At 39.6% G+C, this 144179-nt stretch overlaps 1 protein-coding gene across 1 annotated transcript; it reads left to right on the forward strand.

Moving 5' to 3' along the window:
- Positions 1-29450: 29450 nt before the first annotated feature.
- IQCJ (IQ motif containing J) lies at positions 29451-86136 on the forward strand. The gene is made up of 6 exons (XM_021708193.1): positions 29451-29503; positions 54393-54531; positions 66311-66375; positions 72195-72275; positions 84070-84211; positions 86014-86136. The coding sequence occupies exons 2-6, from the start codon at positions 54490-54492 to the stop codon at positions 86134-86136; spliced, it is 453 nt and encodes a 150-aa protein (XP_021563868.1). The 5' UTR covers positions 29451-29503; positions 54393-54489.
- The last annotated feature ends 58043 nt before the right edge of the window (positions 86137-144179 follow it).

The raw sequence follows: 144179 nt of genomic DNA on the forward strand, positions 1-144179 counted from the left end.
TTCTTTTATTCAAATGCTATCTGACAATTGCTCTGATGTCTTTTGATTTTTTGATATGCAATTCAGATGCTAGATGTGAAACCAGGGACAGCAGGATAGCAGCTCCCTGGTCCTCTGTATTTAAAAGGCTGATTTGAATCCATAGGTTTTTAACTGTTTTTACAGTTAGAGGTTCCCATGGGGACATCTACTTTCAGTAGCACTGACCCTGGACATTTTTCATCCACCATAATTCTTTCTGCTGTCAAAGACTTTCAAGGAACCTGTCAAACTGGTAACCAGTTGGTCAACTTGTAGCAATACTGATCTTACTGATGATAGCACTCATTACCACAATTAGTTATTGATGAAAAGAGAAAGGCCCTTGAAGGCCTGAATCATCTTCTCACTCAAATCTATGCCTGTTCTTAAAATTCTTATATTTTTCCTTCTTGGATTAAAATATCCACAGTCGTTGTGAGAGAAAATGGTGTAAAACATTAGGCTAATATCAGCTATTAATAAGTTAGCTTTAATTAAGCATATTTCTATGAAGAGACTGTGGTAATAGCTACAAAATAACTACCATTATTAAGCATTTAGTAAGAATCAACCTTTAATACACTATTTCCACAACAACATTACAAAGAAGTTTTGATTGGGACACAGAGGCTTAGAGACCAAACAACATGTTCAACAAAACGCAGAAGAGCCCTATTCAAACCTGGATCTTCTGTAGCCATGATTTTGTGACCAAGACACAGTCCTTTTTCTCAAATTGACTAAAATCTACAAGGGGACTGGGCACAGTGGCCCATGCCTGTAATTCCAGTACTTTGGGAGGCTGAGGTAGGAGGATCACTTAAGGCCAGGAGTTTGAGGCTGCAGTCAGCCAGAATCATGCCAATGGACTTCAGTCTGGGAGACAGACAAAGACCCTGTCTATAAAAAAATAAATAAGTAAATAAATAAACAAAAATGTACAAGGAGCTCTGAGAAAACACTAATCAAGTGGAGAAATACCAGTTTATAGCAGATGTAGTGGAAGATGAAAGAGGAAGGTGAGAGGACATACTTTGAAATTTAAGAAGCCAAGCATTACTTGTGGAAGGGGTTGGGGTAGGAGAAGCTTTGTGAAGGCCACAGCATCTGAGGAGGGCTTGGAAGGAAAGGTTGGTTTATTGTAATAGACAGGAAGTTTATCTTAGCCTATACACATAAATATGCCTAAATAGAGACATTGATTCTGCATTATCAGCAGAAAACAATACATGTAAATTCTGGCTCTTAAGGTTTTATTTGAAATCATTTCTTGACTCATGGATCAAAACTCAAGAGCCTCTCCTTTTCTCTCTCTCTCTCTCTCTCTCTCTCTCATACACACACACACACACACACACACACACACACACACACACACACACACACACACACACACTCCTAGTGATTGTGTGCACACATGTATACCTAGTATGTTTAATAGGATTTTAAAAATCATTCTCCTCAGAATGTCCTTGTTCCTAGGAGAAGTACTTAAAGAGAAAGTTGCATGATGTCTGGCTTTTAAAAATGATTCAGCAAAAACTGTGTATTTATATATATGTAGTATATTATACATTATGTATAGACTACTCTTTAAAAAGAGTAGAGGAGAAAGAAGAAACATGAGTAGTATGTTAACAATGGGTAAATATAGGTTCCAAGTGAAAGGCATGTGGGTGTTCATTATACTATACTCTAACTTTTCTTTGTTTGAAATTTCTCATTAAAAAGTTGAGAGAAAACATGGAAGATAGAGAAATGGCAATAATAAAAGTAAGTAAAAGCCATCCATAACCCTCCTAGCCTGATATAGCCACATTAATACACTATAACATTTGGATGCATATCCTTCTATTCTTTTTTCCTAATACATTTTTAACATTTAATTGACATAATTTTATCACAAAGTTATTTGCACAGCTCTGTATTTTGCTTTTAACTAAGCAATGCTGCAGTCACAAATCGCTGAAATCTTAAAGACTTACTACAAAAAAAAGTTTTACTTCTTGATCATGTCTTCAGTCCATTGCTTGTTGAGTGGCTGTCCTCCAACAAGTAACTCAGGGATCCAAGTTTCTTCCATCTTCTTGTACTGCCATAGTACACATAAGAGGTGTGTGGAGAACCATGTGAGACATTACACTACTGTCCATCCAGTTGCTTAATCAAAATATCTAACAATTATCCTTGATTTATCCTCATCTCCAAATCCACCCCACTTGACATCAGCCCTTCTTCCAAAATATTTCTTGAATTCACCTATTTGTCATCATTCCTGCTCCTTTTCAATCCAAGCCCCCACCATTTCTTTTCCTGCTTCTTCTCTTTTCTCTCCACAACCCAGTTGTTCATGCAGAAACCAAAAGGGCCTTTGTAAAACCTAGATAAGGCCCTATTGCACCCTTGCTTAAAGCAGTTAAGTGGTTTTCCATTTAACTTTGAATAAAATAAAAACTCCTTACCATGCTCTACAAAAGTTCATGTGATTCACCCTCGCCTGCCTCTCCAACTTCATCTTACATCTTTCCTCCCCAACTTAATATACTCAGGCTACTCTTGCCTTCTTTATATTACTCAACAAGATACCCTTGTTCCTACTTTGGGCCCTTTATATCATTCTTTACTTTCTGTCTCCAGATCCTCCTGTGGTCCGTCCCATCGAATTATTTGATTCCCAGCTTAAAGGTCACCTCAGAGAAAGCCTTCCCTGATTATTCATTCTAAAGTAGCCCCTAGATAATTTTTTATGCTGATACCTTATTAGAGCTCTTCTCAATATCTTAAATTATCTTATTTAGGTATTTGCTAGTCTGTCTATTTTCTATCTCCCCTCCTCCACTATAAGGTAAACTTTAAAAGAATAGTGCCTTTTTAATTCACTTTTTAACTGCTTTGCTCCCCAACTCTACAACCTACAACAACCAACCAAATCTGTAGCAGTGCCAGGCACATTGGAGACTCAGTGAATATCCATTGAGTGAAACAACATCTATGATTCTTTTTGCACATTTCTCTGCATAGTTTTTGAGGGCTGAGTCCATCATTTTACTTACTCTTTAACTCAGATACACATATTTGAATGAATTTAAGACTGACCTGATGCTGGTTCAGCTTGTGCTGCAGAGAACAGAATCTACTCTAGATAATATAACTAGCTTATTACAGGATAGTAGAGGCTTACTGAATATAACAAAACTGAGAATCAGACTCTGGATTGAATTTGCAAGAACTTCTCCAAAATTTCCACTCTGAACCCACACCACCAAAGGAACCACTACTTTTTCTATGTCAAGAAGTTGCTTGTTGAATTTGGAAGTTTTCCCTTCAGCTGCTGGTTCCAAAATCATGATCCCATAGCCACAAGCAGGAATCATTCACAATCAGTAAGTCTTATAATCTTTTTTTTTTTTTTGAGTTGGAGTCTCACTCTGTCACCCAGTATAGAGTGCGGTGGCTGCTCCCGGCCACCGCAGCCTCAACCTGCTGGGCTCAGGCAATCCTTCAGCCTCAGCCTTCCGAGTAGCCGGAATTACAGGTATGCACTACCACGCCCGGCTGATTTTTTGATTTATTGTAGAGATGAGGTCTCACTGCCCAGGTGGGTCTCGAACCCGTGGGCTCAGGCAATCCACTCACCTCAGCCTCCCAAAGGTGTGGGATTACAGGCTGAGCCACCAAGCCCGGCTAAGTCTTATAATCTTAAACTTTCTGCCCCCACTGCTGTCAGCTCCAGAGACACACCAGGCTCATTACATCTACACCAGAAGGATGGATGCTCTGAATCCTGACTCCTGGAAATTGGAAAACAAGTTAGGATATGGGGACCTCAGTCACGGCTGCCATCAAAAAAAAAAAAAATCAAGCCCTTCAACAAATGTGCTTTCTTATAGAAAAAGCGGAAACAAGATTTTCCTGGCCTACCCCTTCCACATCTCACAGGAGGGCATTCTGATTGGTGGGATCTGAATTTCATTTGGAACCCTAGCTGTGAGGGAGTTTCAGAAAAGCGGTTTTCAACTTTACAGCTCTGTAGTACAGGTGGACACTTTAGAAGGTTGGAAATGATACTGGCTGGGTATGGTGGCTCATACCTATAATCTCAGTACCAGAGCAGAAGGATTGCTTGAGCCCAGGAGTTTAAGACCAACCTGTACAACATAAAGCTACCTCATCTCTATAAAAAATAAAAAATTATTAGCCAGGTGTAGTGGTGGGTAGGAGGATGCCTTGAGCCCAGGAGGTTGAGGCTTTGGTGAGCTATGATTGTACCACTGCATTCCAATCCGGGTGACAGAGCAAGACTGCAATTCACAAAGAAAGAAGAGAGGGTGAGGGGGAGAGAGAGATAGATAGAGAGAGAGAGAGAGAAAAGAATCCTGAGTGCCAATCTACTATAGTCATAAAAACTGTGGTTGTTAGACAGTTGTCATATTAGTTATCTACCATTGCATAACAAATTATTTCAAAACTGAGCTTAAAACAGCAAACCATGATTATCTCATAGTTTCTTAGGGATAGGAATTCAGAAATGAGTTAGCCAATGGTTCTGACTCAGCATCCCCAATAAGGTTGCAATCAAGATTTAGATGAGACTGCAGTCATCTGAAGTCTTGACTGAGGCTGGAGGATCCACTTCCAACTTAACACTCACATGACTATTTCCAGGAGTTCTCAATTGTCGCTGGCTTTTGCAAGAGGCATTAGTTCCTCGCCATACAGGCCTCTCCATAAAGCTGCTTGATTGCCCTTATGACAGGGTGGCTGTCTTCCCCCAGATCAAGAGTTCTAAGAGAGTAGGAGGAAGCCACAAGCATTTTATGACCTCATCTTAGGAGTCACTCTCATTTCTACCATTTGTTGTTTTTGTTATTGTTAGAAGCTAGTCTCTAAGTTCAGTTCATTTTCACACAGAGGGCAATTGGAATTCACCTTTCGAGGAAAGAATATCAAAGAATTAGTGGGCTTGTTTTAAAACCACCATAATTACATTTACCCATCAAGGGTTGACAGGGCAGGGGAATAGTCAATGGAAATGGTACTACAGTGAAGGCTGACTCAGCAAGGAATGAACTTTTTTCAGATGGATCTAGGTCAGCCTGGATAATTATATATTTCACGCACCTAGCACAATGTAAAGGTGGTGCTACTTGGTAGACATTAGGAATATTAAATGAACACAGGAAGGAAGGAAGGATTTACTGAATAGTTAGATGATGGCTGGATGAATAAATCCCTGTTGCTAAGATTCCAAACCATAATTAAACAAATCCTTCAAATATTGTGATTTACATGGCCAGCCTGGTTGCATGTGGATCTGCGAGTTGTTTCTTTAACAATAATACAACACATTTCAAAATACTTCCCAAAGCTCAAACATTGTGGAAGGCTAGTTTGAACCCCTCATGCATCTGTTGTTCAGGATTTGTAATCAACAAATAGAAGCTTCAGCCAAGAGCAGGTTGATAATCCCCTGCATGCTCTAGATATTATTGAGGAGACAACCGTAGCTTCTGAGCAGCAGAAAATGTGCTCGCCCTCTCAGTTCAGCAAATTCAGATGGGAGGAAAGGTGACTGATACTGTTCTATCTTACTTTCTTTTTTCAACAGCTCAAATCGCTTGCTATTTTCGAAAAGTTGCTTCTTGTCTAGTAAGATGCGGCTAATGGTGGAGCAGCAAATTTCTCACTCATCAGTCTGAGCTAGCAGGTCTAAACTAGCACAGCATTTTTGGACGTACTGCTGGGTGAGAGAAGGTAGAATGTCAGACTGGTCATCTTTGAGAGGCTTTCTCAAATCACCTGACTAGTGTTCTGAAGAGTGAGGAATGGGCCTGAGGGTGAGAGCATTCTTTTATTTTTATTTATTTACTTTATTTTTTATTATAAAATTGTGGAGTACAGTTAAGGGTTAGGTATACAAATGTGCATCATTCAGGCATCCTTGTTAATAAGGGGTATCTCCCATCCCCAGACAGATGTTGACTACCGTTAGTCCCACCTCCCTTCCCCTCCCTACCCCTCCCCATAGTTTCCCACCACTGTCAGTCCTTTTTTTTTGAGTTGGAGTCTCAATCTGTTGCCCAGACTAGAGTGCAGTGGCCACTCCCGGCCACCGCAGTTTCGACCTGCTGGGGTCCAGCGATCCTTCTGCCTCAGCCTTCCAAGTAGCTGGAACTACAGGCGCGCACTACCATGCCCGGCTAATTTTTTATTTATTGTAGAGATGAGGTCTCGCCAAGTTGCCCAGGTGGGTCTCGAACCCGTGGGCTCAGGCAATCCACTCATCTCAACCTCCCAAATCGCGGGATTACAGGCTGAGCCACCGACCCCGGCGTGTCCTTTTTTATAGTATTATGGTAGATGTTCAAGGTCCACTATATGAGTGAGAACATGTGATACTCAGATCTTTGTTTCTGTGAGAGATCACTCAGTATTATAGACTCTAGTTCCATCCAAGTTGCTGCGAAATTCATGATTTTGTTCTTTTTTTAATGGCTGTATAGTATTCCATTGTGTATATGTACCACATTTTTTAATCCAGTCCTCTTTTGATGGACAGCATGGTTGGTTCCAGGTTCTTGCTATTGTGAACAATGCTGAGATAAACATTCATGTGTAGGTATCTTTTTGATAGAGTGATTTGAGTTCTTCAAGGTATATTCCCAGTAGGGGGATTGCAGGGTCATATGGGAGGTTGATATTTAGAGCTTTTAGGAATCGCCACACTGCTTTGGTGGGAGTGCAAACTAGTGCAACCTCTGTGGGTGAGAGCATTCTGTTGCTTAGGCGAAGAGTTCTGAGAAATCCATTGAGTTCCCCATTAAACTGTTGGCTACAGGTGTCCAATCTTGGGATTTGCCTCAGAGTTTTTGTTTTGAAGACACTGGATTAGACATGCTGTTATAACAACATTTTTAAAAAATCTAGATAATTTATTTTACAGTAAAATAAAGGTATTTCACCATTAATTTTATTCAATATATACTATTTATTGAGCTCTTATTAGGTACTTGCTGGTGTGCTAAGCCCTTAGGATACAGGATGAACAGAGAGATGGTTCCTGAATCCATGGCCCTTAAAGGCCAGCTTTTTACATACATAACTGAGATAAAGCTTTAGATTTTTGACCTCCGCTTGGTTTGTTCTCAAACTGGAAGATAACTTGCTTTTGATAGACTCTTTGGAGTGGAACCAGAGGGGCCAATTGTCTAACACTACCTCATTTGACTGTTGCTCTATTTTCAAATTAATAAGCAGGCACTATGGAAGTTACGTGTGTCCCTTTCAGTGAAATTGGCTCTGCCACAAGACCCTGTGACTTCAGCGAGGGTGGACTTCACATGGTGAGCTGTGGAAGTCCATATGATTGGTCAGAATCGTTCACGCTATAAGTGGAGGAAACCCAGGGGTCCTGCTGTCCTCAGGATCCGTCATCAGGAAGTTCAATCATTGCACCAGGATCCGTTTCTCAGCTTTATTCCTTTTGGATATGACCTTGGTCTCATTCTCTTCATGGTAACAAGAGAACTGCAACATCCAAAGCTTCATATTCTCCCATTCTTGTCCAGAGAAAATGAAAGAAAGATTTTCTTCCCGAAGGCTCAGGAAACAACTCCTAGAATCCCACTGATCTGATTGATTACCTGCCCAGACTTGAACCAGTCAGTGTGGCAGGGGTGGGTAGGATATTTAGGCTTAGACCATTAAGAGCTGGTCACTTAGCTGGGCATGGGATTGATCCCTCCCGTGCTATCCACTGAGGTGAAGGAAGAGGCAATTTCTTAAATGAAATTTAGGCACTATTGTGAAAGGAGAAGAGATGCATGCCTCTGCCACTGGTTTTAGTATCTCAACCTTCTTTCTTTTATTTTTTAAAAAATAGATTTTATTTTCTAGAAGAGTTTTGGATTTACAGAAAAATTGGTAAGATAGCACAGATTTTCCGTATATTCTCTATTCAGTCCCAATTTTCCCCTGTTACCTCTTACATTATATGGTACTTTTTTTTTTTTTTTGAAGCATTATTAAGGCACTATCATTAAGTAAAGTCCATACTTTATGTGGGTTTTCTGAGTTTTGCTTTATGTCCTTTTTCTGTCTCTGGATCCCATTCAGGGTACTACCTTACGTGTAGTCGCCAGGCCATCTTAGATCCTCTTGGCTGTGGCAGTTCTCTTACCTTCCTTTTTGACTTAAAGTCAAGGGCTACCTTTACCAAATCAATGTGTCCAACTCATAAGCAGGAGTTGAGGAAATTATTTGTTTAATGGTTGAATCAATAAAAGCTGAGTTTTATAGCCTGTTCATTTAGTGACTTCAGGAATGTTCCCTCTAAGGGGATTTACATCTTAAACTAGAATCTGATTGAAGTCAGAGGGATGATGCCCTGAGCATGAAATGACAGCTGGGGGAGGTAGTGGTATTCGGATTGGGGAAAAGGAATATTTTATTTAGCTTTGAGGACTTCATGGCACATCTGAATTCATACTGTAGAGGCAGGCCAATGTCAGGTTCTGTGTTATGGGTTAGAACTTTGACATGATAGAGGGCAAGATTTAGAAGACAGCAACTGTGATGGTATGTCTGGGGGTGGGGTGGAATTACTAGCCTCAGAAAGAACTACTATAGGTAACTTGCTCCATCCTTTGAAAAGAAAGGTAAATTTGGAAAGAGAGGCTGGGGCTCAAGTACATGAGAAAAAAAATCATATATCTAGCCATATATATATACATATATGTGTGTATATATATATATATATATATATATATACACACATTTTTTGTTTGTTTGTTTGTTTTTGAATCAGAGTCTCACTCTGTCATCCAGGCTGGTTGGAGTGCAGTGGCATGCTCATGGCCACTGCAGCCATGACCTGCTGAGCTCAGGTGATCCTTCTGCTTCAGCCTTCCCAGTAGCCAACAGGTGTGTGCCATTATGCCTGGCTAATTTTTTTTATCTATAGTAGAGACGAGGTCTTGCCAAGTTGCCCAGGCTAATCTCGAACGCTTGGGTGCAGGCAATCCTCTCACTTCAGCCTCCCAAAGAGCTGGATTTGCAGGCATGAGCCACTGCACCCAGCTATATGCATTTTTCATAACCTCTGAGACTAGAGACAAGGACTGATAATTACTTTTAGTTTGGTTTAGCTATCTGTAATTTACAAATCAATATTTAACTCTTCACAGTTTGCTAACAGCAAGCTATAACCTTTAGCCCTGAAACATTTAAGACTGGTATTGTTCTAGCAAATTCTGGCTCTTTCATTATTTTACTCTGCACAAACTTTATCCTCCAGCAGGAGATAGTGACAGGTGATTCTGAAACTGATTAAAGATGCTAGTGAAGCTTTGGCAATGGACTGTGTGGATTTTGCTGCCCCAGGGAAGTTTTAGTGACTGATATACTTCCACCTACCACTGCGTCTATGCCAATGAACATTAGTGTCTAGTCTTGACCAAGAGCAGGATTTTTCGAATTCTCTTTTGAGAAGACTCAGGATTGGCTGTCAATAATTATTCTCCTTCCCTGAACAGGTATCTGGTCCTCTGTAAATCCAGTCTCGGGCTCAGACCAACCCCAAGCACACCTGTGAAGCAGGCAGACCTGGTGTTCCAAGTCCCAATTGTTCTTTTCTCTCTGCTGAATTTCAATCCCTCCCTCTTCAAGTGCAGGACCCTTATCCTAGAGTTTTCATATTCTCTTATCTCCCTTTGAAAACCCACTTCTGAGAAATGACCCATTTGCATCAGGATATGAATACCTGAAAATTCTCAACTTTTTATCAAGGGGGGAACCCTTAATGTAAAAGGACTGTGCCTAGGGCACAGAGGATAGATAGGTAGGACCTTTTCCATCTCAATGCTCTTGAAATGTGACTAACCCTAAGTTCCCAGCTCCCACCTTGTGTGTGACCAGAGACAGCAACTGGAGTCAGGATTAGTACCCTGCTCAGCAACAGAGGATGGTGAATGCTTTCTTAAGCAAGAGCCTTAGGGACTTGTGCTCTCATTTGACCATGGGGTCTTGCAGCTCTCTTGGCATATTAAAAAGGAAAACAACCACTTGTCTCACCGCTCTGTATGTCATAGGCAAGTATTTAACTCAACAGCATTTCTTGAACACATACTTCTGCCAAGGACTGTCTGAAGCTTTGGGCTGGGTAAGGTGGTGCTGACTTCCTGGACTTGCAGATTCATCATGGACAAGTCATTCTGCCCAGAGGCCCATTAGGGAGTGCATTTTTCACTGGTAAGTGAAGAAAAAATTAAGCTGGGGAGAGGAGGGTTTGATCACAGATAGGAAGGATTGCTTCAGAAGCACCTGGAAGATTAGCAGTGTACATGCCATGTTGGATTTGACAGGCATTCATGGAGGAACAAAAGTCATTCCCAACAGTAAGACTGGCCATAATGTGCACGCTCTGGTGAAGCTGTGGTCTGAGGGGCACAGAGGAGAGAGAGAGGAAGGGAGGTAATTGGAGGCCATGTTCTGTGGCCATAAGAACCTAGAACTGACATCAGACAGACCTGGGTCCCAGTTCTAACTTCCCTGCTTACCAGCACTCTAACCTCAGGCATTTTGCTGAACTTTTCTGTGCCTCATTTTCTCATCTGGAAAGTGAGGACAATAATAGTAGCTACCTTGTAAACTTGATATCAGAATTAAAAGTGATAACTAGGATAAATGCTTGGAAAAGTCCCTGGCACACAGGAATGACTCAAAAAGTGTTCTTGCATAGTTATAGTAACACTAGACATTGTGCCAGATTAACCTCCAAATTTCAGTTTGCAACATAATCAAGGTCCATTTTTACTCACATTGCAGTCCTGTGGGATTCTTCAATTCAATAACTTCACCATTCCCTGGAACTTCAGAGCCCTTGGCATATAGTCAGCAGGTGGGAGTGGGAAAAATGCAACTCCTCTGGACTTTTATGAAGACTGAAAGCAGCACACATTTGGTGAGAACAGGTTTCATTGTCTTGCCTGGCTGCAGTGTGAAGTGAGGAACATGTTCCTAGCTGGACAGTGGCTTCTTAGTACCCAGTCTAGTCTCAGGAAGGAGGGGTATGTGTTTAGGTGCACAGTTATTCACTTCTGCCTCTGTTAGCTAAGAATAAGATGAAGAAGAAGAGGAGGAAGAGGCTGGAGTTAGATCACAGAGCATCTTGATTTATAGACCAAGAAGCTAAGATGATTTTGTCCAAAGACATTGGGGCTTGGGGAACAGAAATGATACATCTCACTAGGAACCATCAGAAATTCACTGCTCCTGTTTCTTTCCCCAGGGTGGGAGGGTGACACTTCTCGAGGCCCCTGGAGCAAGTGGTCATCTTATTTTCCCTGTTAAATTGCTGAAATGAAGTGGGAGATGGGATTTATAGCCTATATGAGGCTTTGAGTCAATTTATTAGAGGGAGTTCATGCAGAGGGTTAGCCAAATAGCCCTCCAAGTTGAGAAATAATAACAATGACGCTTTATCTCTGCTTTTATCTGAGGCGCTACAAAGTACTTTACAAAGCCTGACAGCATCCCCCTGAGGTGACTAATATTATAGCTATTTTAACAGGGAGATTTTAATCTCTGTTATGAGTTAGTATAAAGCTGTTCTGCAAACACACTGACCAAGGTTAAAAATTCTATTCAGGAAACAGAGGCAGTTGCACACAAGCTCTGTTTTCTCATTCTTCTCATTAGGGATTGTATAGAGGTCTATATTTTACCACTACAAGGTTATTCCTGTTGGTATCTCTGGTACATTTCTCCATACTGGAGACCTCTGAGGCTACTGAAGCACTTTCGTACATTTCAGCAGAAGATGATTTCCCTTAGGAAACTGACCTTTCTTTTTCAGAGGAGTGACACTTTGTCCTGTAAGTCCAGAGAGGTGAGAGCAAAATTCACACATGTGTTTACACTGAAAACTTCAGCAGGAGTTTGCTGTCCAAGACATCTTTGTAGATTATCTTGTTTGGGAAAATCAGAAAATTGGCTCCTTTAGGCATATCCTCCCTAGCATCATATATATTTATTTGTTTGTGTTGGAATCTCATTCTGTCACCCAGGCTAGAGTGCAGAGGCATAATCACAACCTGCTACAGCCTCAAACTTCTGGACTTAGGCAATCCTTCTGCCTCAACTTAAAGAGCTGGGACTACAGCCAAGTACCATCATGCCAGGCCAATTTTCTTTTCTTTCTTTCTTTCTTTTCTTTTTTTTTTTGGTAGAGATGAGGTCTCTATTGCCCAGGCTGGTCTTGAACTCCTGGGCTCAAGTAATCCTTTCACTTTGGCCTCCCAAAGTGCTAGGATTTTAGGCATGAACCACCATGCCCAGCCTATATTGATAATAATACATGTACTTGAGAGGTAGATAAATCTTTAGAATCTAGACTTTGTCACTCTCATCAAGGACAAAATTGTGGGGGAAGAAATTTCTCTTTTATCCACTAAGTACAAAACTTTGCTTGTGGTGTTAGAGGTCCACATGCTCAGACTCTGAGAAGGATTGTTTGCACGCAGGGAACTTATGGGGAAATGGTCTCATGAGTCATACACATAAGGGAGCGAAGGAAGCAGGACTGGGCAGAGGTACAAGATGAACTGGGAAGCAATTATGACAAAGGCCTCCGCCAATCCCACTGGGAACTCTGGAGTGAGAATGGCCCTTTGTGTTGCCTGGAGTTGAGGCAAGAGAACTCTACAAACACTCAGAGTCCTCATTGCTATAACAGACAGAAATTTAACTCAATAAACATGGGCAGGACTCCACATGAGAAGATGAATGAGATAGATTTCCTAGTTTCAGAAAGTTCTCATTTCTTATTATTCTGGACATTCAGAGTATCCTCTGAGCCCCTGAGTTTATCAAGCATGACTGATGGATTTTCTGGCCTTGTGTAGTATGCCCATTGTAGCATTCTCTTGTCAGTCACTTGATCATTCCTTCCACCTTCTGCCATGGTAACTATAACATAACTTAGTGTGAGCCAAGCAAGCTTCCAAGAGCCATCCCACCAGCATGTTAGCATATATCTCCCAGAGTCCTTGGCAGGGTTTAAATCCTGTATCACTGGAGCACGTTTCCATATTACGAACTCTCCCTTATCCAACCTTATTTCTGTTCCTTGACCCAGCACCCTGAGAATCCAGTCTCGCCTACTCTCCTGCCCCTGCTGGTACTTTCTTCTCCTAGAAGAGTGAAGAGTGCCTTTTTTCTCCTAGAAGGCCCACCACTCTCTTGGCTGGCTATGTTATAGCTGGTCCCTGATTATTGGATTGGTAGCCAAGAGGGGAGAGAAGAGGAAGTATACATTATTTTTCAAGACAATATTCTCTGTAGTAGTATCATCAAGCAATGGGGGAGAGGGAGCCTTGAACAGGAAAGAGTGAACCTCTTTGCAAACTCAAATGGTTCAGTGGGATCTGGCATTTAAAAATTTTAAGTATAGCAAGCCTGATATCCCTATCCCAAGTCTCAGGATTCTATTTTTCACAAACAGGGCCTTACTCTTTCATAATGGACTTGCTAAAGTAGTGAACTCAACCTACTCAGAACGCCACTATCTTTATGATTAAGTCCTCAGCCTGATGCTACAGCATTCACTACAGCAGGTACAGACGAGCTTAATCTTCCTTGTTGAGCCTGAGACACAAAAGCTATCACTGACTCCCATCTCCCAGAGTGCAAAGGAGCATGAGATTTATAACTCAGTGATCTATCTTACCTTCTTTTACAAAGAAAAAGGAAAATTGGTTTTTATTTTTGCTGATGAGTCCTTGGTAGCAGAAAGACCCCAATCAATATCTTAATAATTCATCCTGTTGCTTATTAAGTATACAATACAGTGCCAGGTAGAGGATAAATAATAACAACAATAAGGATAATAATAGCAAACCTTTACTAAATGTTTACTCTGTGCTACACACTGTTCTAAATTATTTGTACATATTAATGCAATTACCCCAGAAATTGTGATAGATGATATAATTCCCTAGATGAGGACAGTAAAACAGAACATAAGTAACTTTTTCAAATTCAAATAGCTAAGTAAGTAGCAAAGCTGTGACTTGAATCCAGGCTCTAATTTCAGAGACTGTGTTCATAATATATATAGTATTTTACTCTGATTGCTAGTAAATCGTAGCTATTATTTTTATGATGTCTTCTAACCGTTCTTTGACATATGATAAAGTTATAAGAAAGGACTTTGTTGAAATTTACATTTAAACCTACATTTTGATGGGAGAAGTCTACATTTCTTATTTAAAATGAGAAACCCTAAGTCTTTTGTGTCTTCCTCTAGGGATGTGTTTTTCAAAATTGGTGTATATTAGAACTGTCTGGGTACCTTTTAAAACTTCTGACCTTCGGCTACATGTTAGAACAAGTCAATCAGAATCTCTAGGGGTAAGCCCCAAGCATCAGTATTTTTTGGAAGCTCTCCAGGTGATTACAATATGCAACCACGGCTGAGAACTGCTATTCTAGGCCCCATCTACCATTTTGCCTCACAGTAAAACTCTGTACTTGACTTGCTTCCCTTTCCACAGGGTCTTCTCAAGGGAGCACATTCATTGTCTATTACTGTGATGGCTCATGTTTCTGTCTCATTTCTGTACTACCCTTATGAAGTAGACACAATTATTCATTCCCTTTTTTAGAGAAAATCAAGGTACTGAGACATTCACTTACCCTATGTACTACAGCTAGACATTGGCTCTACTACTAGATGTTGTAGAACTAGGCTTCGAACCTTGGCATTCTAATTCTGGAGTTCATGTGACCAAACAATGAACTATATCACTACTTTCTAGGCAACTGCATCCATTGCTTGAAACTTCTAAGCCAAACTAAACTCTAATTTCCCTCACCTCCAGCCTTCTTTCATGCTCCCCCCTCCAAAAGAGGAAACAAATGTTGCCCATTTTCCTGCACTCTTTGTCTTCGCAATAGGCACCTGGTTATTCTTTCCACTTAAGATTCTTCTTCAATTCCTCCACTTCCTTTGCCACTTGCATGGAAGCAAACTATTAGAATATTAGGCAGAGAGAAAAAATTAGGAGCAGTAGAATCTGACTGAAGTGGAGGTGTGGGTGTTCGAAGACCAGTAAGACCCTTATGGGGGAGATGAGGAGTAATATTAAAATTCAATCGTTTGCAACCTCCTATTGATTCTGCCCCCTCAAAGTCTCCCACATCTGTCACTTTTCCATTCCCACCACAGTTGCTCTTGTTCAAACCACCATTCTCTCTCTTCTAAGCCATTGCCCTTGTTTTTGAACTGTTCTCTCCTTCTTCCCATTTATCTTTGATTCAGGTGAAGCTGGCCGAAATAGGTCTAGTCATAGCATTTGAGTCCACCCTGGATCAGTTCATGAGAGGTACATTTTCAAATGTGAGAATGTTTTGCAGAGAATATTAGAAAATAATGTGAATTGATCTAACAGATTTTCTCCTGAAGGACTATAGACTATGCAAGAAAAAAAACAAAAAACATAGTTATACCCTGTGTTCATACGATCCAGAACAAGGGTCTTAAGCTTAGTTGCCTACCGGGGCCCAGCTAGGGAACATGGGTAAGGACAGGGGTGGAGAGAGATGGGAAAACTGAGACCAACTTTTCTGCCCTGTGCAAAGGGAGTGACTCCCCTCAAGTGAGCCTATCATTATCTTGTGGTGTTGTGAATCAGATGTGGCCAGCCTTTCCCATTTTTTTTATTACCAGAAGCCAGAAATTCAAATTTAATATCATATATTTTGGTTTTTAAATGTTGGAAATCAAGTCACATTTTTTACTATTATAGCACACACAAATCATGCCCATGGGCTGAAGCATTCTGTGGCCTCTAGTTTGCAACCAGTGGTCTGGAGAAAGTTGTTTTCTCCTGAGTCCTCTGACTCTCTGGTTGAATTGTAAATACCCTAAGGCCATAAATGTTGAAAGTAGGTCCTAATGAAAAGTGCTCTTCAGCAATTTCTAAAACGAGCTTTATCCTATTAAACAAAGAATGTGTGACAGAAATGGGGGAATTTTTTCAATGGTTATAGGGTAACTAGATGAACTGTGAAATTTTAATCAAGGAGAAAAGCATGTGTACCGTGCTTTTTTCTGGACTGCCATTGCTTCACAGAGGCTGGTTTCCCTGATTCTAAACAACCAGGAAAGGGGTAGGGGGAAAATAGTGAGATCTAACATTACTAAACATCTGGTATGTGCAAAGCATGCTGCTATGTAGAATAAATATGGTTTTCAGAAATGTATCTGTAAGTACACATTTGTAAGAACATTTATTACTGAGTATATTTTCCGTGTAAGGAAACATGATGATGTTAAGACAAAGATGAGACGCTGTTAGCTTTGCCATTGAGTTATCAGTGGCTAGAATGTTAGATAAATGGGAAAGATCATTTTTTTCCTAAAAAAATGGGAGTTCAAAGACATAAAGTAACTTACCAGAGATCATATAGCTAGTAAAAGAATAAGTCAGACTACATGCCTGCTGAGATTGTCATGCTAAAGGTTGTCACTGGAAAGACCCTAACTATTAGTGTTTGGGCTTTTCTTGCTGCATTAAACAAGATATTCAAGCAAAAATTGGTTGATTTGAGATTTTAAATGGAAGAGCATATAGAAATTTAGAATCCAGAAGTGTGGGGCTTCACTAGGCTTGAAAAGCAAACTGCCTCTGGATTTAAGTAATAAAAGACAGACTGAAGAACGTATTGAACAATAAAGCCTTGTAAAGTCTGTACAGTTTGATCTGATACACTTCTAACTTGTGATTTGTCCTTCTTTTGGGTGTCTTCCTCCACTCCTCTGGCAGTTGGGAGGAGGATTAGACTCTTGGAGAAATATTCTCTTAGAATATCGCAAGAAATATAGAATCCATCTAGTTCTTTCTGGATTTAGATATCTAACGTTTTTCCATTGAAGAAGTAGGTTTAACTGTTGTTTATTCAGATACATGTGGCAGGAAGAATAATGCTTCCCCTCTCCCCACAAAACATTTCCACTTCTTATCTCTAGAACCTGTGAATATGTTACATGGCAAAACAGACTTCACAGATGTGATTAAGTTAAGGACATTGAGAGCATGAGGTTATCCTGGATTATTCAGGTGGGCCCTAAACGTAATAAAGAGGTCCCCTAAAAGAGTCAGAAGATGTAATGACCAAAGCAGAATGTCAGAATCAGAGAAAGATTTGAAGATGCTGCACTATTGCTTTTGATGTTGAGGGAAGGAGCCACAAGCCAAGAAATGCTGGCAGCCTCTGTACACTGGAAAAGCAACAGATCCTCCCCAAGACTTCCAAGAGAAACACAGAACAGAAACACCTTGACTTTTAACCCAGTGAGACCCATTTCTGAGCTCCAGAGCTATAAAACAGTGAAGCTATGTTGTTTTAAGCCACTAAGTTTGTGGTGGTTTGTCACAGCAGCAATAAGAATAAATATGGACAGTTAAAGTGACAATCACAGATGTGACTGAAAGAAGAAACAAAGAGAACAAAGAAAGAAGTGTAAGGGGAAAAAGCAGGAATAGCTCTAACCTTGAGGCAGGCATTACTCCTTTCCTGGAAACTTTCTCAGCAGACATTACGCGATTGATTGTACCCCTATCTGCCGCACCTGCATTACCAGCTACATCTGCTTCTGTAAACTTGCTTGCTTGCCCACGCCTCCAGAATGTTGCGATAAGAGCCTTGGGAAGTCCCAAGTTCTCTCTTTAGCCCGCCAAGATGTAAATCTAACTACATAAGACAGCCCTGTGTTGCAGCTTGGGACCCTTGCTTGGAACTAGTTCCCTGCAAGCGGTTGCTGGCCAGCAAGAGCCTTAACTAATAAACCTCTCCTTTGCTAATTTGAGTTGGTGGGCTGTCATTTAATCGCTCAGTCCCTACTTCAGTGGCAAGAAGAAAACTTTTTTCTCTCTTGATTGGATGGGTTCTGAGGGTTGTAACTCAGAAGAAACATTCATCTGGATCTGACAGAAGGGACCGAGACCTTTCAGAAAGAGTGAAAGCGTCAAACCATCACAAGTAGAGCAGTCCTGGACCCACAATACTGGGGTCACAATGGTTTTCTGATAAGAGTATAAATTCCTTCTAAGCTCAGTGTTCTCAAATAAGCCCATTTATGACTTAGAGAAAAGGACACCAAGACCTAGTGGGGCAGCACAGTGTAGTGGCTAAGAATACATATCTTTGAGTCAGATTTTCTGGGTTCAAGCTGTTTCCCAGCTGTGTTACTTTGAGCAACATACTGATCCTCTCCATGCCTCAGCTTTTCATCCAAAAAATGAGGATAACTGTAATTTCATCATAAGATTGTTGTAAGGAGTAAATGGCTATATATGTGAAGCACTTGGAACAATGCCTAACCCACAGTACGTGCTCAAGAAGGGTAAATTGGCTCTGCTACTTACTACATAGACAGTGAATGAACAACATTGAGAGGCACAGTTGGTTATTGGCACAACCAGGGCTAGTAGTCAGATGCCATGTCCCTGGTTCAGGGACATTTTGGAAATAGCTGGTGGAAGAGAAGCAGTTAACCACCTTCTGGTGGTGTGACTGGGGCTATGGCATCAGAGAGGAAGTGGACTGGTCTGGTTTAGCCTGCTACCTGGATTTCTTCATCAGTCAGGGTTCTTTGGTTGCAATCACAAATTTCTTGAGCTGACTTAAATGAAAATGAATGGACTGGCATAATTGGTGGTACTGGAGGTTGGGGTGTCTCAGGATTATTGGGAAAGCTGGGTACCTGGGAAGCATGAACCACAGCCACCAGCATCTACCAGGAAGTGTCAGTTTTAGGGTGTGACCACTAAATGCATCTGAGTCTTTAGTCCTTGTGTCCCTTGTCAAGATTCAAAGTCCTGAAAGAAAACATCCAATTCACTGGGCTCCAGTCAAGTGCCCTTCCACTAGCCATGCAAGGACAGAAAGGACAAGGATCTGGCCTCTGGCAGCCCTGTCATATGAAGACTACACTCAAAACTATACCACATCTTTTCTGATTTCTAAAAAGTTACATGGACAGGTGAGGGGAGAAACCTAGAGGTGGGGGTTCCTGCCTGTGGCTGAGTTGAGTGAAATAGATAGGCATGTGTTGCTGGGGATGGTGTTTAAAGAAAGAAGTGCAGGGAGTTCTGTATTCTCATGAGGAGCTGCCATGGTTTAATGTCATTTGTAGAATCAGAGAGTGGAAAAAGACAATTGTAAGAAAGAAGTGAAGGAGGAATTGAAATAAAAGCTAGGAGAAATTCATCAGTCATCACAGGAAGGCCTTGTAACTGACCTGACTGGGGCATGAAGTGAGACATAGGGAGCATGTTTGTTGTTTTTGTTATTTTCAAGAGAGAAAGGCAATAGTATAGAAACTGAAGAGTAACAAATTGATTGCATTTGATAATTATGTGAGAACTTGTGCTTATTCTGCATCAATCTCCATACAAGTTAAAATTAATTGTAACCTGATTTAGGAATTCTACATAGAACAGATGCTATTCTGCAATTCTTATGGAGATTGAGTATTTGGATTTTATATAGTAATGTGATTTAGAAAACTCCAAACAAAAGTATTTAGTAAACAATTAAGTATGTTGGATGGTGGGATGAGATTTAGAAAGAACATGATCATCAACATTATCATTAAAATATGATTTTATATTTTTAAAGTCAATGCTTTTGTGTGTATATAACCACCAGTGGGTGATTCTTTGTAGATTCATATGTATGTGTGCAAAATTAATTTGTTTGTTTTGGAACAAGTTGAATAGAAGTTGAAGTCTGCCAAGAGTTGGAAACATAAAATGCCATTATTAAGAACAAAATTGTTGATAATGATTCTTAATCATTTTATTGTTGTTTTATTTTTGTCTTTATTTTTTACTGTTCTTCATCAGTGAATGAATGAGTCACTTCTTTGTGGGGCACATAAGTGCTAGGTTGATGAACAGGACTTGATCGCATGAAGCTTACAATTTGAAAAGTCTGTTTTCCAATGCATAGAACATGGGAGCATGACTTACACTACATGGAGGACAGAAGATATGAGTGGGTTCCATCCTCTAACATGTGAGTGAACCTAACATGTGAGTGACCTTGGGCAAGTTGCTTCACTTCCTATTGGTGAAGACCCTGTTGACTCAGGTCACCTGAAACTGTATGCAAATCCAAGCATACATGCATGTAAGTGTTATCTGGGGGAGAGTGTCCATTCTCTCACCAGTCTCTCAAAGATTCATCTGTAACTTTAAAGACTCTTTAAGATTCTAGTGACTACAACGTGTGCTGATCTACAACCCAAGTTCTCTTTTTAAAATGTTCCAAAACAAGAACAGTCACCAGCCTGAGAGCTGGAAGCAAGGTGAACTTCACTTGTGGGATCAGCATCACTTTCTAAACTTGAATCTAAGGACCAGCTGGTTGATCAAAGCAGAAGCAAATAAAACATAAAGATGCAATTCTGCAGGTGTTTCCATCCATTGGTCTTGGTTTCCCAGAAACCTCCTGTGTATCCCTTCATATTCTTGCTGTTGGGGCCCAAGTGGGTTCTCTCTTGAAGCAGATAAGGACAAAATGGAGGCTGTTCCTTCATGGCTCCTCTTGCTCTTGTTGACTTTCCCCAGTCTGCACCTCCACTGCAAAACAGGGATGCTCTATGGTGGCAAGCAAAGTAAATTTTATTTTATTTTTTATTCTTAGAGACAGGGTCTTTCTATGTTTGGTCTTGAACTCCTGGGCTCAAGTGATCCTCCCACTTCAGCCTTGAGTAGCTTGGATTACAGGCGTGAGCCACCAAACTCAGCTTAAGCTAAGCAATTTTAAAATACCAAAACACTACAATGTCTAAATGGCAGCAGAGCACAATTGTGCAGATTGCCGGGTGTGCCTTTTGAGGAGAGGAGGGAGCTGCCTTAGTCAGCTTTCTTTTCAGCTTGATAATCACAGCTGAGCCTACAGACAGGGAACACAGATTCTTTTTGATAAGGTACAATGAGTTTTTAATTGACTCTTACATTTCTAACTACTTTTGGACCCATACCTGACAATTGTTAGTGGATCTAGCATTCTCAGAAATGTGTCATTAACTAAATCCCTTTCTGCTGGCTATTTACTCTTACCCAGAAATTAAATAACTTTGATGGCTTATGAAGAATTTTTCCTCCTTCATTCAAGATATAAACTCACAGCATCACTGGGTGAGTTGGAAGGGGTGTTCTGCTCCCTTTCCTCAAGTCATCTAGTATAGAGCTGTTTACTGAAGGAACTAGGATCATGGGTTTGAGCATGTCAACAACAGCCATGGAGAGTGTGTTTCTGCTGGGTGATTGTGCTCACTTTAAAGATGACACAGTGAGCTGAGCAGTTCTGAGAAGTCAAGTTTACAGCAGTGGTGTGGGATGGATCTTCTGAGTCCTAGATTTTCTGGTTTAGTGTGTGTTTCTTCTGTTAAAATATGACCTCAAACATCACAACTCTACTCCTTTGCCCAGCAGTCTACCCCATCACCATTCTCCTCTCCTAAGAGGCCTGAAATGTCTGTTATTAGAAGTAACCATGCAACAGACTCTAAAGAGAGCCCCCTTATCTCCACAAGACCACTGTTAAGTATGAGTTGTAGCTGAAAAGAAAAAGACAGGATATGAGGGGACTTATAGAGGAGAGGAGAAGGCTGCAACCTGTTTGTGAGAGGGAGATGCACCTTGGAGGGCAGGTCACCAAATGAGCACCATGCTCCAAGTGGTATAGGATGATGTTCCAGGTGTGTGAGGGCTAAGTCCCTAGATGGGAGAATATTCAGTCCTTGTGATCCTGTCAAGAGCTGTTTTCTGTGAGTATGAGAAGGTTGTGTCCCTGTGTGCTGAGAAAGCAGAGTCCCCAGGTGAGAAGACACATTCTTGTCTGTATAAAAGGATCAGTTCTCTGTATCTGTCAGAGATAAGAGGGTCATGGCTCCATGTGTGTGAGAGAGAACCAGACCCCAGTAGGCAAAAGAAGGAAGAGACCCATGGGTATGAAAGAGCTGGATCTCCATTTAAGAAAGACTGAGCCCCATTTATGAGGCAGTGTAATGGTTATCTACTGCTGCATAACAAAATTTCTAAAACACAGTGGTATCAAACGGTGACCAGTTTATCGTCTCTCACAGTTTTGTGAGTTAGAAATCTAAGCTGGCTGCAGTATAGATAGCTTTTCTCTGCTCCTTCTTGAATGCAACCTCAGTTGGGGTGGCTCAAATGACCATAGATCATTGAATGTCTCAACTGAAGTCGTATGTCTGCCTTCTCAGTTTTGGCTGTGCCTTGGTTCTTTTCCAGATTGTATCTGCTGAGGCTGGAATTTTTACAGGGCTTCTTCTCTTACCTGGAACCTGGGCTCAGATGACTGGAACAGTTGAGGTTGCCAGTTACTTTTTCAATCGGCCACCTCGAACATCTTATGTGATAGCTGGCCTCCCCTAGAGCCAGTGTTCCAAGAGACAAGAAGTGGAAGCTGTTAGTTTCTCAAGGCCTGAGCCCAGAAAATTTCATACTGTATCACTTAAGCTATAGTCTATTGGTTAAAGCAGTCACAGGATCTGCCCAGTTCAAGGGGATGAAAACAGAGATTCCATCTTTTAAGGGGAGAATTGTCAAAAAAATTGCCATCATGAAACCATAATGATGGATGAGTCTCTATGTTGATAACAGGACTGGGTCCTCACGTATTTGAGAGGACAGAATCTGTTAGTGTGAGACAGAACCCCTTCTCTCTCCGCTTCCTGGTGAGTGGACTCCAGAGATAGGTGACCTGTGTGGGTGTGACTGGGGGGTAGATGAATCAATAGTGTGGGACTGAATGAACATGTGCATCTGCATTCTGTACTTTATTTTCTGCAACTGTCACCTTCTGTGTCCTTTAGTGGCCAACTGATGCTCTGAAAGGGTGGCAGGAAAAGGATGTCCTGCTGTGGATCTCAGATTGAGCATCATCTTTTAGTGAGTAGATCTTCTTTATCCTTCACTCTGGGCCTGCTTCTACTTGCCTCACACATTTGTTTCTAGGTTGATAAGCAACAAGCAATTCTGCACCATACAGTGTTTCTCTGCAAAGAGCTTGGCCAACTGTGATGACAGAAGGAACAAGTCCCAACATTGCCTCATCTTTTTTTTTTTTTAGTTGGAGTCTCACTCCATTACCCAGACTGGAGTGCAGTGGCATGCTCACGGCCACCCCAGTATCAACCTGCTGGGCTCAGGCGATCCTTCCACCTCAGCCTTCCAAGTAGCCGGAACTACAGGTGCGTGCTACCAGGGCTGGCTAATTTTTTGACTTATTGTAGAGATGAGATCTCACCAAGTTGCCCAGGCTGTTCTTGAACCCGTGGGCTCAAGCAATCCTCTCACTTCGGCCCTCCAAAGTGCTGGGATTACAGGCTTGAACAACCACGCCTGGTCCTGCTTCACTTTTGACACCAATTGCAAGGTTAGGGGTTTCCCAGAACTACTCTCAGGTATGAAAATTTGCTAGAAGGAGTCACAGAACTCACTGAAAGATATTACACTCATGGTTATGGTTTATTACAAGGAATGGATACTGATCAAATCAGACAAGAGAGGAAGCACATAGGGCAGAGTCAAGGAAATATCAAATATGAAGCTTCTGGGTCCTCTCCCTGTAAAATCAGGACGTATTACTTTCCCAATATCAATGTGTGACAATATACACAGAGTATTGCCAACCAGGAAAGTGCATCTAAGCTTCAATGTTCTGAGTTTTTATTTGGACTTCATTATGTTGGCACGATTGATTGATTGTACATGTGATTGATTTCAGTCTCCAGGTTAACTAATACTGTGTCATCCAAAGCCCCCACCCTAAATTATATTGACTGTCTTCCTGGAGTTGCCAATCCCCACTCTTAATAATCTTGTTACTAACTTGATTAGCTCAAGGCCCTCACCCAAACAAAGATTACCTCCCAATAGCCAAGGGCAAAGACCAGATTTCTTTTCTTTTTTTTCAATTTGGTAAGGCTCAATTCTTTACTACACAATCTTGTAAAGAGAAGATAGCCAGCTGGGTGAATGGAATTCCCTCATGTGAATATTCTTTGTGATATCTGAAAATTAGGATGGCATGTTTCTCTATAGCATGCAAAATTTGGCAACTTGACTGTATCTGTTTCCAGATTGTAAAATTTTTTCTTCCTCTTCTTCTCCTTCTTCTGTTTCTTTCCTTCTTTTCAGTGTTTCCTGTAGTCCCTTCTTCAGCTCTGGGAACCACCTTTTATTAGTCAGAAACATTCAGAGAATGAACTGGGTAGATAGTGCCTCAACTTTTCTCTGCCACAGATTTTCCTTCTTCCTGAATCAGAGACAGGAGTGTTGGCCTGGGCCAGTCCCTCCACCCTTGAAATTTCTTTCTCCACTCACTTCTCTGGACCCTGCAACTATTTTCTCTTTTCAGTTTCAGTTTCTTCCTTTCAGTGGAACATGCTCAAACTCATCACTGCTTCTTCTAGCCACCATTTTCTCTAATTTTTCCCCCCTATGTCCCCCTATTCATAATACAGACCAGACACAGGGCTTGGGCTGAGGTTGTACACTGAGGTTATATGCTGAAGTTCAGCGTGTAGGGTACGTTTGCTGCGCCTTCTCTTTCTGTACAGTCAGTGTAAGCACTGTTGTAAGCACTGGGAGGCCCAATTTTCTCCATTTACCACCTTCCATTTTAAATTAAACCATTGTCTCCTCTTCCTTTTGTTCCACTCTCACCACCAGTAGAATCATCATGATTACAACTACTATCTATGTGGTGCTCAATAGTTTACCAAACACTGTTTCATATCATGGTGGGATCCCTTGTTTTTGCGTACCTAGCATATATTTCCCTTTCTTTAGGTAACAACACCCCAATTTTTAAAACAACATCTTCCCATTTGTGGCTAATCGTCATGCTGGGACTGTCAATCAAGAAGCCCACCTGCTCTTGGGGTTGCTGTGTGACCCTGGCCTGTCATTCAGGTGCTCTCTCCCTGGTACAGGACTCTTAGCTGAGAAGTCCGAGATTGAAAATGGTTAATGTCTGTTCATCCTTGTGGTTCTGATGAACAGCCTGCCTGTTAGATTCTACTACCACATCCTCTAACTTTTCCTTGGTTCATGTCCTTTCCCAAGATCTAATTCTTCAGATTTTCTTTTAATTCTATGAGCTATCCTATAATGCCTTTTGATACATTCTTCCTTTTCCTCTATGTTAATCTGTCAACTTCTGTTGCTAGCAGGCAAAGAACCCCAACGGCCCCCTTTGTTTGATTTTCCATTTATCTTATAAAGTACAGGGGAGGAATAAAAATAATTACTGAACAGATTTTCTAGTATGGATAGTTTAAGTAAATTTAAATTCTGAAAGTCATATATAGTTTATCACTTCCAAATTTCTTGAGACATTGGTATTTGCTGACTCTATTATCTAGTCCCTAGTCCCCTCTCAAATCTTAAATGCTAATAATTTATTTTCCATGTCTTGATCTTTAAGATTCTAAGATATTATTACTCAATAGCCAATATCACAATATGTTCCTATTAAAATCTACAAACACTGTATCAACCACTGAGCCCAGCAGCCTTGTTCCACTTGCAAGGCTGAAAGAAGGCATGTTGATACACAGTGTCTATTTACATCCCCTATTTGGAAACTTCTTTTGCTTTGATGCCACAGAGCTAAATGGTTAATTTCATAATTAACATTCTATGATTTTCTTCTTGCTTTAAAACCTTATTTCAGAACCCTGATGGTTGCAACATTCAACCGTATGTAGTCATAGAAAACTGTAGACAAAGGCTTTATTGTTTTATTTTCCATCAACTTTTTTGTTATTAATAAAATATGAAAGTTAAAAGTTATGATATTTCAAAACAAAGAGCTATGGGGAAATTCAAGTTACCATAAAATGATCAAAGAGAAAAACAAATGTCCAATATACTATTTTGAAAAAAAAAAATAAATAAAGAGATGACTTTGAAAATCACTTGACTGTTGCCTTGATGGGTTTCAGAACTATTGCAGCTCTGGTGTCGTGGGGGTAAGCAGGCCTAAAGGAGTCATATTCTCACTCATAGAAGTTGTAAATAAGATTTCTGATCATTCATCAAAAGCTGATAAGAAGAGAAGTTCAGCGTTTGGGGAATATAGCAAAACAAGGCAAGAAAGTTGTTTTTGAAAAGATCTATGTTTTTGAGAAAATTTGTGGTAGTTATTAGAAATCTAGCTCCATCTGGACGGAGTTGGGAGGGGTAATAACTAACTTCATCCTGACCCTCTGGGGCACTTAGAAATTGCACTGATTTTTCCAGTATGCATTCCCAGCTGAACAAGCTGAAAAACAAATGAAGCTAGATCTTCTGACTTCATTTGTACACATGCTAGGAAAGCAAACATACAGTAGTTTGAAGGCAATTAGGGTTGTGGTGCAGAGCACCATTATTTTAAAATTTATCCTTTAGCAGAGTTGTGACAGGATAATGAATGTGCGTTTGCGGGTGTGGGAGTGGAGCAACTTGGAAGGAAAAAAAAATGAGCTCATTGAGTTTTCATGGACCATCAAGTCCGGAGACCTTTCAGTGTGAAACAGCCCTTTGTTAGTGCTTCTGGGGAGCTCCTGACAGTTGATAGAAAGGGCCCAGACTATTCCTCAAGGAAAGCCATCCTCAGAATAACTGAACTGTGTCAGCCTTTGCTCCTAACCTCATCCTAGCCCAGCAAGTCCTAAGGAATGCCCTGTGGTTTCTCAGCTGCTCTTTCTTCCTTCTGTCATAAGAGGGAACAGGTCAGCAATCACCAGCCTAGCACATGTGCCTGCAGGGTCCACAAAAGGTTCTGACCACACTTTGCCCACTAAAAGTATTCTGTGTGGCATTCTTGACTCCTACTGCTCCCTTCTGAGGGGAGACCAGGTACAGACCTAAGCCTCTTTTGACTTGACATCTTGGGTTCCTGCTATTTTTCAGCCTCCATCCAGTGCACTTGTCCCCATCCAGAATTATTTGACAATGGACTAGGATCTTCTCACTTCATACCAACCCTCATTTTACAAAGGGAAATTTTCTTTTCTCCAACTTCTTATTTGTGGGAAGTTCTTGAATTAACCCATTATTATTTTTTGTGGTGTGTTGAATAATGGCTCCCAAAAAGATGTGTCTATGCCCAAACACCAGGAACCTGTGAATGTGACCTTATTTGCAAAAAGAATCTTTGCAGATATAATTAGAGATCTCAAGATCTCTTGAGATGAGACTATCCATCCTAAATCCAATGACAAGCATTCTTATAAAAGAAGAGACAGACATGCGGAGGAGAAACACAGAGAGATCATATGAAGACAGAGGAATAAATTGGAGTATGAAGACACAGCCAAGGAGAACTAGAGTCATCAGAAGATTCAAAGAAGGATGCTCCCATAGAGCATTTGAAGGGATGTGACCCTGCTGACACCCCCTGTGGTTGAGAGGGATGGGTCTGTCTAAAAACATTTTTGTGTCATATAAGTGCATTATAAGGGCAGAAACATGACTCATCAAAATAAACAGAGAGAGCTAAGAAAAAGTGAGATCTTCAACCCAGAGGAAGGGCGTAGTTTGGTGGCCTGGAGGAGCTGCCATGACCTGATAGAAGCAGAGCCCTTCCAAGACTGGGCCAATGGGAGCGATCTGCCCAGTGCAGACAAAGGGGGGTACATTGTCTGTAGGGAATGTAAGAAAATAACAAACTCAACTAAAAGTCAGTCTGCTTTTTATTTTTTATCACCAAGGGTCAACAGTTTGAAACAATTTCAGTGATAAAATGACCCTCCCACAAATCTTATATTTGTATAAGTTTGTAAAAATTGCTGCAATATTTATGAGTTTTAATACTAAAAATACATGTGAATGTCACATTAGCACATTTTGGACACAGCCCTTCATAGACATTGCATTTGACATAGAAGCTAATTTGAGTTATTCACTGGCCTTTGCTATGCACAGACTCAACCACATGTGCTTATAAGAGTATGTGTTTAGCAGTTAGGAAATGTTTGAGGTCAGTCATTCTGGGTACCATGCATGCCTCTGACCCTGTGGCACTGGCATCCCTCTATATAACTGACGGATGTCTTAGAAGCAGTAATACACACAGATTCTAAAGCAAAGAAATGGCTTGAGTTATTTCAATTCCATCACACTATGCAACCATTTAAAAATTTTACTTGTGATTGAATTTTAAAACAATGCAATAGACTGCAAATTGCAGATTGTACTATTTTTGTTAGGTAAGTACAAATTTAATTTTACGGATAAAATATTGTACTGAATTTGAGCATCTTTCAAAAGGAAATTAATTGGCCAGGTGCATGGCTCATACCTGCAATTCCAGCACTTTGGGAGACTGAGGCAAGAGGATTGCCTGAGCCCAGGAGTTCAAGATCAGCCTGGGACACATGACAAGATCTTGTCTCTACAATAAATTATAAAATTAACTGGGTGCTGTGGTGTGTATCTATAGTCCCAGCTACTTGAAGGTTGAAGTGGAAGGATCATCTGAGCCCAGGAAGCTAAGTCTGCGGGAGCTGTGATTGTGCCACTGCACTCTAGCCTGGAAGACAGAGTGAGTTCGACTCAAAAAAAAGGAAGCGAATGATGTTTAAATTAGTAACTGTTTGAAAACTAAAGAACAAATCAAGAACAATGATTATTACTGATTATCAAATGGTTACTTCTGAAAATAATTTTATTGCAGGGAGAATTATTGAGAAGTGAGCCTCTCTGGTTGTCAAATATGTGAAATACATCACTGTGGATCAGGAAGGACAGGAAGTAGAATGTGAATAAGTATTGGCTCATTCCTCCAAGTTTAAATCTGTTGCTTAAAATTATCCAGGTCAATCTGAACATTATTTTCACAAAATTTTACAGCCAACAAGAAGGCCATGTAGATAATCAGGGTGTCTAGACATCCTGGTCTAGTTTAAGTTGTTGCCCAGCATCCTAGTTAGTAAAACTTCCTTTCACTCTCAGAAGTGTCCCCTCATTGGTCACACTTTAGATAAGGAATAAGTTGTGCCCATGCAGAACAAAGTTTAGAATTTGAAATATTGTTTTTAGTTCTAAATAAATGCATATGAAGGATCATCTGTTAGTAAGAATGGCAATTGACAATTTTACCATCAATTGTGACTTATCAATGTTGAACAACCAGTGAATAGTGAAGGGAGAAGATGAGCCTGTTCAACTGACAATAGATTGCAACTCTTTTCTTTGGTTACACTTGCAGATGAGACGTTTAGAAGGAAAGCACTGATGTGGATCATCAAGTTTCTGTTTCTTTGCTTGACAGTTTTGGAAGTAATGTCGGAGTGATGATACACAGATCTAGACAAAGGAGAGGTTTGGAAGTGAAATTTGAAAATAATCAGAGCTGGAGTCAAATCAGGGAGAATGGAAAGGGAGGCCGTGTAAGTATTAAAAGAAGCAAAGAAATTGATGTGGTTATTGTGGGTAAGAATAGCTGAGTTCAGTAGGAGAAGAGTGTCTAACTGTGGAGAGAATAAATTTATGACCTGGATTTAAAATGAAAACACAGTGTGAATTAGATATCAGATAAGTCTGGAATGAAGTCAGCCATGGGAGAATTTTTTTCTCCAGGGTAACTGTGAAGGGAACCTAATAGAACTGATATCAGAACACATTCTCCTGTGTTTCTTTGTATGTGCCCAGTTTTGGATTAGAATAACCCTCCCACTACATTCATGAGTATATTCTGAGCTTTTTAAAAAAAGGCAGTACAGTAAGGTGGCTGTAAGCATGGACTTTGGAAGCAGTATTCTTGGGTTCAAATTCCAGCACTATCACTTTCTAGTTGGGTGGTCCTAGGTCAATCAACTGCTGAACTTCAGTCTTGTCATCTGTAAAGTATAAATCATGATATTTACCCAGTGAAGTGGTTATGAAGAAAAAATGAATTAAATGTTTAGTACTGACTATGTAGCATGGCCTCTGAGAGCTGCTACATAAAAGTTAGCAATTATTTAAGACAGAGGCCAAGAAACAACTTCCTTTGGGAGCACTTCCTGGCCCTACTTCCAAGCTATTATTGGATATCTTCCTATAAGGCCCTGTGCACAACAGGCTCTATGCTGTGTTTGTTTATTTTATTCTGTTTTCTCACTCAGCTTAAACTCTTTTCACTAGAATTGAGTCTCATAGATGCCCATACCCATTGTCTAGCTGAGTTCTTTATAATAATAGGTGCTCAATAATTATTGAATAAATGGGTGAGTGAATGAATGCTGACATTCATTTCTGCAGGTCTCCATCTTTGAAAAGGATAGTACTCTTAGGGAAGATGCCAACTTTTGTGGCAGAGTGCTCTGGAATGAGGAATTAACTCCTCAACCATTAAAATCAGGCGTTTGCCTTCAGTGATCCTTGCTGTTACCACAGACATCTTCCTACTTGCAAAGACCAGTAGACAGTCTTCATTTCCTATCTTCTTTAACATTTGTTGCCTCTTATTGGAAACTCTTACCTTGGCTTCTGTGACCCCACTTCCTCCTCCTACTTAACTGGCTGTCCTTCTCCCTTCCTTTTTCCAACCCAGCCCTTAAATGTTCATGTTCCTCAGAGTTTTGTCTCTGTTTCTTTTCAATTCTTACTGGGCACACTTTCCTTGGGAAATCCCATTCTTTCTTGTTCCCACTGGCAGATTCCTAGATTTCTACCCATACTCTTTGACCTTCCTCTGGACAGACCTGCTTGCTAGCCATGTCTGCTGAGACCTTAAACTCAACATGATCCAAACATAAAACTGGACCTCTTATAACCTCAGTTTCCAGCCCAACTTATTTCTTTCTCTCCTTCCATTCTTATTAATGACACTATTATTCCCTCATTAATGGAGTCAAAAACTTGGAAATTATTATAGACAACTTTTCCTTTTCTCCTAGTGCAACCTGGGGCTGGTTCTAACTGTTTGGCTTCCTGAAGATCTCTCAACCCCGCCCCACCTTCTCTAGCTCCTCACCACCACTGCCTTAGTTCCATCCTCAACATAGCTTACTGGAATTCTGGAAGCTATGTTGAGGGTCCTTTCAGGGTCCTACAAGATTCATTGGCTCTATGTGATTTTTAACTTCGTTTCTTGGTTTGAGGTTTCTAATCAAATGAGTGTTTCAGACTCAGGCTCCTCACCTATATAGTAGAGTAAGCTTTAGGGCTCCATCTTTCAATGACTCAGTTTCTACTGGCCCAGGGCAGGTTGCGGGCAATGTTTTTCCTATAACTATTCACATATGTTTTAACTTCCTTCTAGCCCCCAGCCCTATGGAAGAGATTTGTCCATCTTACCACCAGGTGTGGTGCCTGCACAGCCAGAATGTGGGGTAAATGTTCATTCAACCTACCTTCTCTGTGAGCTAAAGGGTTTCAACTCTGGTTCATAGCTGTGACTTTGTTTCCTTCTTTATTTTTGGCAGCTGGAAGTTTTTCTTTCTTAATTTTCAGTTGGCTGTATATCTATTTTTTTTTTTTAATTTATCCAACAAGACCATGTGGTTGGAACTAGAGTTGATATCACTACCCCTTTTGAGTCTACCACCCTGATGAGAAGTCTACTGTTAAAAGATCATTTCAAAGGAGGATGTTGGGGAGGAAACATCTTTTTCTATTTTTCTAAGTTCTTGACTGGGTCCCTTGAAGTAAAGGCCAGATGAACAAGAAAAAAAAAAGCATGCACATTTACTTATTATAAATTTTACATGGCACTGAAAGCATCAAAAGGCTATAAAGACCTGAAGAAGTGGTTAAACCTGAGTGTTTTTATAAGTTTGATGAAAAGTAGAAAGTCATGGAGAAATATGATAAAACGAAGGAAGTATGAGGTCATAGTGATAAACTGGAGGAAAGACCAAACTTAGCCAGACCTATGTATCTCTTCCTCTTCTGAGATAAGGGTGTCCCTTCCCTCCAGGAACAGGGAGGATCCCTCTCACAGGAGGGCTTTATGACTTGCTCCAGGGATGGTCAGAGAGACCTTCCTGCAACTGCTGCTTCTCAAATTCCTTCAGCTTAAAATATTCAGTATGCCAGGTGCCATGTTTTGGGACACCATGTTCTAGGCACTATGATAGGTAAAATCGTAACTCTCATGCAGATCTAAATATGAACACAGAGTAAAGATTTTATTTAATGCATGAATGAGAAAACTGGCAAAAATATTACAATCAGTTCAAAGAAGAGGTCCAAAAAGAGATACATTTATAAATCAGGAATATTGAAATAACTGTGCAAATGGAGGTGTAGCTAACTTTGTCCATTGTGGGAGAGAGAAGTCAATTGAACTCTACTAGACAGGCAGCATTTGTATATCTGCAGGCAAGAATTATTTTGCATTGCTATCAGTTATCTACAACTTGCAGACTTGTGAAACAGCTCAAAGGCTATGAATAGGGAGACCTAGATAGCGCAGAAGAGTGTGCTGGATGTAAACAAGGCATTATTTGCTAAGAAAGCCTAGTTTCCCCCTACATGACACTGTCATTATTTGTTTCGTGTTTGTTTCCCCTACAAGTCCAAATTTCTCTTAGGAATGGAGGTTAAAAGTCACAGTTGTATACCCAGGGCCTAGAGCTATGTATGTTACTTGGAAATATCTCATTAAATGCATATGGGATGAATGAATGTGATGCCGGGTAGGGAGCAGCTCAAAACTTGTGGGCTCTTTGACTTGATCCTGAAATGAATTTCAGAGTGGCCAGCACAGTTTTAAAACAGAATTTATTAGAGAAAGAGGAGGGGAGAGACAGAGGAACATGCCAGAGCTGGCATGGGTGAGAGAAAACCATCCTTCTTGCTTTTGAAAAAGACCTGATATACTCATTTAGTGGTTAATATGTTAATGAGTAGGTGGGGGTATCTGCTTGGGAGAAATTACCATCTCTCCACCTCTGATGAGAGAGAGGGTGGGATGGCCTGGCAGTCCACATTGAATCCACATTCCAGCCTGCATGGTGGTTTGGCCTGTCAACAAAATGTCTGGATGCTTTCATACTGAAAACTAAAAACTGTCTATAAGAAATTTCCTATATATGCCTAATCTGTACTGCCTACCCTGCCTCAAATGCATAAAAGTCTGAGAAACTTGAGGATTTTCTCCTCTCCCATGAAGAAGGGGAAGCTTTGAGAGTGAAAAAAGTGTGTGTGTGTGTGTGTGTGTGTGTGTGTGTGTGTGTGTGTGTGTGTGACTCAGCAAAACTCAGGAACTTCTGTGCCTCCCACCAACCATCTTCTGCTAACTCTGGACATCTGATGGGCTTGCTTCTGATTGCCTAGCATCACCATGTCATCGATGCCTCACAGTCTTGTAGGTGATAGCAAACAAATGATCCTTCTTTTCAATGGTCATCAACCAGGTCTGATATTTTAAGTCATATTTGTTGAAGGATCTTTCTTTCGATAAATAATTTTATTTCTCCTCCCGGAATACACATAAAGAAGATTATTAATTACTTTCTTTTCAGATGCTTCTGCATCTAAATTGCTTAATGGGGTCTGCCCCTTAGGTCCTGCCTTATCAGGGGGATCTTGGGCCATTGCCAGCAACACCATCAGTCAGGTAATTTGCATGAATAGTTCTTTAATAAACATCCAGCCCCTTATCACTGTTCCCTGCAGGATTCTCATTAGCTGGTAACTTAATTCAAGCTTAAAAGATTTCCATTATGGGCTCTTTGTTTTCCTGCCCACTGCCTTATTTTCTGGTCACCAGGACATTTTTCTGCAGCTTGTGACTTGTTTCTTGACTGACTGACATGCATGCTTTTTTTTCCCCCAAAGTAAATGAGTTTAGAGAAGCACACAGCCCATTTCCCATTAATGGTGTGTTTGGTTAGCAATACAATAAAATGTCAGAGGGATATTATCAAAACAACACCTAAAGTTATCTTTAATTACAAAATAAAGTGACTTAAGAAAACAGAAATCAATAACTTATCAGTAAAAAAGTTACTGATGGCTAAAAAGACAATCCATAGCACAAAAGCAATGTAATCATTGAAAGAGTATTTTCCATTTTACCAATGTAATAGCTTGATTATCTCACCCCTTTTTTACCCAACAAATTTGAGTTGAAACAGTAGTCTGAATTGAAATAGATCACTTAGTAGAAAAGTCTGAATGTTTCAAAACTTTTAAAGCTTACAAATAAAGCTATGCCAGTAATTTTAATTCTTAGCTGTGTATTCTATCACTTAGGAAAGTTTTAAACTATATCGTTGAACTGATCTCATCCATAGGTATTCTGATTTAATTGGTTTGGGATGATGCCTGGGAACAGGTAATTTTCAAAAGTTCCCTATGTAATTCTAATACCCATCTGGGATTAGAAACCTCTGTAGGAATTTTGCTCCATAGCACTTGATAAATAATATTGAATTGTTGTTTTCTTATTGCTGGATTACTGAGTTTCATCCAGATTTCAAGATAGTCCTTCAAGGCATTATAAAAATTACATATTTTGTGTTTGTTAGGCATTATCTCATGCTTGGCTGCATTTAATCATGGTGGCCTAAGAGATTGTGAGATGTATAATTTCTGTCAGGTAGGAATCAGGAGTGCTGATTTTCACTCAATCTATATTATCTGGGAATAATAATCTTGAATTGCATATTGTACTGAAAACAGGGTGTAGCTCACAGGGTTCCAGCAAACCAAGAGAGGGTTACTTTTTACACAAGATGCTTTTCTTCCTGTACACATCCAGTTTCTCCTTCAGGGAACATTCTTCTACAGTAAGTCCCCTACATATGAATGAGTTGCATTGCAAGAGCATATGCGTAAGTCCAATTTGCTCATCAAGTCCAACAAAGTTAGCCTAAGTACCCAACAAACTCAGTCAGTTGTATTTTACTGTACCAAATACATCACTGCTGTTTTTACACTTGCTTCAGGACATCCTGGGCTTAAAATAGAGATACTCTACTATTGTACTCTATACAGTACTGTACAGTCAAGTACACAAAAGCACAACTGCTTGTAGAGGATGCACACACATGACAGTGTATGCCATAGAGGATGCACGCACGTGATAATGTACACCAGACATGTGAACTGACTTCTGTGATTAGACATGAGAGTGTAGGTTCCCATCTTTGAAAGTTCACAATTTGAAGTTTCATTATGTAGAGCACTTACTGTACTTAGTTCCCACTGCCAAAGCACTCTTGGTCTTTTCTCTTTAATTTGACCCCACAGCAAAGCTCCTCTTCCCCGTCCCTCTATTTACCTAGCCAATTCCTTTCATTGCCTGGGTCTTCGCTGTAAGATTACCTTCCTTAAGCATCCTCACCTGCCTATCCTCCCTCCCTACCCCCATGGGTTCTGCATCTGGTTATGTGCTTCTGTAGTTCATTCATGCAGGCATCTACCCTGAGGCACACAGGCATCTTTCTTTTCCTGAACCTCCCACTAGAAAGAAAACTCTTTGAGGACAAGGGCTGTTCTCACTTCATTGTTGTACTTTGATGGTTGGCACATAGTAGTAATACAGTAATAATAAAAATTTAAGACCTAATAATAGATAACACTTATACAGTACTTACTATGTGATAGTTGTTAGAAGTACTTTATTCATACAAGTGTCTATTCATACAAGTCTCATAAACAATCCAGGGTGGTAGTTATTGCTATTATTCCCATTGTAAACATGATTAAATAAGGGTTTTAAAAAGTTTATTAATTTGAATATTCAAGGGGAGTTGCTGGGACTGGAACTCAGGTAGTCTGGCTCCAGAGTCCATGAATTCTTAATATATATTGTTGAATAAACAGCTATATGTGAGGGAGTGAAGAGTCACTGGGGCCTGGGGGTGTTGTGTGTGGGTCCCACTTAGGGGTGCCCCAGGGATTACAATGAAATTTAGGGATAGTGATGGACACAATTTTCAAAAGAGAGATTGTGTGTGTGTGTGTGTGTGTGTGTGTGTGTGTGTACTTATGTGTGTGTGTGTGTGTGTGTGTGTGTGTGTGTGTGTGTGTGTACTTAAGACCAAGAGAGAGGCTGGGTGCCGTGGTTCACACCTGTAATCCCTGTGCTTCGGGAGGCCCGGGCAGGAGAATTGCTTGAGGCCAGGAGTTCAAGACTAGCCTGGACAACATAGCAAGACCCCCCCCCCATCGCTACAAATTTAAAACATTAGCTGGGCACGGTGGCAAAGGACTTGTGGTCCCAGCTACTCAGGAGGCTTAGGTGGGAGGATCACTTAAACCCATGAATCTGAGGATGCAGTGAGCTATGATGATGCCAATGCACTCCAGCTTGTGTGATAGAGTATAACTCTGTTTCTAAAAGGGAGAGAAAGGGAGATAGAGAGAAAACATCATCAGAAGTTCAAACATACAGGTAAATGCAAGATCATAATAAGTTAGTTATTGGCATGTTTTGGATAGGCCCAGAGATTTTGTCAGCAAGGTAAAAATACAATACTGTCATACATTTTTTGAACTATTTTTTTAATATATAAGAAAAAAAGACAAGAAGTAGTCTCAGAATCTACCTGTGATTTAATTGGACTGTTTGAAACTCTGTAGGTGACCTGGCCTGGGGAAGAAAGTTTGATAGTTATTAAATCTCAGAATTGTTTATATTATCTCTGAGGTAGATATAAAAATAAAGCAGGAAGAATTTTCTATTTTAAATTCTGTTTGGGGGCTGTGTGGACTGAAACTTTGCATTCATTTTCTATTGCTGCTGGAATAAATTATCAAAAATTTAGTGGCTTAAGCCCCAAAACAGATTTATGATCTCACAGTTATGAATATTAGAAGTCTGAAATGGCCTTTGCTGAGCTCACACCAAGGTTATGCAGGGCTGTGTTCCTTCTGGAGGATCTAATAGAGGATCCATTCCCTTGCCTTTTCCAGCATTTCTTGGTTTATGGTCCTTCTTCCATATTCAAAGCCAGCAGCATAGCAACTTCAAATCTCTCTCTACCTCCCTCTCTCCCCCTCCCTCCTCTCTCTCTCTCTCTGTCTCTTATTCTGGCCCCTCTGCCTTCCTATTATAAGAACTCTTGTGAATCCACTGAGCCCACCTGGTTAATTCAAGACAATCTCCTCATCTCCAGATCCTTGATATTCACATCTGCAAAGATCTTTTCCTCATGTATGATAATAACACATTCATGGTTCCAGGGGATACCTTTGGGAGTCATGACTCTGTTTACTAAAACCTTCCATCAAAAATCCCTTAGAAAGCCAGATGTGGTGACTCATGACAGTAATTCTAGCACTTTGGGAGGCCAAGGCAGGAGAACAATCTGAGGCCAGGAGTTTGAGATCAGCCTGGGCAACATAGCAAGACCTTGTCTCTAAATTTTTTTTAAAATGTCTAATCAAAGGATACCCCCATACATTCTGTCTGTTTTTGGGTACTATGGAAAATAAAACTACAGACTCAAATTCCAGAGACTGGGAAACACCATATATCAATTCCATGACTCATAGAAATTACTGGCCTTCTATATATGAGGATAGTGTAGGATCTGCTTGGAGCACCAGCCTGTGGTCAGCAGAGGCCACAGCCTCTTGACACTCAGGAGAGACAAGACCCTTTTCTCAGCAGAAGAGAGGAAAGTAAATCGTGTAGTCATAAATTAACAAACTTTAAAAAACACTTGAAAGGGAGCCAATTCCAGATCTTTCAAAAGGATCACCATCTTTTTTTAAGTAAAATACTAAAGATCTCTCTTTTGCTGGAGATTTCAATGCTGTCCTGACCATATTGACTTGTAACCCTGTCTTTACAATATGGAGGGTCTGGTCTCATCAGTTGATACATGTTAGTGGATCCATATTCTATAGTTGAGAAATGACTTCTGGTCTAGGCTGAAAAGACTCTTCATAACTTCCACTTCACATCCAAGCCTGCAATACTCTCTCAGTGTCAATCCCACTGGATGAGGCCCCAGGTGAGTGAAGGAGAAAGCCTACTTAAATGGAATGCTTTCCTCTGCACTCAGTGGTGTCTCTGGAGAAGTTTGACAGGTTTCCCTTTGCCCTTTCTGTTTTTGAAATTTGTCTCTGTTGAGGCATGAAAAAAACCTAATGGATGAAGGGCAAGTCTACAAGCAGTGTGTTTCCATTCTTCTTCTACCTCAGATTTCTATGACATGAGCTCCCTTAAGAGTCTTTGATAATCCTTTTTTACTCTCACTTTGTCAGACTTTAAAAGGCAGCTTTTGCAGCAGGTTAAAAATGAGCAAAGGGTTATGGGGAGGCAGCCAAGGTATCCATGGTCTCTGTTATAGACGGAATTGTGTCCACCCCACCCCCAATTCACATGTGGAAGCCTTAACCCCCAGTACCTCAGAATGTGACTGTATTTGGAGAGAGAGCATTTAAGAGGTAAGGTTAAATGAGATCATACAGGTGGGACCCTAATCCAATAAGACCAGTGTCCTACTAAGAAGAGGAAGGAACAACAGGGAGGTATGTGCACAGAGGAAGGGTCATGTGATGACACAGCTGCAAGACAGTCATCTGCAAGTCCAGGGGTGAGGCTGCAGAAGAAATCAGTCCTGCCAGCCCATGATCTTGGACTTTCAGCCTCCAGAACTGTGAGAAAATACATTTCTGTTGTTTCAACAACCCAGTCTGTTGTATTTTACTTTGACAGCTCTAGCAAACTAATATAATTTCTTCTTTCTTCTGTTTTGGGGACTATAGACAAAACCAAAGTGTGGCTGCTCTGCTGGACTGGGTTCTATAATCAACAAAGACACAGCATCCAAAGGAAGGTCCCTGCTGAACAAGGAACATGAGCAAACATTAGCCTTGTGGTTAGAGATCACTACCATTTGGGGGCTGCACAACCTAGGATGTTGTTAATATTATCTTACAAATGAGGAAACAACATTGCAGTTCAGGCTGTTACTGCCTGACTGAGTTCTTAATCTCACTTTCTAGAAAATCCCAGAAAAACTGGGACTGATATAACTGTTGCAGTAGAGAAAGCTTTTTTTTTTTTTTTTTTTTTTTTTATTGAGTTGGAGTCTCACTCTGTCGCCCAGGCTGGAGTACAGTGGCATGCTCACAGCCACTGCAGCCTCCACTTGCTGGGCTCAGGCAATCCTTCCACCTCATCCTTCCAAGTAACTGGAACTGGAGGCATGCAGTTATTTATTGTAGAGATGAGGTCTCAGCAAGTTGCGCAGGCTGGTCTCCAACCCCTGAGTTTAGGCAATTCTCTCACTTCTGCCTCCCAAAGTGCAGGGACTACAGGCTTGAGCTACTGCACCCAGCTGAGAAAGCATTTAATATTGCAAAGCTGCTAAATGAGGAAGACTGGAGATATTTCTCAACTCTGCTTCCTCAAGAATTTTAGGCTTGGGTTTTTTAAGGAATAATTTGGCGGACAGGGGGCTAGGAAATAGGTGTTGCTGATTGGTTGAGGATGAATTCATAGGGGGTGTCAAAGGTGTCTTCCTTGCAAAACCAGTTTCTGGGAGGGGGTCACAGGACCAGTGGATCAGTTCCTTGGTATGTGTCCTGGGTGTGGAAGGGGTCACAGGTCTGTCAGAGTGCATAGTCTGAAATATTTCAAATATGATTCTTAGGTTTTATAACAGACAGCCTATCTATAGAGCAAGTCCTACAACCATCTGCTACTGACCCTGGGGCAGTAAGCTGTTACAGAGGTGTGCAGGAAGTAGCATCCCTGGAGATTAGGGTTGCTGGTGCTCTTCACTGATAAATTTTAGGATGCTATCAAGGAGATCTCTATGGCCTTAAGCTCATTGTTTAAGGGAAAATATGTTTATCAGCCTCAAGGTTGGTTTCTCCCTTCCCCAGGGGTCAGGACTTGAAGACAATCAATTGCTCTCTATTAAAGTGAAAGCAGACTTAGAAACAACAGATTTGTTAATTTCTAGCTATACCGACAGCTTTGCAGGGCTCAGGCCTCTTCTACAGCTTTTACCCTGTGGCCCTCTGTTAATTTTATAGAGGTGGTTTCAAGGTGACATGCCCAGGGTTTTCTGTCCTCTGGACTAAAGCCTTAGCTGCAGACCCATGCTGCTTCGGCACCAGCTGTCATGCACATGCTTGCTTATTTCAGAATCTGAAACAATAGCAATAAGCCTAACAATGCAAAGGAAGTATGAGCAGGATCCTGCCCCCCAGAAACCCAGAATTATCTTTTGGAGGACAGGCCCCTTATAGCATAGGCTTCACTCACTAGGTAAATGTTCTAGGAACCCATCAGCATCAGTGTACCAGCTTATGCTGTTGTGAGAGGCTGTATTTAGCTTCAGTGAATTTTTTTGGAGATTCTTTCAATGAACTTGCCCATTTCATGATGGGTGATTTACGAGTGCACCTGCTCACACTACACTGGATGTTCAGCAGTTTTGGACCCAAAACGTCATGACCCCTGTGCTCCACCCTCTCTATTCACCTGATCTCACTCCGGGTGCCTCTTTTTTTGTTCCTTAAATGAAAAAAATCCTCAAAGGGAAACATTTTGCCAATGTGAAAGAGGTGAAACAAAAAATGGCAGAAGAACTATAAGGCATCAAAATTGACGAGTTCAAAAACTGTTTTGAGCAGTGGAAAAAGCATCTTGACTGGTGTATTGCATCAAATGGAGACTACGTTAAAGGTGACAAAATTTAAACATGTAAGAATAAATACAAAATTTGTCATAAATAAATTCCAGAGGTTTTTTTTGCCCACCCCCATACCCCCCGTGTATGTTTTACTAAGAAAATAAGAGGTTGCCAGCATTCGAAAGACACTTTAGAAAAAGGCAGCAGAGAGCAGGTAATTTAGAAAGTCAGAAAAACAACACCTGGTTTCTTGTGTTTTTCAAAATTTAAACAGAATGCAACGTGGTTTATGATCATGGAGTTAGAACAGGCTGGAATTCAAATACCCACTGTTCTGTGTGGTCCTGGTCAAGTACGTATCCTCTTGGAGTTTTAATTTCTTCCTCTTTAAAATGATGGCAATTAAAATAGTCTTATAGGTTTGTGGGGGAGAATTTGATAATATGATCAGTGCATAGCACCTGACGTGAAGTTAGTGGTCCAAAACTTCTAGGTCTCTTAACATCACAGATGTTTGACAAGAGACCTTCAAGGGTTAAGGAAACCTTTTCTGAAAACTAGTTTTTAAGATGGTCTCTGCTGCAATCCAAGAATTCTGAAGGGAAGGACCTGAAGGTGATTGACCCTGAGTGTTTTCCTGCAGAGAACAGTCATTATAAATAACTACAATTTTCTTTAAGTAGAGGCACATGCTAGTGCTTTAAAAAGCACATAATGTTCTGCTCAGCATCTCAAAGGCATCGTGGAGATTTGAATACGGATCACCTGTCAGGTTTCTACTTCTTTCTTTCTTGGTTCAAATTCTTTTAAGTTAAAAGACAAGCCCCTGCTGTCTCAACCCCTTAAGCCAGACCAATGGCATTTTCAAAAGCATTTTCAACTCCATCTACTCTCTTCCAATCTGGTAGATTTAACCTAGAGTCAGCCTTCTCTGCCAGGGAAGTGACAGAACCAAGACATAATTTTTAAAAAATAGTATTAGAATTGACCGCTAAACTAGAAGACCCACAAGCGTGAATGAGCACACAGATAGTGCCATAAAAGAAAAAAAAAATTAGAAGAATACTTAGATTTAAAAAGGGAGGAAAAGAAAAAAACAGATTTGAGAGACTATGACGAATATTGAAAACATGCAAAGAAGATCCAACATAGTCCACTCCTAAAGAAGAAAATCAAAGCAGGAGAACCAACTATGAAAATTATAATTCAAAGAAAATTTCTGGAAATAAAAAATGATTTAAAAGAACTATTTTATGATCCAGCAATCCCCCTTCTGGGTATAGACCAAAAGTAAATGAATTCTCAAGGACATACCTGCACTTCATGTTGATTCCAGCATGATTCACAATAGCCAAGGTGCAAAAACAACTTAGGTGTCTGTCAATAGCTGACTAGATAGTTATTGTGTGTGTGTGTTGTACACATGTACACTCAGTGAAAATTATTGTCTTTATTATTATTTTTAAATTTTTAAAAAATTGTTATTTATTTATTTATTATAAAGATGTGGGGTACAATTCAGGGTTAGGTATACAAACATTGATCATGCGGTTACCTTTGTTGATGAGGTATGCCCCTCCCTCCCCCAGCGGTTTCCCTCAACTGCCAGTCCCACCCCCTTCCCCTGACAGTTTTTCACTACTACCAATCACTTTCTTATAGCATTATAATTGTTCAAGGTCACCTTATGAGTGAGAACATATGGAACTCAGTTCTTTGTTTCTGTGATAAATCACAGAGTATGATCGACTCCAAATCCATTCAATTTGCTGCAAAGTCCACATATTTGTTTTTTATGGCTGTATAATATTCCATTGTGTATATGTACCACATTTTTTTTTTTTGAGTTGGAGTCTCACTCTATCACCCAGACTGGAGTGCAGTGCACTGCTGGGCTCCAGCGATCCTTCCGCCTCAGCCTTCCGAGTAGCTGGAACTACAGGTGCGCGCTACCACGCCTGGCTAATTTTGATTTATTGTAGAGATGAGGTCTCACCAAGTTGCCCAGGTGGGTCTCGAACCTGCGGGCTCAGGCAATCCATTCACCTCAGCCTCCCAAAGGCGCGGGATTACAGGCTGAGCCACCGAACCCAGCAGTACCACATTTTTTTAATCCAGTTCAGCTTCGATGGGCAGCACGGTCGTTTTTGCTATTGTGAATAGAGCTGCAACAAACATACGTGTGCAGGTATCTTTTTTGTAGAATGATTTTAGTTTCTCCGGGTATATTCCCAATAGGGGGATTGCTGGGTCATATGGAATGTCAATTTCTAGTTCAGAAATCGCCACATTGTCTTCCAAAGGGGTTGTACTATTCTGCATTCCCACCAGCAGTGTAGGAGTGTTCCTTTTTTCTCCACATCCTTGCCAGCATCTGTTGTTGTTTGTTTTATTAATGATGCCCATTCTTACATGGGTTAGGTAGTATCTCAATGTGGTTTTTTTTTTTTTTTTTTTGAGTTGGAGTCTCACTGGGTCGTCCAGACTGGAGTGCAGTGGCCGCTCCCGGCCACCGCAGCCTCACCTGCTGGGCTCTGGCAATCCTTCCGCCTCAGCCTTCCGAGTAGCTGGAATCACAGACATGCTACCACGCCCGGCTCATATTTGGATTTATTGTAGAGATGAGGTCTCGCTGCCCAGGCAGGTCTCGAACCCGCGGACTCAGGCAATCCACTCACCTCAGCCTCCCAAAGGCGCGGGATTACAGGCTGAGCCACGGAGCCGGCTTCAATGTGGTTTTGATTTGCATTTCTCTGATGATGAGTGAGGCTGAGCACTCTTTCATGTGTTTATTGGCTGCCCTTATATCTTTCTTTTGCCCACTTTTTAAAGGGACTGTTTGTTTTTTTCCCTTTAGTGCATTTGAGTTCCTTGTAGATCCTAGATGTTAGACCTTTGTCACATAAACAGTTGGGAAATAGTTTTTCCCATTCTGTGGGCTGTCTCCCTGCTCTCTTGATGGCTTCCTTTGCTTTGCAGAAGCTTGTTAATTTGATGAGGTCCCACTTGTCTATCTTATTTCTTAAGGTATTGTCCTTTAGGGTTCCGAATAGGAATTGGTTCCCAGTTCCAATTTCCATAAGAGTGTCTCCTGCATTTTCTAAGATTCTTATAGTTTGAGGCTTTACATTGAGGTCTTTGATCCATTTAGAGTTAATTTTTGTATATGGTGAGAGGTGGGGGTCCTGTTTCAATCTTCTGCATGTGGTCAGCCAGTTTTTCCCAGCACCATTTACTGAATAGGTTCTCTCCCCAGTAGTTGTTGTTGGAGGCTTTGTCAAAGGTGAGTTGGCTGAGGAATTGAGGCTTTGCTTCCGGGAATCTCTATCTTGTTCCATTAGTCTATGTGTTATTCAGTCTTTAAAAAGAAGATATCGCCATTTGTGACAACATGGATGAACCGGGAAGACAGGTTCACAAGTGAAATAAGTGAAATAAACCAGGTGCACAAAGACAAATTCTGTATAATTTCTCTTTAATGTGGAATCCCCTCTCCCCCCAAAAAGTCAAATTCATAGAAACAGAGAGTAGAATGGTGGTTACCAAAGGCAGGGAGGGAAAGGAGATGGGAGATGAAGATCAAAGGGTCCAAACTTGCAGTCACACAGGATAAATAAGCCTAGAGATCTAATGTACAGCAGGAAGACTATAGTTAATAATATTCTATTATATATTGAACAGTAGGTAGGTTTTAGGAGCTCTTACAAAAAAAAAAAAAAGCCCAGTAACTTTGGAAAGTGATGGTATACTAAATTGCTAACTTGTAGCAATCATTTCACTGTGAATATGTATATCCAAAGGTCATGTTGTACACATTTAATTTATATAATACAATAATTTGAAATTATATATTGAAAGAGGTTCCTATGTACCTGAGATGTTCAACCCAGAATAACAGATACCAGGACATAGTCCAGTAAAAACCTATTCAACTGTAAGAAAAAAATAGCCATTAGATATCTAAGTAAAAAGAACATGTGACTTAGGGGAAAATGCTGGATTACCATGAAATTTTCATTAGACCAGAAGAAAATGGAGTAGCATATTTATGATATTCAAGGAAAAAATGTTTCCCAAGATTTTATGTACTTGAAAATAAATAGTAATAGTTCTCTCTCATCACCAGAATGATGAGAGAACGAGTCTATGAACTAATGGTGAATATCCAATACATACTCAGTGAAAAACAAGAGTCAACACACACACACACACACACATAAAATAGCCTCATGCAACAAAGTAGATACAATAAAACTATTTAAAGAAGTGGGGATCCCACATGTAAAAAACCCAACTGTTTTTAGTAATCACAGTCAGTGGTAGTAGTATTTAGTAATATCACATGTGCAGGTTCTTATGTGTATAATATAATTGTGGAATGAGTATGTAACGTTGTAATTCTATCACCTCACCTGTCCTTAAGAACTTGGACTTTGGTGTGGAAGTTGTAGATACAGAAATACTATAAAAAACCCTGCAGTCCTGAAATGGAATTAGAAGTATCAGAAGGAACTCATGGAGTATTTTGCTATATATATTCCAACTATAATACAAGTTAAGCATCCCTAATCTGAAAATTCAAACTCTGAAACTTTTTGAGTACCACCATGATGCCACAAGTGGAAAATTCCACACCTGACCTCATGTGATGGTGTACATAGTTATTAGAAATTTTGTATAACATTCCCTTTAGGCTATATGTATAGGTGTACTATATGAAACAAATTAATTTTGTGTTTGGACTTGGTCCCCATCACTAAGATATCTCACTATATATATGCATATATTCCAAAAAAATCCAAAATCTGAAACACTTTTCGTCCCAAGCATTTCAGATAAGGGATATTCAACCTGTGGTGATCATTTCTACTGCCCAGATTATAATCTAAAAGTACAATTTCCCACTCAAGGAAACTAGGGCTTCTTCAAGAAATGATTGATTCTGGATTTGTGGCAGCAGCATGTACACTTGGACCATTTTTTCAGAGCAAATAAACTACAAGAGTAGTGTCAAAAGGACACGGGAGCCAATTGAAAGAGGCTCCCACTGCCCCAAAGTGGAACAATGTGAGTGATAATAATAGAAGAAACAATAGCAACTAAAAATTAAAAATACACAATAATTAATAATAAGAAAGAAAACTACCCAGTTTGTTTACATTATGAATTGCTAGTGATGTTAAAAAGATAGTTGGATACCCTTGCAGGATGACAAAGAACCATTTCATATTGAAAATTGGTGAAACAAAATAATCAAAATTTATCCTGCCTCTTTAATATGAAGGCACATCTGGATAAACAAATAGTAGGTAAAGGAAAGTTTCTTTATGAAAAATATTTCATATAATATAATACAGTTATATAATTATCATATAACCATTTTGCCACCTCCCCATAAGTTAATGGATTTAGGTACTGAACTTCAAGGGCCATTATCAACAGCAATACAAAGACCATCAGGCCATTGTGAGCCTACTGAGGGAAGAATTCACCACTACCTAACACCTTTACAAAGGGCCAAACTAAAATCTAATCAGGCCTTTGGACCCAGGTGCCTGTTGAACTTCACTATGAGCATATACTCAGTAAAATCCAGACTGAGAAATTCTACAGGTCATCCTGCCTGGGCTCTTCAACATACAAATTGTAAGGAAAAGAAAGCGATAGAAGGGGAATATATACATTTTTAAAAATGTAAATATATAACAAATTTTTTTTAAATGGAAAACAAAATACTGGCAAAGATGCAGAGAAACAGGATCACTTATATTTTGCAGGTGGGCATTTAAAATGGTACAGTCACTCTGGAAAATAGTTGAACAATTTCCTCTAAAGCAAAACATGCACTCACCATATAACCCATAAACTTTGACATGTATCTCAGAGAAATAAAAAGTTATGTTCATACAAAAATCTGTACTTGATAGTTAATAGCAGCTTTATCATAATAGCCAAACATTGGAAACGACCTAAGTATTCTCCAGCAAACCATGACACATCCCAACCATGAAATACCACTCAACCATGGAAAGGAACAGCATTGTTGATACACACACAGTAGAACAACCTCAAGGAAATTATGTTATGTAAAGAAAGGTACACTCCAAAGCCGATGTGACATGTACATTCACTCTTGAATATTCCTAAAATCATGAAATCCTATAGATAGAAAGAAGATCCATGGTTGCCAGAAGCTAGGATTTGGGAAAGGAGGGATGTCTGTGGTTCTAAAGGAGTAGCCCAGGGAAGCCTGGGCCAATGGAACAGTTAAGTATCTTGATTGTGTAGTACTTACCCAAAGCTATGGATGTGATGAAAATTGAAGAGCATTATAAACACACACACACACACACACACACACACACACACACACACACACACACACATGCATACTGTATACATAATTGATAAAATTCAAATAAGCTCTGTGAATTATATCAATGTCAATTTCATGGTTTTCGTAGTGTACAATTAAAGGAAAAACCAAACCTGTTTCTTTATACTCACGACGCTTCTGACACCAAATGTGTGAGTTTATTCCACATCAAGCAATTCTCTTTTCTGTGGACATCAGCTAGGGACCCTATGACTCAATTTCATTCTGATGCTGTCTACCTGGTATTAACATCAGATCCCACAAGTCCAAGGGCTCAGCCTCACAATGCTGCCCCAGCTTCAGAGGCCATTCATAAGTCCCAGGCTGCCACCCATGCTTTTGACTGGTTACAAACTGGAGATTCCCATGACTCCCTCCTCAAGCCCGATATTTGCTATCACAGCTCTTATGATAAAGAATACAATTCAGGAACAGTCAAATAGAAGAGAGGCATAGGGCAAGTCCTAAGAAGGGATGTGAGGCCTCCATGCCCACTCCAGGCATGCCACCCTTCCAGCACCTACAAGCGTTCACTTCCTCTTCAAACTGCATTGATGAGGGGTTTTCTGGGGTTCCACTACGCAGGCAGGATGGACAAAATTATTGACCATTGGTGGTGGAACTCAGTCTCCAGTCCCTCTCCCCATTCCAAAGGTCAGGGTGAACTAAAAGTCTTAACCCTCTACTCACACTCACATGGTTGATTTCTCTGGCAACCAGCCTTCATCTTGAAACTCTGTAGGGACCCAGCCACGAATCCTCTCATTTTCACACAGAAAAGACTCTCTCCTCACTCAGAAGGTACCCAAGGGCCTTAGACCTTCTTGCGTAAGGGGCCAGGAACTAAACCCAGATATTTTGACAAAAGATGCTCCTATCACCCTATCACCTAAGTGAATTATATGAGTTTCAGGAGCTCTGTGTCAGGAACCAGGGACAAAGACTAAATATATATTTCTAATTATGCCACAGCTGTAGTTGTGCAAGATGCTAATCAAGGGTGCGTGATACTATTGTGTACATTTTTTGGAACTTTCTGTGAACTTATAATTATTTCAAAGTAAAAAGTTTTAGGCATGGCCAAGACTAAACAGTGGTTTTGTAGAGTGCACAACTGAGTGAGAAAACTCTAGGGATGTAAGGAGGGGTTGCTGTGTAAGTTGTAAGAATGGTTCTGGAGGAAGGTAGGGAAGTATGGTCAGGTCAAGATAGGGCATATAAAGGTGTTGGTGACATAGTTGGCAAAGTTCTATTTTTTTACTTGGGTGGTGGTCACAGGAGTTTTACCTTATAACTCACCAAGATCTACATGTTTTGTGTGTTGTATGTTGTGTGTATAAGTTGTGTGCATGTATGTGTACATTCCCTGAGTTTGCTTCTGTTTGTGGAGCAGAGGTATATAGCGTGTCATTTAAGCACACAGTAGATTGCTTTCTGCTAATGCCAGACAGCTCCTGAGATCAAGAGGCTTAATGAGATGGTGTGATGCTCTTAGGTTTATGTCTTTGCATTAACGGAGAACACCTCCAAATGATCCAGGTTTAAGTAATGGGATGCTTTCTGAATTGTTATAATTAGACAATTTTGGTAGCAATGAACACAGAAAATGCCATGCTTCACCTTGAGAATGCATGTTTTTAAAAATATCAGGAAATCCATAGATCTGGCTGTGGCAAATTGCAATCTAATGAATTTGCAATTATCATAAATTATTTAGCCACCATGAAACTGTAGCTAATTGGATTCCAAGGTCTATTAAAGCTTATAACTACTTATATTGATAGTTTTGAGACCTGCTTACCTAGAGTAAGCATCTTTATTATTTTGTGTAGGGGATAGTGGGTGAAACATCAAGATTCTTTCCCTTAAGGGAATGTCCCAGAATGCATTTGTCTTCACTCAAATTGCATCTGGGTAAATGCATCTGGGTTATTTTAATGGCCTTTAAATGTGACATTATAGATTTGATGGCAGTCTTTCCACCTCAGCACTTCAAAGCTACTGATGGCAGAAAATGGCCAGATCTGGAATGAACTCTCAATAAATGCTAGCTGGATAGAGCCTGCTGTGTGCATCTGGTTCTCTAGCTGATTCTGACTGGGCCATTCCTCAGAGAGGATTCAGCCTGATTTCCACATAGCAAAGGAGACTCTTTATTCAACGATGATGGTGTAAGTGTTTTGTCAGAGAAGGAATGCATTTTCAGAAGAGCTTTTCCAACATAGGTGAGAGCATGGATGCTCCCGAGCTGACATGAAAGAAGTCTAGGGATGGAGTCGTTGGAGAATACAGGATGCAGTCTTCAATTTGAAAACTTTACGGACATTGAGCATGTCAATTTCATATTAAATAGAGGGGGATACGGGAGAGTCAGTAAGGCAATTTAACGTAAATAGGGAGAAGAAAGAAGAGTAGGAGTCACCAGGCTGGGGATAGGAGCTTTAGGAACTGTGAGTTGGGGGCTGCAGGTGGGGGAGGGGGGGAATTCGTACCACTCTTGTGAACTCAGGCAATCTTGGATGCTAGAAAACCACTCCATGTTTTGTTCTAATATTTCTTTCTTTTTTTTTTAATTTTGTTGAGGTCTCACTCTGTCACCCAGGTTGGAGCACAGTGGCATGATCACGGCTCACTGCAGCCTTGAACTCTTGGGCTCAAATGTTTCTCCACCTCAGTTTCTCAAATAGCTGGGAACATGCCACCATGCCTGACTAATTTTTTTTTTAATTTCTTTGTAGAGACAAGGTTTCATCATGTTGTCCAGGCTGTTATCAAATTCCTGGACTCAAGCGATCCTCCCGCCTCAGCCTTCCAAAGTGCTAGGATTATAGGCACAAGGCACCATGCCCAGTCTTGTTCTGATATTTCTTATTTCATCTTTTCTCTCCTTCTTCATTCTCTGCATTCTTTTGAAAACCACACATTTTCCCCTGTATATTTCCACTTGGTTTTTAGATAACAGTTGTGTCAATATCTTAAACACAGAGAGATTATATTAGATATAATAGTAGTTTTAATAGCAGAGAGCTCAACTGTGGTTTAATTTCCTCTTTGGGATGTAGGTGTTCTTTCTGAACATTCTGCTGTAGCTGTCTGAAGGAAAAATATCAATTCTGACATATCTCGGTTTAGAATAAAATACCTCTTGTTATTAAGGTTGTTCGCCTCCTTGTTATGAAGCAATCTAGGGCAATCACCAAGATCATAAAATATAATGGTGCACTAATGGGCAATTCACATATGAGCTGAATAAAGTCATCTCATTGGGAATTTCTTGTTGGTTTTGAAAAGTGGTGATCTGTTTATAAAAACCTAACCTTTTCCCCTCTGTGTGAGTTTATCTATTCAAGAAAATTAACACTTGCTCTAAAATGGATGAATCAACAGAAGAAATACTTAATCTTTAGTGCAATCTACCTTTGGTGTCACAAGACACAATGAGGTACTCAATTGTTAGTAGATTTATCCCCTACTATGCAGGGGGTAAATGGACACTCTAATTTGCAGTAGTGTTAGGGTTTCTCACACAACAAAGCAGATCTGGAAACATTGTCTTTTGTTCTCTTATCTCTGTCCACCTGGTCTCTGTTAATAACTGTCATTCTTATTGCATAAGCCCCTAATCCACTACCTTGGAATTTTACATTGTATCTTTGGTGGCATGTCCATCACCCTTTCCACACTGCACACAGGCATGTCATTCCATTGCGCCAGTAAGAGCAGCTGGCCCACCGCAAGGCATGGGTCCATGCCTACCTGTTGCTGGCCTTCTCTAGCATATCATCTTTCAAGCTCTACTGTCGTGCACAGAACAGGCAGGCTTATTTGACCTGCATTCTTTCCAGTTTGTGAACAGAACAGTCTCCAGTTTGTGAACAGAACAGTCTCCAACAACCCCTTTGATGATCTGGTTATATTGACCTTTCAAATTTCAGGAGAATAGGGGCCATGTCCGCTTGTCATCTTCTCCTGCCCACTTTGGATCCTCAAACCTAGCATAGTGCCTCACACTTGATATTGCTTTTTTCTTTTTTTTTTTTTAAGTGCGAGTAGGATTTATTGAGAGGATAGAAAAGCTCCCACAGTGGGAGGAGACCCAAAGAGGTTGCCCAACATTGTTAATATTTGTGTTAAATAATGAATGGGACAATGATTGAATGACTACAAGTTTGCTTGCCTGTGGCTCCCTTTCTCCTGTTCTTTCTCAAGTTCTGTTTTCACTTTCATGCTTTCTGTGTTGTGACCTCCATTCAATCCCTAAGTATCCTTTTCTTTTTTTAATGAACATTTATCAACTATTCCTCTTAACACCCATGTTGTTACTGTGTGCCCAGAAGTAGGCAGATGCTATAATGTGTGATACTTGATATCCATGAGATCATCATCCAAGCTCAGAAAACCCAGGATGCACTGGGGCTGGTGAGCAGTCAGTGTAGAAATGAGTCTGTCCTTTCCTGAGTGCAGCCATGCCTTCTGTGTATAATCTCATACAAGAAGAAGGCGTTAGGTACACATGGAGTCTACCTTTCTTCCTCTCAAACAATGATGCCATAGGAGAGATATAAAAGACCAGTGGCATTTAAAAGAAAAAAATTGTACCCTTGCAAGTATAATTTTTGTTTTTAGTTTATCTATTGTTGATAGAGATTATACCATGCCACACTTTCCAGTCATCTTAATTTTATAAATACATGGCATTTGCTATCTATCTTGTCTAGGGTAATGCTTATTAAATTGTTCACCCAGAAATCTCAAAGGCAGAAAATAGTGAGTACATACAATATTGTTGGGGGGAGAGATGGTTAGGAAAAAAATAGCCATATGCACACCTAAATTTTTTTTTTTTGCGTTGGAGTCTCACTCTGTCGCCCAGACTGGAGTGCAGTGGCCGCTCTCGGCCACCGCAGCCTCGACCTGCTGGGCTCCGGCAATCCTTCCGCCTCAGCCTTCCGAGTAGCCGGAATTACAGGCATGCGCTACCACGCCCGGCTGATTTTTGATTTATTGTAGAGATGAGGTCTCGCTGCCCAGGCGGCTCTCGAACCCGTGGGCTCAGGCAATCCACTCACCTCAGCCTCCCAAAGGCACGGGATTACAGGCTGAGCCACCGAGCCCGGCTGCACACCTAAATTTTAAGTCCTTCTATTTTAGCTCTAAAATGAATGCAAACTTTGCACTCCATTTTAAATCATCCTTTGGTTATTTATGAAGTAAACTTGACATCCTGTGAAAATGCCTCTTGACTTCAGGGTCCAAGGACCCTTCCCTATCCCTGGGTTTGGCACACCCCAGTTGACTACAATAGGGTTTGTAAGTTTGAACAATGCTTAGGATTAATGGGGGGGGGGGTAAGATTCTGCTTCCAATACTTAGGCTATACTAAGGGGAATCAGGTACAACTTATGTGAGCAATATAAGGGTTGTATTCTGTATAGATACTTCCAGTTAAGATTTTAGAGAGGAAAAGCAAACATCAAATGGGGAAACTTCCAGAAAGGTTTCAAGATGAGGCAACATTATAGACAGTAGAAACTGTGTGAAGGGTCTTCTGGGGCACAGTGGACTTATTATCCATACATGGAGATTTGTTCCAACTTAAAATGCTCTCCTAGAAACTGCTTGAGAAATCATTGAGGTGATGCTGTTATTTGGTGATACTGCAATGTATTACCATGTATATTGCAGCATTACTACTCTTTTGCTTCTTTTTAAAAAAGATTCTCCTTTTCATTGTTTTGTTTAACTCATGTCTGGATTGACTCACTCCAAGTTTTTTAGTTCATGATCTTATTCCAGGTTTTAGTGACATGTTGATGTTCCAGCAGGATTAAGTGAAGTTAGGGGTAGATCAGTCAAAGGAAGGGTCTGGAGGGACAGATGGGGCTAGTCATGCAGGATTTCATCTGAGGGTCTGCCAGGCCCAATAGCTTAGGCTCTGGCTGCTAGGTGAGGGGTATCTAGAAAGTCTGCAAGAACATAACTGTCCTGATGAGATTGGCATGTGAGGTCGCTCCTTATGGCAACAATAAATCCTCAATGAAGGACAGTGGAAATAGGATCTATTCCAGAAACACTTAGAAATAAAATTGACAAAACTGGGTGACTAGTGGGAAGTGGGTTTAGAGTGAGCCAGGAGAAGGTACTTCAGTGCACACCCATGTTTTAAAGAGGCGGAGATATGCAATAATGAAAATACAAATGACAATGAAAATAACTAATATTATTGAGCACTTGCTATTTGCCTGATGCAAGAGTGAATGGTTTACATAAATTTTGAATCACCAAGTCTCATGGCAACCCTTGGAATTTGATACAATTAGTGTCCCCATTTTATAGATGATGAAACTGAGGCTTACCGAGGCCACACAGCCCCAGATTACACAGCCAGAATGAGCAGAACCTGGCACCACAGGAATGACAAGTGAGACATAACGGAAGTTCTCTGTGGATGGTCAGCACTATAAAGTACACAAAACACCTTTAAATATGTTATTTTAGCTCAGGCTTACATGGTGCTATGTAGTAGGCATTGCCAACATCATCTGACAAATGATGAAGCAGACCTAGAGGCTGTGAGCCAGTTGTCTGAGATCAGACAGTAGGTGGGTGATACTTCAGAGTCAAACAAATCTGAAGACTCTGGAAAACATTCCAACTTCTCCTTTACAAGTAACATTGGTGACATACTGCTGCTACTCACACTGCTTCATGCCCCGTGTCACTCACAGTAAAAGCGTGAAGATTATGATTACGTTTAGTTTCTGGAATCACTGCTCAGGTGGGCATCCCATTTCTGCTGTAAGACCTTGGATGAGTTACTTAATCTCTCTGAGTATGTATATTTATCCAAGAACTAGGATTAATAATTGCACCTTTTGCTATTTTTATAGAGCTACAGTCATAATTTTTAAAAGATGATTCATGCAGTATGTCTGGAGCCTAGTAAAATTCAATAAATGTTAGTAGTAGACAAAGGAGTTCAAAGAAATGACATGCAATTGGTTGCAGAAGGAAATATTATGATATATAAAATTACATTTTAGATAAATTTTGAAGTCTTCAAGAGATGAAGGTAGAGAGGAGCTATCCTGAGGGTTGGGAGTTAGGATTATTTTCAATCCTGAGGGTTATTTTTGTGTAGGCTATTGCTACGGTTTGTGAATAGGAGAGTTAAATTATTGGAAATATACTTTTTAAAAAAGCAATTAGGCAGCACAACGGGAGAGTCCTGCTGAGAGTTAGCAAGGTCCTGAACAAGGGTGGTATGGAAGGAATGGAAAGGGGGAGATAGATAGGTCTGAGGGGCTACAGGATGTATTAGGAGAGCCCTTCCCAGCATGCATTTGCATTTGGTGTGCTTCCTCACAGTATCACTTGGAGAATGCGTAAGAAATGAAAACTCGTTTTCCAACTGGACTAAGCAAAAAAAAAAAAAGAAGAAGAAGAAAAAAAAAATCTAATCTGGATGGTGTTTGCTACACTACAAAGAACTGCATTCCAGAATCAGGTATAAACAATCTGGGAGTGACATGTTGTTCTGATTGCCTGTACTTCGTTACTGTCCTTTGGTGCAGGAAACCTGGAGTCAGTATTTGGATTTGCTTAAACACATTAGCTATTCTGTCTGCATTCTGAGAGGTGTTTATTTGTTAGCTTGTATGCTTATTTGTGTTTGAGTTCTCAGCTTGAAGCTTGGTTCTCTAGGAATTTTTTTTCAGAATATAGAAATATATATGATGCAAAAATATCTGCACCCTAGTGGCTATACCTAATATTTTCAATCTCAGTTGAGTTTTCATGACTGTCTTGCTGAATTAACTTTGAGAAGAGTAACCTCTTTAAAATTATTTAAAATTTAACATTATTTACAATACAAAATGTAAAATTATTACAAAAAGTGTTTCAATTTATTGTGACCTAGATTTGATAGGCGTTAGACTTTTGTAGTAAGCTTGTTCTTCATTCTATAATGATAGCTTTAGAATGTGATCTAAAAACTAGCAAAAGTTTTGAGATCATGCACTATCTTAGGGAAAGTAGAAGGGTACATTTAAGCCTGAAGGGCATTTTTCAAAATAGCACTAGGCTGGCTCATCCTGCCTTACAATCTTCTGTCCACTGTGGCTGGATTGTAGTTTGTAGGTGCTTGCTCAATCAGAGCAAAGGACTGGCTTGGCCGTCTGGCTGTAGTTGTACCCTTCCAGAAGTACCACCTACCCTAGGACAATCTCAGGGACTGAAATCATCTCAGATACAAGATGGCCAAGGACTAGAACTTAAATAGGCATAACTGGGTTTTTACTTGGTAAGTTTCCACTTGGCATCAGGTGTTTGGCACTGTTATATTTACAGGCAAAGGCTTTTGTGTCCCAGAGCCTATGAATGTAGTCTGGTTGGTCAAACAAGAATAAAGAATGAGCTACCACAACAATTTTCATGGTCATATCTTACATTTGTAAGTTTCTCAGTTTCCTATGTATAAACTAATAATAATTCCATGGTGAACAAACACAGTAAGGCCCAGCACTACCTTACTTGGTGATTACTGCTATAAAATCACAGTTCCTCTGCATCCCGTTGGACATTCAAATATCCTTAAAATGCTAGAAACAGGCAAATCTCTTTTCAAGTCTACTACCTCCTATATGCCTCCTGTGCCCATAACTTACCTGAATGAACCCTTTAAATGAGCTGTTGATGTCCTATTAGCCATTTTTTTCCCCTCCCATAGAAATTCATGTTTAGCTGCAAGGTAACTTCCCTGTGTGAAATTTATAGGTCTGCCAGCTGTAAAAAACATTAATGCATAATACATAAACAAAACGTATGCTCTTTTTTGCAAAAAAAAAAAAAAAGTGGCTAAAGAAAAAAAGGAATTTAGTCTTTGCTTTCCAAAGGGAGAAAACATGAATCTTGAATTTTTATTTTTGATTCCTTTTTGCCTTTAAATATATGAGATGACTATTATGCCCATATTCACAGCAGGGATAGAAGGGAAATAGCAGTAAATTGTAAAACACATTTACATTATAACAAGGCCCATGGAAGCATTGTAATTCACACAGTTATTTCAACAGAGGTTTGGACTCCCTCCAATTTAATTTTCTGAAGTTGGGCTGTGCAGCTGGGTCATTCCTGGTCTAATCTGGGAAATGTATCTCTTAAGGCTGAGGATCAGAGTGCCAGCCTCCCAGCTGTCACCAAAGAGCATCATTTACAGCTACTGAGGTCTGAGGGCAAAGCATCAGAATCACTTTATGTGGACACAGCAGCCTAGCTAGCTTCATAAATTCTGTTGCAAAGAGCAATAATCAATATTTCATGTTTAATGATGCAGGGCTAAAATTAGTATAGATTTTATGTCTTCTACTGCTCCAAATTATGCAAACATTAGTATCCCCCTTTTTTAGTGCCCTTATTACATTTCCATTACAAAAAAAAAAGTTGAGGGTGGAGTAGTGAGGAAGTCTGGTAAGAGATAATTGAATTATTGAATAGTCAAAAGCATCGAAAGAGATTTTGGTTTTTAATTTTTGTTAAACAGCTACCCTTAGGTTAACATGAATTCATTTCCAACACAAAAAAATGATTTATGTAAGTGGTGCTGGTTTTGTCACCCCTAGCTATACAATGAAGTGCATTGCAGATTGTTTTTACATTTCAAGCTACTTTAAATGCTCTTGGATATGCTGGGAATAAAATTGCCAGGGCGTATGTCATAAAAGTTAAAAGGCTGGTATTTAGACACAAGTGCACTTTAGAGAAAAAGCAATTTTGAGAGGATTTCTGATTTTTAACCTGTCCAAAGAATATAACCTGCTTGTTTAGACAGTATAAGTGGCAGGGACAGGCTAAAAAAGAAAAAAAGAAAAAGAAAAGAAAGCAAACCAAGAACAGTGTTTTATTATTAGTCAGGTCAAGAGATTGACCAAGTAGCTGCAGAGATGAGCTTGTATAATGTCTTGGCTATATTCTACTGTTTGTGACGGAAGAAAAACCTGCAGGATTAAGGAAGGAGGGGACAGCAAGAACAAAAGAACAAAATCCAGTTTCCACCATTCATTCTGATGGTTTGCACCCAAGTTACTTCAGAACAAGTCTTAAGACTGTGGCAAGTGTGGCTACAACAATACAGTCTATATTCCTTTGCCATTCATAATTTAGAGACGTGGGATAAAGGAATTGGGAATACTGTGTATCTGGGTTGTATTTAAATAATTCAACTTGTACTTTGCAGAGAAACTTAGCCTAAGTTTAAAAATAAATAAGCTAAATAGACCATAGTAGAAATTATCTCATTACTTGGTGAGTCAAAATAAGCCAGAAAGTTGGGTTCAGGCCCTTGAGTTGGGACGGCTTCTTCCATAGTGATCAGCCATCAAATGGCATGATCGTGGCTCACTGCAGCCTCGACCTTCTGGGTTTAGGTGATCCTTCCCCCTCACCTCCTAGCTCAGTCCCTCAGCTGGGACTATAGGCACACATCACCACACCCAGCTAATTTTTTTAATTTTGTGTAGAGACAGAGTCTTGCTATGTTGCTCAGGCTGGTCTTGAACTCTTGGGCTCAGGTAATCCTCCCATTTCAGGTTCCCAAAGTTCTGAGATCACAGGCATGAGGTGCGTGCCTGGAATTCTCCTGTTAATTAGTATGATTAGTTGAATTTGTTGGGTTATAGAAAAGGATCACAAGAATAGGGCAAGGGAAAGCAAGTCAGGATGCTTGGATCACATCAATAAGGATTGTGGAGAAGGCAGACGGCTTACTTAAAAAGGTGATGGAAAAAGTTGAATGAAGTGACTATCTACATAAATGTGAGCAGGGTGTCAGGAAACCACAGAGATGGGGAGCATCTGGGTTATCAATAGGTGGATGGGGCAAGGGAAGAGAAAGGAAGGAAAAAGAAAGGAAAGACGGAAAGGGAGGGAAGGAGAGGGAAGGGGAGGGACCGAAAGGGAAGAGGAGGGAAGGGGATAGTAAGCAGTCATGGGAATATGGCACTATCATGGAGAGAGCCCACCCTATGGGACCTGTGACCTTCAGTTACCAATCTGTGCTCCAGCAAGAGAGTAGAGTAAAAAGAATACTCCAACTTATTTATTCTGCCACCCTCTGATCTCATGCCTGTACCTTCCTCTGCTCAAACACATCCAACCCAAGGCCACAGAACAAAGGGGCCTGATTGATGAAGTCCAAAATTATGTGCCTCCCAGGGCACAGAGGAGAATGGAGAAGAGTATCTAGAGGGGCAGAGGATAACCAGCAGAGAACGAAACACTTCTTGGGATTTCCTGGGGCCATTAAGCTACTAAAGTTTATTTTCATCTTAGTCAGAATGACAGATTCAACTTATTTATTCAACAGATGTTTATTAAGCACCTCGTAAATACCTCATTTTGGGTATAGGCACGTCCAGGTGAATAAGTCACCCTCCTTGACCTTGAGAAACTGAGTATGAGAAGCAGGTAAAGAGAAAATGCTAAAAGTAGAGACCACCAGAGGTTGCTGAGTGTATTTGCCCATTTTGCTTTGTTGTAAAGGAATACCAGAGGCTGGATGATTTATAAAGCAAAGGGGTTTATTTTGACTCATAGTTCTGCAGACTTTACAGAAAGCATAGTGCCAGTGTCTGCTTCTGGTGATGCCTCAGGAAACTTTCAATCATGGTGGAAGTCAAAAGGAGAGCAGGCGAGTCACATGGTGAGAGTAGAAGCATGAGAGTGACTAAGGGGTGCCAGGCTCTTGTAAACAACCCATCCTCTTGCAAAGGAACAGAGAGAACACACTCATTACCACGAAAAAGACACCAAGCTATCCATGAGGAGGCATCCACTCTGGTGACCCAAACACCTCCCACTAGGCCTCACCTCCAGCACAAGGGATCACTGAGGAAGCAGGGTGGGGTCCCCAGTCCTTCTCTTGGGTTAGAAACCCCTATATGGAGAAAGGGCAGTGTTGGAGTCTTTCTGAAAGAAGGGTGGGCTGGGCCAGCAGAATGGTTAGGGACACATTGTCATTGAATGCCCAGTAAGAGAACATGTGAGCTCTGAAATCTTGTGGTTTCATTTGACCAGGCTCAGAGATGAAAAGTAGAGGCAAATGAGGGGTGAAGGGGCAGGCAGGCTGGATTTCGTGCACGGACCTTAGCTCACGAGTTGGAATTCGTTCTGACATCAACAGGGAACTAGTGATGGTTTCTAGTAGAAAATGGCATTGCCAGATATGAAGTCAGAGGCAAATGGAACTGGTGGGAGAAAACAATGATGGGAGAGACCAATTTGTGTATGTTATTAATGGTAAATTAAAACAAAGCTTTCTCAAAGAGGGAAACTCCAAGCGAAGATCTTGTGGAGCAATTCGACTTGCTTATCCATCTCGGGGAAAATGAGGGCACGGTTTGGAACTTCGAGGCCAATTAAATGGAAGTGTTTTTATATAGTTAGCTTAAATAACCAAATGATGGAATCAATCCTCCAAATTGTCAGCAAAACAGCTGTTCAGAAAGCTCTTGTTAGTCATTGACCTTATGTTTAATATGATTTCCTAGAATGTGGATCGTCAGATATTGAATAAAGTACTGCACCAAAGCCCCCCCGCCCAGCAAGCATCCTTCAATGAAAGACCCAAGGAAGAGAGAGGCAATGGTGCAGAGTGCACAAACCCTTTTCTTCCAACCCCCCAAGTCCCCAGAGAAAAATAATAGAAGAAAGCACACCATAGGCACATTTTAGAGAAGAAAGTACCAGGACTGCCAGCAGCTCAATCTCTTTTCTAATCATAATGCAGAGGGCAAAAGAGAAAAGGTTCACAACCTCAAAATTCACCCCTGGTTTTCAGGAATAATTAAGATTTCTCATTCTCACTATTTTCTTTCTGGATCATGGTGCCTGACCCTTTCCAGTCCTATGTGGCATAATGACCTTTTGGTCAACCACTGACCACATAATCAACACATAACAACCATAACATTACCTTTCTTTGCAGTGTGCCCTTTATTACACTTCCATTCAAAATAAGGTTGGGGGTGGGCGGTGGTGACTTCTATGTTTAGAAACCTTTTCTAAATTTAGAAACACAGATATTTTCCATTGTGTTACAGTTGCCTACAGTGTTCTGTGCAGTAATATTACTGTATAGGTTTATAGCCTAGAAGCAATAGGTTGTAGCATATAGCCTAGGTGTGTGTTAGACTATACCATCTAGATTTGTGTAAGTATGCTTGCACAGTGACGAAATCACCTAATGATGCATTTCTTAGGACATGTCCTTGTTGTTAAGTGACACATGACTATATGTGATCTAGATTTATTGCTTATGTCATTGGAGATGAAGCAGGATATGGTGAAGAATTAGGTGGGAGATATAAAGAAAAATAGAGGTTTATTCTGAGAATAAGGAATCAGGCTCTGTAGGGTTGAAGAGTAAGTTTTACCCTAAAAATAAAATGCCATGCAAAAGATGGAAACAGATGGTCAATTGATCTTTCTATCAATCATCTATATCTACCTATCATTGCTCTCATTCTACCTATTTATAATACGTACTCTGCTTATATGATATTTGCTTTCACTTACTATGATAAGCACACATGTAGTAAGAGAGTTAAAATAAAAATAAAGATGTCTACATACCATGTAGTAAAAGAGGGGGTAAATAACTGTTCTAACATCCTGGAAAGAATGCTTATGGAAATTAAATATTTAATTTAGCTTAAGCTTCTAGCAGCCAGGGAAAAACAAATGACCTCTGTGAGAATTATAAATTGTATTGTTGATGAACAGAAGTGTACTGTTATATCAAAAGAGGCAAATGCACTCTAGTACAAAATTCTAAAATGTATTTCTCTTTCATTCCATTATAGCTATGAGTGGTCCAATAGCAAAATGGACAGTGTCTTACACAGATACTGTATAACAGATCTCAATCCCTACCACACATCCCTATACAAATATTGACTCAAGACTGATCATAGACCTAAATGTAAATAAGCTATCAAACATTAGGCAAAAATATAGACTATCTTTGCAATATTAGGGTAGGCAAATATTTCTTAGGACACAGACAATGCTAAGCAACAAAAATAAAATAAAACAATACATTGTATAGCACCAAAATAAAAATCTTCATTTAATATAAAATTTTGCAGAAGATGCAAAGATGTTCTTCATATGAGATGTATCATACCAATGTTTGAATATTTGATATAAAGCAGCAGCCTTTATAAAACGGCATGGAAAACCATGACCAGGTTTATCCACCAGTTTTCTGAAAAATACATTTTTTAAGATGTGACCAAAACAAAGCAAGCAAACAATTGTCCGGTCTTACCTTTTATAATTCTATGGCTCATCTTAGAATGTTGTATTCAGTAGCCCTAGGTTATGACTCATAGTGTCACTTCTCAGTTAAGATTCTTTCAATTGTAAAAACAAAAGCAAAAACAGAAACCTGAGCTAAAAATGATGTAAGCAAATGAGAGAATTTATTGACAAAATTGAAAAGTCTATCAATATGCTGGTTTCAAGCTCCAGTTTGACCCAGAAGTTCACAGCTCTGGCCCCGTGACTGTTTTTCTTTGGTTCCATCCTCTTTCTGTATTGTTTTATTCCTTCAGTTAGTACCTGTTACAGTAGCAGATACTTCTATCACAGTTCCAGGATTCGTCACACTTCAAAATCCTCACGCTCTAAAATCCAGAGGTATAAACCAAAGTTTTTCTCCAAATCCCAAAACATTTAACATTGGTTGAGCAACTACTATGTGTGGGGCACTATTCTAGGCTCTGAAAATATTGTAGTGGATATGGCAAAATCCTCCTTCCATGGAGCTTCAAATCTACTGGAGCGAAAAAAATAATAACATATTAGAAGGGGTAAGGAAGGATAATAAAGAAGTAAATAAACACTTAAAGCATGGTAAATATAGAGCAAGTCATAGAGTTCAGTCAAGGTGGGCATCTCTAAGAAGGCAACATTTGAGCAGACACCTGGATGAAATTAGGGAGAGCAAACCATGAGTAGATGTGGGAAATGAGTATTCTGTGTAGGGAGATATAGGATCTAGGAGGGAGCAAGCATCTTGTTTCTGAAGTCTCACAAAACCAATATGGCTGGAAAGGAGAGAGTTGTATGTATGGGGAGTGGTAGGAGATGAGGTCAGAGAGATAGTTGGGGGTTATATCACATAGGGCTTTGTAGACCATGGTGGTAAGTTTGAATTTTATTCCGAAAATGATAGGAAACCATTGGGGAATTATAAACAGGGATGTATACCTTACCTATATTTGTCCAACTATAATGGAACAATAAATTAGTAGATTGGTTTCCTTTTTTTTTTCTTTTTTTAAATTATAAAGATGTGAGGCACAATTCAGGGTTAGGCATACAAACGTTGATTATGCAGGTATCCGATTGGTTTTCTTACAAGATAGTATGTCCTGATGTTGGTAGGTCAGAGTAGATGCAGCAGCTCTGCAGTCTCAACAGGGTCCCAGGTACTGTCTAGCTTTCTATTTCATCATCCTTAATGCTTTTCTCCTTATAGGCACATGGCTTCTGCACTCTGGATCTCATTACTCTATTATAAAGGGGAGACTCCAAAAACACAGCATTTATTTATTAAAAAGTTGTGTTTTTATTCTTAAAGGTTTAAACCTCAGTCACCTTCAACGTACTCTCCGTTTGATGCAATACACCTATCAAGATGATTTTTCCACTGCTCAAAACAATTTTTGAACTCTTCAACTTTGATGCTTTTTAGCACTTCTGCCATTTTTTGTTTCACTTCTTCCACATCAGCAAAATGTTTCCTTCTGAGGATTTGTTTCTTCCGGGAAACAAACAGACAAACAAACAAAAAGTTGACTGGGGCAAGATCAGGTGAATAGAGAGGGTGGGGCGCAGGGTCATGCCATTTGTGGTCAAAAACTGCTGAACACTCAGTGCAGTGTGGGCCAGTATGCTCGTAAGTCACTCATGAAATGGGCAAACGCATTGAAAGAATCTGAAAAAAAAAAATTCACTGAAGTAAAACACAGCCAAACAACAATGTTAGCTGATGCCAGTGGGTTCCTAGAACACTTACCTAGCAAGGGAAGCCTGTACTACAAGGGGCCCACCATCCAAACAATAATTTCTTTTGGAGGGACAGTGTCTCTAGTACAGGCAGGAAGAAGAGGAGAAAAAGCAAAGGTCAAAAGCCACGTCAGCTGGATTTGTTCCTTTGTATCAGGAAAACAAGACTTTATTCAGAAGTCCCATTCAGTAGACTTATGCTCATGTTCATAAGAAGAAAAATGGATCCCAGTACCCATCACACACTATACACAGAAGTCAGCAGATCATAATCCTAAATGTAAATAAACCATACAATTCTAGACAAAAATATAGGAGACTATCTTTACAATATTGTGGTGGGCAATATTTTGGGACACAGAAAATAAAAAATAATAAAAATAAAATAAAACAAAACACAATGAAGAATTTCTGCTTGTCAAAAGATCTTGACTGGGAAAAAATTTTAGCAATACTTATATCTGACAAAGGCCTGTACCCCAAAATATAGTAAAAACAATACTCTAAATAAAAGACATGGAACCCCGTTAAAAACAAATGCAAAAATATTCAACATTGCAAATTAAATTACGAGAGAAATACAAATTGAAATCACAAGATACCACACATCTACTCCAATGATTAAAACTAAAAAGACTGACACCAAATGGTGAGGATATATAAGAACAAGATTTCTCATATATTACTGGTTGGACTATGAATTAGAAAACAGTTAGGGAAATCCTTAAATAGCTAAACATGCATCTACTTTGTGAGATAGCAATTTTACTCCTAGATATTTACTAAAGAAAAATGAAAACACATCCACAAAGAGACTTGCAGCAAGAGTGTTCTCAGCAGCTTTATTCATACTAAGCAATGTGTGAAAACAATTCCAATGTCCATCAACAGGAGAATGAATTGATACGTTGCAGTGTATGTACACAACGGAACACCACTTAGCAACAAGAAGAAATGAGCTACTGACACATGCAATGGCATGGACAAAGGTCAAAATATAACATTGAGTAAGTTAAGCCAGACACAATATGAAATTCAAAGACAGAAAAAACTAAGCTATAAGGATAGAAATTCAAACAGGGATGCTTTTGAGAGAGGGGAACTGATTGTGAAGGAGCACAGATAAACTTTCTGGAGTAAGATATATGTTCTGTATATTGCTTTGGTTGTGGTTCTATCAATGTATAGGATATGTGCATTGTGTGCTTTGTATTCCAATTAAGAAAGAAAGCCCAGGTACAACAAGATCACTTTGGCTGATGCAAGAAGAAACTGAAGTAGTTGAACATGGGAAGCACGAAGACCATTAGTACGTTATCATGGTTGACTTAGACCAGAATGAGAAGCTGTGTCAAGTTCTAGATGTATTTTGAAAGCAAGGCCAATAAGATTAGCTGATTGACTGACTATAGTTGGTGAGAGGAAGAAATGAGTGAAGTCTGACTCCTAGGTTGTGTCTCTGCACAGGCTGGTAAATAGTGATGCCATTTGCTAAAATGAGGAAGTGGTGAAGAAGGATGTTTGGGTAGGAAGGAATAAGCAGAAACACCAACACTTTGATTTTGAAGTTGAAATGCTTGTCAGACACACACATGGAATTAGTCAGTGACAGGGGGATACAGAAGAGTGGAATTTAGAGGATAAGTGAGTTACAAATATAAATTTAAAGCTGTGAGACTGGATGAGATGCTCTAAGGAGTGAGGATAGATGGTGAAGAGAAGAGGACAGAGGCCTGGGGGAGGCAGGGGACGTGTTTACAGAGGAATTAAGGTCTTCTAAGAGTGGGGAAGATCCAGAAGCAGCCATGAGAAGCAAGGAGGACTGCAGGAGAGGTGTGCTCAAGGAGTCAGTTGAGTACATCACCAGCAAAATCCTTCATATGCTAAACTTTTTTCTAACTGTTCTTTGATCATCTTGCACTAATAAAAACAACTGTTTCAAAACAGTGAGCCATGGCTTAGTTAGAACAAAATATTTAAAGACATATTCATAGATAACAAAGAGATACAGGATTTTGCTGATGACAGACTGTAAGTTGCAAAGGACCCAATGGAAAGGTTGGAGGGACTGAGGAGAGGTGGGTGGTTGGGTCAAATTCTGCAATGTACAATGCGGTATGAGGTTAAAAAGATTGTGTAAGCCGGGCTCAGTGGCTCAGCCTGTAATCCCGCACCTTTGGGAGGCTGAGGTGAGTGGATTGCCTAAGCCTGCAAGTTCGAGAGCCGCCTGGGCAGCGAGACCTCATCTCTACAATAAATCAAAAAAATTAGCCGGGCATGGTAGCGCGCGCCTGTAATTCCGGCTACTCGGAAGGCTGAGGTGGAAGGATCGCCGGAGCCCAGCAAGCGAGGCTGCGGTGGCCGGGAGCGGCCACTGCACTCCAGTCTGGGTGACAGAGTGAGACTCCAACTCAAAAAAAAAAAAAATTGTGTAATGGGGAATGATCTAGGAGACCTGGATGTCTGCTGGTTTATAAGGATGTTGGGACATGTCCTGATGCTCTTTTAGAGGCAAATGAATGATTTAGTTCTAATTGTGGCTTCTTCTTGGCATTGGTCACCTTAGCAGTTTCTGGCTGAGGGTCGGGGGAAGTGGTGTGGTCTCAGAAACTGGTGGTTTTCTGGGAACAGAATTCTGGGAGCCTTCCTTAAATCCTGCCATGACCGAGGACAGGTAGTCTCCCAGGAACCTGGCCAATGCCCATCACACCCCTATGACCAGAGAAATGGGACTGCAGAGGTTACAGGTGCCTATTGTTTAGAGGAGGGAGTGTGTGTGTGTGTCTGAGCAGTTGGACTATGGGGAAGAGGTGCCCAAGAGTTTCCAAGAGATGAAAGAGATGGTTGTTGAGTGACGAAACCCAGGACACATTCATTAAAGTCTCTCACCCAGCAACCAGCAAAGACATACTGTTGACAGAGTAAGTTTGGCAAAAGTGTGGGTAGATTCATAAAAACATATCTAGACTTTGGAAAAATAATAGGAAGTATTATCTTTAGTGATTAAAATAAAGTCACATAATTTGAGAGGCAGTATTATATTCTATTTTGATCAAGGGTCAAATTGTATTGTTGCATGTTTAAGCACTTAATCATCACAAACTCCAGAATTCTTAATGGTGTATCTCAATTTTGCTAACAGCTGTCCTCAAATAATATTGTCCAAAAGTACCTAGTGTCAATTTGTAAGATACATATTTTCTTTTTCACAGGAAGAATTGAAGAGATTGCAGAATCCATTAGAACAAGTTAATGATGGAAAATATTTATTTGAAAAGTAAGTAAAAATTATTAAACTAAGTTCAAACTGCTTGGCAAAAATGAGTAAATAAATTGGACAGTTTCTTATTATATCATCATGGTCAGGGACTAGAAATGTGGCTCATTTGAGATATGGGTAGATAAATTTATGGTTCATTGAACAACGCTACACAAGCTCTACTGGATAACAGAGTTATGTGACACCTGAAAAAACGTCTCTTTTGATGTGTCTGAGGGCTGGAAACTTAACCCTTACCTTTCTTAGGCTTTTAATGAGGGATGTTTATAGAAGGCAGGCATAAAATTTGCAGAAAGTAAAAGGCTAACACCAAGACTAATAGAATAAACATTCAGAATAACACAGCAGAATGGAACAAAACTGAGCTTTAAAAAACAAAAACAAAAAAGAAGAGATAAAATTGAACAGAGATAAAAGTAAGCATTTCAATGCACCCTTTATTATTGAAAGTTTTCAGGCATTCTTCATCAAATCCTGAATACAGCCTTTTGATATAGTCGTCATGATTTCCATTTTACAAATGAGGAGAAGAGGCTCAGAAAGGTTTCAGCAACTCTGAGTATACTTAGCCAGTTAGGATGGAAAGTCACTTCAGGTTTGAATGCCTCCAGAGCCTCTGTTCTCAATCACTGTCTAAGTCCCAGTGCACTCTGGGCCAGTCAAACCCATTGGGTATCATCCTTGGCTCTTGCCACCATATTTAAAAAGCATATTGACATTCCTGAGAGTACCAGAAGAAGTTAATTAAAATTATGAGGGCTCTGGAACCATGTAAAACTATTACAAATAGCTGAAGGTATGTAACTTAGAGAAAAGATGTCTCAGAAGAAACATAACAGCTATCCTTGAACATCTGAAGAAATGTTTCTTCAAGAGAATGGCTAAATTGCCCCAGAAAATAGAACCAGAATTAATGAGTAGGACATATGGAGAAACAGGACATTGTAATTCAGCAAGAAGAAAAACTTTCGCAAAAATTCAGCCTGCCCAACAACAGAATGGCATTTTTTGTTAACAAGTGAGTTGTGCTATTGTAATACCATAAAAAAGGGATTGGCAGTAGTGGGAAACTGCCGGGGGCACACCTCAATGACAAGGGTACCTGCATAACGAACATTTGTATACCTAACCCTGAATTATACCCTACGTAATTAAAATAAAAAATAATTTTAAAAAAGAAGTGAGTTGTGTAGAGTTAGAAAGGGGTGACCTCTTTCCTTCCCATCATGAGGATCAAGACTAACAATCCTATGACAAAAGACAGGTTAACAAGAGAAAAGCATAACAAATGTATTTAATCGAAGTTTTACATGACACAAGAGGCTTCAGAATTGAAGACCCAGTGATCCTGGGGAGAACCATCCATGTTTATGCTTGGGTTTAATAAAGGATGAAAAGTCATGTAGAAATGCGGGTGGACAAAAAGGTGTGACCAATGCTAATAGACTGAGGGGGAACCCAGCAAGGCCTGTCCATTTAGATTCTGCCTGGCCTCTCTGAGTAGCATTCCTTCCTCCAGCATATGGGGCAGAACCCCTCTGGAATAAGAGTCTTATGACCTACAGTCAAACAAGATAAGTCAGATAATTTCTTTGTGACCAGTTTATAGACAGAAAGGGGAAAACTAGAATAGTAATTCTAGACTTACGGCTTAAAATGAATGAAAGGCAGTTTCGGCCTTTGGTTAAATGAAGTTTCTGGGTTCCCCATGAGCTTAATTTATCCTCATTATGCCTATTTTCATTAATATGAATAAGTAAGAATAAAATAGTTCAATTTCCTTCCACCCTCACCACCACCATGGTCTACATGGGGACTAGCTATGTGTAAACAATAACTAGAGAGTTTTCAGCTGACACTAGGAAGAGGACTTTTCTGCTGGGGAGATTAGTGCTGTAACAACATTAGGTCTAGATCAGTGGTTCTTCACCCTGGCTGCACTTAGACTCACTTGGGAGCTTAATAAAAATGTCCTGGTTTAAACTCTACTCCAGACAAATTGAATCTGACTCAGGGAATGAGGCCCTGAAATCAGCATTTCTTAACAGCTTCCTTCATGTGGTTCTAACGAGGAGCTAGGGTGGAGAACCAGTGGTATAGATGCATTTTAGCTTCCTTTCAGTTACTCAATAATCTCCTCATGTGGCTTAATTCTCCGAGGACATACTTTCTCATGATGTTCAGCCCATTTATTTATTAAACCTGGCTATGCTGGTTTTTCATTATTGATTTTAATGTAGGAAATGAACTCTAAAATTTTTTTTTCTCCTGCTAATTGACCACAGCTCTATATTAAGCCTCTCACTGACACCAACACGAATCTTTCTCAGCTTTCTGCTCTCAGGAAGATATGTGAAAATTAATGGTCTATATGGGGACTTCCGTATCCTCCCACCCTACTCTCTCCACTTCATTATCCAGAGGCCTGAGAAAGCTAAAAGCTTCTGGAAATGACTAGGCTGTATTGCATGCTTATTCTTTTTTCCAATCACAATTGAGGAATTCCAGGGATGGGAATTAAAGTCTCTGTCAGAGTATGTGGGCCCATGGGAGTCACCTTCCCTTTTGTGCTTGTTCAGAACAGAGAGAAAATAAGTAAGGTCCCTCGTCCCACAGCAACGATACCCATTTGCTAGGAATTCTGGAGATTCTTTTCGTCTGCTTCAGGTCAGGGCTGTGTCCTTGAAAGCTGTCATATTTGATTGAAAAATTGGTAGGCTTTGAGTGAGCTGATTAGGCATTTCATTATAGCTGTAGCTGACTTGGGTGCTGATGTAAATCATCTCAGCTACTTGAAATGACCATCAGTTAAGTGATAGTGGTGTCATGGCAGTGATGGGTTATCCCCCCTTGGAACATCACATTTATTCTGAATGCTCAGCAGGGTTTTGTGGTAGATAGTCAGTGTGAAGGGAGGGAAATCTGCAACTCTAAATAGTCTGAGACGATATGCAGGGCCAGTCGAGTACATTTGTGTAGACACACACACACACACACACACACACACACACACACACACGCGTGCGCACTCAGTGAAGCTTGGCGCGTGCCCATAAACTGAGAAGAGCAATTGGTAAGGCTGTTAATTGGAAGGCTACTGAGAACTCTATTGTTTATGATAATAATTTATTAACTTAAATGCTACCTTAGGCTGACTTCCACTTTTTGTAAATATTGAATCAGGCTGGGTCTCTGGTGGGAGGTATGTGATTGCAAGTCACACATTCCACTGATATACAATCACTTTATGACTCACAGACAATTATTTTATGGAATGAACAAAGCTATCAGATTTAAGCCAACAGGTGTCTGTGGTTTATAGCTTGGTGAGGTTGTATACATTATACTTCCAAGCTAGCAAACTTGTTAATATTATTAAAGTTTCCTTCTCTTTATGAAAGCTTTGTCTTTGGTTGTTGCACATCTGCAAGTCCACCAAACACACACTCGCACACACAAACACACACACACACACACACACGAATATCTCGATTTTATTGCACAGTTTGCTAATTTGTGACTCATGAGTTATTGACAGAATCTTAAAATTCCTTGTTATAAGGTTGCTGTCCCTACAAGACCATAGAATGATAAGGATAAGACTTTCCAAGCCCATCTACCCTGGATGAGGCCCCTCTGTGTTTCCCCTTTAATAACATCCTTCGTGCTTGTAAATACTTGTTAAATGTTCATGCTCTCCTGGAACCTAAGACCCTAAGAGCAGGAGCCATGTCTAATGTCTTCACCATTTTATTCCCCATGCTTTGGATGCTTCCTGGCACACAAAAGACATTAGATATATTTATATAATTAGTGAGTAACAATGAATTAATAATGGATCCTGAATACCAATGGCACAGAGTAAACAAGAGTGTTTCCTAACCCCTCAGCAACCAGGCTGCACAACCATAAGCCATCCTGGGCTGATGATACCATCTAGCGGCCATGTTGTAACCTATCTGTTCTATCTTGTCTTCCCTGCCTCCGGGGAGGATGAAAAGGCTTTTTTCTTATCTTTTCCTTTTCTTTACTATCATCTCAATCCTGGTCCATGTTACCTGGCCTATCTGAGTAGCATTTGAGCTATTTTCCCTTCACTTTCCTTAATAAAGAGGTGGCTTGAGAAACCATCCATAAACATCTCATGTATCACATTTCCCTGTCCCAAATGCTTTTATGTTTCCCTGTAGCAGTGTTTTTCACACTGGAGATTGTAATCCATTGATAGGGTTGTTAATCAATTTGGTGGGTCACCACTAGCCTTTTTAACCCGTTTTGCATAGCCGAGGATACTTACCAGTGGTATTTATGACTGCAGCGTTTACCCTGAGATTAAAAGAAAGAGCATACGCGGGAGAGAGAGAATTACTATAGCTTGTAAATCTTCTCTCTCCCTCTCTCCTCTCTCTCTCTCTTTCTCTTTAAATTCTCGTTAGGGTTAGAAACAAGTTCTGTTTAGAAATAACTTCAAGAACAGTTTCTATATATTTTTTCACATTTAAAACAAGTCAGATTTGCTTCAGCGTCAAAGAGCATGTTTATGTAAAAGTAAAGGAGTGCAGCAGTAAGCCGCACTTCTTTTTCTAAACGAGTAAAGGGTTAAAAAAATCTGAAATATAATTTAAAAATTACATAAAATTGGGGAAATAATACTTCTTGAAATTTGTTTCATACACACACACACACACACACACACACACACACCCACACACCCCTTACCATGTGCATGTGTATTGGAATGGGATGTAAAATATATTATCTATGAAAACTGCTGTCAGTAGGATTAAGTCTAATAGTTCTGATATTAAAATCCTCCAACCAGTACCTTCTGGTAAAGAGTGCAGAAGACGTGAGTTTTAATGTGGTCCCTCCTGGACAGTAAATTTAACAGAGTCTCTCTGAACTTTAGGTTTTCAGCTCTAAAATGGGGAAGGGACTGCTCAGCCAATGGGGGTCACTGTGAGAATTATGTACGATTCTAGGTGTAAAATGTCTAAGTGTATCTACACATTATGTGACCAATAACTAGTAGTTTTCTGCTCATCCAAACTTATTTCCTTTTCCTCTTTTTTAATCCACTTCCACCAAATTACTCTCTTTTTTTCTAAAAATAGCCTTTGAATTATTTCAACTCTACTCCTTTGTTTTATTGTCTTCCTCGTGTATATATTACCCTTCACTCTCAGCTTAACTACTTACTGTCCATTCTTCAAAACCCAGCCCAAGTGCTGCCTTCTCCATGAAGCCCTCCTTGATCATTGTAGCATCGAGTGAGAGAGTCTTAAAATCCCACTGGAAGCAGTGACCATTCCTCTGTAGTCCTCCACCTTTCTCCAGTTCAGAGTTTCATGCTTTGTTTACAGTGGGAGCCCTAAAACAGCTTACAGAATGAAAGGAGAAAAAAGCCAATGGTGGTGGCACCACTGGGAATGAATGAAGCCTTCTCTGCAACTTACCAGTTGGCTAGTATCATGGGATATATGACCCTTCCATATTTTTTTTTCTTTCCCTGAAATGGTCCAAAATTCTGCTTTCCTTTTCTCTTAGAGGAAATGATTATCATGCCTTAGCTATGAATGCTGAGCTGAGAACAGTAAAAGAACAACACAGGTAAAAGGTGAAGAAACATTTTCTTTCTGTGATATGCTTATTTATACAACATCCATCAACAAGAACTTTTAGAACTCCTAATAAATTAAAATGAACAAAACTGAATCTATGTCTGCTTTTTCAAATAAATATAAATCAGGAGAATTATTGCTGTACATATTAACTTTCCGGGCAGAGTGATGTTGAGACATTATTTCTGTTTCTAGCCACCAGCTGGCCATGGATGTGGAGAATAATATTGAAAAATATCCCCTCAATCTACAGCCCTTGGAATCAAAGGTGAAAATGTAAGTTATTTCAAAGTTTACACTAAGAAATTAGTTCTACAGTTCTTGTTTTATGAAATTCTGAATGAACCTGGGATTTGGGGGTACAAAAATGGCATATCACTATTTCACACCAGTGTGCTACCCATGATTTTCTCCTTGTCCTAAACCACAACAAAGCTGCTTTGGGAACACAGTACCATCTCCTAGATAGTGCTGGGTATTGTTTGTTTGCTCTTGCTTTACCACATTCTGGTTTTTCCCATTTCTGGCCAAGTGCAGTTCTTCAGCTTCCACTGGCATTTTCCACTGCCTTACATCTTAGTGACTTAGTTAATTCTATCTTAGAACAACTTGGCTATATCCATCTCAAGCCATCTCTTTATTAAACACGCACACCCACATACACCCTCCCACCCCGACACACATCCTTTTTTAAACTTTCTTCTTCCCATTTCCATTCCAAATTTTGTCCAATCATTCTGTAAAAATACTTTTTCTCTTCTTTTGTCGGGGGTGCACATGGGAAATGCCAATGAGGATGTATGTAATATCTCTATCTCTCTCTCACACCCCCAACCCCTCCCCCCACACACTCAGCTTAACACTCCTAGAAACATGTATCTGATAATTTAAACATATCTGAGCCTGATCAGAACCACTGATCATTTAAAAAAAAAAAAGCCTAAAAAGAAGTTACCCTGAAGAAGAGTACCTTGAGGTTTACCACTTTGAAAAGTAATAAGTCATTGCTGGATTCAGGAATTGAAACATAAACGATACAGATATATAATATACTGCTGGATAAAGGCAAATACTAATACATATTCCCAACATCAATGTTAATCTTGGAAATCAAGAAAAAGATTGCCTCTGCATGAGCACAGAAGGCTACCTCTCAAGATAAAGTCCAAAGAAGAGCTCGAATCAGTCCCCTGCTAGGAACAGTGCATCATCCTTACTAGATGCATCAGAATCAGGCTATCAAATCATGATATGTAAGCAGTGTGTCAGCCTCACTACACAAGACACTAGTTTGCAAAAGTGGTTGCTTTATTGTTAGGGTTTTTTTTCATTAAGATATTGTCCTGTTAAATGAAAAAGTACTGGAAAGAAACACTGGTGTATGAAAAATTACAGTGTTTAATTTGAATGCTGGCATTAAGTTAGAAAACCTACCCAGTTTTTTGTTTTTTTTTTTTTTTTGAGTTGGAGTCTCACTCTGTCTCCCAGACTGGAGTGCAGTGGCCGCTCCCGACCACCGCAGCCTAGCCTACTGGGCTCGGGCAATCCTTCCGCTTCAGCCTTCCGAGTAGCCAAAGTTACAGGCATGCGCTACCACACCCGGCTGATTTTTTGATTTATTGTAGAGATGAGGTCTCGCTGCCCAGGTGGGTCTCGAACTCGCGGGCTCAGGCAATCCACTCACCTCAGCCTCCCAAAGGCGCGGGATTACAGGCTGAGCCACCGAGCCCGGCTTCCCAGTCTTTTTTAATGTCCACCATCTTCATTGTGTAGGGGCAGAGGGGCAGGTGCCAAGAGGAAGAATAGGTAAAGAAAAAATCTCTGTGCCCGAGATTCCCACTCAGAGAGCTTGAGCTCTCATGTTTGTTGATTGGATGGAGAAACCTCAGCTCCACGAGGTGCAAACAGAACGGTTTTTAATCTCTTCTAATAACTCAGAACCCCATTTCTGCTCACCAAGGGGAAGAAGGAAGAGAAAGCTTCTTCTTGTCCAATGATAGAATTGAAATCCCATTGGAGAGTTGAGTGTGGCTCAGTAACTTTTGTCTCATCTGGGTGTTACATTCTTAACTCTCGCAGCAGGTTGAACATCTCCCCTCTGCACACACAGACCTTCACTACACTGTGTATTCTCTTCCCTTCCTTCCCTCTCCTCTTTCTTCCTCCCTTCCTCCATTGGTGTCACCTCTCCCATCCCCCATGTGCTGAGCACCAAGGCTGTGCGGTCTTCCCACCAATGGATGGCAAGCGCTTTTAATCCAAGGCAGTTGTAATGCCGGTGGGGTGTGGTGCAAAACCCATGGATTCTTTAGCTTGTTTCTAGAATGAATTTTAGAGCAGCCAGCAAAGTTTTCAAAGTTTATTTAGAAAGTAAATGAAAGAGAGAGAGGGGGAGAGAAAGAGACAGAGAGGAGATTCAACTCCCCAAGGTAGGGGAAGGGGCCATAGCTAAGAAAACATGGCGGTCCATGGTTCAAAGACGTGGCCGTGTTTAATGAAACAATGGCACCTACTGTTTGAAGTTGAATGGCTTTTAAACCTTGCCTTTGATGGGGGCAGGTCATTAAGGTGTTTGGGTGGTGGTCGGCTCCACATAATCACAAAGGGGACAGGTATACACAGGTACTGACTTCAGGTGATGGACAGCAGGCAGATGGATGGATCAGTCACGTGACTATTGCCATGTTGGTGGGGGCTGGGTTGTGAAGGTCATGAAGGGCTGATTACAGTAACTTGTTTACAAAACAACCTGGCGAGAGTATAGGGTAGGCTGCCAGCTTGACCTGTAGTGAAATGTAATTTTAAAAATGTCTGAACACTTCCTAAAACCTACCAATGGGAAATTTATCTATCTGTGTCTAACCTGTGCTAGCTACCCTGCCTCACTTGTTTCTTTTAAAACAGTTCTGAGTTTTGGGACCTTGAGGGCAGGGTTCACTGTGTCTCCCCTAAGCCTCCCATCAATGGTGTAGGCTGCACCCCCTCACTGAATTTGTGCCCCATGAACCAACCATCAGTGCCTTCTGCAGTTCAACTTGGTACCCTCAAGAGGGAGGATCTTGGGATCCTCAAAGCTTTGCTTTCCGAGGAAGATCTTTAAACTTGTCAAGCATTGAGTATGAAAAATGGGCTCTTGTCCCAGGACCCAGGATCACCCTTCACCATCACAGGCTTTCTCTGAGAGTCTTCTGACTTCTGTTAGGTGGTGGAGGGGGTGCCCACTGAGCATCTACCTACCCCCAGGGGTAGAGTGAAGGGCAGGTTACTATACTATAGTCGGCTCTCCTGAAGATGCTCCTCTCCCAGCACTGAGGAAGAGAGAGCAGCAGGTTCCTGCAGGCCCTGGGAGGTGAGTTTCTTGGCAGTATGGTCACTGAATGCAACAGTTAAGGCAAGGTAGAAACTGTTCTCAGGTGTGAACTGCTTCCCCTGTACACCTACATGAGTAGGAATCCCAGGATGGGAGTCAGATAGACAGGAGAGAGTCTCAGATGACTCCTCACACTCAGCACAACATGAAAAGGAGAGAATTTATGAGAAAATATAAACCTGTATGTGGCAGTGCAAAGTATCAGTGGAAGGAAATAGAGGCCTGTTAGAAAATGTGACTCAGCTGATCTTCATAGAAACAAAGAACTGAGTATCACGTGTTCTCACTCATAAGCAGACCTTGAACAATTATCGTAATACTATACGAAAAGGATTGGCAGTAGAGGGAAACTGCTGGGAGAGGGGTGGGGAAGCGGGATTGGCAGTAGTGAGAGTCTGCCTAGGGAAGGGGTGCGGCACACCTCATCAACAAAGGTACCTGCATAATGAACATTTGTATATCTAACCCTGAATTGTATCCCGCATCTTTAAAATAAAAAAATTTAAAAGGTTAAAAAAAGGGGGGAAAAAAGAAAATGTAACAGTGAAAGAAGGTGTGTGTGTTTGTGTGTGTGTGTGTGTGTGTGTGTGTGTGTGTGTGTGTGAGAGAAGGGAAGTGTAGAATTTAAAGGAAGTATTGACAGAGTAGGCAGGTTAGGCTAGGGAAACTTCAGAGCTATAGGAAAGTTCCAAGTTCATTAATACCTGCAGCAGCCCTTGCAAAACCACACCTGCAAGCAAGCAGCCACTCTACAGGAAAAATCACACCTACCTAACTGTTAGACCCTTATCAAATATACCTGTAGCAGTCTAGTCCTTTTATCCAGGATGTTTGCAGTCAAGATCCAACCACCAAGACAGAAACTAGCTAAGAGATCCCCTGGCGTATGCACACCAATAGCCAACGTTGACCTAAGATAACCATGACCCACTTTTACCCTCATCACACACTCATTATAATATGGTTAGCATTGTGGTTTTACAAAGTCTCACCCACCAGGGTGCCATGACAGTCCTGTGTATGACCACATAAGGCCTGAAACTCCTCTGCCTGATATGAGAGTCCAGCCCTAAGACCACCCATTTCCAGGAAAAGTCCACCCCAAGTCAGCTCCTTAATAGTCTTAAGAGTAAAAGTTATTGTTCAACAATAGCTGGGAGTAAAAGAAGCAGCTTTTGGTTAGGCTGTTTCTACCCACTCCCCTTTCTAGGGAGTGTACTCTTCTTTTCCTTAATGAAGTTACTTGATTCTCCTGCTCCTCTACTGTGTGAGTCTGTGTGAGAATTCATTCCAAACAAGAACACAAGAACCATTGACCATCTCATGCTGGGAAAGGTTCCACTTTTCCCAGTAATGCAGTATCAAAAAGAATCTGTGACCTGGTTCATGAGTGTGACTGTTAAGAGGTCATTTTGAGTTCTAAACTCAGAGAATCCAAGGACTGCATCACTGGGACAAAAGCCATCGAGATGGCACAGCTAAGAAGGAAAAGACATTTGGGGAGGTGAGAGGAAGGTTTTCTGAAGATCAAGCAAAGGCAAGCCTCTCGAGTCTGAATGCTTCATGAGAGCAAAAGGAGTTATGAAAGTACCAGGATGAAGGCCCCCTGCACAACGCTAAGACGAAGGAGGAGTGTGATCTCCAGAGCTGAACAAGGCCTGGGAACAAAGGTACGTGGTAGAGGGGTCAGGCTGAGTGGAGACCTCACCACCAAGGCAGGGCCCATCACCAATCCCATCAGGCTGTTTAGTCGCAGTCACTCCTTACATGATGTAGCAGAACAGATCTCCCTAGCGCAAGCCCTCATGTAAGCATAGTCATTAACCATGTGCAATCCTTTTCCTTAATTTTAACAATACATATATTTTGTGATGGAACCATATGGAGATGTATTTAATACAAATCATCTTTGAAAATTCTGCTCATTAAATGTTCAAATCCGCTCTATTTTTTAATGAACATATATGATTTTGTGATGAAACATTTGGAGTCTATGAGAGAGAGAGGGAGAGAGAGAGGGAGAGAGGGAGGGAGGGGGAGAGAGAGAGAGAGAGAGAGAGAGAGAGAGAGAGAGAGAGAGAGAGAGAGAATAGCTCCAAAGAATCTTAAAGATTCTTCTCAATAAATCCTTGTAAAATTGCATTTGTCTGAGGGTAATGCCTATCTCCTTTAGTCAAAAGTTTAACTAAAAGGCAGTATGAGAGAATAGTGGTTGAGGGCACAGACCTTGGAATTCAAGCAACCTAGGTTCAAATCCCAGCTCTATTTGTTGTCTACTGTGTGACTTTGGGAACACTGTGAGCTCTCTGGGCCTTTCTCATGAGGTGAAGCTTCTTCTTTGAGTCACTTCTGGGACACAACTAGAAGAATATATTTGTTTATCATCTGCCTACCATATTTCCAGAACTGTGGAGTGATCACTGCCTTCAAGGGTTTTATAATCTAGTGGGGGAAGAGAACCTATTGAAAAAGACATACTTGGATGGGCCTAATCTGATACTATTCTTTTTGAGCATTTACTGTCATCTCAGGGCTACGATTCTCTTTCTTAGACTCAGTAAACCTTTCGTGCATTGTTTCTAAAGTGGTTTCTCGGTCCTCAGAAAGAAAAGAGTGGTACAGACCCAGGACCAAAGTTGTCCAAATTCTCATCTGTGGGAGAGTTAGGGTCTTTGACAGTCAAAGTGGACACAGGTATTGGTGATGGACCTGCAGGTAGAGCCACGAGAACATAGTCCTTGATAATAAGAAGCGTCATCCATCAAAGTGGGGCATGAAGTCAAGGGTTACAAACTGGGCAGACACTGCAGTGGAGGGGAGGTGGCCTGATGATACTGTGGAAAGCCTGCCTATTGCATCCAGTGGTCCTTTCGTGACATTTGGGCAGGTTTATATCAGGACACAGGGTTGGGTAGACAACAAAGAATGAAAAAAATATATCTGTCAGGATAGCTTGTAGCTGTACATGGAAAACTCAACAAACAGGCTTAAACATACAGAGGCTCTACTCACCCTCCCCAAGTCAGCATGGACAAGCCAAACCCACCATCTTGGTTCTCTACTTCTGCCTTTTGCTGAACCATAAGGAGGGAACACACTGTCATTGAGGAGGCAGGGATCTGGTCCAGGTGTTGGGCAAGATGATTAGTTCTCATCCTGTTCCCTGAGACTTGGCCAGGACTCTTGGTTATAAGTAACAGAAACTCAGCTCTAAAAAGATGATATTGGATCATATAACAGAAACACCCAAGGGCTAATGAGCTTCCAGCACAGCGAGACCCAGGTGGTGAAGTGAGGCCGTCAGGCATGGGTCTTTCTTTATCTGTAAGCTATGCTCTCCACATGGGTCTTTCTTTATCTGTAAGCTATGCTCTCCACGTGACTGCCTCATTCTCACATGGTTTCCCCCAGCATGGCGGCAAAGTGGCCACTGCCAAATCTAGGTTTACATTTTACCTGCTGGACATCTCAGGATAAAGGGAGCGGGGCACTCTATCTCAGTAGTTCTGTAAAATTCTCAAGGCAGTCTTTAACAGGCCTGGCATATAGTACATCTCTGAGCTCATCACTGCCCTCTGATTGGTCAGTCTGGATACACAGCCATTCTCCACATGGGCAGGGTAGGAACTGCTTCATCCAAAGCTCAGGGATTGAGAGCAGGTGGGTTCCCAAAGGACAATGAATTCTGAGACAAACCAAAAGGTGACATGAATATTGGATAGGCATCTTCTTTTTTTTTTTTTTGAGTAAACAATGATGTTGTTTATTTAAAATGTTTACTCCAAGAAATATATATATATAAAATAAGACAATTACGGCACTAAACCAGGCACCTTCGACCAAATCGCAACCTCCTCCTCAACTCCCCTTCATGCTAAGCCTCTTCTTTCAAACTCTCCTTCCTGGGCCAGAAGGCTGGGCAGACGCTCTGGGCCTGCGCCAGGCAGGCTCCCAGTGGCCATCGTGTACCTTTCTCTAGGATGCAGCAGGCCCTACCCCCAACTCCTTGTTTCAAGGTTTGTCCCTGCTGGGAAGTTCATGTTAAGATCTGAGCCAAAAGGAGCGGGGACTGGAGCAGGGCTTTCTTGATCTGGAAGGTCCCTTAGCTGTTCCAGCCCCTGGGGGGGTGGGGGTGCCAGAAGAGACCGGCTGCCGGTGTTCTCGAGCCCACTGGAGGCTTTACCAACCCCGGGCCGCTGGACAGGCATCTTCTACCACTGTGATAATCATAGTATCTTTCTCAGAGTGCACTTGTGGTGAGGATTGAGTGGAGACTAAATACAAAAAGAGCTGAATGTATGAGGGGAGGACCCAAAAAAATCCCACAGGATTTATTTATTGAAAATTGTGTATTTATTCTTACATGTTCATCTTCAGTCACCTTCAAAATACTCTCCATACACCTATCAAGATGCTTTTTCTACTGCTCAAAACAGTTTTAAAACTCATTAGTTTTGATGCCTTTTAGTACTTCTGCTGTTTTTGTTTTACCTCTCCCATATCAGCAAAATATTTCCCTTTGAGGACATTTTTCTTCTGGGGAAATAAGCAAAAAAGGTGAGATGAGGTGAATAGTGAGGGTGGGGCACAGGAGTCACGCCATTTCTGGTCAAAAATTGCTGTATATTTGGCGGGGTGTGGACAGGTCCACTTATAAATCACCCATCATGAAATGGGAAAATGCATTGAATCTCTAAATAAAAAATTGCTGAAGCCAAAAGCAGCCTCTCACAACAATGCTAGCTGGTACACTGATGCTTACCCAGTGGAGGAAGTCTATACTACAAGGTGCCCACCCTCCAAAAAACAATTCCTATTTTTTCAGGTCCCCCCCTTGTACATTAGTGACAGTTTCCAAAGACACTCAGATACCATGTGTCCCCTTGGATGGTGTCTCCCTTTTTGGTCATTCCCAATTTCAATCTGCTTGGGGTATGATGTATTTTAAACATTTTTAAGTGATATAGTAACATATAAGACATAATAACTTTGTCATAAGAAATCCAGATTTCTGGCTAGGCTTGAAAAGTTAAAACATCTGGCAACAATGAACTGTGCCAAGACAGACCTCTCCCTCACTGCCCAGCTGACACACTGCCCCACTTGGCCCAGGTGGCCTCTGGGATTCCCTTCCTGTCTCCGCAGCTTTGTGTCTCCCACTCTTTCCTGCCTGGTGCCCTCACCTCTGTGCCTTCACCCAAAAGCCTTTTTTTCTTCCTCCCTATCAATCTAAATCCCATCCATCCTTTAAGCCTCACTAAAATACTACCCTTCAAGGCCTCATTCCCCCAAACCTTCTCTGAGCATCCCAGTGCTCTGAGAGCTTTCTCTTCTACTCTTCTGTGTAAGGACATTCACTCCCTGGCAACTAGGACTGCACAGGTGGGATCTGCCAAGTGGCTGTGGGTGCCTGAAGGAGTCACCTGCCCTGAAACACATAAGGGACATTTAGAGAAAAGGCAGAGGCAGGTGGACTATGCCATCCCCAATATGAGAGGAGATGGATAGGAATTATCCTCACCAAGAAATTGCTTAAAAATTGCCATTTATCATCTGCTTAGAAGTAAGCCCCTTCCCTTTATTTGTAATCCAAAACATAGGAACACACAAAATATGCTTTCTTTTCTCAATATCTTTGAAGAATTATATTGATAGCATTGCTCAGTTTCAAAAACAAATCATCAAGGGAGTCTGCAATTTGCTCTGTAGCCATAAAGGAGACTTGTGAGTGGGAATTATGGTGAAGCTGGGATGAAGAGGCTGAAAAGTGATTCTTATGTTTTGTTTTAATTTCTCTTACAGTAAGATAGAATTTGGAGATGGCATTAAGAGAGATTAATAGTATTAATATTAACCTTGTGGTCGTGGCCACAGGAGTAAATTAGTGCATGATGTCAACACTTTTCTATGACATTGAGTAAAATAGCACGGTTCCAACATTCAAAAAACAATGTAGCAAGCTAGAGTCAGAGTCTGGTGGGACGTGACTGGCCGGCCTGTCATTCCTAACTCCTGGTGCTAGTTTAAAGACTTGTCCAGTTGTCATCCAATCCTAAAGACTAATGACAAAAGACAAGTAGCACATAGGAGACATGCATATCATCCCATATTAAGTTTGAAAAAATAAGAAGATAGTGCAATAACCTTCCAACTAAATAAAATCATTTTCATACATGTGCACAATGACTACAAAGCAAATATTCAAAAATAAATTATATCTTGTATTAAGGAAATCAGCTGGTTTGTAGATGTTTTAATACATATTTTAACGGTACTTAATATTGTCATCAATTTAAAGTAAAAAGAATATCCATCACTAGGAAGGAAATTGTCTTCTTAATATCTGACTTCAGGAGAATTGATATGTCACTTTCCAGATTCCACAAAACTAGGAGGGAGAAGGGGACGCACAGGTGCAAATTCACCTTTGCAAACTTCTCACCTGTTTTGCCTACCATTGTTTGGCTCTTTAAAGGTGTCTTACTGCCCTCTGGTGTTCAAAGAGCTAAAGTGCAATACCTCAAATAGTCACTGCTTGTTTCTATATTTTCTGAAAATCAAGACAATTTAAAAAAAGAAAAAGGATAATGTAGAACACCTCAAAGTCTTACAGACTTGTGGGCATTCTATGGGTTAGATAAATATTTTCTAATTTTCAAACTGCCTTTGAAATGTTGCACACTTTGGGTCCTTGAGGGGTAGGTGTACAGACTTTAGGTGCCTTCCAAGGGCAGAACCCATTAGCTGGGCTCTAGGGTACCCCAGGCAGCCTGGAAATGACTTACGGCTTCCAAAAGTTCACTACTCTCTAATGAAATAGGTCCTGGAGAAGAAATAAGAGTACCATGCTCAGGCAGGTAATCTTGTAGGATTTTCAGATTCTGCTTAAAATCCTGAAGTCAAAGAAAAACAGATAAAAATGCACTTTGAGCAAGCATTGAATAACAAACTAATGTCCGAATATAATGCAAATCAAGATCAGATCCAATTTTTGTGCAGCTTGAAGTATCCATAATTTGGAGGGTCCTTTAAAAAAAACACTAAAAAATATCATATTTTTGAAATTGTATACAAATCATGAAGAAACCCCCTGTGGTCTTGGAAGAGGCTCCTGGCCTCTAGGTAAGAGCCCTTAATGTTTGAGTTTCCTGACTTCAGAGAATTGGCCTCTGACCCAAAGGTATTGTTTTCACTGCAACTTCTGGACATTCCCAGAAATATTCCCAGAGCCTTAATAAATCAGGGAAAACATACAGATTCAATAGGTGGTAGCATTTTTGTATTCTTTATATCCTGTGATTACTGAAAATTGATAATCTTTGAACCATTCCAACTAAGTGGAAATAAATGTTTGTATATACAAAAACAACTTTACTGATTAAGGTTGTATGTGAAAAAATGACAGAAGACCAGATGTTTTCAGGAGTCTAAAGGAGATAGTGATGGAATTAGTACAACAATTTTAAGTTATTTTAAAAGACTGAGTCCTGACAACTGGTCGGTATGTCCAGCTAACCCCTGGGAGAGGTTAGATTATGTTCATTGACCACCTTTAAAAACCTAGATGTTAATCTCAAAAATTAGGAGCCAGTCCATAGAGGGAAAAAATCACTTATCTCATACTAAGAAGGGGTTTCTATTATCCAAAGCAGGAGATGACTTTTTCTGATACCCATCACAGGCAGTAAAGAACCTACTCAGGTGAAATCTACAGTCTCCACCTACTCACATGTTACAGTCATTCTCTGAATAGTACATGAGACTTTCAGTTACTTTGTCTTCTCTGTTCATTTCTCTGTGTATTGTGCATTACTTGTTTCCTTCCATATTATGTAAAACCCATGACCGCAGTGCTCTTGCCGGTCTTGTCCTCAGAGCAGGACCTCTGTATTTGGCCATGCAGACACAGTGTCACTGAGACCCTTCACCTTGAAGTCTATACCAAGGACTCTCTTGGAGCTGTGCATCAGAGTCCCTGTCCAGAGCTCAGGGCTGATTCTGGCATAGAAGGGACCCTCAACAATGAACAAGGAATAGCCAACCTATTTGTTATTCTTATTTGAAATATGAGTTGGAAAATGGAAATATTTTTGTGAACCATAAACCAAAGTACATTTGAGTATGCAAACTAGTTTGACTTTGATTCCTTTCTCTAAGTCGACTCTTTTAAAAACGTTTATTTTTTGTTATTATTTTTAGAGATGGGATCTTGCTCTGTCATTGAGGTTGGAATGCAATGGTACGGTCATAGCTTACTACAGCCTCTAATTTCTGGGCCAAGGGATTCTCCCAGTTCAGCCTCCCGAGTAGCTGGGATCACAGGCTTGCACCACCACCCTGGTTAATTTTTTTTTTTTTTTTTGGTAGAGACGAAGTCTCATTATGTTATCCAGTCTAGTTTCAAGCTCCTTACTCCAAGCAATCCTCCTGTCTCAGCCTTCCAAAGTGCTGAGATTACAGGCGTGAGACACCACAAAGGGCCCTAAGCTGACTCTTTTAGGTTGATTTAACCTAGACAAGTTTTCAAAAGCCAAACTAGTAAAGTAGGGACAGAGTCTCAGTGGCTGTAAATGAGTTCAAGTTCAGGTCTTTGTGTTATGTTTTCCTTGCCTCTAAGTGGATTCCTTTAGACTCCTTGTGCTTTTCTGTGGGCTGTGACCCGGGAATGAGCGTGTGTGTACTGACCTTGATCTTTTTCAGCATTCAGCGGGCATGGCGTGAATACGTGCAGCGACAGGACCCCTTGGAGAAGAGGAGTCCATCACCGCCCTCCGTGTCCTTAGACAAACTGAGCAGCTCTGTCAGCATGAACACCTTCTCCGACAGCAGCACACCTGTGAGTGTCACGTTTCCTTTTTCACAGCCTGACTCGCTGCCACCCAACTGGTAACCTGGGCTTTGACTCCAGGAGAGAAATTTTGGGATGTGAGCAGGTGGTTTGTGGCAGTGAGAATCTACGCTGCTTATTTGTCACCATGACATGGGAACCATGGTGAGGGTTTGTCACCTCAAAACAAAGATACCATTCACAAACACAAAATGAACTTGATTAAGTCGGGAGGAAATGGATTGCACTGGAAATCAGCCTAGATTTATTTGTGAGTTCTCGTGCCTCTGTTACTGAGGTTGTCTTTTTAAAAAATCTTCTTTGTAAGATTGTGTTTCTTTCAGCATGTGCTTTTGAGCAGTGCTGTGCAGGGCTATATGACAAGATTAGCTAGGTGGGCTATAAGGACTAGAAAGGGGACCGTTGCAGGAAGAGTTGAAAGTGTTCAGACAGTAAGGGGTTGCAACTGAAATGCCTCCAGGGTCAAGTGCATGACCCCTACGCTGGACAAAGCTGAGTTGTGCCACGTGACAGTGGACTCCGCTCCTGGGAATATGTTACCATCTGGGGTTGCAGGACAGACATTGCCAAATGTGACTTCCTTCCTTCAGGAGATACCAGAGTCTTATTTAGATATTGATTTTTAAAAATAGGGAGTAGGTTGAACTTATAGTGGTGCAAATAAAAGAAGATTATTTTTAACCGACAGCAGAATTGAACATTTTGTGAATCTTCACTCCTTAAGACAATTTTTTGGCGGGAATGATTTGTTCTAAGTAACCTCACTGTCACTAGAGGGCACTTGTGAGCCACACTGGAAAATGACAGCTTGGAGTTTGCACACAACTCATGATTTGTCAGTAAAAAAGAAAGTGAAAATTGAGTGTTTCGGAAGGAAATCTTTGCTGTGAATGCCAATAGAGAGTGCAAACTGAATGACTTTGAAGATTTGATCTGAATGATGGAAACTCAATAGGAGAAATCACTTTGTGAGTTAAAGGTTTGGATTTATTGTCTTTGTTTCTTCTCATGGTCCTGATTCAAGGCAATTAACAGTGGCTGCTGAACCCAGTGTTTTCTAAAGGTTTCAGTGTTGTTTTAGAGTGCTTAGCCTTTTGGTTTTGTTGAAATCCTAGAAGAATATATATTTGCTCTGTGTTTTGACTGCTTCACCACTTTGGTTCTAGCACACGTGTTTTGTGCATAAACGCATATTCTTTCCCGCTTGTGAGCCATCAAGTTCATTTGCACACCGTGGCTTACCTCATTTAATTTAGCTTAGATTCCAGGTCGCCTGTTGCTTTTTAGTAGAGGAGATTTCCTCCCTCAAACATCCCTAGCAATCGACTTTCCTGTAAGAGACTGGAAGTGGCATTCCGTGGCCCAACTGACTGTGTCACTATCCTTCAGCTTTGTGCTCCTGGAACAAGGACGATTCTTTTTGGCATGTGAAAGTCTGATTCAGACTTCTTATAAAAAATGAGAATCAAAACCAATTTTCAAAGGGCACTATTGGAATTAGCTGTCCGAAAGTAAGCAGACCCTGCGGAGAATTCTACTTGAGGATTGACTATAAAACTGACTTGGGGGGATTGGGGAAACAAACAAACAAAAAAAAACCTGACTTAAATATAGATGATGACTGTGATAGAACACTATATGTACAAAGAAAATACGAAAAATATAAGATGTTGCGGTGTCTCCAAGTCTCCAGTTTGTCAGGTAAACTATTCAAGTCATACTTTTAGAAAACCTCTATGCTTAGGCAAACCTCTGGCATTGCTTGCTAAGCTTGTTGTATCTCTTGTAAGCATCAGTTTTCCAGTTTGGGGAAGACTCATCTGTACATCTTTAGGGAGTTGCAGTCCCCTTGGGACAAGCTGCCCAATGAAAGGAAGGTAAATTTATTCCACCTTTATATACACACACCCCCTCAGTGAGCTCCGGGTAGGAAGACTTGGCTTTCCCATTCTCCTCCAAGGAGTGGACCTCAGGTTTATGGAGGGAAAAGGATGACCCCTGGTCCACACTGAGTCTGTTATAAAGAAATGAGCTTCCTCTAACAACCATTGAGTCCATCTGGAACTTCTGTGACAAAAGCCTTTAGTCCAAGTCAGATGTTGTCTAAAGGAGTCTCCCTGGGGAGTTCTCCTGGCCCCGCCTCCTGCTTGATCAGTTCAAGGTTGTTGCACCCCAGTCTTCTTTCTCCAGGTTTGATCTATTGCTGTTGCTGCCTAGACCATTTTCTGTCTTCTCTAATCTGATCATCTGCCAGTCTGGTCCTAAGTTCTGCCTTCCCTCCACTAACCTCCACCACAGCCTTGACTGGAGGCCCACATGCTTTTCCTTGACTCAAGAACCTCACCAGCTGCTCCCCTCCCCCATGCCTATAACACTGACCACGACTGCTTATCTTAGCTGCCTGATTCAGGCACGCACCATGTGGGAAATCAGTTTCCTGGCCTGGTGAGTCCCTGGGCTGAGCCGGGACTGTCGCTTCTGTGTGCTTTTGCTCCGTTTTGACTAAGCATGTGATTAATATTGTTCTTAGACTTTTTGCTTTAAAATATGTAGCAGCAGTAACATTTCAGTCTGGGCTCTCAAATTCATCATCTTAATAAGAGTTGAGCACTTGCTGTGTGCCAGGCCCTTGGCTGAAACCTCCCTTGGATTATCTCATTTAATCCTTTCAATGGCCATGGGAAGGAGGCACTATTATTATCTCCATTTTACAGATGATGAAAATGAGACTTAAAGAGATAACTACCTCCCTTCTTCCACTGGACTGTACCCCTTGAAAATAAGCCTGCACTTGGACATGATCAAACTGTGGAGGTAGCAATCAGTTAATCTATTTCTAAGACTATTTAAATATTGGTAGGTATGAACAGTGAATGCAACAATTGGAAAAAAAAACACCTCATCTGATTTTATAGATTGCCTCATTCAATGCTCTTTGATTAAAACCTCAAACCTCAGCTGTTTGATGCCAAATTAAAGAGCAACAGGAGGAAAGATAATATTAAGTTATGCAAGCAATTTGCATATTAAGTATCCTTATACCATGATGTATCATGTGGTAACAGAAAAACATGTTTTAGAAATAGGAATTTTGAATAGCAACTGTTAAGGGAAAACAGAGCTTGTGGGTATCAAAGTAAGGAAAATAAGAGTATTTTTTCCTTTTTACCTTAAAAGTATTAGTTATTTCACAGAGGACAGCAGTGGGAAATGCTTCGTATGCTTTTGCTTAATCAGTGTCATGTGACACAAGATTTAATGCTTTTAGTTTTCAGCTCCAATTAAAACTTGTCTGATAGGATATCATAGAAAGAAACGATGGCATGATATATTCTAAACTCCAAGATTGATAAGCTTTTCAGAAGCTAGTAGCATACCCTTGGAGATGAATCCAGAAAAATCTTTGGCATTGTTTGGAGATGCCCTCAGTCTCATTTGGCTTGAATTGGTTCCATCTGTCTAGGCCTGGCTTCTTGGTCATGCCCACTTTCTCCTATTGGTTCCCATATTTTTATGGTCTGGCCTATAGAGGGCAATCTCCTGGAAGGGGACTGGCTTGGTTAGAGGACGTAACTTAAGCAGTTCTGCCACTATTATTTCTCAGTCTGAGCCATATCTTTGGAGAGGTCATTCTTCATCTGCAACTGGAAATAACACCCACCTGAGAGATGGACTGGGATTGCTGTGAAGATTAAATAGCACTACATATGTAAAATCCAGCATGGAGCCCGGGACCTTGACAGATCTCAATAAATATTAGTTGATTTTGAATCTGCTCTTGAAGACACTCAATGAATTAACTCAAAATACTGCGGAAAACTTGTGGAGAGCAGAGAAGGCATTTTTAACTCGTTACTGACTGGAGGGCACTGTCCCTGTTTGTGATTCCCCAAATGAATCGGTGAGAATCACTTTGTGTTCCAAAATGAACATGAACATATACCCATCTATGTATACTGGTGTATATATGATCTGAGATTGGAGCTGTACATTACAAAAGTAATAAATTAAACATTAAGCATTCAATGCTTCTCTCATTAAAGACTAATTTTCAAGTTCCTAACATGAAACCGGGTTTAAGTGCTTTTGCCTCTTCTGAGAGACCACACCCAGACACATAGTAAAAGCAAGCCTAGATCATGCTCCTTCCTTCCAGATCTGGGGGGGGGGGGAATGGGAGGGTCCCCAGCTCATTGGGGAAAGCAGGGTTACGTGCTATTCCAGTAGCTGCACAACTCCCACAAGCAGGCCTTGCTTTGGTTAGGGTCAGGAGGAATTGCAGGTCTGAGAAGGGTTCAGAGCAGTGGTTTGGGCCAGCTGAAGACCCCATTACCTCAGTCATCCTGGAGGGAAAACCATGGAACTCCTAGATTAATGGTGCTGCTTAAGTGTCCTGGCTTTTAGCCAGAGTGGCACCTATTGGGCACCACGTCCACTACCAGAGTGGGAGAGGGCTTGCTTGAAGACAGACTTCACCTGCACACAATTTACTTATGTAGCAAATCCTCACATGTACCCCACGACCCTAAAATAATTTTTTTTAAAAGAGTGACTGGATATTCAGTGATGAACAGCCAGGTGACCCACTGAATATACTTCCAAAAAAGTTAGTACTGCCCTTGCTGTCGGACAGGGTGTATGTACCAGCATTCAAACTGCTTCATTACTTGCAACCTTTACTGTCCTTTTTAGATGTACAGCCTCCAGTCTTTAAATACATCAGGAACAATCTGGTGAAAAAAGGGAGAAAGTCTTATTACAAAGTCACACTTGATTTTTTGGGAAAGCTTGACCTTAAAAGAGGATTTCCTGAAACCCCTTCTAATACAATCTTGAGAGATGTAAAACTATAGAGAATGCAGGCTTTGTACTACTTAATAATTGAATAACCTAGATTTTCCAGGTCAGGGACAAGTTACAGTATGAAGACCAGCTGCTGTAAATTTAGGTCCCAAGAGTTCTAATGTTTCAGTACCCAATCACTATCTTCCATTTTGTCTCTCAGACCCCAAATAGCACACAATCTTTGTCAAGATATTTGTCACACATTTTGTTGAGAGACTATAATAATCAAACATAAAAAGACAAGACTTCTTGGTCTTTACTTAGAAGCAGATACATTTCTCTTTCCTTCAAACCAGACAATGTGTTTTGTTTTCCAAAGTTTTATAAATTATATTAGATAATATATAACCATGCGTGACAGCATGAGCAATTTTTTTTGTATAAAAATAGTTTCATTATACCACAAACACCTTCTCCCTTTTATGCCTTTCAACATTGGCGGATAGCCGGGCTCGTGGCTCAGCCTATAATCCCGTGCCTTTGGAAGGCTGAGGTGAGTGGATTGCCTGAGCCCGTGGGTTCGAGACCTGCCTGGGCAGCGAGACCTCATCTCTACAATAAATAAAAAAAATCAGCCGGGTGTGGTAGCGCATGCCTGTAATTCTGGCTACTTGGAAGGCTGAGGTGGAAGGATTGCTAGAGCCCAGCAGGTCGAGTTTGTGGTGGCCAGGAGCAGCCACTGCACTCCAGTCTGGGCGACAGAGTGAGACTCAAACTCAAAAAAACCCCAAAACAGCAACAACAACAACAACAAAAACCGAAAAACATTGACTGATAATAATGGTTCCTTTTCCCAAATTATTCTGTAATGTCATGATTTGAGGATTTTTTTCCTAATAGGTTGGAAAATAACATATTGTTTGGGTTTGGGCATTTAAATAATTTTTTAAAGGACTGCTAACATTAAACATTGCCTGGATTCAGGATGATAGATGAAATTGACAGTCCATTGATCATTGATTCATTCATCCATAGTAATATAATAAATCTTCCTTAGAGTCTCAAGGCTTAATGACCTCTGAGCATAGATGCAAAAATCTATACTTACCTTTGATAAGGGTAGTTGAAAAAAAACTTGTTTTCATTGCAGTTTACCTTAAGCCCAGTCTTGGCATTTGTCCTCCCATAGATTCTGTCCTTATTCCACAGCTTAGGTGAGATAATGTGTTGAATCTCTAATTTTGACCCAGAGGACACCCTCTGTCAAAAAAGTCAGTTTCTTTATTACAAACCAACATTCCACTCATTGGATGCGTATGAAAGATGGTTTAGGATCCAAGGAGAAATTGGATGCAGTGAAACTGGAATGTGATTTACTATGAATCCCATTTATTCTGGAAACCTCATTGGCCTATGGCTCTTCTGGACTTTCTTTGTAAATAAGATAGCATTGGGAATGGGGAGGGGGGAGAATTATTCACATCCATGAATTAGGTCTACACGACTCCTTTGCTCATTCAGCAAATATCTGTGTGCCTACTGTGCACCATGGCAAGCACTGAGGATGCCATGATCACCCAAGTATACCCAAAACTACCTCTGCCCTTGCAGAATCTACGTAATTCCTCAGTCATGGTTGGTGATTCTTATAATAGAGGTGGTGATAACTCAATAGCTATCAACTGATTAATTGTGTAGAAAGGTTGGGTACTGCTGGGCTCGGTGGCTCAGCCTGTAATCTTGCGCCTTTGGGAGGCTGAGGTGAGTGGATTGCCTGAGCCCGAGGGTTCGAGACCTGCCTGGGCAGCAAGACCTCATCTCTACAATAAAATTTAAAAAAAAAATTAGCCGGGCATGGTAGCATGTGCCTGTAATTCTGGCTACTTGGAAGGCTGAGGCGGAAGAATCGCTGGAGCCCAGTAGGTTGAAGCTGCGGTCACTGCACTCCAGTCTGGGCGACAGAGTGAGACTCCAACACACACACACACAAAAAGAAAGGTTGGGTACTATTATTAACAAAAATCTGACTGCTAAAACATATTCTAGGGTAAAAGTTCCCGAAAGGTGGCACTTGAAATATTAGTTTTGAAGGATATTGGTAGATATTAATTGAAAGAGTGATGAAATTAGTCAATTTATTCACTCCAGGACTTCTTAGAACCTTATTAAATTAGTACACATTTTGAATTAGCAGGAAGTGGGTACTGTTTTCACATTTTCTAAAGTTCTTTGACCCTAAAACCCAGCAGGAATCACATGTTATTGGACTACTGATCCATGGAACACACTTTGGAAAACACTATTCCAGAGTTAGTAGTTAAAGAAAAATTCCAGGGGGTGGAATTTCCCTCTAAGTGGCTCAATAATAACATTCATATGAGTTGAGCATGCATTTTGTAAAACTTCCAGTGAAAGTTTTACACAGGACCTCTCCTTTTTATAGTCCTCTATCAAAGTTGGATTATGCAAATGAAAATTTTATTAAGTTAGTTCACATATAAACCTTGTTAGATTAACTGGTTAGTAGGGTTTATATAAAAAACCCAAATTGTGTCAACAAGACAACAGTATCAGAAGATGGGATTTCAGGAAGTCAATCAATAACATCTTTTTCCTTTTTGAATCAGGGACTTGTTTTAAGAGGTAAGAGATGCAGATAGAGGGATATAAAAAAATCTCAATGTTATTTTCTGTCAAAGCTGGATCTGACTGTGGCGACCCTGGGTCTCCTATCACTGAACTTTGGAATCAGATAAATTTACCAGTCACAGGAAGTACTGGACCCTGCTGGCCTCACTCTCAGGGAAAGCCAGAGTGAATCCTGTGCAGGAAGGTACATCCCAAAGAAAGATGGAGGGAGGGTGAGCCTGGGCTGCAGATGTCCAACTCCTTTGCCTAATCCTCCAATCAGGGGTGCTCCTTCCACTTCCCCAGAGAGGAGTAGAGGATGGAGATCAGAGGCTGAGTATCTTTAGGAAGGAGCTTTCTCAAGGAAGCCTAAGAGGGTGAGAAGGGGCCCCAGCATCCCATGTAAGATACCTCATGTAGCAATAATTTGACTTTTTATTGTTTTTATAGCATATACATATTTTTACTCACTTTGATTTGTATATGATTGCACACATTATAATATATTAATTATGGTAGTGTTTTCCAAACAATAATTACTTTGGGAACTTAAAAAAAGATATAGATTTCAGAACTACAGCAGATAGAATATTGAGAATTCTGAAATTTTTTCTTAATTCCCCAGGTAATCTTCATTGTTGTTAAAGTATAGAAATACTGGATCATAGAAGTTCTATAAAAATCAATTTTATTTAGAAAGCTTACATGACTGGAACATCCAGGTGATCGGTTTTTTTTCCCCTCAATGTTCACTTGGGTATGTTCTCATGACATCGATAGGCCTTGAGAAGCTGGTAAAGCAAATGTTTCCTGATGTGATGCCAAAACAATCACTATTGTTTCAACAGAATTTGCCCAGTGGCGCTAGTTGTGTAGAAAATGCTGATTTCCCTTCTTTGGATTTATGGTTCTTTCTAAAAAAAATATGAGAGAGTACCATGCTCTTTAAGGAAGCTTTCTGCTGTCTGATCTATTTTTGGTTTTTATTAAAAGAGGGAATACATTCAATAACCACTGATTAAATTAATTTCAAGTTACTCTTCACTTTGGCAGAGAATTACTTAGTTGGAATGAAAGGGGAGGAGATGATTTAAGTACTAGCTGACAGAAACGTCAATTATGACTAAAAAACTAAATGGTGGTATGTGACTAAATAGAAAGAGAAAGTAAATATGTTATGCAGAAGGGAATGGACATTGCTCTTTATACATTCTTTAAAATATCTATGTAATCTGTTACCACTCAGGTGTACAGATTAGACATAATATAGCTAACAATTTCATTGTTATTTAATGCAGAATTGGGAAACATCTAAAAATAGTGAGTTAAAGAAAACGTGTTTTTGTTTTGACCAGGTATTGTGGCCCTTTGGGAGGCCAAAGCAGGAGGATCGCCCAAGCCCAGTATTTCAAGATCAACATGGGCAACATATAACAAGACCCAGTCTCTATTCAAATAAAATAAAAAAGAAAGTTTTGTTTTTTGCTAACACTTGAAAACATACTCCAATCCTTTCAGAAACAGTGTTAGTAAGGTGTTTTATGTTTGTGAAACTTTTTTATTTCATTAAATAAACTGGTTAGAAGTTGAAGACACTTGCCTTAATTTTTATTTGCAATTTTTTTACGTGCTAAAAATTCTGAGAGGTATTTTAGAAGCAGATCCTGTATCCCCAGAGATCCTTTAGTTCTCACAACAGTTTCTTGAGGGGAAAGTCCTTCTTAATCATAGTCACCATGAGTTAACTGCAATTATTTATCTCCTAAGGCAGCACTAGAAGCTGACCCTAGCTCAAAAAGAGACTCTGATTTCCACATGAACAGCAAAATTGATTTTCTCTTCATGGTGCTGTATTGATAGGGTTAAGTGAATTGGTAGAAGACCATGCTATTTAATGCAAGTAGATTTTGGAGAAAATCACTATGCTAAATACTTCACTAGAAGGACTTTATCTACATACAGCAGTAACTGTGACCTGCTTTAAAGATGACATCATTGGGTGTCATGTGGCTCTTTATACGTTTCAGCCTCAGAAAGAGATAATCTGTGAAAGCCACAAGAGCCTGATTTCTGCTGTGATAATCTTCAGCACACAGAGGCTGGGGCTGACGTGAGGCGGACCTGTTTACAAGGTGTGTGCAGTGCCTTGTGAAATTCTTAGCTGTATTGCATTGTATTCTTTTTGATAAAAAAGTAGATGCAGTGATAGGGTGAAGTGTATTGGCTGCTCTGGACTAATGGGAGCTTGTTTTCTGCATAAAGATCAAGAACTTTTCTGGAATCCTCTGTTATTTGAGTAGCCTTGTCGTGTGTGTGTGTGTGTGTGTGTGTGTGTGTGTGTGTGTATCAATCTGAAGAACACTGGCATAGATCAGCAAACTTCATCTTCCAAAGATCTCTCCCTTTTTTTGTCAATACTTGAAGATTTCTGCTCCAAAATCTACTTTGAGCTGCTAGTGTGAGGTGGTTGATAACTGAAAGGCAAAAGCATCTCCTTTGTAGTATGCATTTTAGAAATTCTTCAGACAACTTTACTTGCTGACACTGGTGACCCTTCATGGATTTATTTCAAAGCCAGTTAGAATAAACAACTCTTCCCTCTCAAATGGGCAAGAGTAACTCTTCAGCACCATGGAGAGGTCTGGGCAGCCTGTGACGACGTGGGACTGTGACCAGGGCAAACAACCTAACAGTGTAAGTTTTTCAAATGTCTACCTTTTATTTGGAACATATTATGTTTGTACCTGTAGAGAGAGAAAATGCCAATGTCCAACCAAGTATGATTAAAATTAAGCTATAAAAAGTGATGGCCTTTGTTACTTTTTAAATATTGGAGTGTTAATATATTAATTTGAAAAAAATTACTTTCCCATTGCACTCTGGTATGTGAAGATTTGGTGCTTTGAACTTGGAGAATCTAAGGTTGTTTTTTTTTTTTTTTTAGTCCACCAATATTAATTGAATTTCAGTGGCCAAAACAATTGCTTTGGAAATAGTATTTTAATATACACATATAAATAGTTCAAAATATATGCTCTGTTGTCCTTTATAAGCACAAAGCTCTCTTTGAAAAATAGTTGGTGTTTGTACTGATTTGGAAGGACAGTTTTAAACTTTCTGATTGCAGATTATACTTTCAATTACCAATAGAGCATATGTCTAGATATTCTAATGCCAGTATATGGGGTTTTCTGATGACTTATAAAACATTTAATTTATTGGCTTCAAATATATACAGTGAGAGCCCGTTGTAAATGGAAATAACAGATTCTGTCATAAGATATTTAGGCTTGGGCCACTGAATTGGTACTTTAAGAATCATTGGAAATATATAATTAGTTTCAAAATTTGACTGTTAAAACCAGAAACAAAAAATATGATTTCTCCAAAACAACTTTTAACTCTATCCTTTAAGACTGTCAAAGGTGCAGTTCTATGATATTATGATATCACAAAGAAAACAAAGAACTGATACTTCAAATTTCTACCAAGAATGACCACAACAGATATTTTGATTAACTACTCAATTTTTTCCTAATAGAACATAGTGTCACTAAAAAAGTAATTTAGCAAATAATAATTTTTTTCCTCAGGCCAGTTAAATGTCATTTGGAACATTTGTTTGTGCTGAACCATTTATTTTAAAGTCCAATGAAGTTATCTTTTTATATTATTGTAACATTTATTTTTCTCAATAGTTCTCCTCATATTTAAAAACTGGCAGTGAATGCAATTTACTTGGCTAATCTTCTAATTCAAATATATCTAATTCGTTCTGTCAGGGATAATTTCCAAGTGAATTACTGTTGCTTAACTCTTCAATAATTTAACTTTTGATTTTTTAATAAATGATACTTACATTTTGACAGTGTATAGAGGATGTGGCTTAATTTTATATTAAGGAGATCTTGTTATACATTTTTGTGAGCTTTGCTTAATAGATCCAGTGATGATTTCACTGGATTTCATTGACAGTGATTATTGTCAATATTTTTAAAAACTCAATTTTTGAAAAGAGTGAAAGGTAGATTTATGATTATGGTTCTTTTCATCTCATTTCTCCAAATTTTATAATTCTGCTTTGGTTTTACAGGTGAGGAGTACCTTTCATATGCTATTGAGTGCACCACTGTGATTTTAAACTTCTGTGGTTCCCTTATGATAAACTGTTTATGGCTGCTGGTGGACTTTGAACAAATCATTCTGGTTGATTAGATTGCAACACTCTAATCCAGAGGATTCAAGACTCATGTCATAACATGCACCTGTTTTATGCTCTGAAATGGGACTGGGGGAAATGTACCTGATTCGAAAATTTATTCTCTATCAATCTCTGCCTCTGTCTCTATCTCTCAAGGATGTAATTCATTCATGATATTGTCAGAAATGTAACATTTTATATTTGTTGCTTCCTTTTTGCAAATGGTTTAGTGATATATTTATAATCTCAGCTATCTAACATACACATTTTTTAGTTGAGGTGTGTTTGTCTGTGTATTTATTTAACCAGAAATTATTGCTGCATGACAGACTACAAACACATGTTGACTTCTGTTTTGATAACCTTTCAATCATTATTGAGATAGTCATCCTGAACAGTAGAAAAATGTTCAGAGATATTTAGACTGTGAGCTATTCACATTTCTTGTTCTTTCTTTCCATCCTTCTTTTATAACATTCTGTTGGTAGCAGATGTGTGTGAACAATCTTAAATTTAGTTGAGTGACATTTTCTTTTCTTGCCAATGTAAAAATATGCTCACAGATCTCTTTTTTGTGGTCCACCCACCCTTGCAAGGGCTTTATAACCTTTGGTTACAAAGAATTCAGGGGTATATTTACTTAATGAAACCACGCTAGATAGAAAGCTTTGCAGGGGGTGCTGAACACGGAGATTGCTGATTGACAGGTGTGGTTCTTACTGCTGATTTGGTCTGGGAAATGATTCTTCTATCCAAGGTACTTAAATGCATCTCTGTTGCATCTGTCTCCATCATAGCTTTGTACAGAAGTGATTCCTCTAGCTACAGTTCCACCAGGACCTGTTCCAGTAGGGAAGAGCCTGAGAGCTTTGTGCAAGAAAGTCCCCAAACCAAGCTTCTTGGCAAGATGTGGGACTCCTTGGGATGATTTCAGGACTTCAGTGAACAAGATGCTGATTGATTCCAAATGGGTTCTTGTTTTAGTGTGTTTTCAACACGAAGGGTAGGGCCCAGTGCACATCCAGAGCCCAAGGGCAGTACCCCCAGCATTCCATAGAATCAGCATGCACTGATGCTTCTGCATAGAACTTGCTATCAAGTGAATTTTGTTCTTGGTTACCACATTTCACTGTTAGTTGCTTCTTCTCTGTCCCAATTGCACTCACAAGGTACATTTCTACTTTTTAAAAAAACCTTTTAATTGTTTTATTTTAAAGATGTGGGGTACAATTCAGGGTTAGGTATACACATATTCATTATGCAGGTACCCTTGTTAATGAGGTGTACCCCCCTTCATCAGGTAGATTCCTACTACTGCCAGTCCCACCTCCCTACCACCTTATTACCCCTCCCCCACAACTTCCCACTACTGTCAATCCTTTTCTTGTAGTATTACCATAGTTGTTCAAGATCCGCTTATGAGTGAGAACATGCGATTCTCAGTTCTTTGTATCTGTGAAAGATCACTCAGTATTATAGACTCTAAGTCCATCCAGGTTACTGTGAAGTTCATGATTTTGTTCTTTTTTATGACTGTGTAATATTCCTTTGTGTGTATGTACCACATTTTAAAAATCCAGTCCTCTTCTGATGGGCAGCATGGTTGGTTCCATGGTTCTTGCTATAGTGAACAGTGCTGTGATAAACATATGTGGGCAGGTATCTTTTTTATAAAGTGTTTTGAGTTCTTCTGGGTTACATTTCTACTTTATGTCATATGACCAGCCTAAGTAGGTATGACCTTATTTGTGATTTATATTTAGTATTACTAGAGATGGTGAGGTATTCTGAACTGTTCCAGAGAAATGAAAAGAGCTTAAAGACTTCCCAGAAAAGATACTCACACAGCTGACCGAGTCCAGAAATAACCTCTCCATAGGAATAAGTTTGGGTGTCATGGTTTTCTCACTTTGACTAGTCTTTTCCATTCTGGCTCTCTCTTGTAAGCAAATTCAACCTGGACAATGTAGAGAACAAGTACACACCCAGGAAACCAGTCACTGGGGTGAAGTCAGCCCATTTCCATCTCACCTCATCTGTCCTGGGCTCCTAATGCTCACCTTACTTGGGTTTTTTCCATCATCTCATCTATACTTCTGGAGTTGACATGCTACATCACACAATACCTGACTCCACTATTAAGCCCACCTTGATGAAACACTCATGCTGAATCCAACACTGTGCTTTGACTTCAGTGGCATACTTCTCCTGATTGCTGCTTTGGTGCTTGATCTCGGACCCCTGTGTACCACAGTGGTAGGCAGGAAAAAGTCTCTCCCCAGACATGGAGTTTCCTCTTGAGTGCGTTGGAACTGTACTGGACTGAACAGGATGTTGGTGTAGAAAGTGTGTCTGTTGACTATCCATGATATACTAAATATCTATTTTTGAAAGTGTTCAAAGGCAGACTCAGCCTTGGGATGTGAGAGTAAATAGCAAAGAATATAAGGCTTCCATGACTTAATCAAGTCATGCAAATTTATCCATGTTTAATTTTTGTTGGTATTACTAGAGATATAAATACAGGCATTGCATTTAGACTTGAGTATGTCTTTGAAGATTTTTTCTGGATGTAGTGGAGAAAATAGAGACCTATGAAAGGGATCATAATACAAATGGATAAATTTTGGGCTGGTTAAATAGCCTTACCAAAGTATTGTTAACCAATGAATCCAGGTTAGCCTGGAGTCTTTATTGGTGTGTAATAGGTTTCTCTTATGAACATTGTTTTTATAAATAATCTTAAATATAATCTTTTTCCTACCTCTCACTTCATAGTTGAGGAAACTTCATTCAAGAGAGGAGAAACAATTTGTCTAAGGTCAGACAACTGGTCATCTTCAAAGGTAGAACAAGAAACCAGTTTACTGACTCCTAGGCAAGGGAATTTCTACTGGGATATGTGACCAGGAGGGAAGCCCAATGTTGAGCATTCAGTGGAAATTTTATGGAGTAATGCTTAACATTTAAAATAAGTACAGCTTTCCAAACATTGACGCTTCCCTTCAATGATATAGGCACAAAGCAGTGAGTTTCTTATCATCAAAAATATGTGTGCACAGAATGGATGGCACATATGACTGATGCTATGGAAAGGGACTCCCTATTGATTGTGTATGTGTGTGTGTGTGTGTGTGTGTATGTGTGTGTGTGTGTGTGTGTGTGTGTGTGTGTGTGTAGTGGTGGGACTATGTGTGACCTCTAGGGTCTCTTCTGACTTGAACATGGAGAGGAAACCTCAGTGCAATGCTGTCTCATTAAAAAGATAAAGCAAGAATAATGTCGTCATTTAACAAATGTGTATTGGGTGCATACTCATGTGATTCTAAGAACTGATGTGATTATCCAGTCCTCCCTGAGCCCCCTGAGAAATCACCCCATTGAAAAGGAGTAAGGGAGGGGGAGATTGGGAAATGGAACCCCAGGTGAGTTTTATTTTAAATCTCAGGAGTTGGAAAAAAAACACCCCAGGACAGAGAGTAAAATCACCACTTGGGTCTATCTGAGAAAGCTAGGTTAAAGGGGGGGGGGGTGGGATACAGAACCAGAATTCTAATTTATCTCTTCATTATCTCTAGCATGGAGATACTACCATGCTTAAAAAGAAATACAAAATTTAGAATGTGTTAATCCCTAAGCAGTTCTATGATTCTATTTAGGATTGTCAAATCCCTAATGAGTTTTTTTTTGCTCTCTTGCCTGTATAATTTCAACCTGTGTAGCAATAGCTGCATCATGTCCCCTTAGAGATTCTGTCCCAATTGTCATCTGTCCTTTTTCAAATTGGGAGAAATTCTGATGCTAAGATCATGAATTCAAGGGCTCAGCATCAAATTAGCCTTATGCTGGCTCTGCTCTGAATTTGAGTCTTTGTTTAGTTCAGTAGGGTTTCTACCATACATGGCAAATTTAGGCTATGCTGTATTAAATAGGTCCCCAAAAAGTATAGGAGCCCAAATGCAGCAGGAATGTATTTCTCAATCAGGTGTCAGTGCTGGATGGGTGAGCCATGCGGTGGGTGACCCTTCTTCACACAGTTGTTCAGATAACCCAGGGTGGTGGGGGCTCTGCCATCTTCAGCTCATGGTTTTCAAGGCCATCCTAGAGTTGTATCCCTTCCAGCAAACCAGAAAGGGAAAAGGACACACATGGGAGGTTCTAATGGGCCAGTTCTGAAAGAGACATGCGTCACTCAACTCACATTCTTTTGCCTGAACCCAGTCACCTGCCATATCTGCCTACAAGGGAGACTGGAAAATGTCACCCCACAGGATACATAGATGTAAGGAAAGAAAACAGATTTTAGAGCACTTCCTGCCATACCTGGACTTCTGTTCCACTATGGGAGGAATTCTTCCTCCAAACCTGCTGCTACAAACCTGGTATTATTTTCACTGCTAGATCTATTTGATGTTAACTTCACAATAGCCTTGACCAAGTTCAATCTTCCGAACTGACCCTAGCTAATTTAAACCGAAAAATAAGTTATTTGAAACATACCAGATAGCTCACTAAATTGACAGGAAGGTTCATAATTGACAAGATTAGGCTCAGAAAATGAGAAACTAAGGGAAATTGATTATTCAGAAATCCTAGCAAAGGCACACACAAGGGACAACACTGCTAGAGTGCTATTGACCTTGCTGGACATTGGACGCAATGGCCACACAGTTCCAAAATGCCCCTCCCTTCTCTAAGACATTTTCTCCAGATTCAAAGTCCTGAACTGGGCCACCCCATTGACTGGATTAAGATCATGAATTTAAGCCAGAGTGCTAGAATTCAGGGAAGAAAATTACTTCTATCATGGTGGGTAGAGTTCTGTTTCTTACTGTAATGGCGAGTTTTGTAATTATGGAAAAGGCCTCAGATAAACTAAAAAAACCCAGAAAGATAGAAATCCAGTGAGCTTGATGTTTACGATACCCTTAAGGTCACATTAGATTTATTGATGGCCTGTGGTGGTTTTCAGATTCCGGTTGGCTGCATGCCTACACCATGCTTTATTGCTGTGCCTAGACTCTGCCCCTTCTAGAATGTGTGTTTTGAATATGTTCACCAGTTGGTTACCCTAGCTTGCCTAACATTCTGTTTGAGCCTTGTTCTGGCCCTTTTTGATGCTAGCTGAGCTTTTCGGGTCCTTTTCTACGACACTTGGCCTTGTTTTGAGAACTTAATTCAGAACCTGCCCTGTGAGATAAGTCCGCAGGGCCATCTCCCAGACATTGGACCCATCCCCGGTGGGGTTTTCTCATCTGTTAAATGAATAAGTTGGCTCAATTCCCATTAGTCTCAAAGGGACACTGAAGCTTAACAAGATGGTGCTTCGAGATATTTGGAACACAGGGTGGCATTATCACATTATTATTTTCACAAGCTGTTAATCTGAAGGGGGAAAATAGCAGAAATTTAATGCCAGAGAGGTTTTGGCACTTTGTCAATTCAACATTAGCTCTGAGGGCTTTTGGAATTTTGCCTGAAATCTTCAACACCAAGCAGCTAAAAGCTGTGTTTTTCTGGGCTCGTGATATTCCTGTCCCCAGGGATGGCATTAAGCATTTGCAAGAGATGAACTGTGCCAGGCCCATCTTCCAATGTCCCACCAGCAGACACAAAAAAGCAACACGTACTCTGTGAATTGCTGTGCATACCATGTTTCACACTTGGAGCAGCACCTCTGACTTGTGCCAGTAGAAAAGGCATGGAAATGGAGGAATCCACATATGTACATGATACATTAGTTCCCTGTGTGATGCGTGGGCCAGTTGTGGCTGGGAAGTTTCTGTTTGAGTGCTCAGATGAACCATGCTGAAGGTCATAGGACCTTTTTAGACTTTTGTTAATCTCCCACATCACAGTCATCGTCACCACTGTCTTTCTCCTTCCCCTCTTTCTCCTCCTCCTTCCCTCTTTCTCCTCCTTCTCCTCTCCTCTTTCTCTTCCTCCTCCTCCCCCTCCTCCCGCTCCTCATCTTCTTTTTTTTTTTGAGTCAGAGTCTCACTCTGTCACCTAGGCTGAAGTGCAGTGGCATGATCACAGTTCACTGCATCCTCGACCTCCTAGACTCAGTTGATCATTCTGCCTCAGCCTCCAAAATAGTTGGGACTACAGGAAGGTACCACCACATCTGGTTAATTTTTTAATTTTTTTCTGGATATGAGGCCTTGCTATCTTGCCCAGGCTAGTCTCAAACTCCTGGCCTCAAGCAATCCTCCCTGCTCAGCCTCCCAAGAGTGCTGGGATTTTAGATGTGAGTCACCACACATGTTCACCCTCTTCTTTGAAAGAGAGCTATTGGTTATGCAAATGCTGCCTTTGCCAACTAAACCAAAGAACGGGCTAATGAGAAACTAGGAAAGAGAAATACCTCCTTTTGGAACTCCATTGTAATAATTTTGGAAGAAAGAGAAGGGTGGAAAAACTTGTTGGAATCCAGGGAGTCATTAATTCATTCCCTGTGATTGACATTTATGCGATGTGATCATAATTGCAGGGAAAGGTTCTAAATGGTTTTCTTTGTTTGGACAAGAATCGTTTTCAGATACATACACTTTCACATCTAATGTGCCAAAACACATATTTACATATATTTTAAAAATAATAGCTTGGTCACGGTGGCTCACATCTCTAATCCCAGCACTTTGAGAGGCTGAAACGAGAGGACTGCCTGAGTCCAGAGGTTTGAGACCAGCCTGGACAACTTGACAAGACCTTGTCTCTACAAAAATTCAAGAAATTAGCTGGACTTTGTAGTGCACACTTGTGGTTCCAGCTACTTGGAAGGCTGGGGTGTAAGGATCACCTAAGACCAGCAGGTCAAGGCTTCAGTAGCTGTGAGCATGCTACTGCACTCCAGCCTGGGCAACAGAGTGAGACTCCAACTCAAAAATAATAATAATAACAACAACAACAATAATATGTCATTCAGATATTAGAGTGAAAGATGTTCATAAGAATTATTCAGTGTCATGAGCAAAAAGTGCAGTTTGAACCTGCTTGCTTTTATGTAAATGTGTCTTGCATTTTCATAAAGACCAATAAGTCTGAGCTTTGTCAATGGAAGAATGGAATCATCTACTTTTTACAACAAAGTACAGTGTCCGCTAATTTATCTAAAACTGATAGGAAATGAAACTTCTGTATAAATGAAATCTAGCTATAATAGCAGGTAACCTCCTTTTTTTCATAAATGCATTTTGAATGACAGTGCTTCTAAATTATATTATTAGTCTCATGTTATAGCAATACTAATTTATTTCTAATTGTAATATGTATCTATGTTCATTTTAGAAAAAATGGAAAATTTACAACATATATTTTCCCTTTAGTCCAACAGACAGAGACCACCATTGTCAATATTTTATTGCATTTCCTTGGAAATATACACTAGGCATGAATATAAGTATATAAACATACCCCTTAAAATACTTTCAGTATTTTGAAATGAGTCTTTTAAAGCTCAGTTCAAAATCAATGTTTTAATTTAAAATCAATGTTTTAATTTCTGTTATTACAATTTCTCAAGGCCTTATGGCATAATAGAATGTTTGTGTAATAGTGAATTATATACACATAGGAGATATACTTCATTAAATTGTGCAACTATTGTTATCAACATCAACATTGGGGATGTTTATATATGCTTGTATTTTTGTTTCCTTATAAGAGATCACCATAAGTAGAAAAAAAATTTACATAGTTTTGTAAGGATATTGAGACATATTGTTAAATTTCTAGAACTGTTCTGCCAATACCATTTAGCTTAATAGGTTGAAAGCAACCTGTATTTTAAATCTGAATTTCTTTCTTTCTTCCTTTTCTTTTCTTTTTTTTTTGAGTTGGAGTCTCACTCCATCACCCAGACTGGAGCACAGTGTCACTCTCAGGGCCACCCCAGCGTCAACCTGCTGGGCTCCTGTGATCCTTTCTCCTCAGCCTTTCAAGTAGCCAGAACTACAAATGTGTGCTACCATGCCCGGATTTTTTTTTTTTTTTTAAGTTTTTTATTGTAGAAACAGGGTCTCGCCAAGTTGCCCAGGCTGGTCTCGAACCCACGGGCTCTGGCAATCCACTCACCTCGGCCTCATAAAGTGCTGGGATTACAGACTGAGACACTGAGCCCGGTCTAAATTTTTTTCTTAACTATTGAAGTTTAGTTTTTCTTAACTATTGAGGTTATTTTCACATGTTTTGTGGCCATTATGATTTATTCTGTGAATTGTCTGACTATATTTTTGTCTATTGTTCCATTGAGGTCTTACTGTTTTTCTCAATTGTTTGTATAAGTTCATGGAATATTATTTATGCACCATTAAGCTTCTGCTTTTATATTTGTGGGACATACTTTCCTAGATTGTATATTTCTTTATGTTGATGCTATTTCAATCTATAACATTTTAAATAATTATTTTTAGAAAATAAGATCTATTTAGTATCCTTTTTCACCTATATAATTTTGTGTTTTTAAAGATTATTTCATCTTTAACATTCACCTTAAGTTCATTTGAAATTTTGGTAGATGACATAAAGAGAAGCAGTGATCTTATTTTATACCAAGTACTTAACCTGAGCCCCAATTACTGTTAGTCACTTGTTCTCCACTGCTTTGTGATATGATCTTTATCACATGTTGAAAATCTGTCAAATATCTTTCTGAGCTACTTTCCTAGTTTTACACATCAGTTCTAATGCCTGTATCTGATGGTCTAAATACTATATTTTTATGATGGACCTTAACATATAGTAGGGAATTTTCCACTTCATTTCTTTTCATGTTCTTTGGTTAGTCACACTCATTCCAGATAATCTTTAAAATTGTGCAGTTAAGTTCCAAAAGAAATCATTTGGAGACCTTAATAGGAATTGCGCCAAATCTATAAACTGATATGATAAGAGTTGGTATCTTTGCACTTTTTGTTCTTTCCATCTAGAAACATGATGTAGATAGATATAGACATAGATATGAATGTGGATAAACACAGATATCTGGAGAGATTTGAAATTTCATTTTATAAATTTTTCACTTTTCTTATTATGATTATTCCAATGCAAATGAATTCATTCCTTCCTTTTTCTACCTCTAACTGGTTTTCACTAGACCATAGGAAGCAGTGACTTTTTGTTATATAGATTTTCACTTTTTCACCTTATTAAAATCTCTTAAAATGTAAGAGTTTTCAGCTGATTCTTTTGAGGGTCTTAAGCATGTACTTTTCTCAACTGCAAATAATAACAAATGTGCTTCTTCCTTTCCAATAGTCTAGTCTTACTGTATTGACCAGACAATCCAATCTAAATAACCATAGTTGTCTTATTATCCCTACTTGATGTGATGAGTTATATTCTGGGAATGAAGCATTCTTGCATTGTGGTATAATCACTGTTTAGTTTTAATGGGTAGTTTCTTTACAAGTTGCTTTTTATTTCTATTTTATGGTACGTTATTTAAATTTTTACATTCTGCTTATAAAATGAAATCCATCTGTAGTTTGTGTTTTTCTAAAGTTTTGAATCAGGGTTATGCCAGCTTCATAAAATGAGAAGCTTCTTAGATTTCTTTTGGTCTCTAATTTTATATAGCATGGTAATTATATGTTCCTTGAATGTTGGAAAAAGACTCTTGATAAAACTACATTTGCAAAGTCTTTTCTTATAGATATTTAAAAATAACATTTTAATGTCTTCCATATTTATTAGATATTCAGGTTATCTACATTATAATAAGTTAATTCTGGTGCTTATTTTCTAAGATATATCAGTGAATATCTTAAGATTAATTAGCATGTTATTATTTTATCATACTTTTTCCTGCATTTGCTTTTTTTATCACTTTTAATATTTCTAGTTTTGTTCATATACTTTTAAAAAATGTTATTTATTTATTTATTTATTTCGAAAGCATGATTTATTGAGAGGACACAAAAACTCCCATAGTAGGATGGGACCCGAGGGGGTTGCCCTGTTAATATACTTTTTATAACAATATGCTATTGTATTAATCAATTCTGCTGTTTTCTAATTAATATATTTTCATGTTTTTATTTAATGTTTACTTTGTCTTTAGGTATATCTTGGCATTCCATTTATTATTTCCTCAGTTTAATGCACAGTTAATTTATTTATTTTAATAAATCAATATTTTAACAGCAAAATTAAGGTTTTGCCTCTGCACCTAAATTCAGTTCTGTCCTCAGTCTAATAAGCATTATCCTTGTTATCTTCCAAAGATGTTGTTAGATTGAGCGCTGTGGCTTACATCTATAATCCCAGCACATTGGGAGGCTGAGGAGAAAGAATTGCTTGAGCCCAGGAGTTTCTACAAAATTTTTTAAAAAATAGCTGGGCATGATGGCATGAGCCTGTCATTCTAGCTAATTGGGAGGCTGAGACTGAAGTATCTCTTGAGCCTAGGAGATCAAAGCCATGGTGAGCTGTGATCGTGTTCACTGCACTCCAGCCTGGGCGACAGAGTGAGACTCTGACTTATAAAAGATTTTGTAGTTATATGTTTTTTTCTTTGACATGACTATTCTTTTATTTATTTATTTATTTATTTTTGAGTTGGAGTCTCTCTCTGTCGCCCAGACTGGAGTGCAGTGGCGGCTCCCAGCCACCGCCACCTCGACCTGCTGGGCTCCGGCGATCCTTCCGCCTCAGCCTCCCAAGTAGCTGGAATTACAGGCGCGCGCTACCACGCCCGGCTAATTTTTGATTTATTGTAGAGATGAGGTCTCGCCAAGTTGCCCAGGTGGGTCTCGAACCCGCGGGCTCAGACAATCCACTCACCTCAGCCTCCCAAAGCGCGGGATTACAGGCTGAACCACCGAGCCCGGCTGACATGACTATTCTTTACAAAAGCATTTAATAACTTGTATATTGTGAGAACTCTAAATATGAAAGCAATAATTTCTTATTTTGTTTAATTGTAGCCATGAAGTATAGACTTTATTGTTTTTAATCTGAGGTATTTGTTTAGGGATTGCTTTTTTTTTTAATATACAAATATGATTTATTTGAATCAACATTCCATGGATACATAAAAAGAAGTTGTGATTTTTCTTTTTAGGCCACAAAATTTTCTATATCAATTAATTAAATATTTATATTTTTTATCCCTATTTTATTTTTTTTACCCTGAAAATAGTTTAAAAATTTATTCTCAATATCTCTGAGTCATTTTGTTTTAATTGACATTTTATAAGCAGTATGTATTTAAATTACACTTCGAACATAAACAGAAGTCCTTTTCTTTATTCAAGGACTCATTATAATAAACATAATAGCAAACTATTAAGTTTGATCTCCTCTTGCCTTGTTTTGTGCTTTGTGTTTTTCTTACTTCTTTGTTTTCTCATATAATTACATTTTGCCTTATTGTCTTCTCAAATGAATTAGAATATAAACATTCAGTTTTTATTCTGTTGGTGGTCAAAAATATAGCTATATATGGTTGGAAAAATAAAAGCTAAAATGGTATGTTTGATTTATCCCTCTGCAGTATTTTGAATGACTGTTCACACATTCAATAAATATTTAAGGATCTTCTTGCTGGACACAAGGAGTCTATAGTTATTGCTTAATTATATTTTAGTATTTTGTTCTTCAGAGAATCTTTTTTTTAAGTCAGAGTCTCATTCTGTCACCCAGGCTGGAGTGCAGTGGCACAGTCATGGCCACCGCAGCCTTGATCTGCTGGGGTTAGGTGATCTTTCTGCCTCAGCCTTCCAAGAAGCTGGAACCATAGGTGTATGCCACCACATTCAGCTCATTTTTTGATTTATTGTAGAGATAAGGTCTTACCAAGTTGCCCAGGTAGGTCTTGAACCCCTGGACTCAGGTAATCCTCTCTCCTCGGCCTCCCAAAGTGTTGGGATTACAGACTTGAGCCACTGTGCCCAGCCCTCTGCAGAGAATCTCAAGGAAAATATGCTTTCTTATTTTTGTATAATTCCCTTGCATTGGGAATACAGTAGAAACTAGAGTAGATGCAGTTTATATTCTTTTTAATTTCTCCCTGACATCATCACTCCTCCCTCATTTCTCAGTCTTTATTAATATGAAGGGGACCCAAAAACTGGAATTATTTTTTGGAGGGTGGGTCCCTTGCTAGGTGAGTGTTCTAGGAACCCATCAGCATGAGTGTACCAGCTAGAGTTGTTGTGAGAGGCTGTGCTGGCATCCGTGAATTTTTTTTTTTAGAGATTCTTTCAACCTATTTGCCCATTTCATGATGGGTAATTTATGAGTGAACTTACCCACACTGCATTGAGTGTTCAGCAGTTTTTGACCCAAAATAACGTGACCCTCATGCTCCACTCTCCCTATTCATGCAATCTTGGCCACAAGTGACCTTTTTTTTGTTTGTTTCTCTGGGTAAACAAAAAGAAGGGAAATGTTTGCTGATGTGGAAGAGGTAAAACAAAAAAAGCAACAGCAGAAACACTAAAGGCATCGAATTTGATGAGTTCACAAACTGTTTTGAGCAGTGGAAAAAGCATCTCTATAGGTGTACTGCATCAAACGAAGAGTACTTTGAAGGTGACTGAAGTTTAACAGATAATAATACATATACAATTTTTATAAATACATTCTGAGTTTTTTGGGTCTCCCCTCATATAATCTGGACCATGGAATGCAAATTGTCATTTCTTTGTCTTGTTTTTGTTTTTGTTTTTACATTGTAAGACTTGCCTTTTTGAAACTGTTTTTGACACATTCAGTTTTATGAACTTTTAAAAAATTAGTTAGATTTTAAGAAGGCAAAAAGATTAATTACTTGACTATCAGAGAATGTATTTTTGTAGCTTTTCTTTATGGATTCCAGATGGGCTGGGTATAAAATTCTTGAGTCCCAGTAACTTACCACAATATTCTATAGATATTGCCTCATTGTATTTTAGTATTTTATGCTACAGAGAATTTTAAGAAAAATATGCTTTTTAATTTTTGCATTATATTTTGGGGGTAAATGTATTATATTCTAAGCTGCATTCTATTTTAAATTACTATCTAGCACATAATAATAGTTATAATAGCTAAAACACAGTGAATTATTGTATGCTAGGTATTCTAAGTGTTTTGCATATACTAACTTCTTTTACTGGCATGACAGTCCTACAAAATAAAAACTAAATTATTCTCATTTTAAAGATGAAGAATTTGAGTTACAGAGAAGCAAAGTAAATTTCTTTGGTTACACGGATAGCAAAAGGTGAAGCTAAAAGACAGTCTGGTTCAGTGTGTTGCTTCTTAATGTTCATGCTCTGATGCCTTTCCAATTAGTAAACAAATATTTTCCAATTCAAAATGGAAAACTAAATGAAAATATTAAATTGTTTCTGTAGAATTGAAAACAGAACTTCATGGATGAAATAAATTTCATAGGGACTGTCAGGCAATATATACTTGATAAAAGTAGGGAAGAGATGAGAAAGAGAAGAAAGAAGAAAAGTATCGATGTGCTAGATGTGATATATTGTGTCTGATTTAATCTTCTCAGTACCAGTCTGAAATATATTACATGAAGTAAAACTAAAATCATGTTGTACAACTTCAAGTTCAGTGTTATTCCCTCCACACTGAGTCTGAAGGACAATCTATGTGCAGGCTATAAAAAAGAAAATTCAGACAACCACACTCTCAGCTGTATCCTATACATGAATAAAGCCACATTTAGCAATATTATTTTTAAAAACTAAATAAAAGACTCCTAGTTTAAAGTGATGCCTAACTAGTATTTTCTCATGTGACTGCTCTACTGTGTCTAACTTTTCATCGATATCTATGAAGCTACAGTAAAAAAAAAAAAAAAAGAAAGAAATGCACATAATCATTGAAAATGCACTGATTGACAACCTTTTGCCAGGATCTTGGAGGCATGTACACTAAGTGTAGAATCAATGAAGGTGTAAAATGTTGAAAACAAATGCTTCAGCTCATGAACAAACAACCTCCAAATTGGAACTGGCGAGGCAAAGGGGAATGGTCTAGCTGCGATGCAGGCAGTCAGATTATTGTTGTACCCATTCCCTCCATGCACCACACCACCTTTCTATAATCCTATCAATAACTTTCTTCCCCTCAGTCTTCCTTGTTTCAGCAAGTTCCTACTGAGCTGGTCAAGAGAGAATACTGGAAGTCATTCTTCCTTCCTTTCTTTACTGCCACTCCAGTTTTTCCATCCATACCTTATTTACCACCGAGTCTTGTTGAGTCTATTTTTAGGAATGTCTGTTAAGTACAGGATATGCCAAAAAATGTATACACATTTTAAGAGATTTTATTGATGTGTTACTTTTTGAAGTTGAATTCAATTGCAATAGCAATATGTAGTATGATGGATATTCACTCAACTGTGCTCCCACCATTTTCTTTGACTGTCTTGCCTATTGCATGATGATGCTAGCATTCATTTGATTTATGCCATCTTTGGAACAAATGTCATGCTTACAATGTGTATACATTTTTTTGGGCACGCTTCTGTACCTTTTTTAAAATTATCATGGCCAATACCCCGTCCTTGGCCACCATCCTCTCTCACCCAAATCACTACTAGAGTCTCCTTCACTGACTTTCTCATTTCCTCTTATTGTCTCCACAAAACAGCCAGTGTAAATTTTTCACAACTCAAACTGTACCACACTATTCCCTAGTAGCATCCAATTACACCTTAAGCAAAATCAAAACTCCTTATCACCATTCCTTAGTGATGTTGGTATTATTCTATTGGAACTACTTTGTAGTGTTTTAATTTATTGTTATTCTCATAATGCAAATAATTATTTTAATACTATGAGGAGTCAAGATGGTGAGATATGAGAAAAGAAACTCAGTATAAAGCCAAATAAATTAGTTCACATTCTGTATTATTAAATGTACAATAAAATAGCAATGTAAAACTTAAACTTTTTTTTTTTGAGTTGGAGTCTCACTCGGTCGCCCAGACTGGAGTGCAGTGGCCGCTCCCGGCCACTGCAGCCTCACTTGCTGGGCTCCGGCGATCCTCCCACCTCAGCCTGCCGAGTAGCTGGAATTACAGGCATGCGCTACCACGCCCGGCTGATTTTTTGATTTATTGTAGAGATGAGGTCTCGCTGCCCAGGCGGGTCTCGAACCTGCGGGCTCAGGCAATCCACTCGCCTCAGCCTCCCAAAGGCGCGGGATTACAGGCTGAGCTACCGAGCCCGGCTTAAACATTTTATTTTTTTAAAAAAATGTGTATTTTTTAGTTTTATTTGGTGAAAAGGTATTGAAGCAACAATAATCCAACAGAAGTGAGCATACCTAGACTGTGGTCTCCAAATACCCTTCCACTTGGAAAAGAAAGGATTACTTAGGAGAATAGCTGATTCTAGGTCAGAACAGAAAATATACAAAATACAGAAGAAAGATTCCGGAGACCAATAAAGTTGTGCCAAGGTGCACAGAAACTCCCACTGGCCAAAGATAAGAAAATAAGGGTATAAAAAAGATAATGAATGCAATTATGGGAAATAGAATAAGTATGTAAAACTCTATTAGTTAATAATAAAACTATAAAAAGAAGGAGAGAAATTACTGGACACCACGGCAATAAGTGAAGCAACACTTATTACTCTAAAACTATGTAATTAATGTAAATAATTCAGCATATATTGTTTTTCCAGTATGAACTATATCTTTGGACAACTGAATAAACCTAGATAATAAGAGAGATTTCTTCTTTACAAAATTCCCAGCAACAAGTATAGGAAGAATGATACAATTTGAAGATCATAGTTTTGCAACTCCAATGAATGTGATCTAATATGATCCAGAATGGATGACACCACAAAATGAAAGATTGATGGAAAAATATACCAAGAAGGTATCAGGTTGTCATCACCTGAACCCACTGATTGATCAACTGCAGCATCAGTAAGATTGTGTTCTCTTGATGTGATTCAACAAAGTACACAGCACCACCCAAGACCTATACCTGTGAAAATACTAAAATCCAAATTGAATCAAGTGGTTGTGGCTAACTTCCATTTACAGGAAATATGGCAGCTGAAGGATAAAGCTAAATTACCTCATAAAGAAGCCAACAGGGAAACTGTGACTGTTTGTATTCTGTGAGGCAATTGACTCAGATTCTTCTATAAATCAATGAATAACAAATATTTAAAAAAGAAGACCATGCACGGTGGCTCACACCTGTATTCCCTTGCTTTGGGAGGCTGAGGCAAGAAGATCACTTGAGGCCAGGAGTTTGAGAACAGCCTGCGCAACATATCAAGACCTCATCACTACAAAAAGTTTTTAAAAATTAGCCAGGCATTGTGGTGTGCACCTATAGTCCCAGTTCCTCAAGAGGCTGAGGTGGGAGGATCCTTCAAGCCCAGAAGTTTGAGGCTGCAGTAAATTGTAATCATGACACTGCACTCCAGTCTGGGTGACAGAGCAAGGCCCTATCTCTAATAAATGAGGATAATGATCATAATAATAATAGTGATCAAGCCGGGCTCGGTGGCTCAGCCTGTAATCCCACACCTTTGGGAGGCTGAGGTGAGTGGATTGCCTGAACCCGTGGGTTTGAGACCCGCCTGGGCAGCAAGACCTCATCTCTACAATAAATCAAAAAATCAGCCGGGCGTGGTAGCGCATGCCTGTAATTCCAGATATTTGGAAGGCTGAGGCGGAAGGATCGCCGGAGCACAGCAGGTCGAGGCTACGGTGGCCGGGAGCGGCCACTGCACTCCAGTCTGGGTGACCGAGTGAGACTCCAACTCAAAAAAAAAAAAATAATAATAATAATAATAATAATAGTGATCTACTCTAATGACAACCAAATACAGCATGTAGGCCCTGTTCCTGACCCAAATAAATGAACAACTAGGGAAATTTGAGTACAAATAAATATTAGATGACACCAAAATATTATTAATTTTCTTTGTGTAATGATGAAATTATGGTTAGGCCATAATTGTTAAAGAAAACTTCCATGGAATAACCTGATATCTGGGATTTGTTTTAAAATAATTGAGAAGGGAAAGGGAGGGGAGAGGGAAGGAGGAAAGAAGAAAGGGAGAGAGGGACAAAGGAGGAGGGAGAGGGAAGGCTGGTGGGACAAAGAAATATAACGGATGGGGAACTCATGATAACAGTTGAGTCTGAATAACAGATACATGGGAGCTTATTGCACTATTTCATTCTTGTACGTCCGAAATTTTTTAGAAAAATAAGAACATTTGCCCACCAAATTTTCTCCATTCATTCAGCTCAAAGAGCATCAAGTTTGTATAGCGGCAAGAAGGTGGCATAGAGGGACAAGGTTGTATGGAAGTCACAGTTTTGTTTCTTGCTCTGATCTTCACCTGTTCCAATCCATGGTCTGAAACGACACTGCAATTCTGATTGGTCATTGTCAACAAATCCAAGTAGCACTCTGTCTGGAAGAATTACAAATGAGGCCAAGAGCAGGTGGTTAATGCAAAAGGAATGCCAGGCAAATAGGAAGCATACATCTTTCTCTCCCCTGTACTTTCTTTCTTCTGTTTATTGTCCTGATATCAAATTAGCTGCTGGAGCTTGAAAGCCTATTATTCTCAGGAATAGTCTTTCATATAATCTAACTCTGTAGTTATACAGTTAAAATAATTCTGTCTCTGAGGAAGAGAGGTAGAAGTGAGGGAAAGAGGCAGAGAGATCAACTTTCAGACAATTATTTTCTTTAGAGAAAAAACTAAAGTAACCCAGGAAACTTCCAAGAACCAAGGGGCTCAAAATTAGTGTTAAATACATGTTTAGAAATCCAGGCCAGAAACTACAAGACAAGATGATCATGAGTTCATCCTAATTCCAAAGAAAGGGCTCTCTAAATGCCATCTCTTTGGAGCTATGTGATCACCAATTTTGAAAGGATCACCTGTGCCGGGCAGCGTGAATAAGTTATTTAACTACTCTAGGACTCAGTGTCCACACTTACACAATAAGGAGTTTGGATTAATTGCTCATTTGGACCTTTGGGAAATGCTACTCTGACGGCTTGACTTACTAGGATGAGTGGCATGCTTCCAAAACCCACAAACATTTGTTTTAGCAGCATAAGAAAAATGTGGATTACTTTAACTCATAGCAGCATGTCTATGTAGTTCCAGCTCCGCATCAACAGTAAATGACAAATACTAACATCATCAAGTTGATTTGGGGCTTTCAATGAGCTCTCTCAAACTGGAACTGCTAATGAGGTGCTTTAAAAATATTCTTTGTGTGGTGAAAAACTTCAGAAATGGTGACTGCAGAATGCATGACTATTTATTTATAGCACACCTTTTGACTGAGATTGGAGATGACATTTTTCTTTCAACAAAACTCTCAAGTGGCACACTATGATTTATAATTTTATTTGACTATTGTCTGCATATGCTGCAAGAAGATGAAAAATTATTCACATCCTGCCAAGTGTATTTACAGTTATTTTCTGCTACTCAGATCCCTTCCTTCAAAACATTTTAAAGTCTATATAGACTCAAGATTTGACTTTTCAGAAAGGGAAAAAGTGAACAAGAGAGACTAAGTTTTTGTCTTTACTTGGAAACTCTGAAGTGGGCCTTAGGGTCTTAAACTATTTTGAAGAACTTAACTGGCAACACATTTCTATTTGCCACTTGAACTACCCAATCTCCCTAGGTGTTTCATTCCTATGTTAGACTGGTTCCTAGGAATTAGGAATACTCTTTCTGAGCATCTTAGAGTGGATTAGAAGCGGACCATTACCAGCGAGGGAAAGGTGGATTTCTTCTGAGTCCTTACCTTATTAAAGTGCCCTTTTATCAATTCAATCAAATTTAGACTTTGCAGATAGAAATGGTATGTATCCTATCACATATTACCCTAAATGATTCAAGGTAAGGGTCAAACTCATATGAAAGAATTGTCCAATAAAGAAGTTTATAACCGTCTCCAGACCTGTTCTTCTCATTCAATTTAGCTTCTGATTTCAAAATGACTAATATGATTTGCCCATTCTAAAATATTATCCCTAGCACCCTCTGTTCTCCTGCTTCCCTCATATCCTTTCTCAAGCTCCTTTTTTGTTTGTTTGTTTCCAGAAGGATCCTTTCTCATCCTGGTTGACGTATTCACCTGTAGTGTCCTTCCTCCCACCTGGAGTGATTCTCTTTCAGGGTCCACCTCTCGGCCTCTGAGAACCAGAACTTCAACTCCTACCAACCCTGGTGGCATTGACCATGTAGATCTCTATTCATATGTTCAGTGCCCTGTGTTAGAATGGTGCATCTCTGTGTGTTCTGAACTGTAGACCTGAAGGCAGATGTGGCTGATATTGACCCATGTATTTATTTCACAACAGTTATATGCAATAGATAGTCCATAATTTTTTGAATTGAATGCATCTGTATTTAGTCCTTCTTAGTATATAATTAAATAAGATACATATACATGACAATGATCATGCTCACCTTGTGAATATTTTAGACTACAGAGTTGTAAACTTTGAAAGAAATTTCATGATGTCAATTTGATCTCAGTTTTAAAAAGGGAAAATGAAAAAAAGGGATAAGAAAAAAAAAAACTAAGTAAAATGAAGGCTAAATGTGAAAAGAAAACAAAGGAAACAATAGGGGTAGAAGCTTCTGAGATTATCAGTATTGGTTTCTTGCACCAGGATGCACAGTTATCCTTCTTTGCCCCAAACCTCAATTTCCAATAATAAACGATGCCTTCCCTGAGAGAAGAGGGAAGGAGAAAACCATCAGTATTTAGGCAGGAATTATGTTTGGTACCTTTTTTTCTTTTTTCTTTTTGAAGTTTAAAAAAATCCTTACCTGTGAAAATATTTGAGCCAAAATTATTTTACATGTCAAAATACAAAAAATTAGAGTATCCTCCAGTTAGCAGAACTCTCTCTGAACTTGTCAAGTGCCCCAGAGCCTGTAGAGAGTATTTTCAAGCCAGGCTCGGTGGCTCAGCCTGTAATCCCACGCCTTGGGAGGCTGAGGTGAATGGACTGCCTGAGCCCGCGGGTTGGAGGCCCGCCTGGGCAACTTGGTGAGACCTCATCTCTACAATTAATCAAAAATTAGTTGGGTGTGGTAGCACGCGCCTGTAGTTCCACCTATTGGAAGGCTGAGGTGGAAGGATCTCCGGAGTCCAGCAGGTTGAGGCTGCGGTGGCCCAGAGCAACCACTGCACTCCAGTCTGGGCGACAGAGTGAGACTCCAACTCAGAAAAAAAAACAAAAAGAGAGTATTTTCAAAAAAAAATTTAATTAACAAATAAAATTGTATATAATCAAGGTATACAACATAATGATTCGATATATGTGTATATTGTATGTTGATTACCACAGTCAAATTGATTAACACATTCATCACTACCCATCACTACCATTGTGTGCATGCCCACGTGTGTGTGTGTGTGTGTGTGTGTGTGTGTGCGGGGGGGAGTGAGGACACTTAAAACCTGCTCTATTTTCAAATTTCAAGTAAACACTACAGTATTATTAGCTATAGTTAACATGCTGTACATTAGATCCCCACGATTTATTCATCTTATAACTCGAAGTTTGTACCCTTTGACAACCTCTCCCTATTTCCTTGTCCCCGGCCCCTGGCAACCAACATTCTACTCTCTGATTCTATGAGTATGACTTTTTAAGATTTATATATAAATGATGTGATGCGGTATTTGTCTTTCTGTGTCCAGCTTATTTCACTGAACATTGTTATTTTCCATGTGCACCCATGTTGTTGCCAATGACAGGACTTTCTTTTTTTGAGTTGGAGTCTTATTCTGTTGCCCAGGTTGGAGTGCAGTGGCATGCTCATGACTACCCCAGCATTGAGCTGCTGGGCTCAGGCAATCCTTATGCCTCACCCTTCCAAGTAGCTGGAACTACAGGTGAGTGTTACCACACCCGGATAATTTTTTGATTTATTGTAGAGTTGAGGTCTCGCCAAGTTGCCCAGGCTGTTCTCGAACCCATGGGCTCAGGCAAGCCCTTCACCTCAGCCTCCCAAAGTGCTGGAATTACAGGCTTGAGCCACCATGCCTGGCCATTTCCTTTTTTTTTTAAGGTTGAATAATATTCTATGATTCCATTTTGTGTGTGTGTGTGTGTGTGTGTGTGTGTATGTGTATATACCACCTTTTCTTTATCCATTCATCCATGGATGAACTCTTAAGTTGCTTCCATATCATGATTATTGTATATAATGCTGCAGTGAACGTGGGCAGGCAGATAGCTCTTTGACACACTGATTCCACTTGCTTTGGCTATAAGCCCAAAAGAGGGATTGCTGGATCATATGGTATTTTTTTTTTAATTTTTTGAGGAATCTCCATGCTGTTTTCCATACTGGCTGCACCAATTTACATTCCCACCAACTGTTGCACCTGGTGCTTCCAGACAGGCCTCACTATACTCAGTTTTCAGAGAGGTTGATTCACTTGCTCAGCCTGTCCCAGTCAATAGGCCTGGAGCTGGAGTCTGGACTCAAGGCCATTGATGCCAAAGGCCCAGCTTTTCTAACATGCTACACTGACTTCCTAAGCAATGGTGACTTTTAAGTGTTAAAAAAGAAAAATGTGCAGAAACACCACGGTCAAAGAAAGCCCAGCTTTCTTTTATAAGTTTGCTTCTATATTCCAGAGGCCAGCCACTCACCTTAAGTTCTAAAAAGATGAGATTTGTTACTTCCAATCAACCCGCAGTCACTCAGTGCTCTTTCAACTTTCCTGTACCTAGGATGGTCTTTCCCCAAGTGGCTGCACTCTTATCCTCTTCCTCTTCCTAAAGCTTTGCTCAAATATCACCTGCCAGAAAGAGGTTCTCTGACCTTTCATTGTAAATTAGCAGGACCAGCCCATCCCACAAGCATTACCTCTCATCACACTGTAATTTTCCTGAGAGCATCCATCCCCACCCAACACATCACGATAGGTCTGTTCATTTGTGTGGCGCCTGACTTCTGCTCACTGGAATGTAGGGGTGCTCCACCAGGACAGGCACTTTTTTTCATTTGCTCACTGACATATTCCCACCATCCAGAGAGCATCTGGTGCCTGGAGACTCAATATATATATTTATTGAATGGACAAACAAACACAGAAGAGATCATTCTACAGCTCACTTAGCTGATCCCAAATTGCTACAAGTTCCTTGATGACTGAAAAATTTGGTGTTTTTTTCTTTTCCCAATTTATATTCCTACTGTCTAGAAGTTTCCTGCCTCCACTTACCCCACTACTTCTGAAACCACTTCCTACAGCTCCTCTCTTGTTTGTGCCACTGGCAACTTCGATCACAAATCACCCACCTAGGTCTAGAGTGTTACTACTTGTGACAAAATTTCTTGCAGCAAATCATACATGTCACCTACAGTCTTCCCAGTGTCTTTGTACTACTACAATTCAGTACCAACTTAAAGATTTTTCTTAAGTGTTTTATCGCTGGTTCCTTTCCTTGACATAACTTTACTACTCTGAGAGCTTATTCTGGGAACATTTTTTAAGGGCCCTTTAAGTTAGATGCTGATTGAATAATACTAGAAATGAATGCTGTCGTATTGCTGACAGAGCTCCCAGTCCAAGTTGTGTGGCCCAGGTCTGCACCTGAAGCCACGCAAACACTTCACACCCAAAGCCAAGGGCTACAGAAGCCTCCATGGAGGACAGTAGAGAAGTGTTTTTGTAAAGGACCAATAGTGTTGAGAGGCAAATGTCAGAAATGGTGAAGGAGTCTGAAAACAGAAAAGAAAACCTAAAAAACAAATTCAAAACTTTAAAAATAACCCTGGTTGGCCCATGTCGCATCTCTCCTGGAATTAAGCTATATGGGTATTTTGTTCAAATTCATCTGGAGGGTGTTTTGTATTTACCCTCAGTTCACCCACTCCAGCCTTCCCTGCATCTCAGCAGATGCCTCTCTTCCCTGTCCCCTTTACTGCACACATTCAGGGCACATGTCTGATGATTTACTGAAAGTTCTAGGATTTACCTTCTCATAACATGAATTCTGAAAGATTTGTAATGAGTCAGAAGCTTTCCAAGCCTTCTAACAGAAAGAGCGTTACATCATTATTTTATTTTTATTATTATTATTATTATTATTATTTGAGTTGGAGTCTCACTTTTTCACCCAGGACGGAGTGCACTGGCAAAATCACGATGATCACAGCTCAGCACAACTATGACCTTCTGGGTTCAAGCTATCCTCCCACCTCAGCCTCCCAAGTAGCTACAACTACAGGCACATACCACCACACCCAGCTAATTTTTTATTTTTGTGAAGACGAGGTTTCACTATGTTTCCCAGGCTGGTCTTGGACTCCTGGGCCTTCTGCTTTGGCCTCCCAAAGTGCTGGGATTAGAGGCATGAGCCACCACACGTGGCTTGTTATTTAATTTTGAAACACATGGTTTGCTGAATTCTTTGTTGATTTTACAAACAAGATTATTTGGCTGTCTGTGTGTGTGTGTGTGTGTGTGTACGTGTACTTTGCTCTCTCAAAACTGTCAAATTCGTCTGCACAGGAGGGTCCACCCACCCCTTACATTTCAGTCATTCAAGTGTCCTTTGTCTCTCACAGTATGTTTTGTCCTCTTGGACAAAACATGGACGTGAACAGGAAGTCTTCATAGATGCTGCTCTGAGTAATGGAATTTGCAACAGAGCCAGCCTCTGTTCTGTCAAATTAGGAAAAAGATACAGATGGCTTTGAATACAACAAAAAATTAAGGCAAAAAGACTAGAATTTGAAGAGACACCTGTTAAACCATGGTGATGGCACCACATAAGCATTTACTCTTCCAAGGAGTAAACTTCTTTAGGTTAGTTGCCAGAATTTAGGAAAAGAAAAAAAAAAAGGCAGGTGTGTCTCTCATGTCCCTGGCATCTGGGCCATTGCATTGCTTTTCCTACAGCCTGCTGTGCCGTGGACAGTGGGCTCTCTCTCTCTGTCTCGATGGGCTGCTCCCCTGTGGGGTAAGGGTCTTCACAATGATCACACATTGTCTGCAGGCCATTTCTGATCTTTCACAGTGTGATTCAGATGCCACAAATGACCATAGTCTGATTCCTTTCCTGATATAGCTTTAACAACTCATTGGGGAATGAGGTCCCACACCTTGGAGCACAAAGAAGATTCAACTGTACACTCAAGGGTTCAGGTGATGACTACAAATCCCTGGGGAACACATCTAGCTACACTATTCCCTCCTGCCTTACAGTCAAGGAAGATCTTGGGGCAGGAGGTGGAGGTCGTAAGAAGCAGAGGCTTCCGAAGGTGCCTCTGCATGTCTTTCTTTTCCCGAGGAACCTCCCTTTGACTCCTTTTCTTGTTGCCCTCTCACTTTAATCTCAATATCCTGCCCCCTCCTAAGAAACCTGCATTTTTAACCAATATTAACAGATTCTAAGGCAGAGATCTCAAGGACAGACCGCATACCACACTTTGAAAAAAAGTGGTCTACATAATAAGGCCTAGATCCTTTGCGTGGTGCTGGGAGGACTTCCCAGGTCTTCCTAGGACCCCTCTTCTGCTTTCCTTTTGCACCCTGTCACTCAACCCCCAACTCCTTGCAATTACCATTTGGCCAAAACTGAACTCTTAACATTTTCCAGACACATGGAGTCACATCTAGACTCAAAGGTTTTGTGCTGACTACAGAAGCCTGTTCCCACCTTCAGGCCTTGTTCTGAAACAGCCAAGAAGAGCACCTAGTTGATGATGCCCCCATGGCCCTGTTCCTGTGAGACCTCCTGCCTTCCTTCTTCTCAAACCATAATTCCACATCTTTCCCTCGACAGGGCTACTCTGTCCTCTGCTTATGCTTCTCATTCTCCTCATCATACTCTACAGCAGCCCAACTCACCTCCTTGAAGTTTTTCCTGATTTCATGAGATATGCTCTTTATCTCCCTTTCTCTCTCTCTCTCCCCACCTCCTTTTCCCCGTTCCTCCCTTTCTCCCTCCCTTTCTTTCTTTGTGAGACAGGTTCTTGCTCTGTTGCACAGGCTGGAGTTCAGTGGCACAATCACAACCTACTGAAGCCTCAAACTCTTGAGCTCAGGTGATTCTCCTGCCTCAGCCTCCTGAGTAGCTGGGACTACAAGTGCATGTCACTACACTCAGCTAAGTTTTAAAAAACTTTTGTAGAGATGTGGTTTTGTAGAAATGTGGTCTTCCTGTGTTTCCCAGGCTGGTCTTAAATGCCTGACCCCAAGATCCTCCTGTCTCAACCTCCAAAGTGCTGAGATTGCAGGTGTGAGTCACAATGCCCAGCTAACTCTTTTTCTTTTTCTTTCTTTCTTTTTCTTTCTTTCTTTCTTTCTTTCTTTCTTTCTTTCTTTCTTTCTTTCTTTTTTCTTTCTTTCTCTCTCTCTTTCTCTCACTCTTTCTCTCTTTCTTTCTGTCTTTCTTTCTCTCTTTCTCTCTTTCTCCTTCTCTCTCTCTTTCTCTCTCTCTTTCTCTCTCTTTCTTTCTCTCTCTTTCTCTCTCTCTCTCTTTCTCTCTTGCTCTCTCTCTCTCTCTTTCTCTCTTTCTTTCTTTCTTTCTCTTTCTTTCTTTCTTTCTCTCTCTCTTTCTCTCACTCTTTCTTTCTTTCTCTCTTTCTGTCTTTCTCTCTTTCTTCTCTCTTTCTCTCTCTCTCTTTCTCTCTTTCTTTCTCTCTCTCTCTTTCTCTCTCTTTTTTTCTCTCTCTCTTTCTCTCTCTCTTGCTCTCTCTCTCTCTCTCTTTCTCTCTCTCTTTCTTTCTTTCTTTCGAGTCTCACTCTTATCGCCCAGGCTGGAGTGCAGTGGCATGCTCACAGCCACCACAGCCTCGGCCTGTTGGGCTTAGGTAATTCTTCTGCCTCAGCCTTCCAAGTAACTGGAACTACACATGCTCTTTCTTAAATGTCCATTGCATGTTTCTTTGACCTACATTATGTCACCTGTCACTTTCTATGTTAATAATAGTATACACACACACACACACACACAGAGAGAGAGAGAGAGAGAGAGAGAGCACTCACTGTATCTTGGGCCCTATCCTAAGCATTTTATATAAATTAACTCACTTGAGTCTTGCATCAACCTTGGAAGTAGGTGTCACTGTTCACCCCCCCCCCCCATTTCACAGATGAGGAAATGAAAAGCAGAAAGGCTGAGTGACTTGCCAAGTCATAACACTACTAAATGACTAAATCAGAGTTCAGACCTGGTTAGTCTGACTCTAGAGACCATGTTCCCAAATGTTATTCTACATAGCTTCGCTCTACACCTTATATTTTTGTAGTTATTTATAGACTTGTCTTATGTCATTGTTTTCTTCCATCTTGGCTGTGGCTCCTGGAGCATCGTGGGCACTCATCAAACACTTGAGGGATGGAATTATATGGGATGACTATTTTTTAGGAGGTCATAGAATTCTAACATGGGAGACCCTTTAGAAAAACACTTCCAATACCTCTGAGAGTGAAATTTTGGTGGTGGTAAAGGTCAAAGCACAAATCCTCTTTGGAAGTTAGTGTTTCCTCATGATTCTTCTTTTCCCTGCCTACCTTTCCAAGTCATTTTCATTTTCATTTGTTTTGCATTTTCTTAAGATATGTTCACACTTATATTTTAAATGACGGAAAGAAAAAGATCACTTGCAAATGCCAACTGGGAAGAGTGTTTATTTTAAACAATGCTTCTCTGGTGCGGCAGCTGCTGTTGCTATGCTAGCATATTGGTTGCTAGGGTTAGTGAGGAGAATTAAGCTTGTGATGTCGAGATGACAAGTTGCTTCAGTCCCACGTTCTATTGGCTAGGATTTTTCTGGGATGAGGAAATCTCAACCCCAAGCAGTTAGAAAGGGACTAGGTTTTAACTTACAGAAATAATGCATACTACAGAGATAATTGATTATAATCTAGTAACTTTCTCAGGATGGAAGGAAATATGATCGTTTAATATGGTATCTGTGATTTTTAGAATTTGGACAAAAGTTTTTAAAAGTGTCTTGTTCCCCAGAGGATGGCTGAACTATTACAGAGTTAGTATTAGTGTTGTAAAATGAGAAAAGGAAAATCTAACTTTACTACCAAGATACGCTGTCTATTCAAAAAGGAATTTGCTTAAATATATCAGTTGCCATATCAACATTGGAAAAGAGACTTCACTATTTTAGAAATTATCCTACTGTGAAAACAGATTTGTATATTCATGTTTATTCAGAAAATATTTGTGCACACATGATTTTGCCTGTATTTTATATCCAAACTCATTCATTAAGAATCCTTTAGGCACCTGCTACATGTAAAAACATTGTCATAGGTAGGAAGACAGAATGACCAACCATCCCAATTTGCTTGGGACTGCCCAAGTTTTAGTACCACTGAAAATCTCATGTCCTAGAAAGCCCCTCGATCCTGGGCAAATGAAGACAGTTGGTCACCACAAAGCAAAACCAAATAAGATAAAATGATCTCCAAAAATGTTCCCTGTGGTTAATAACATATGTTAAACACCCTAATGATCAAGGAACACAATAAAAATGTGCACTCATTATTATTCCCATTTTAAAGACTAGCACACTGAGGCACAGCCAGGGTAAATAACCCAGTTAGTGAAGGAGCCAGAATTTAAATCAGGCAGTTTGACTTTAGAGCACACACTACAGTAAGCACTACACAAGAAAGTACTCCAAGGGGAGAGATGGGCAGAGGCAGGAGCACTGGGAAGAGAGTCATGGGGGTGGAGAGAGAAAGAGTTGCGGGGAGGGAAAGAGAGATTGGCAGAAAGAAAAGAACTTTCTTAGAAAAGATTAATCTCTTGGGTCACAGACAAGATCACCTACTGATAGAAGAGGTGAATTGAGGGTGGGAGGAACGGCGTGAAGGTTTGCAAACTTCTTTCTTGAGCTGTTTTAGGAAATCCACAGGGTCCAACAAGAGGATTCCTGGAAGGAGTTGAAACAGGACAAAAATAATTTTTAATTCAAAATATAACATAACTATATTATAAGAAATTTCGGAAACTAAAAAGAGGAAAAATTTCCTATAAAGTCCACTATAATTTTAGATTTTTACCATATATTTCTTACATACTTAGAGTCATACTATACCTGTATATCTAAAGCCTGCATCTTATTTTTACTTCATTTATTACCATAAGTATTTTCCATGTTATTGTATGGCTTTTATAGCAATCACATTAGCAACCAGGTAATACAGTATCTGTGGTTTTAGGATTCAGAATTTGGACAAGAGTTTTCAAAAGTTTACAGCTCTCTAAAGGATGATGAAACTATTACAGAAGGTTAATATCACTGTTGGGTGTCTATCATGAGTGTATTCCACAATTTCCTTAGCCATTATACTTTGTTAATATTTTCAATGTTTTCCTTTTATGAATTAAGCTAGAATGACATCTTCATGCTTATATTTTTTTCCACCATCTAACTAGTTCTCACATTGGTTTTCTATCTTGTCTTTTTTTAGCTGCCACATGGCTTTGAAGAAACAAGATTCATTTCTCACATAAACATCTACACGCTAACATATCCAAGTGTATGTTGTCTCCTTTAAAGGAGCCAAAAGTGTTTCCTTGGAGAAGTATTTGCTTATTTCACTGGAATTTCTAATTACTTTGAATGCTTGGATCTGTTTTCTTTTGCAATTCCTTTGGATGAATCTTCAACCACCTGGGAACATGAGCCTTGAGTCTTGTCTACATGCTTGAATTTTATCATTCAACCATATTACCCCCAACTTTGGAGGACTTGCACTGTATAACATTGGGTTAGACCCAAACTCTGTTACTACCCAGAAGACTTTCACTTCAGAAATTCCTTCCTCAGTTCCCAGCTTCTGACAAGAGCCCACACCCTCGTGTGTCTCTCACACCCTGATCCCTCCATGGTTGCTGCTCTTTGCACTCATAGAGATTTCTGGTTCCTTGACTCATCCCACTTCTTCAAACCTTTAGACTAACTTTGACTTCCAGCTTTCCTCTTTTGTACCTGTGACTCTATTCCCTCTTGCAAGAACCTCTTCGCCTGTCTCACCTTTCTCCAGGACCAGTCCAACTGTGTGCCTTCTCCACTCCCACACCTGGCCCAGAGCCCTGCTGGGTCAAGTAAGGGAGGGCAGCTTATGAATGCAGTCTTCCACCCAAGCTGTGTCTCCAGCACTGCTCAGCAATCTTTCCCTCCCAGAACCTCCACAGTCTCCCATGTCCTTTTAAATCCTGCTTCTTTCCTTTCTCTCCTTTCTCAGAGGCAGTATTGCTCCTCTTTCTGTCCAAAGTGAATCCTTTCACTTTCCATGGACACCATCCCTTCCAGATTCCTCTGAGATCCCATGTCCTATTAATAATAAGTTCTCTTTTATTTCCACTAGTTCCTTCTTTCAGCATGGAGATACACTTATGACTCTCTTGTCTTGAGGGAGAAAGGAGAGTAAAATCATATCCAGGGCCTACTAAGTGTTGGTTGCTTGAGAATGCATTATCTTAGCTAATCCTCATAACAACTTTATGAGTTATGTATTATAATACTTATTGTTTTAGATAAGAAGACCAAGATTCAGAGAGTTTAAAGTGCACCAACGTTTTAAATTAGTAAGTGGCAGAGCCAAAATTGAAACTGGCTTTAGTCTAATGGCAAAACCATGAATGCTACCTCCGTGAGCGCACCCTAAGTTCCCTTTCTTTCCCTTCACAGTCATATTTCTTAATCTAGTAACAAATTATTCAAGCACATATCCTACTTTACTATGGTTTGCCATCTATGTGGTAATGTTTAAGATGTACCTACACAACATGGTGAGACCTTGTCTCCCCAATAAATCAAAAAATTAGCCCGGCGTGGTAGTGTGCACCTGTAGTTTCAGCTACTTGGAAGGCTGAGGTGGAAGGATCGCCAGAGTCCAGCAGGTCCATCCTGGGGTGGCCATGGGCATTCCACTGCACTCCAGCCTGGGTGATGGGGTGAGACTCCAACTCAAAAAAAAAAAAAAAAAAAAGATGTACTTACACATTGACTATGCAATCAGGAGCTTCTTCCTCAACCTAGAAAACATATAACTGATCAACAGTGTGGAAGGAAACCCTATGGACCATTGTTCCTTTAGTTACTCCCTTGTGGGTATTAATCATCATCTGCAGCAAACTTTTCCACATTCAGCAAAATAATACATCTGCGAATAATTGTAGCCAGTGGTATGCTGGTGAATGTTTAACAACTGCTCTCTGAATAAAGAGCTCTGATTACTAGTGATGCCAATATCTGTAGTGTAGATACTCCTACCATGAGGAGTATTTAGTAATATGGTTAACAACCTTCTTGCAAAATTGCTAAAAATTTAAAAATCACAAGCTTTTCTGAGCTGGCTCCAGTGCATCGCTGAATTAGCCAACAGTTATTGAGCACTTACTAATGGGTACCATTCTAAATGCTAAGAAGTATTAGCTCACCAAATCCTATAACACATTTCTATTCATTTCATAGATGAGGAAACTGAGAGATTAAGTACATTCGCCTAAGGACATGTTAAGTGTGAGATCTAGGATTGCACTGGGCACCTACAAATACCATCTTTCTTTATGGAAAAACACAAATATCTCACTACTTTAACCTTCTTTCTTTCTTTTTTCTTTCTTTCTTTCTTTCTTTCTCTCTCTCTCTCTCTCTCTCTCTCTCTCTCTCTCTCTCTCTTTCTTTCTCTTTGAGAAAGCAGGATTTATTGAGAGGACAGACAAGCTCCCACAGTGGAAGGGGACCCGAAGAGGTTACTCAGCCTTCTTTATTTCTAAGGTACTGGTTTGAATCTTGACATCATATGACTTATGAAGGCAGAGGTATATTTAAAATAAGTAAGTAATTTTCTACCTGATTAGGATTAAGTACCAGAAAGTCAAGGATGTAATCTTCTAATGTTTTTGAATATCTAACATTAGCTCAGTTCCCAGCATGTAGCAAGAACTCATAAGAAAAGTTGAAAGGATGTAATATAATCATTCTTATCCCTTCATTAAAAGTCCTCTAAAATCTCTGCAAGGTATATAAACATCTTTAAAATAATTAAATATTTCATATTTGTATTTCTTGACAAAATAATATAACTCCTGGGAATTTATCTTTAGGAACTAATTCAGTAGGCAGAAGGAAAACAAAATTATTATGCAAAAAGAAGAAAATGTTTGTTTCAGTGCTAGTTATGAAAGCAGAGAAACGAGGTGTACATACAATATCCAAGAACAGTGAAAAGGGTAAATTACAATACATTTCTTCATGTGAATTTTGGGAAACCAGTAAAAATGATAAGTTCATTTAGCAAGATAGGAAAACAAAAGCAGAATATAAAAGTTCATTCACAACTTTATCATATGACATGGGGAACATGTTACAAAGTGGCCAAGAGTGCAGGCTTTCTTTGGCTGGACTAGAACTCAATTCCAAGGTCTTTCAACTTGTCACACCACCACGGCAAGTTTCCTCACTTTCCTAAGTCTCATTCTCCCCTTTAGGATGGGGACAGTATCCTCAGAGTCACTATGGTTATTCAGTGATCAAGTGTGGCCAGTGCCCAGACCAGCACCTGGTACACTGATCTATTACATACACATGGGGCAAGGATGGGCAGGGGATATGAACACGAAACAAATAATTGATACTTTTGGATGGGGAGATTGTGGATTATATGACAGATGTGCAATAAATAACAGCTAATGGAAAAAGAAAATCACATTAAAAATATTCTATGAATTAAGTTTACCTCTAATTTAAACTTCAGTTTAAGCAAATGAGGTCACCCAGCTGTAGCATAAATCATCCTTGAAGGCTGTCTTGGGCAGAACTAATGCTTCTGTGCTTCCTGCTGCTCACGAACTGTGAAGACTGCCAGTTTTCACCAAACAGATGCGGAGTTAGACTCATTTTCATGCTACAAAGGTGTGCATACAGCCAAGCTCATCTGATAATGATGGTGGTGTTGTCTGCGACTTTGGATTCCTGCTTATGTGTGGAAGGTATCTTGTAACCTTCCAGGTTATCAGATCATATGCTATGGTTTCTCTTCTTCCTTGTTCATCTTCCTGTTATCAGACTAAAACTGGTAGGATGAATTGAAGGTGCCTGTATTATTATGCTCTGACCTGCAAACAACCAATAACTTATTGGAATGTTTTCACACCTAAACTTTAACTCTCATACGCTTTATTTAGGTGAACACTTTGCAGGTCCATAGTACCACATTTGAATCACAATTTTACCGGAAGCAAAATCCTCGGGGGCATAATATATCTGAAGTCATTATGATAGAGTTCCATGTAGCAAGAATCAATAATAATTATCTTGGTGTAAATTATTTTCATTCTTCAGGGAGAACCTCAAGACTCGAAGACATTTTTAGAGAGAATCATTCTCGAAGTCTTCAACTCAAGCAGACATAAAATCCAGAATTCAGTGTGAGCTCAAGGCTTGTCACCACCTGCTCAAATGTGAGAGTTGGTGCTGCAGGCATGCCCAATTCGGCTTGGCTTCCTCTTATTAGTGGGGGCATTTAATTAAACCAATGCAGCCTTTCTGCCTGACCAGGGCAACTACTGATGAGAATGAAATTGATGGGAGATGAACAGTTAACAGCAGGAGATACATGGGAACAAGAAATAAAAGAGCCACAGTCAAACTGAAGAATATTGCTGTAGTATATTATCTTTGACATTTACTGCTGTGTCTAATAATGCATCCTTTACTTCTTTCCAGCGGCCATGTTACTTCATTATTTTAAATTTTTGAAGCTTTGTTTTTGAAAAATGACAAAAACCTCCATTCTCCATTCCTCATTAGGGTGCATATTTAATTGTGTTCCTCTCTTCATTATATCTGAATGTTGCCATTCAACCAGAAGAGTGCTGGCAAGAATCATGTAAATGGCTATGCCTGGCTTTTCCAAGGTATTTAAAATTCTATCGTTGTTTCCATAAGCCACAGACGGTGGGTTATTTTTCATGGACAGACAGTGCATTCTTCTCTTGGGGTTTTTATGGACAGACTGTATAAAATGATAACACAATGAATGGGGTACCAGCTCTACTATATCAAGGGCTTAAATCAGCTATTTCAGACAGAAACTCAATGTGGTAGAGCACGTTTCAAATAGGTTTGCAGGTACAAGCTATAACATGAAATTTCAGCATCTTTTGTGATGAATTCTCATGAAAGGTTAATGACATTTTTTACAATAAATTAGAGCTAAGGTGGGGGAGATTTCAGTGATGTGGGTTCTGGTGGTGACCTGAATAAAATTGATAAGATTTGCATGCCAGAATTAAAATAGAGATGTGATCCATCTTCCAAATGCCAAGGGTTTGGATGATTGTGAAAGGTACTGCAAAGGTGAATCTCCTGCTTACCAATTCATAGCCCTCCCCATGTCACCTGATAGTTTTTATGATTTTATAATCCCTTATTCATGAAAGATCACCTCCCCCACTTCCAGCTTCTCCTTTTCCAAAAGGGAAGTGTCTCCCTGCCATTATTTAAAAAGATGCTATTTTAAGGTTAATTTCTAATTAACCCTAACTAAATCATTGCCATTAAAGCTTCCCTTTTGTTATTTCTTTTTAAAACCTGTTTTAGAAAAATCACTAAACTACAGTGATTTCTTAAAACTATCTCTAAGGAGTGTGAAGAAATGCCTATTTGCAATTAATGATGTGGAAAATCAAGAATTACCCCTAGTTTGCCAATGAAGAATATTTTTTATCAGTTTGAAATTCTCCTTAATGGAAAAAATTCACACGGAATTAATTTTTATGCATAGCCTTTAATGCACACTTAAACTCCTATATGCCTAGGTGTGATATGTGATATAAATCTCTTTTCTAGTTGTACTTATGAGAATCCTAAATGTACGTAGAATTTCTTTATCCAAAACTGATTACAGCTACACTTTTACAATTATTATTATTTAATAACTAAATTCATTACTCAATATATTATAATAAGTTAGGTAACATACACTAAAATAGCTTGTTCTAAATCACTGAAAGAATTTGAGCATTGTATTTTTGCAAGCTTCCCATTTAATCTTTTTCTAATCATTGTGATTGATATACTTGTAAAAAATGATATTGTATAATACACTGAAGAGAAAGTACCCTATTTTGACTATCTGAAAAATAATAGGGGAAAATGCAACTTCAAATACTCATAAAGTAGAATATTTCTTCTGATAAATCTATTTTATTCATTATTTTATTTACATCTCATCTACTCAAAAAAGGGAGATAAGGTTTCTTATCGTTGGAGTGATGGTATAATTTATTGTCTAAACTTTCAAGAATGAAAGGGTTAATATTAATTATCATCATGGGACAGAAGACATAAATTAACACTGTCCCAGGAAAGCTGGAACATACAGACACTCCACTTAGCAAAAATTTCAACTATAATAAAACCATAGCCTAGACAACATAACACAAAAGGACAAAGAAGGAATATAGTGGAAGAGATGGTGGAAAAACATTCAAGGAGGCCTGCCTGACTTTGATCTCTCCAGACAGAATATATATTATGCTATTTAGCAAATGGAGAGCTGGGAATATCTTAAATTACTATGTTCTAAAATGTAAGGAATACTGTATGAGTTAGGATAGGGTAGTTGTTATAATAAAGAATGCTAAAGTCTCGGGGGCATAACAATAAATGTTGATTTCTCACATCACAATTCATCACAGATTGGTGAGGAAGTGGTGATTGGTGGACCATGGTTCAGAAACCCAGGCTGACAAGGATTCCCTTCTCTTGAGCTTGGGGCAAACCACGTAGCCCTGGGTGTAACCATTCAGACAAGAAAATGAGAGAAGAAAGAGGAGGATCATATAGAACTTTTATGTGTCAATTCTGCAAGTGACATGCATCACTTCCTCCCACATTTTATGACCAAACTCAATTTTATGACTCAAACTTACTGCAAGGGGGACTAGAAACTGTGGTGTGGCTGTCCACTCAGGATAAAGCAGAAACAGAATTTGTGAACACATAACAATCTCTGTCATTCTTCCTACTTTGGTCACCAAGTACCCATTTCTCTCTTCCTGCCACACATAGGATAGGAAATTCAAGTCTCAGCATGGACCTTAGAGTCTAGAATCTCTGGAAGGTGACCAGTCCTCTTATTTGTCATCTTCAAGTGTAGTTTTTTAATGACCTATGAATTAGAAAGCCAAATTTTTAACTCCCCACCATCATCCATGCACTCAGTAGACCACAGTGGAACAAGGATAAACACCACAGTTGACATTTTTCTATACGAAAAAACAGATAATCAATAGCCAGCTAGAAATCATTTTTCTTGCCTTTGCTTTTTCAGAACCTTGCATTATTTTAATATTTCAATCACAAATGTCATCTCCTTTCCTTTTTTCTGTTATTCCTCTTGAGAAATAGCCAAAGTATTTGTATCATAATAAGAACATATTAAATCTGTTTGCTCTTTTGTAGCCCAGATTAGCAACTATGAAGCTACTTAGTAAAATTCTCTACAGTCCTTATTATTTAAAGCAGATAATGGAGTTAACAAAAAAGAGCTCCCTTATCAGTGATTTATAAGGATTATGGAAGACTTATGAGCTCTACGAGAGTTGAGAAAATTACTTGTGAAGCAAGATATACAGGGAAAAAAGACATAGTATAAGAACAAAGTTATGTGGTTTTATGAAATTTAAATCATATCCCTAAACTTGGGCACTTTCTATTTGTTTGTTTTTATGTTTAGGGCCTAGAGATCATTATGACAGTCACTACATTTTGTTGGCACAAATGCCACTAATTTAGTGAACTGGGAAAATATGTGAAAGTTTGATAATATTTTTTGAAGATTTTAAGTCCTGAAATAAGAACAGAAGGATAGAAAGTAAGTGATTGTGTTTTAAAATTTTTAATTCCAGCTGGGTGTGGTGGCTCATGTCAGTAATCCCAGCACTTTGGGAGGTCAAGACAGGAAGATCATTGAGGTCAAGAGTTCCAGACCAGCCTGGGCAACATAGCAAGACCCGTCTACATTTTAAAAAATAATTTAAAATAATTTTAGATGTACAGAAGAGTCACAATCGTAGTACAGGTAGTTTTTCTGTGCCCTTCACTCATTTTCTATCCATGTGAACATCTAGCATAAGCAGGGCACAATTATCAAAGTAAGAAATCAAACTGGTATAATACTACTAACAAGCCACAGACTTCACTTGGATCTATTCATTTTTTCCACTAACATTCTTTTTCTGTTCTGGCATCTGATTCAGGTTCCCACACTGCATTTTCTTGTTGCAGTCTCCTCAGTCTCCTCCAATCTGCAACTGTTCCTCAATATCTCCTCGTCTTCCATCACTCTAACTCCTTTGAAAAATACTGTTGGGTGTTTTGTAAGCTGTCTCACAATTTTGGTTTAGCTGATATTTTCTCAGGGTTAGACTGAAGTTATGGGTTTGAGGGAAAAATACCACAGAGGAGAAGTACCTGCCTTGTGTCATATAAGGAAACACATGATATCAACCTGACTTGCTGTAACTTGGATCACTTGTGTAAATTGGTGCCTGTCAGGTTTCTCCACTCTAAAGGTACTAGTTTTCTTTTTGTAATTAATAGACATTTTGAGGGAGATTCTTTGGGTCAGTGCCTGCATCTTTTCTCTCACTGCTTTTCTCTAGATTCTGGATAGTTGGTTATTCTACAACTTCAGCATTGTGATACATAAGAAAAAAAATTTGTGAACTAGCTGTTTGTCCAGTAATTTTGTTGTAAGTTTGAGAACAAGACTGTTTCCATCTCTCAGTAGAAATTAGAAATATAGTATTTGGAGTTCAAATAAAGTGCTCTTCATATTAACAGTTATTGTTAGTTGTTGTGATAATCAATACTCCATTTCACTTCAGAAGATCAGTCTTAGTCAAATTTCATCACCCATGTCTCTTGCCAATGATTTGCTTTGGAATAGGTATGTTATAACTTTTGGCCAATAAAATATGAGGGAAAGTATGCTATTTTCCCTCCCAAGGAAAAAGTCTTGTCTTCTAATAAGAGGAAATAAGTAAAAGATAGTTCACCTTTTTCTACCTGCAGACATAGGGATGTCTGGATATATTGCCTGAAACTATGACCACCATCTTGTTTTTCTAATATGAAAATGAACACTGAAAATAGAAGAACAAAAACTGGAAATAACCTAGATCCTTGATGGCTTTCCTAAACTGTTGTTCCGACCAACCATGGAACTGAGCTTATCTATGGATAAGTAAATAAAGTAAAATTTCTTTACTATTTAAGCCAATTTAAATTTTGGCATTTCAACTTCTTGGATCCCAATGACTTGTAACTAATATCACCACTTTAAGGAAAGTATGATTTTTGTGCAAATGTATTACAATCATTTATCCTTTCTGTTGTTGATGGCTATTTAAGTTGCTTCCAGTTTTAGCTTTTGGGAACAATACTGCTATGAATATTCTAGTACGTCTTTTGGTGAATATGTCCATGTTTCTTTTGTGTGTATGTTTACTCAAGAATGGAATTGCTCAGTTATAAATTATGTTCATGCTCAACTTTAATAGATGCTAGCAAATTCTTTTTTTTTTTTTTTGAGTTGAAGTCTCACTCTGTCGCTCAGACTGGAGTGCAGTGGCACACTCCCGGCCACTGCAGCCTCGACCTGCTGGGTTCCGGTGATCCTTCCGCCTCAGCCTCCCAAGTAGCTGGAAGTACAGGCGCGCACTACCACACCCGGTTAATTTTTAATTTATTGTAGAGAAGTCTTGCCAAGTTGCCTGGGTGGGTCTTGAACCGCGGGCTCAGGCAATCCACTCACCTCGGCCTCCCAAAGTGCTGGAATTACAGGCTGAACCACTGAGCCCAGCCTGCAAATGATTTTCTAAAGAATTTATATCAATTTTCACTCTCTTCAGATATGTGTGAGAGTTTCTGTTGCTTCATGTCCTTGTTAGCACTTGGTATTATCAGTCTTTTTTTTAGGCTTTCTGATGCATGTGTACATGTAGTAGTAGCACATTGTGACTAACTATATTTATATATGTTTCTAAACTTATATTCTTATGCATTCTATATCAATTTCTATACATTTTGTCATTTTAGAATCATAGCCTAAGGATAAATTTTTGAGAAACCATCAGAAAATAGTTAATAGTCATGCAAGCTGAAGTTGAAAGTCAGGTGGTAAGAAGGAAGACATATTAAATGTAAGTGTATGTTGTTCTATCAATAACTTTGAGTCCATTTCCAATGGTAGGAGCTGCTTCGTAACAAGATGACTGGGTGCAGTGGCTCAAGTCTACAATCCCAACACTTTGGGAGGCCAAGGCAAGAGGATGACCTGAACCAGCAGGTTAGAGACCAGCCCAGACACCATAGTGAGACCTCCTGTCAACATTAAAAAAAAAAAAATTAGCCGGGGATAGTAGCACATGCCTGTAGTTCCAGCTGCTTGGAAGGCTGAGGCGGAAGGATCACCTGAGCCCAGCAGGTTGACACTGGCGTGGCCGTGAGCATGCCACTGCACTCCAACCTGGGTGATGGAGTGAGACTCCAACTCAAAAACAAACAAACAAATAAAAAACAAGATAAAACAAAAGGCAGGCACTGAGCCAATGTATGGCATAAGAAACGAAACACACTTCCCAACAGGAGGAACATAAAAATGCAAAGAAGAGTCTTCATCTGTAAAGTGAAGGATGGAGTTCAACAATTTCCATATTTTCTTTACATTATTTTAATCTAAATACTGGTCATCACCTATACAAGATGCTGAGACTAAGTCTGAGGTAAGGATGGCTTTGTGAGGATCAAATCATTGTGACCCCTGGAGAATCAGGTCTCTTGACAGCGGGCTCTCTTTGGTCCACATCTGAATGTGGGCATTTGGGGAATGGCCAGTGTTCATATGAGATACGGACTCTTTTCTGGAGAAAAATATTCATTTTCTCCTTATGCTGAAACTCATGCTTGTGAACAGTAAAGAAGGTAAGTATAACCAAGTTTGGAGCATGAAAAACTGTATTGTTAATTTTGAGAAGAGAGTGATAACCATAAGATAAATAAATATTTGGGTCCCCAAACTCCTGACAAATCATATCTGCTTATAAATAACCTAAGTGTATACACACATACTTCTCTGTGCAAGTATGCATGATTATTTAGGATGTGCTTTCAAGATCATGGATTGTGGCTGAGAACTGGACCAGACTATTTATTCAATGAATATGTTAAAGTTCTATTAAGATGTCAATGGAAACAGTTTGTTTTTGGTCATTGATGTTAACATTTAAAGTCTGGTTGAAAAAGCAGATATTTTCCCTTACATTAAGGCTTCATTTTCTATTCAATTTGTGGCTCTTTTTTTGAAAGCATTCAGTCACTTGTTGGTTTCTAGTTTTTAAGTATAATTAACGATAAAAGCATTTTCTCCCCTTTTATAACTCTTCTTTGGAATTTGTCAAGCAATATTTCATGTTGGCCAATTAAGTGTTTAATCATTTCACAGGTTTGCTCTGTTGATACTCTAATAACATCACCTTGTGGCACAGATATTGAGACATGAGTTTGCTTGATTCTGTGGTCAAAATGTTAGCTTATCCCCAAATTCATGTGCTGAAACTAATCACTAATGTGGTGGCATTAGGAGTGTAGCCTGTGGAAGATGTTTGGGTCATGAGGGCAGAGTCTTTGTGAATGGGTTTAGTACTCTTATAAATGAGGTCCCAGAGAACTGTCTTGCGCTTTTTGTCATGTGAGGGCACAGTAATAAGTGAGCAGTCTGCCATCCAGAGGGGGACCCTCACCAGAACTTGACATTGTCGGCACCCTGAGCTCAGACTTCCAGGTTCCAGAACTGTGAAAAATAAATTTGTATAGTTTATAAGCCACCTGGTCTATGATATTTAGGTATAACCTTCCTAGCTGACTAAGACACTTGGCAACCTGATTCTGGTGGTTCACCTCTGACCACCTATCACATGCAGGCTCAGATCCTCTTGGCACTTTGCCCTTAAGGATCATTTATTTTTGACATATGGTGGTGAGTTCTGGTTCTTCTGTTAGGAATAATGTAATCTTGGCTGGTTGAATCATGGGTGTTCCTATTTGTGAAGTGCATTTTTGTTTATTGAGTGCTTCCTTGATGTCTATAATTTCCAAAAATGTGCAAAGATCAGCATGGAATGACTGTGCATGATTGAGTGTCACAGATATGCTTCCAATGCCAGCACCCTAGTTACCAGCCATGCGGCTTTAGAAGTTCATTTACTCTCCCTCTGCCAACTAAATAATAGTAGATAGTGGCATCTACCAGGGAGTGTTTTGCAGATGTAGAGGTAATAAATTTAAAGTACCTAGTGCAAAATGAGCACTTAATACTTGGTGGTTATTTTAATTATGAGAACCCCCCCCCATGCATGCATTGTGCCCTTGGTGAGAAGGTCCTTCTTTCTGCAATGACATGAAGCTCTCAGCATGCCACCTAGACATATAACTGAGAATCTGAGAAATAAAGACTTCTGATATTCCAGAGGTGGCTGAACATAATCTGCTTCTTTTATGAGGCAGATTCTGTTAAAATAAATACTTGAATATGAAGAAATTATGCCAATGATTTATTCTTTCAGGCAAGACATGCAGTTCAAAATGTGGATTTTTATTTTAAAAACTATTTTATATTGGCTTTTACTTTTCTTTTTAAAGAAATCTGTATTATTTGAAGGAGATACCATGCCCTCACAAGACAAAAGGGGCAAGGCAGTTCTCAGTTATCTGTATTATTTGAAGAAAATAAAGTCATCATCTACTCAGATAAAATGAAAAGGACAGCTTTAAGATTTTTTTTTTTTAGATAGTGTCATGCATCCTAAACACTGTTATCAAATAATGAAGATTTTGGAATTTCTCTTAATAATCCTCTTGCCTTACAGTGGAGTGATTTCAACAGTGTGTTTACAAACTCTTTTTGACAATAAGGATATATATTTCATGAGTTACTTTTTCTAAGCAGTGTTTTAGTCAGAAAATACATCAGCATCTTTTGCTTTTTTTTTTGAGTTGAAGTCTCACTCTGTCGCCCAGACTGGAGTGCAGTGGCCACTCCCGGCCACCCCAGCCTCGACCTGCTGGGCTCCAGCGATCCTTCTGCCTCAGCCTTCCGAGTAGCCGGAATTACAGGCATGCGCTACCACGCCCGGCTGATTTTTTGATTTATTGTAGAGATGAGGTCTCGCTGCCCAGGTGGGTCTCGAACCCGTGGGCTCAGGCAATCCACTCACCTCAGCCTTTAATCTGTGTGGAATGCAGTAGTTCAGATCACCTTGCCCAGACAAAAGACATTAAAGTTGTGTAGCATTTGGGGCAGAATTAGAGAACTGAATTTCTGTGTGATTAGTGAACAGAACCTAAGCTTAGCTGCTAACCTTGGGTGCAAGACACTAGAGCTTCTGAGTTGTCTAGTTTGTATTGAGCACCCATGATGTTGGCAGGCACTATTGAGGTGTTTAAGCAGTATTCGTCACAAAACAGAGCCAAATTCATTCTCTGCAGAGCCTACATCTTGATGAGAAGGGTGTCATTCATACTTGTTGTGAGAATAGCATGAAGTCAAAATTATTGGGTGGAAGCAGAGACCATACTATTGTCTTAACATGGTCTCTCTGTGTGTGATGACTTGAAATTTACTGGAAGCCATAGGCTCTCTGGTCCATTTTGCTGCCTCTGTCTTATAAGCCAGCTCTGTTGTCAGAGGACAAGAAATAAATTTCCCACCCCCATACCCACCTAGAGTACCGAATGACACTGGCTTCCCCAGTCTCCAGGGAGCTTGACTGAGCCTATGTCAAAGTGAAAAAGCATTCAACTTAAGGTCTGGCTGGCCCCAGCTGAGTTCATTCCTTAGTAAGGGCCCCACTAGATAATTCAGTCTGGAGTGCGGGGTAGGGTTGCCCTCATTGCTGGCCGGAACATGATCCAGGATGCTTGTTAAACATTCTGACTCAGGGCAGGACTCTGTGCTTTTAGCAACAACCTCCGCAGTCCTCCCTTGCCCCAGTAATTGTGATGCAGGGCATCTAACTGGCCTTTCCTGAGGTGGAAAAAAGAAAGCTGGCAGAGCGACAGAGTTCTCTTATAATGATGTGGTTGTTATTGAGCAGATAGGAGACTACAGAGCTCTGTTCTGGAAAGTAAAAATTAGGAATACCAGGGATTTCTGTCTGTGACTCCTCCTTTATGACCAGAGTTAATTTGGGCAGTATTCGCATTGCTACCCACAGCTCTGACTTTACTCCATTGAAAGGGCAGCATTTCTGATGGTAGAGGGCTGGGAAAATATACAGTATTCTATGAGCTTGGTTTCCCAACTGGAAAGATTGGAATAAAAATTATTTTTGTAATATGTTGCCATATATTTAAGGCTGAAAATTGTATATTGATTCAAGTGTTCTCATGAGTAAATAACCACTCTCCTATGACTCCAGAGGTTGCAAATTTAGATTTCTAAAAATTAATAACTTTTATTTCTTTAAACAATATATAATCATATATATATAATACAACATTCAAAAGAAACAAAAGGATGTAGGTGCATAGCAACTTTGTATCCCATTTTTATTTTTCAGTTCTCTGATTCATTTCCCCTGAACAGCCATTGTTACCAATTTAGAGATATTTAGGCATATGTGGTTGTGTACTATACACCTTGCTTTGCACCCTTTTAAAAAATGTGTGAATGTGTATATTTAAATGATGTACCTTGGTGATTAGTCCATGTACACACATATTCAACTACCTTTTTCTTGTTAAATGTTGTACAGCATTCCATCTATAGATGGACCATAATTAGTTTTACATTTGTTGAATATTTGAGTTGTTTTCAGTCTTTTACTCCTTAAACACTGCTGAAATAAAAATCTTTGCACACTGTGGAATAAACAAAGACCAACCAAATGAGAAAAGTAAAGGCTATTAATTCAAAATTTCCTATAAGGAAGTCAGCCATTGTCACTCGGTTTGACAGAGTATCAAAGACTGGCAGAAGAGAGGGGAAGCTTTAGAGTGGAAAAAAGAAGGCTTCAGGTATAAAGGCTGATTGGCGGCTGCTGGCATGGGCATGCTGTAGGTAGGCTAACTAGAAGGTTTGGATTCATATTTAGCTTTCTCTGGTTGGTCCTAATGGAAGCAGAAACAAAAAATAGAGAAGCTGTCAGTTATTAATCAATAACTGGCCCTCTAGGACTGATTGCTATAGGAGTTATTGTTTATCTTCCTGGCTTGTTACTAGAGATAGTGATCTGGCTTCTTGCAAGTCTGACTTACAGCAGGTTGCTTTCCACACTGTTTATTGTAGATAAGGGAGCTGGTTTCCTGGGAAAGTTGCTGCAGGTTGTGGTTCAGAGTTTTATTTTAATCCTGCTGTCGTCCACTTGTATAGTCAGTCTCTCAACATATATGTAAATGTCTTTACAAGATAAATATGATATATTATCTTATAGTATATATTCACATATTTTTGTAAAGTTTCAAACCAGAGTTTATTGGAGATAGATGAAAATGAAAAGGAGACACACCAGAGCTGGCATGGGCAAGAGAAAACTGCCAATATTCACATATTTTATTATAATAATATGTTTATTTGTATAAAAATAATAATGTATTCATTTTAGAAATAAATCCCTGAAAGTGGACTTTCCTAGTCAAAGATATATGCCATCTAATTTGCATATATTTTGCCAGATTATTAAGTTTGATGAATTTATAGCCCCCATGTCCTTGTGAATGATATCACAGTGTGCATTGCCAAACTTTTTCATCTTTGCCCATCTGATCGGTAAAAAAATAGCACCACAGTGTAGTTTAATTTGTACCTAAAACTGAGAATTTTTTTCACATGTGAAATAATGCTTTTCTTTCTTTGTGAATTATCTATTCATGTCCCTCATATTAGCATATTTTAAGCATTCCCGGGCCAAGGAAAGTATTAATTACAGACTAGGTCTCTGGAATTTGGAATTATTACCTTGAAAATTCAACTTGGAATAAAAACAAGCCATGTCTAAAATACTGGAAAGTGGAATAGAATATTAGAGGAACTAAAGAACTTAAAATGCATCTTGTAAGTAAGATTTGACTTTTTCTCTTACAGAGGATTGGTAACAGAGGGACTAAGGGTGTTGGTGATGGAAATAGGGCTTTAATCTGGAATTACAATTAATTTTTGCTTTAATTTTTTAACTAAGTGAGAAATTCAACTTGCGAAACACACTTATCTGAGTGGTCTAAAGAAAATAAAAAATAAAACAATGGATATTATCATAGACATTTTTTTCCAGACAATATCATATCAAAAAAATCCTAATCAATTAGGTGTTTGTATTTGGAACATGTTTCTATTTTCATGAAGTTGTATGCATTATTGTTTTATAACTTAGACACTCAGTATTTGCTAATTAAGGTCCTATTGATTTTGATAGCTTCTTTGTGTATCAATTCAGTATGTCCCATATTGTGCTCTATGTCTGTCATTAAGTTAGTTTTTAGAGGTAAATGAGACCCCACCATCACCTTTTCAAGTCACCTAAATTATTAGAATAAGCATTAGTAATATTTTTTCAGTACATTTTATACTTCTTTTCAACTCTGTTTTGCTAATTCTGAAGATTTTCTTTCTAGAAAAAAAATTTGTTTTAATGTTGCTAATTTGACAGTTAAAACAGCACTAGAAGTAAAACTAGAAGTAAATAAAAAATCACTCGTCTTCAAGTTTACACTACAATTTTTGATATTTGAAAAGAGTTTATATGCACACATAGGCACGTGCAATCAGATGTCTTTTTCCAGAAAACTTTAGTAACAGAGTGTCTTCCCCATTCTGGGGAAGGTTTTCATGAGTAACCTGAAAACTGGAATTGCTTTAATGTGATCCTGTATCCTGATGTTCCTTTCATTTAAATTGCGTCTCATCTCTCTCTGTGATTATAATAAATATATTAATTATCTACTGATTTGAAAGGAACATTGATAGTTCTGTGGATTGCTTTTTTCATATCCATTACTTCTCCCTTTCCTCTCACCATCACCCCTTACTAATTTCTGTCCTTCCTTTATTGTTAGTTCATTCTAAAAGCACCTGGAACTGGTTATAGGAAGGTTGAGTTGCTTCCATACTTAAAAAAAAAAAAAGAAACCAGGTTCAGTGGCTCAGCCTGTAATCCCAGCACTTTGGGAGACCAAGGCAAGTGAATTGCCTGAGCCAGTGGTTTGGAGATCGGCCCAGGCAACTTGGCGAGACCTCGTCTCTACGATAAAAAAATAAAAAAATTTGCCGGGTGTGGTAGCGTGCACCTGTAGTTCTGGCTACTTGGAAGGCTGAGGCAGAAGAATCACTGGAGCCCAGCAGGTTGGTGCTGGGGTGGCTGTGAGCATGCCACTGCACCCCAACCTGGGTGAAGGAGTGAGACTCTGATTCACCTGCCCAAAAAGAAAAAGGACACACCTTCTGATTTGGATGTATTTATTTACTTTCCACATTTTTTTCTTTTGAGTTTGAGAGAAAGAACCATCATCCTTCTAAAATGTTAATAATAGTAATAGATTTATGTGTTGAAAGGTTTGGATCACTACACCTGTGGACTTTCACAGCTAAAATGCCTATCTGATTCGTCTTTCATGTGTATGACAGTGTGACTGGGCACTTACAGTGTGTCAGACATTGTTTTAAGAGGTTTACATATATTAATTCATTTACTTATCACAATAACCTTATTTGTTAGGTCATATTATTATTCTGACTTTATAGATGATGCCTCTGAGACACAGAGAGGCTAAAGTACCTGTCCAAGGTTATACATAAATATTGGAACTACAATTAAAGTCTACAGACTCAGTTTTGACCACAACTGCTTCTTGAATTGACCAGTCCCTCTCGTGAAAATGTAGTTTAATTTGATGAATACTTCTTATCTAGACCTCAGTGATAGGATAAGTTAAATAGTATGTTATGAATACTGATCCTGAGCTCAGTATTAAATACTATTACCTTATCCTGTTGGCTAAAATAATCATTTTGAAAATGCATCATCTTGGCAGCTGTGAAACTCATTCTGCTCTTATATAATTTATCTTTTCTTATATTTAGCTATTATAATCACATCCTAATGTTATATGATCGAATGTGTTCTCTCTCTTTCCCCATCCCTGCCCTGCCCTTGCCAAGGCATCCATTTAAAAATTTCAATTATTTTACTAATATAATGAGATGACATGTTAATTATATGATTTAGACATATCAACAATGAAAATTATGGAGATGATATTAAGATTAGACTTGTTTAACATCGTACTATTTTCATATATAGGATATTCATTTGATCCTCATACAAACCTCCCTTATAGTCCTAGTTATTCTTTTAATTTTTTAAAAATTTTTTTGAGTCTAGGTCTCACTCTGTTGCCTAGATTAGAGTGCAGTGGCATGATCACAGCTCACTGTAGCCTCGATCTCCTGGGCTCAGGCAATCCTTCCGCCTCTGTCTCCCAAGTAGCTGGGAATACAGGCATGTGCCACCACACCTGACTGATTTCTTTTTTTTTTTTCACTTTTCTGTAGAGATGGGGTCTTGCTATATTGCCTAGGCTGGTCTCAAACTCCTGGGCTCAATTAATCCCCCTGCCTCAATCTCCCAAAGCACTGGGATTACAGGTGTGAGTCACGACACCCAGTTTTGATCATTTTATGAATGGAAAATTTGAGAAACAAGGAGGAAAGTGATGTGCCCCAAACTAATATTCAGCTAAGTCAAGGTTGCACTGGGTATTCTATACCCAGTTCTGGGTCATTTTCACAAAAGCATTACTTGACTGCAGTAAAACCATAACCCAATTGTATTAGCACCAAGCATCTTCGGATAACAGTCTCCTGTGCCAGAGCTTTATCCTTGTAATGGGGATCTTGGATACGTTTACAACTTAAAAAAAAGTGGAAAGAATTAGGATCATTTAATATGAGGATGGAAAATAGTTCAAAAACATGATTTATAATGATAAAGGTTTAAGATTTCCCTAGTAGAGAAAACTACCTGACCTAGAGGCAGTTAACTGGTGGACTGTTGGTTTAGAGTCTTCAAAGTATGTAGAGGTAAAGGGGGAAGAATACACACCTTGGAGTTGGCCAACTAGGATGGTATCACCAGTTCAGTTGCTCTGGACTATGGGGGAAGTAGTAACATTTCTCGTCCTCCTCTTCCTCACTGGTCAAATGGAAATATTAATACCTACCTGGAAGTTCTTGGGTAGTGGTGGGGGGTTTTTAAGCACAGTGCCTGGAATGTTGTAAGTGCCTAGTAATTGTTGGTTTAAGTTCTCCTCGTGGATATTTTGAGGACTTTCTATCCACTTGGCAATTGAGACAATATTGAGATTATTAGCAAAGAGTTTAAGTCAAGCCCTGTGAACATGAGTCACAGAGCCCAAAGCTTGCAGAGATGGCAGAATTTCTTTAAGAGTTCTAGTAATTGGGTGGTGGTGTAGGGGAGGGGATGGGAGCCATGGCAGATGCGTGGCATAATTTTGTTGCAAATGCAAATTAGTTTTCCTGTCATTTACTAGCAAGCCCACTGTTTATAATAACTGCTCATAATGAATCAGGCTGATATTTTGGTCATACGTTTTCCCTTGAGGCTTTAATAACTCTGCTTCTATGTTTTATGGTTACATGTTAAGGAATGAGACTCTGGTGGAAATACAATCCTATTTTATAGCCTCTATAGAAATTAGAGGTAGAAAAAAAAAGGAAAAGGAAGCAAAGTAGTGGTCAGAAAGGATTCCAAGACAGAGAGGCATGCTCTTCTAGTCAGGCCCAGAAGGTGTGTGAGGAAGAGAAAGCATGGTTCCAAAAACTTCCATCAGTGAAGTGGTGGGACTGAATTAAAAATGGAGCAGACTCTTGGACTTAGTTGGGGGGAACCTCAGGTGACCTGAAATAAATAAATCATGTGCCATTGGTCAAATGCTTAACTGATATCTACTATACCCCAGACCCTTTATAAACCCTAGAGATGCGCCATCCAGTATAGTGGCCATTAGCCACATGTACCTATTAGAATCCAAATTACTTAAAATTAAATAAAATTTAAAAATTTAGTTTCTCATTGCCATGTCTCAAGTTCTTGAGCCACAAAGTATGTGTCTGGTGACTATTGTATTTATTGTATTAGACAGCATAGAAGAACATTTTCTTCATTACAAGTTCTGATGGGCAGTGGTACCCTAGAGAAAAACATGATTCCTGCCCTTAAAGGAACTTTTGGTCTTGGAAGGCAAAGGGACAGGTAAAGAAATAAGTTAGTTACTGTAGCTG

Source organism: Carlito syrichta, unplaced genomic scaffold, assembly GCF_000164805.1.
Source record: "Carlito syrichta isolate Samal-C Ts95f unplaced genomic scaffold, Tarsius_syrichta-2.0.1 Scaffold133538, whole genome shotgun sequence".
Classification (NCBI taxonomy): domain Eukaryota; kingdom Metazoa; phylum Chordata; class Mammalia; order Primates; family Tarsiidae; genus Carlito; species Carlito syrichta.

Excerpts from the sequence above, each read along its gene's own strand:
- IQCJ (XM_021708193.1), top strand. The coding sequence starts at position 54,490 with ATGGTGTTTGCTACACTACAAAGAACTGCATTCCAGAATCAG. Across the intron at positions 54,532-66,310 it reads GAACTGCATTCCAGAATCAG|GAAGAATTGAAGAGATTGCA; the intron begins GTATAAACAATC and ends TCTTTTTCACAG. Across the intron at positions 66,376-72,194 it reads GGAAAATATTTATTTGAAAA|CCACCAGCTGGCCATGGATG; the intron begins GTAAGTAAAAAT and ends TTCTGTTTCTAG.